At 47.6% G+C, this 131,173-nt stretch overlaps 6 protein-coding genes across 18 annotated transcripts; 2 read left to right on the forward strand and 4 right to left on the reverse strand.

The window, feature by feature from the left end:
* Positions 1-18,273: 18,273 nt before the first annotated feature.
* St6galnac1 (ST6 N-acetylgalactosaminide alpha-2,6-sialyltransferase 1) lies at positions 18,274-28,145 on the reverse strand. Its single transcript, XM_090351505.1, has 9 exons — positions 28,030-28,145; positions 22,660-23,200; positions 20,676-20,844; positions 20,377-20,548; positions 19,783-19,921; positions 19,492-19,595; positions 19,221-19,310; positions 19,039-19,138; positions 18,274-18,501 (listed from the first exon to the last, which is right to left on the reverse strand). The coding sequence occupies exons 1-9, from the start codon at positions 28,143-28,145 to the stop codon at positions 18,274-18,276; spliced, it is 1,659 nt and encodes a 552-aa protein (XP_090207631.1).
* A 14,906-nt stretch (positions 28,146-43,051) lies between these two features.
* Mxra7 (matrix remodeling associated 7) lies at positions 43,052-67,633 on the reverse strand. Of its 4 annotated transcripts, none has more exons than XM_090350378.1 (5): positions 67,279-67,633; positions 53,854-53,917; positions 50,322-50,415; positions 49,326-49,405; positions 43,896-43,977 (listed from the first exon to the last, which is right to left on the reverse strand). In XM_090350378.1, exons 1-4 carry the CDS (start codon positions 67,564-67,566, stop codon positions 49,372-49,374), a joined length of 480 nt encoding a protein of 159 aa, XP_090206504.1. In that variant the 5' UTR covers positions 67,567-67,633; the 3' UTR covers positions 43,896-43,977; positions 49,326-49,371. The 4 variants fall into 4 exon arrangements, with proteins under 4 accessions (XP_090206502.1, XP_090206504.1, XP_090206503.1 ...); XM_090350377.1 differs by lacking the exon at positions 43,896-43,977 and adding an exon at positions 45,615-46,854 and having other exon boundaries at positions 67,279-67,632; XM_090350376.1 differs by lacking the exon at positions 49,326-49,405 and having other exon boundaries at positions 43,052-43,977; positions 67,279-67,630.
* Positions 67,634-74,580: 6,947 nt separating this feature from the next.
* On the reverse strand, positions 74,581-80,310 carry Jmjd6 (jumonji domain containing 6, arginine demethylase and lysine hydroxylase). 3 transcript variants are annotated; one of them, XM_090350387.1, is made up of 7 exons: positions 79,835-80,310; positions 79,012-79,400; positions 78,196-78,482; positions 77,390-77,487; positions 76,817-76,905; positions 75,729-75,867; positions 74,581-74,937 (listed from the first exon to the last, which is right to left on the reverse strand). In XM_090350387.1, the coding sequence occupies exons 1-7, from the start codon at positions 79,961-79,963 to the stop codon at positions 74,806-74,808; spliced, it is 1,263 nt and encodes a 420-aa protein (XP_090206513.1). In that variant the 5' UTR covers positions 79,964-80,310; the 3' UTR covers positions 74,581-74,805. The 3 variants fall into 3 exon arrangements, with proteins under 3 accessions (XP_090206513.1, XP_090206510.1, XP_090206512.1); XM_090350384.1 differs by lacking the exon at positions 76,817-76,905 and having other exon boundaries at positions 77,352-77,487; positions 79,835-80,301; XM_090350386.1 differs by lacking the exon at positions 74,581-74,937 and having other exon boundaries at positions 75,747-75,867; positions 76,817-76,910; positions 77,352-77,487; positions 79,835-80,309.
* Positions 80,311-80,418: 108 nt separating this feature from the next.
* Positions 80,419-87,364, forward strand: Mettl23 (methyltransferase 23, arginine). 3 transcript variants are annotated; one of them, XM_090350389.1, is made up of 5 exons: positions 80,419-80,501; positions 83,074-83,178; positions 86,297-86,534; positions 86,633-86,717; positions 86,843-87,364. In XM_090350389.1, the coding sequence occupies exons 2-5, from the start codon at positions 83,095-83,097 to the stop codon at positions 87,006-87,008; spliced, it is 573 nt and encodes a 190-aa protein (XP_090206515.1). In that variant the 5' UTR covers positions 80,419-80,501; positions 83,074-83,094; the 3' UTR covers positions 87,009-87,364. The 3 variants fall into 3 exon arrangements, with proteins under 3 accessions (XP_090206515.1, XP_090206516.1, XP_090206517.1); XM_090350390.1 differs by lacking the exon at positions 80,419-80,501 and adding an exon at positions 80,616-80,925; XM_090350391.1 differs by lacking the exon at positions 80,419-80,501 and having other exon boundaries at positions 83,074-83,161.
* A 117-nt stretch (positions 87,365-87,481) lies between these two features.
* On the reverse strand, positions 87,482-90,637 carry Srsf2 (serine and arginine rich splicing factor 2). Of its 3 annotated transcripts, none has more exons than XR_016538328.1 (4): positions 90,027-90,637; positions 89,499-89,809; positions 89,178-89,281; positions 87,482-88,525 (listed from the first exon to the last, which is right to left on the reverse strand). XR_016538328.1 is itself a non-coding variant. In XM_090350388.1 (3 exons), the coding sequence occupies exons 1-2, from the start codon at positions 90,386-90,388 to the stop codon at positions 89,506-89,508; spliced, it is 666 nt and encodes a 221-aa protein (XP_090206514.1). In that variant the 5' UTR covers positions 90,389-90,615; the 3' UTR covers positions 87,482-88,525; positions 89,499-89,505. The 3 variants fall into 3 exon arrangements, 1 of the variants encoding a protein (XP_090206514.1); XR_016538329.1 differs by lacking the exon at positions 89,178-89,281 and having other exon boundaries at positions 87,482-87,922; positions 88,422-88,525; positions 90,027-90,615; XM_090350388.1 differs by lacking the exon at positions 89,178-89,281 and having other exon boundaries at positions 90,027-90,615.
* Mfsd11 (major facilitator superfamily domain containing 11) lies at positions 90,225-115,152 on the forward strand. 4 transcript variants are annotated; one of them, XM_090350383.1, is made up of 14 exons: positions 90,225-90,314; positions 91,495-91,662; positions 92,161-92,216; positions 94,593-94,700; positions 95,718-95,797; positions 95,921-96,017; positions 97,532-97,590; positions 98,925-99,069; positions 99,935-99,975; positions 103,942-104,007; positions 106,343-106,468; positions 113,071-113,245; positions 113,924-114,059; positions 114,739-115,152. In XM_090350383.1, exons 2-14 carry the CDS (start codon positions 91,567-91,569, stop codon positions 114,901-114,903), a joined length of 1,350 nt encoding a protein of 449 aa, XP_090206509.1. In that variant the 5' UTR covers positions 90,225-90,314; positions 91,495-91,566; the 3' UTR covers positions 114,904-115,152. The 4 variants fall into 4 exon arrangements, with proteins under 4 accessions (XP_090206509.1, XP_090206507.1, XP_090206506.1 ...); XM_090350381.1 differs by having other exon boundaries at positions 90,229-90,319; XM_090350380.1 differs by lacking the exon at positions 90,225-90,314 and adding an exon at positions 90,736-90,840.
* The last annotated feature ends 16,021 nt before the right edge of the window (positions 115,153-131,173 follow it).

Consider the following 131,173-nt stretch of genomic DNA (forward strand, 5'->3'; position numbering starts at 1 on the left):
GCTGAGTTTGGGGTGGGCCTCCCCGTCTCACCCACCCAGAGTCATCGTCTAAGAAGTCCCTCACCAGACACTAGTAGAAGTCTCTGGCCACTCACGCCTATCATCCTAGCTTCTCAGGAGGCTGAGCTCTGAGGACTGTGGTTCAAAGCCAGCCCAGGCAGGGTAGTCAGTAAGCTTCTGATCTCCAACTAAAACCAAAAAGCTAAAACTAGAGCTGTTGTTCAAGTGGTAGAGTGCTAGTCTTGAGGAAAAAGAATCTCAAGGACAGGGCCCAGGCCTTGAGTTTAAGCCCCAGGACAGACATTAAAAAAAAAAAGGTCTAGCTGGGTGTGGTGACTCACACCTATAAACCTAGCTACTCACGAGGTTGAGATCAGAGGATCGTGGTTCTAAGCCAGCCTAAGCACTAAAGACTGTGAGATTCTTATCTCAAATTAACCACCAGAAAACTGGAAGACTCACTGTGTCTCAAGTGGCAGAGCAGTAGCCTTGAGCTGAAGAGCTGAGGAATAGCACCCAGGCCAGAGTTCAAGCCCCACAACCAAAAAAAAAAAAAAAAAAAAAAAAAAAAATGAATTCTTAGACTGACATGACCATGACTATTTACTCGGCTAAGAAAGGATAAAAAGCTCTGGATGAGAACTGCCATTCTCATCTTCCACTCCCACTTTCTGAAATAGGAAAGGATTTTTTTTTTGACCTGTTCTGGGCTTGGGCTCAGGGCCTGAGCACTGTCCTTGGGCTTTCTCAAGGCTAGAGCTCTACCCCTTAAGCCACAGCACCTCTTCTGGCTTTTTCTATGTATGTGGTACATAGGAGTCAAACCCTAGTCTTCGTGCCTGCTAGGTAAGCACTCTACCACTAGGTCAAACTCCTGGTCCTTTTTTTTTTCCCCCCTATTTTATGCCCTATCATATTAAAATACTTGCTGAGACTTTCACCTTGAGGTTCTTGTTTGGAAAACATCCTAAAATGTTTTTTCATGAGTGAATCTCAAGGACTTGAGTGGTGTGTGTGTGTGTGTGTGTGTGTGTGTGTGTGTGTTCAGTGCTCACACTAGGACTTGAGCTCAGGGCCTCATACTTTTTTTTTTGGTGGGTCTTGGGACATGAACTTGGCCTGGGTGCTGTCCCTGAGCTCTTCAGCTCAAGGCTACCACCCTATCCCTGAGCCAAGCCCTACTTCCCATTTTTTTTTTTTTTTTTTTTTGCCAGTCCTGGGCTTGAGCTCAGGGCCTGAGCACTGTCCTTGGACTTTCTCAAGGCTAGAGCTCTACCACTTGAGCCTCAGCACCACTTCTGGCTTTTTTCTATGTATGTGGTACCGAGGAATCGAACCTGGGTCTTCATGCATGCTAGGCAAGCACTTTAACCACTAGGCCAAACTCCCGGCCCCCTACTTCCCATTTTCTAGGGGTTAATTGGAAATAAGAGTCTCAGGTCCTTTTGTGCTTGGGCTGGCTTTGAACCTTGATCCACAAAATCTCAGTCTCCTGAGGAGCTAGGATTACAGGTGTGAGCCACCATGCCTGGCTAGGGTCTTATATTTTTTTCAAGGCTGGCACTCGGCACTTGAGCTACACCTCCATTTATGGCTTTTTCTGGTTAACTGAAGCTGAGAGTCTTTCCGATTTGTCTGCTCAAGGTAAGTTCAAACCCTGATTTCAGATCTCAGCATCCTGAGAAGCTAGAATAATATGCCTATGGGTGACAGGCTGGCTTTGGGTCATAATTCTCTGACCTCAGGCCCTTGAATAGCCCCTAGCACTCAGTGAGGATCAAATTTGTTATCATATAGGCCCTGGTCTTTGGACATGATTTCAGACCATTTAAGTGAATTTTAAGTTATAATAAAAATTGTGGGGGTTCCTATCTATAGAAATTTTCTTTTTCCAGCCAGGCGTGGTGGCTCATCCTGTAATCCTAGCTACTCAGGAGGCTGAGATCTGAGGATCAAGGTTTAAAGCCAGCCTGGGAACAAAAGGACCTGAGACTCATCACCAATTCACCTCTAGAAAACAGGAAATAGGGTTTGGCTCAAGGGTAGGGGGGTAGCCTTGAGTTGAATAGCTCAGGGACAGAGCCCATGCCCAGAGTGCAAGCCCCACAACTCACCAAAAAAAAGAAAAAGAACCTTTTTCCTACATCAGAAATAAATTCAGATTTTTTTGTTTTATTTGTCTATCATGAGGCTTCTACCATTTTGAGTCATAGCACTACTTCTGATTTTCTGGTGATTAATTGGAGATAAGAGTCTCATAGACTTTCCTGCCTTGGCTTTGAGCCACAGTCCTCAGATCTCAGCCTCTTGAGCAGCTAGGATGGCAGGTGTGAGCCACTGGTGCCCGACCCTCAGATATTTTTATAAAGATGTCATTGGTTTGGAATCCTGGCTCAAGTGATACAATGCCAGCCTAGCAAACATGAGGACCTTAATTCAAATCCTGGTACTGCCAAAATAAGTTGCCATTAACTCGAATGAAACTAAAAGTGTTAAATACATATTTTCCTGAAGAGAGCAAAACTTCAGTGTCCTGTGCTCCAGACAATCATGGATAACACCTTTGCAGAAATCCATGTTTACTAAAATGGATTTATTTCTCACTATCTGAAATGACCTGAATTCCAACCAGATTCCTAATCAAAACTTACTAGAGGTTCTAATTGTATATCAGGCTGTTTTTGTTGTTTCTATCAAAATTGCATTGAGATGATTAATGATTTTGTGTAAAAAAGAAATGATGAAAATTGTTCCACTTGTAAGTTAAGAACATATTAAAAAAAGGCAAATTTATGCACCAAATTATGCTGAGTAGAAAGGGAGCTTGCAAAAAGAAAATGGAGCTGATGGCTGTTTTGAATAGAAGTCAGGGTGATGGATCACCCCGAAAATGGGTGAGCACCCAAGCCTCTCAATTACAGCCTCATGTCTTTCAGTACTGGAAATGTTTCTTCTTTTTTTTTAATGAATCTTTTCTATAGACCTATTAATGGAAAGATTGCTTTTTCAACTTCTTAAAGATGCAATTCAATAAAGCGTTATTTTACCCTAAATGAGAAAGGAATTTGGACAATAACGATTGATTCGCCTGCTTGTATTCCACATGCAGCTGATTGAATCCTGCAGGGTTGTAATTCATCTGGTAACAATAAGGAAACAAAGATGTTAAAATGATGAAACTCAAAAACGATTTCATCATTAATTTCCATTGTACTGCCATAATATTGCATACATTGTAATTCTTTGACTTTGAAAATAAATCCTGTGATTTGTTCTTTTTGTACTTATGTTGATTATTTAAATTCTGCATAGTGGTTCTTTTAATAGTTTGGAATCCAAGTTGGACCTATTAGCCACCTTCTTCCTAAATATTTTTCACATCTGTTCCCTTCTCTCTACCAGATGCCATTCTCCTTAAAGTCACCTTCTGACTCACTTCTATACTTGTTTTTGTCAGTTGTGGGACTTGAACTGTGGGCCTGGGCACTGTCCCTGAGCTCTTCAGCTCAAGGCTCCCACCTTACCCCTGAGCCAAGTGCCACTTGTGGCTTTCTGGTGTTTAATTGGAGATGAGTCTCACAGACTTTTTAGTGCCTGGGCTGGCTTTGAACCGTGATCCTCAGATCTTAGCTTCTGGAGTAGCTAGGATTATAGGTGTGAGCCACCGTGCCTGCTCCTGGCTAAGAAGACTCTTAAAAAAATAAAGATGAATAAAAACATGAGAAGGGGTAGCAATTATTGTGAAGTAATGAACCGTCTATCTGGCGAATATAATGTAACCCTTCTATTAATTATAATAAAATATATAAATAAAAAATGATGAAGTGTTCTGAAAGTAGCAAGACTTCTTTCAGAGAGGGCCTTACAGAAGAGTCCCTTAGGAAGATTTTTTTCCTCTACATTATCTATCCTGCTGTCTTCATCTATTTTGTGCTATTACAAAAAAATGAAGAGGTTGATTTAGCTCTCAGGTCTGGGAGTCTGGGTGACATTGATGTCCACCTGGCTCAGATGAGGGCATCATGACAGAGAGCCAGTCTCACAATGGGGTTTGGGGACAAGCTCACAAGGAGCAGGTGAGGTATTAGGGTGGCTCACTAACAGCCCATTACCTGAAGAGCCACCCCCACTATAAGCCCTGCGTTAACCCTTCTAGAGAGAGGCGCCCCAAGGCCTAAATCTTTCCCACTAGGCCATGCTTCTTTGTGTGTATAAGAGAGATACTAGAATTTGAACCCAGGACTCTGTGCTTAGGAAGCAGGTCCTCTATCACTGAGCCAAGTCTTCAGCCCTTGTCTCCATTTCAAAATGAGGCCAAGTGTCCAATGGTGGTGACTCACCTCTATGATCCAAGCTACTCAGGAGGCTGAGATCTGAAGACCAGATTTCAAAACCAGCTCTGGGGCCGGAAAATCAGCAAGACTCTTATTTCTCATTAACCAGCAAAAAGCTGGAAGTGGAAATGTGGTTCAAGGGGTAGAGTATCAGTCTAATCTAGTGAGAGCACAAGGCTCTGAGCTCAAGCTCCACACACACACACACACACACACACACACACACACACACACACACACACATTATTCATGGATTTTCATTATTGTGGGGGATCAGTGCTTCTACTGGACATACTATATACAAAGGTCATCTGCCCATTGTTTAGGATTTCTGTATATTATTGCTATAGTGACCATTTTATCCTCAAAAAATGGTCTTTATTTCTAGTTATGTTCCTTGTCTTGAAGTTGGCCTTGATTGGTATTATAGTCACCACCCACTCTTGTTTTTTGACATTACTGGGGTTAAGTTTAGAGTCTTGTGCTCCCTAGACATGTGCTCTACCACATGGGTAATGCCCCCAGCCACTATTTTGTTGGTCATGGCATGGTCTCTAAGCGCTCTACCACTTCTGATTTTCTGGTGGTTAGTTGGAGGTAAGAGTCTCATGGACTTTCTTTCTTGGTCTGGCTTTGAATGGTGATTCTCAGGTCTTAGCCTGCTGAGTAGTGAAATGACAGGTGTGAGCCACGGGCCCAGCAGACCCCAAGCATTTCTGGTTTTGGTTATTTTTCAAGTAGGATCTTGATTTATAACCAGATCGGGCCTAGACTATGATCCCCTCTGTATACTTCTGGCCTAGCCTGTATGACAGACATGCCACTACCACACCCAGATGTCATATCTATTTACTGACCTCTCTGAACCTGGACTTTCCAGGAGAAATGAGAATTTCTTTCAGTTGATGAGATAGATCGATGCCCACCAGGATAGAGGTAGACCCCTGGCGGTAATGACGGTGGTGTCAGCTCACAGACAACACCAATAGGGAAATGTTACTCAAATAGGTGATCACTTACTTGGATTAACTTAATACCGTCTCAGAACACTGGCTGGGAGCTGGAGTCTCAAAAGACGTACCTAAACACACATCTGTGATACAGGGCTGGTAAGTCAGAACCATGCATGCCTCCCCCACCCTCCCGTGCACTGTGTTCTCTTGGGGAAGTGCCAGGCTCCACTTTCTCCCTGAATGCCAGGCCAGGCAAGCTCTCTCCTTGAAGCTTGTTCCACTTCAACACCAAAACAGGTCCTTACCTGCTCTGTTCCAGAAAGCCCCGAATCTCAGGTGTGCTTGTCAAGCCTGGCCCTTTGCCTTGCTGGCTGCTGTCTTTAAGCCTTAGTTGTGGAAGCAGGTGCTGGCAGTTCATGCTTGTGTTCTTAGCTACTCAGGAGGCTGAGATCTGAGGATTATGGTTTGGAGCCATCCTGGGCAGGAAAGTCCATGAGACGCTTGGCCACTGTGCCTTGTTAGCCACTGGAAAACTGGAAGTGGTGCTGTGACTCAAAGTATAGAGCACTAGTGTTGAGTGAAAGAGCTCAGGGACAGCGCCCAGTCTCTGCTCCAGTATCCACACCCACAGTTCAAGCTCCAATACCCCCAGCCAAAATAAAGAATATTAGGAAGGACACCTAAAGTTTATTAGTCCAGCAGAGGTAAGGAAGAAAGACGTAAGGTTGTGAGTGCAGCAAAGGTAAGAAAGACAGTATGTAACCCACACCTTGTGCTGGCACGTCTGTGACAAGTACAATCATTGCTCTACCATAGCAATGTTTATGGTGGATAGTAGGTTGGGATTTGGCTCACATTCAGCTTAGGTGAATGTTTCCCTTTGATCTGACACCTGTCCAGGCCTGAGTTTTTTTGGCCTGGACTGGCAAAAAAAGAAAAGAAATTTACTTCCAGGCTTTAGCAGTCTCAAACCAGGTGGAGTGGTGAACAGTTAAGAAAATGGGAAATATTTTGAAGCTTACCTCAACATTTCCAAAAATGGATTGGATTATGTCAATATCTGTTGCTATTGCCGTAATTTTTCCTTTCATATTTACTTGTATCAGTATGGATTCCTGCTTTATTCTTTGTTTACTTTCATCCTCCTTCAGATTTGCTTCTGTGATATACTTGATGTGTTCCATTTGCACTTGCACTTATTAGTATCGGGGCTTGATCTCAGGGCCTGATACCCTTGCTAGGCTCTTTCTACTCAACATTGGTACTTTACCATTTGAACCCTGCTTCTATTTCCTGTTGTGTCTCTTTCCCAGCTTTACTTTTTTTTTTCTTTGTGACAATCTTGGGGTTTGAACTCAGGGCCTGGGCACCATCCTTGAGTTTTTTCCCCCCTCTTTCAAGCTAGCACTTTACCATTTGAGCTACAGTTCCACTTCTGGCTTTTTAGTGGTTAATTAGAAATAGAAGTTTCTTGGAATTCCCTGCCTGGGCTGACTTTGAACCATGATCCTCAGATCTCAGCCTCCCAAGTAGCTAAGATTATAGGTGTGAGCCACTGGTACCCAGCTCATTCCCAAGTATTTTTTTTCTCAATTTTTTTATTTATTTTTTTGAACGTGGTACTAGGAATTGAACATAGGGCATCATGCATGTTAGACAAGCATTCTACCACTAAGCCACATTCTCAGGCCATCCCTAGGTATTCTTACATGAATGAATATCTTCCCATATGTCAATTTAGGTTCTAGAAAAAAGCATTTTGACCTTTTTATTGGAATTGCATTCCATTTATAAATGAATTTTGGGAGAATAGATAAATATATATAGTTATTCAATAGGGCTTGTCAAACTCTATCTCTTAGAGATTGCTCTCAGCTTCTCTAACTCCATTGTGTTTTGGTGACTCCATCTTAAAGGACTGCACTCTGACCTGGAGACGAGTTCCTTAGAGTTTGACATTTAAAGATAGATGTTTGACATTTAAAGATAGATGTAGCCAGTGTTCCGTTTCTGTTTCTAGGTAACAGTCATAGTAATGGGTTATAGAATCATCGTGGTAATGGGTCATGTTGCCCTCCCTCATGCTTGTTTACAGCATTGTTTTAGCTTCTGTAACTTCATGCTTGGCTTGTATCTGTAGGAAAGAACCATTAAGGACTTTCCACACCTGAGCAAATAAGGGAGTGGGGTGGGTTTTGTTTTAAAAGAGGCCTTGAGGCCAAACTTGGCACTGTACTTTTTGGGCACCTGACTTCCCAGTGTAGTCACAGCTGGTAATAAAGGCTTTCTGTTGGCTGTACTCTGTGTCTGTGTGGTCTCCTGGTGGTTTTCCCTACAATATTCTGGAGTATCCAGAGAGATCCCCAGGAGACACAACCCCGGAACCTAGGTTGTCTGGGCAGGTGGCCAGGCACCAGGGAGACAGGTCAATTCCTAGGGGAGGTATCACCAGAAATGTTCCACGGCCCCAGGAATCATACTTCTCTTCTCCCTGCTGCTCTAGAGGCCCTGAGGCTTCTACCCCCAAATTTTAATTATGTATTTATTTTTGTTGGTCATGGGACTTGAATTCTGGGCATGGGCGTTGTCCCTGAGCTCTTCAGCTCAAGGCTACCACCCTACCCCTGGAGACACAGCACCACTTTCAGTTTTCTAGTGGTTAATTGGAGATAAGAGTCTCGTGGACTTTTTAATGCCCTGGCTGGCTTTGAACCTTAATCCTCAGATCTCAGCCTCCTGAGCAGCTAGGATTACAGATGCAAGCCACTGCCCCCTGTCCCAAATTATTTTTGACATTATAGAAAGTTGCTTGTTTATGAAGACTTCTAGAGGTAAGTTTGTGTGGGGCGCCCTCTTGAGGACATCATGGAGAGGCTGGAGAAGGCTGTGGATCTAGTGTCCTAGGACTGTGTACTATGTCACCAGCCCTTTGTAATTGACTCAAGTCTTGGTTGGAATTCTCTGGCTTGAGTGTGTGTGTGTGTGTGTGTGTGTGTGTGTGTGTGTGTGTGTGTGTGGTATTGGCGGCCATTTCTGTAGGTGTTGGTCTTTCTTGTGTTAGTTGTTTTAACAATGAGGGAAAGTTCAAGCTGTCCCAGAACTCCTTTGAAGTGTATGCTTAAAAATTTCAGAGACAGGGGCCGGGAGTTTGGCCTAGTGGTAGAGTGCTTGCCTAGCATGCATGAAGACCGGGATCGATTCCTCGGTACCACATACGTAGCAAAAAGCCAGAAGTGGTGCTGTGGCTCAAGTGGTAGAGCCCTAGCCTTGAGAAAATCCAGAGACAGTGCTCAGGCCCTGAGCCCAAGCCCAGGACTGGCAAAAAAAAAAAAAAAAAAAATTCAGAGACAGACTTGATGAAAGGGAGGAAAACTGTGAACGCTCTGTGAGCTCGAATGGCCCACATTCAATGTGGGGTGGCCCAGTGAGGGGACCTGGGACCTCCAGACAGCTTGGGCTACCTCGCAAGTAGTTACTAGAATTCCTGGCCACCCTGATCAGTTTCCCTGCATTGACCATTGGTTGTTTTTGTTAGAGCTCTCCATCTTGGTTTAAAGCTTGTTTCTTTTCCTCCAACTCCCACTTTTTTTTTTTTAAGTTCATTCTGAGGTAAAAGAAAAATCAAAAGAGCTATCAGTCATCTCAGCTCCACTGGAAGAGGTTGAATTCCCCTGCCCTGCACACTCCATCAGTCTCAGATTGGGTAAGCAGCCAGAGAGCCCACAGGGAAGGATCACATTTCTTCCTCCACATAAGCTCTCTCTCCCTCCCCTACACAGAGCAGCTCAGTATATGAGGAGGGGAGACAGACCCTGGAGAAAACCAGAACCACTTCTATTCTCCCCTTGTGGGAAACCCCTCTGATGGGAGCTGTCAGACTTCTGATACCCAAAGCATCTGTCCCTTTATGGTGTAAGTCTTATTCTCCACCAGTGATCTTTATAACTGGAAAACTCAGAATCCCCTGTTTGAAGGAACAAGAACAAAACCAAACAAAACCAAAAAACCCCTCAGAGACTTGTGAGTCTCCTTGAGACTCTCTTTTACAATCAACTCATCTGAGATGACCATGAGCAGCTTCTGCTCACTTTTCATGGCTGATTAGTGAGACAGAATCAGGCTAAGAAGTAGGAATCTGGCTTTGGGGCCTGGGGCAGACAGGGACGCTTGTGTAAGGCATGTTTTCCTTTTGGAGAGACCTGCCTGGAACCTCAATAATGATCAAGGTAAGAAGACTGGACAACTTTCTCCAGATTCTGTTAGGGGGAATAAGAGAAGCTGCCAGGAGACCCATACATCTCTCTAAGGGGAGTAAGGTAATTCAAGAACCTCATGAATCACTCCCTGGGAAGCTTACAGGGTCTACACCCCAATAGACCCAGATGCTCCCAAGAACCAGTGAACCATAAATATTGCCTTTGTCACTCAGTTGGCCCTAGACATTAGAAGAAAATTGCAGAAATTAGAAAGTTTTGAAGGTGTGCTGGGCATGATGGCTCATGCCTGTAATCCTAGCTACTCAGGAGGCTGAGATCGAGATCTGAGGATCAAAGCCAGCCCAGGCACAAAAGAACCAGAGACTCTTATCTCTAATTAACCTCTAGAAAATGGGAAGTGGGGCTTGGCTCAAGGGTAAGGTGGTAGCCTTGAGCTGAAGAGCTCAGGGACAGCATCCAGGCCGAGTTCAAGCTCCATGACCCACCAAAAAAAAAAAAAAAGTTTTGAAGGCGTAAATAGATTACATTTGCTAGAGATTGCTGTGACTCAGAGGACAAGCACAACAAGAAGTTGGCTAAGGGGCCCGGGAGTTTGGCCTAGCGGTTAAAGTGCTTGACTAGCATGCACAAAGACCCGGGTTCGATTCCTCGGTATCACACATACACAACCAAGCCGGAAGTGGCAGAGACGAGACTGCGACGGCGACAGAGAGCGAAAGAAGCGAGCTGAGCTGAAGTGAACAGAGCCCAACCTAGTGGGGGCCGGAGCGAGCGGGGCCGGAGCGAGCGGGGCCGGAGCGAGCGGGGCCGAAGAGCAGGGCCAGAAAGAGAAAGGGGCCAAAAAAAAAAAAAAAAAAAAGAAGTTGGCTAAGGCAGTGTGGCAGTCCTCCAAGAGACAGATGAGGTGAGGTTCAAGGGGAGAGGAAGAAAGGAGAGCAGGGCAGGAAGCCAGAAGGAAGAATAGCTAAGGACAAAGGTGCCTAGTGTAAGAAGAAAAGCCACTGGAAAAGCCAGTGCCCTGAAACAGGGAAGAAAGAAGGACGCCCAGTCCTCCAACTAAAAGAGGCAAGACAGGGCTGGGCTCAGCTCCATTTCATAGACCCTCAGGAGTCCATGGTGTCAACAAAAGTTGGAGTCAAGTTGGTTGAGGTCCTCGTGTATGCATGTGCAACCCATTCTGCGTTAAGAAACCTCTGCCCAGCTGACAATCATTCAAGAAGCCACAGGGAAGACTGCCTCTCTCCCCTGGACAACCACCTGGACTGGTAGGTTTGGCCTGCCTCTTACTCTGGGGTCCATTTACATTTGGCATTTACAGCCAAAATATCTCAAAGTACGGCAAAGACGTTAAATATAGGACATAGAATTCAGGGCAAGTAGAGAGGATGAACAGGACCCTAAAGGAAACCTTGACTCAGATGGTCTTACAGACAGGCAAAAGTTGGGCCAACCTCCTTCCTTTTCCCCTTCTCAGGGCTAGATGTACTCCATACCAGGAGGGGTTTACGGCCTATGAAATCATGTTTGGAAGACAACCACCTATCCTCCTTACACTAAGAGATGTCTGTGGAGCAGAGATTACTAATCACTCCCTTCCCAAGTCATTACAGGCTCTCGGGTCCACTCAGAAGGCTTACTCACCAGGCGGTTAGAGGAGCAGACCCCTCAGCCTGTGCTCGAGCCAGTCCTCAAGTTCCAAGTAGGGGACTTGGTGTGGGTGAAAAGAATTCCTGCTCAGATTTTGGAACCAATTTTTTTTTTCTTGCTAGTTCTGGGGCTTGAACTCAGGGCCTGGACACTGTCCCTGGGACACTTTGCTCAAGGCTAGAGCTCTACCACTTGAGCCATAGTACCACTTCTAGCTTTTCTCTACGTATGCGGTACTGAGGAATCGAACCCAGGTCTTCGTGCATGCTAGGCAAACACTCTACCACTAGGCCACACTCCCAGCCCCTGGAACCGATTTGGAAGGGACTTGATCCTGTGATCCTGACCACACCAACGTCAGTGAAGGTGGTGTTCCCTCCTGGATCCACCACACACAGCTGAAGACAGAGGAGAACAGACAGTCACCCAAACTTCCAGCCCACAAAGATAAGACTCAAGAGCACCTTACCTGTTACAGTTGTTCCTTTTCCTCCCTAGGGCACAGGCAGTATATAATAACTTATGTCCCCAAATCTGGGAGTGGCAGCTCAGAAAGACAGGGGACGGAAACTCATTGCAAGTGTAATCACTGCTAGTCAACCTATCTTTAAAGTGGATCTTTGTTCACACATAAATCCATTTGTTTACCTCCCAGCAGGGTGAGCGGGAGTTCAAGGCTATGGATGAGGAGATGTGAATATAGAGAAAAGTTATTGGTCTATCCAATGTGTGTTGGGTGATCACTTCTACTGTGCCCACTGGGGTTGTGAGACAGAGGCTTTTGGACACATGTGGATTCTTATATTTGCACAGAACAGGAAAGAGCACCTCCAACCTGTTCTTCAGGCAGTTGTAATCCCATGATTATCAAAGTTTGGCCTGTTGGTAATCGTGGCTGGGAGTCTGGAAGGATCTGGGGAATCAGATTCTATGTGGCAGGTCAGGACTGGGGAGATAAGTTGACCATATAAGGAGACACCCACCTGGAGACTCTAAGCCCATAGGTCCTGACTCCAGTTTATTTCTGCTGATACCCCAGAGGCCTACAGATACCCAGCATCCTGAGGTAGTTCCAAATGCCATTCCTAGTCTGATCCCAGTTACAACAGCCCCAAATCCCAAGACTTATTTCTCAATGTTAAGCATGTTAGACAAGGTCCATCAGGTCCTAAATCATTCTCGCCCAAGCCTAGGTCAACTGTTGGTTGTGTTTGGATCTGCCATCTCCCTACTACATAGGGGTCGGCACTAACCAAACCCTCACTCTTGTTAACAATCAGGTAGTAATTGGAATCACCCCCAAATCACCCTGGGAGACCTACAAGGTCAGGGAACCTGTGTTGTCTTGTCCAAATATGACCTAAAGAAATCTCCCCATACAGATGCCTGTTATACTACCCTGCATACATTAAATGCAACAAACCAAAGAGATATTTAGCACCAGAGACCACCTGGTTGGCATGCACAAATGGGTTAACTAAGTGTGTAGCCTCTGATTTATTAGAAAGCCAAGCAGGGGGAGCACTCTGTATATTGGTCCAAGTTATTCCTAAGTATACATCCATAGTGGGGAAAAAGGATGAGCCCATTTTAATCTAGATGCAGGACTCATCAAAACTTGAAGGGCTTTCCAAGTCCTTGTCCCACTTTTGGAGAGAGCAGCGATTTCTGGGTCAGCTGCTGTTAGGGCTTATGTCATAGGAGACAAATACTTCAGAGAACTAAGTGTTCAAATAGATATGGATTTAGGACATTTAGAATACTCCCTTTCCCAACTGGAGAGCCAAGCAGATTCGTTAGCTGAGATGGTCCTTCAGAATCACTGAGGACTGGGCCTTATCTTCATGACAGGAGGCTGTCTCTGCATGGCTCTAGGGGAGACTTGTTGCTTTTATGCTAAGCAGTGGGGGGGGGGGTTAGAGAAGGCCTTACCCTAGTTAGAAATAACTTGGTGAGAGAGAAAGGAAGACATGAACCTGAGAATTGCTATCAGTCCCTGTTTACCTGGTCTCCATGGCTTACAGCCTTAATCACAAGGCTCCTTGGCCCTCCTGCTTCTAGCTTTTATCTGTAGGACCATGTCTGATTAACTGACTTATCAATTGTTAGGAAAAGTAAAGCTAATGGTCATAAGAAGTAATTATGACCTCTTGTCCCAGTATTGAGTTATTCCTGTAGAACCAGTGGGGAATATAATAGGGCTTCACCATCTTAGAGTTTACTCTCACCTTCTCTTTTTTAAACATTTTTTTTGCCAGTCCTGGACTTGAACTCAGGGCCTGAGCATGGTCCTTGGGCTTTCTCAAGGCTACAGCTCTACCACTTGAGCCTCAGCACCATTTCCAGCTTTTTTCTATGTATGTGGTACCAAGGAATTGAACCCGGCCCGGGTCTTAGTGCATGCTAAGCAAGCACTCTTCCACTAGGCCAAACTCCCACACCTACTCTCAGCTTCTCTAACTCCATTGTGTTTTGGTGACTCCATCTTAAAGGACTGCACCCTCACCTGCAAGACGAGTTCCTTAGAGTTTGACATTTAGAGACAGATGTAGCCAATGTTGCATTTCTGTTTCTAGGTAACAATCATAGTAATGGGTTATAGAAACATCATGGTAATGGGTCATGTCACCCTCGCTCATGCCTGTTTACAGCATTGTTTTAGCTTCTGTAACTTCACGCTTGACTTATACCTGCAGGAAAGAACCATTAAGGACTTTCCACCCCTGAAGGAATAGGCGGGGATGGGGGAGTGGGGGAGGGCGGGTTCAGCTTTAAAAGAGGCTGTGAGGCCAAACTTGGCAGTACACCTCTTGGGCATCTGAGTTCTCAGTGTAGTCCTGGCTGGTAATGAAGATTTCTGTTGGCTGTACTCTGTGTCTGTGTGGACTCTCCTGGTGGTCTTCTCCATAACAGTCATCTTTTCCAAGAACAGAGGCAGCTCTACCTGTTCAAATCTACTTTTGTTTCATTCAGGAGTATTTCAATGTTTTCCTCATATGGATTTAGAACATTTTCCTGCCAAGTTTATGACCAAGTACTTTATCTCCTTTGTTGATGTGTGTGTGTGTGTGTGTGTGTGTGTATTATGTCCTCTAGCTATTCATTGTTTGTGTAAATGAAGTCCACTGATTTCTATTTGTTAACCTAATCTCTTGTTCACTTATTGCATCTGTAATATATAACATAATCTAGCATATAGAATTATGTCATCTGGGCAGAAAGATGATTTGGGTATTCTTAAATTATTGTGCCTCTGATTAAGGAATTGATTTTGTAGACTGTATTGCTGGGAATGAACCCAGGTTATTGCATGATAGGCAAGCTCTGTTGCTTTGAGCCGGCCCCAGCCTCTCGTGTCTGATTCTGTTGGCTGATGTCTCTGACTGGGTAGACCACATTTCAGACCTAAGAGACGGAAGCCTCGACTCTGGCAAAGTCTGTGGATGGCAGTGCCCATGACTTCCTCACTGGCTCTGACAGGATATGGTGCCACCAGCAAAGCCTGGTGACCACTGGCACCAAGAGAAACCATTGCTTTCTAGACCCAAGAAGTTGGGGTCCAACTGCAGGTACATCCTGCCAGGTCACTGTAGGGCAGCTCTGAGTGCTTCTCTTTCCTATTGGCCATAGGGCACTGGAAAGGGCAGCCTGGGGCAGATCCCAGCTTTAACCCCCACAAGGCTACTTCCTGACTCCTGTCCCTACCACCATGAGTCTGGATTGGGCCTGCACCCCAGAGGCACAGGGCAGCTTTCCACTCCAGAAGGCCAGGCCACGGCCACCTCTCAGCCTCCACGAGCTGCATTCTTCAGGTTCCTGGACCAACCCCACCCCATGCCATCCCACCCTGTCCACCCCACTCCACCCAACCCACCTCATCTATCCCACCTAGTCTCACCCTATTCTTCCTCACTCTGCCCTACCCCTCCCTGCCTTACCCTACCCCACCCCATTCCATTCCAGGGATCTCTTCCTCAGTGCCACCCAAATAGGTTTTGTGAACCAGGTGTGCTATGGGGGTTCTGTGGGAGACATTACCTGCCACCCAAGGGATGGAGAGAGGGGCTGCTGCCCCCCACCCCCTGGAGTGGGCACTGTACCCCACTTGAGCAGAGTGATCCTAGCCTACTGGAACCCTTGCATTCAGGCCAGGGGAAGTTAGCTTCCTTCCTTCCTTCTTCCTACCCTTCCCTCTTTTCCTCCCACTTTTTTTTTGTCAGTCACTGGGCTTGAACTCTGGGTCTAGGTGCGATATATCCCTGAGCTCTTCAGCTCAAGGCTATTGTCCTACCCCTTTAGCCACAGCACCACTTCCTATTTTCTAGTGGTTAATTGGAGATAGGAGTCTTACTGGTCTTTAGTACCCAAGCGGGCTTTGAATTGCCTCCTGAGTATCTAGGATTACAGACATGAGCTGTTAGGGTCCAGTCCCCCAATATCAGGGTCTATGATCAAAGGAACAAATCTGACACAAAAGCGGAAATTAAACAGAGTTTTATTCTATGCCTAGCATGGAGAATCATGCTGACCAGCCAGGGCCATCTCTAAGATGTGAGAGAGTGACCCCATCTAATCTCACAGGCTACTTTTATACGCCACCAGCCATGTGGTTGGGCTTGGCCATACACATGTGGCCAATGGAATCTCAACATACTTGAGTGATGGCTGGGGCAACCACTGACACCTTCGCTGTTTGAACTGACCTATCATCTAGGTGGGCTTCTGGTGCACTGCTCTGACAACAAAGGAAAGAGAGGGAGTTTCTTGGCAGACCAAGGGGGTTGGGTGGGGGTAGAATTCTGGTAACTCCACCTGGTTAAGCTGCTCTTGTAATCTGAGCTGTTATCAGGGAATTTACAGCCCCTGCTTGAGTCAAGTACTTTGTTGTGAAGACAGAAATGCTTATAGGGGATGGATTTTAGGGGAAGTCAAGAAAGGGGTCCCTTCATGAGCCACTGTGTCTGACCCTCCCACTTTTAAAGTAATTATTATGTAGTCGTTCAAAGAGGTTATAATTCCATGTTAGGTTATGAGTAACATGCTTCTTGGTCAATATCACTCCTCCCCCTTTTTTCCTTCCTTCCTTCTTTCCTTCCTTTTGCTCTCCTTTTTCTTCTCTCCCTCTCTTTCTCCCTCCTGCTTGCCCTCTTCCTCCCCCCATCTCTGTCTTCTTTCTTCCTCTCCCCATCTATCTAGTCTACCTAGTACCCTCGTTCTGTTTAGCACCTTTCGGGCTGTGGAGAGTCCGCATCCTGGGCCAGAGCTGAAAGGATAAATGGAAATAAAGCTGGCATAGTTCAAACTGTTGAGCAGGGTTTGCATGGAAAAGCAGGGTGAGGGTGGGACAGATGAGTAGATGGAAGGAAATCCTGCTCAGCAGGCTTTTTCATGTACAAGCTCATGGCCTAGGCAATGTCAAGGCATGGTTTTCTAACAGTGAAGAGAAGCCGGTCACCAGTGTCTCACGCCTGCAATCCTGGCTACTCAGGAGGCTGAGATCTGAGGATTGGGGTTCAAAGCCAGCTTGGGTAGGAAAGTACGTGAGACTCTTATCTCCACTTAACCCTCAGAAAACCAGAAGTGGATCTGTGGTCAAAGTGGTAGAGTACTGGTTTTGATCAAAAGATCTCAGGGACAGTGCCCAGGTGGAGTTCAAGTTCCACAACCAACAAAAACAATAAAAACAAATAAATAAATAAAGGCTAAAAGCATAGCTCTCAGACAAATATAAAATGAATATATCAAAGATTTTATTTACACATTAACGAAGGGAGGAACTAGTTAGCTGTGAAAATGGACTCACAGAAGAATCAAAGGAAGGGCCAGGAGTTTGCCTAGTGGTAGAGTATTTGCCTAGCATGCACGAAGACCCGGGTTCAATTCTTTGGTACCACATACTTAGAAAAAGCTGGAAGTGGTGCTGAGGCTCAAGTGGTAAAGCTCTAGCCTTGAGAAAAATCCAAGGACAGTGCTCAGGCCCTGAGCTCAAGCCCAGGACTGGGAAAAAAAAAAGAAAGAAAAAAAAGAAGAATCAAAGGAAAAGGTACATGTTTAGGCAATCAGGAATGTGAAAATAAATGTGCTAATAGACATCAAACTGGCATGTCTTGGAGTGATAATTATATTTTCTTCACACTGAATTGCTTCACATCTCTTGGATAAGAACCAACTGTGCCATTACTAGCTCTCTACCACAAGAAGTGTCGTCACATGCCTCAGTGACTAGGAAAAGCGTAGAACCTTCTAGAATCAGATCAGCCCTTAGAAGTGCTCTGGTGAAATCACATAACATTTTTGAGATTTCACAGCTGGTAAGTAAATATGGCATTTGAGATAGATCTAGGTCTCTGTGAATTCAGGGCTTTCCCTGTATAGCTTTTGCACTGTGGATTTTCGTATTATTTTTGGTTGGACTGGGGCCTGAATTCAAGGCCACAGACCTGCGAGGCTGGCACTATACCGCGTGAACCACTTCTCCAGCCTTTTTTTGGAGAGTGAAGAGAGCTTTCCAGTTACTTCTGGTATTAATCACTTGTCACTCCATTTAGTTAAAAAAATCTAGCTCAGGGGCCGGGAGTTTGGCCTAGTGGTAGAGTGCTTGCCTAGCATGCACGAAGACCAGGGTTCAATTCCTTGGTACCACATACATAGAAAAAAGCTGGAAGTGGTGCTGAGGCTCAAGTGGTAGAGCTCTAGCCTTGAGAAAGTCCAAGGACAGTGCTCAGGCCCTGAGCTCAAGCCCAGAACTGACAAAAAAAAAATCTAGCTGAGCACTGGTGGCTTACGTTTGTAATCCTAGCTACTCAGGAAGCTGAGTTCTGAGGATCTTGGTTCAGAGACAGGCTAGATAGAAGGTCCATGAGACTCCAACTAATTAACCAGCATAAAAGCTGGAGCTTTTTTTTTTTTTTTTTTGAGCTGTAGCTCAAATGGTAGAGCACCTGTTTGAGCAAAAAGCCCAGGGATAGCACCCAGATCCTGACCAAGCTCCATGACCAACCCCCCCAAAAAAAATCCTGGTCTTAGAAATCTCACAACTCACAGCAACTTTGTGAAGAAATTTCCTCCTTGATGGGCCGGGTACCTGCTCCGGGCCTCAGGACATGGAGGGAGAGTCTAGACTCACGGTAGTGGTGCCTTTTGTCTGCTGCGCCCCGGGGCTCCAGTGAGTTCAGTGTTTTGGGGGCGCTGGTACAGCCAGATAATGCCTTCATCATGTAACTGCTTCCAGACTTTCCTCTCCAGTGCAAAGTCATGGTTGATGTAAAAGATCAGTCGTTTCCATGAGGTGTCATAGTAGTGATCGGAAAAGCGCTCGTGGCCCTCGGTGATGAAGCCATAGGCACTGACCTACACAAAGTGGGAGGTGAGCCGCCTGTAGTGGCTCCCCAGGCTGCTTTTCCTGAGCTAACTCCGTGTGTGTGTGTTGTGTGTGTACATGTGTGTACATATGTGTGTGTGTGTGTGAGAGAGAGAGAGAGTGTGTGTGTGTGGGAGGAGGTCTTTTTCTTTTGTTTGCATTGGGACTGGTGCTTGAACTCAGGGCCCCATGCTCTCCCTTGGCTTTCTTGCTCTGGTTTTTTGCTGGTTAACTGGTGATAATATCCCCATGGCCTTTCCTGTCTGAATTGGCTTAGAGCCCGGATCTTCAGATCTCAGCTTCCCGAGCAGCTAGGATTGCAGGCCTGAGCCACTGGCACCTTGCATGGGAAGGGGGGCGGTCCTTTTATCCTGATTGCATCCCTGGGGTTTTGATGTGGGTCCCTTGAATACACACCACACCCACTCCCTTTCCTGCCAGTAGCTGTGCTCAGTCCACTTAATCCAAGCCTTAACACCATGGAGGAAGGTTGCTCTGTGCCTGAAGCCCCTGCAGCAGCTGCTCACCTTGTCGCAGAGGTGAAGGGCTGTGAGAAGCAGCAGGGCGCCTGTGGTGGGGCGGTAGATCCTCCAGTGGGCAGTGTCCAGGGTCTTTGATCTCAGAAATCTGTAAAAATATCCCTGATCCCTAAGTGCATGGAGCCTGCAGAGATGAAGACACGGTCTCTGCTCTGCCTTTCCATTCTCACCTGTTCTTCATGTAGCGGAGGAAGTCTGGGTGTAGCAGGAAGTACCTGTCCAATTTCAGGGCCTCACGAAATGCTTCCTGGGGCCTGCGCCTGTGGTCAGGGGTGGGTCACTCAGCCTGCTTTCTCTCACCTGGCCAAATGAGGGTCATGGGTGTGACTGACCCTCGTGTCCAGGTGACAGATGATTAAGTCTGTCCCACCTGACCAGCCCTTGGTAGCCCCTCACTGCCCAGCTCAGCCTGGTAGCCAGGGGCAGAAGGAAATTGGGTACCTGAACCAGAAAAGGCTCTTTTTCTGCATAGTCTCATTCACAAGCAGAGCATCCAGCCACTCATAATCCCGGGTGCCTTCCAGGAAGTGGAGGTAGCGGATATCCTGGGGACAGAGGACAGCAAATGGCCCAGGAGCAGTGATTTTAGGACCACTAGGCCAGGGTGACCCAGCTCTGCTCCAGACTGCCCACTTTCTGCCTGTGAGCAGGTCTAGCAGTCCTCCCCCCTCTCCTCATCCAGACCCAGGGTGTTTCTGATCCTGTGTGGCCAGGCCCACCCCTTCCACTCACCACGCCCACAGGCACATGCTTGAAACCCCGATTGCCCAGTATGAGGAGGGACTGGGTCAGGGAGAAGGCGGTGAAGCCGTAGAAGGACGTGCGTGTGCCCACATCCTGTTCATAGCCTTTAAGGACAGCTCCGCTCAATCTGTAGCGAAAGGTAAATTGTGAATATATCGTTGGGTGCTGCGGCTCATTCCTGTAATCCTAGATACTCAGGAGGCTGAGATCTCAGGATCCAGGTTCAAAGTCAGACTGAGTAGGAAAGTCTATGCGATTCTTATCTCTAATTAACCCAAAGCTCCAAGTGGAGCTGTGGTTCAAATGGTAGAACATCAGCCTTGGCCAAGAAAAGCTCAGGGATAGTGTTTAGGACCTGAATTTGAGGCCTCAGAGTCTAGGACAGCCCCTACTCTCCAAGAAAAGAGAAGTATGATGGAGATGGGTAGAAAAAAGGAGATGTGGGCAGACAAAGGTTAAATGCTCATGTCCTCCGGAGGGTCCAGGAAGCCTCCCTCCCAGGTTAAGGCATGGGGTGCCCATCAGGGCTCTGGGGACAGCCAGATGTGTGTGAACTGGGGAGTTTGAGGAGGACTAACGTACCGAAACACGTAGTCATGGCTGTCTATCTCCTGGCCCCTGCGGGAGTTGTTCAGGATGCCTCCGTTGCCCACCACGGCACAGGAGATGCACCGGGAGCCCCCAGGAGGGAGGCTAGCCAGGAGCAGCTGCTGCTGGGGCACTGGGGGAAACTGTGTCACCACCTTCTGCACCACTGGGAAAAGGGGGCCATTCAGAGCCCTGAAAGGGACAGGAGTCCAGCCCATCACATCCCCGGGAAGAGGCAGGCCTGAGGCCAGCCTGCCCACCCCGGCCTCCCCTGGGCTGGGGGAGCCACTCACGGGAGTGATTGAGCTCCATGAAGCCGAAGGGGGGTGCGAAGTGCTCCAGCCGGCCCCACTCACTGGGGCTGAAGTGGGTGGAGTCCAGGAAGAGAAGGGGGCTGGGCAGGAAGAGCTTCCCCAGCCATGGAGACTTGGAGGCTTTGACCTTCACAGAGTCAGGGCAGCTCTGAAGGGCAGCAAGACAGACAAGGGGTCAGCCAGGGAGAGGTCCAGGGAGGACTTCGGCCTAGAGCCCCACTGTGGCCTTGAAGGTTAGAACGTTCTGACCTTTCCTTTTTTCTTCCTTCCTTCCTTTCTCTCTCTTCCTTTCCATTTCTTTCTCCTTCTTTTCTATTTTTCTTCCTTTATTTTTCTTTTCTTCCTTTCCCTTCCTCCCTTCCTACCTCTCCTTCCAGCCTGCCTGCCTTCCTTCTTCCTCTCTTCCTCCCTTCCTCCTCCTTACTTTCTCTCTTCCTTTTCCTTTCCTTCTTTTTTTCTCCTTCCTTTCTATCTTCCTTCCTTCCTCCCTCTCTCCCTTCCTTTCTTCTTTCCTCCCTTCTTTCTCCTTCCCTTCTCTTTTCCTTTTCCTTTATTTCTTTTTTCTACTCTTTTTCTCCTTCCTTCCTTCTTCCCTTCCTTCCTTTTTATCTCCTTTCGTTCCTCCTTTCCTTTCTTTTCCTTTCTCCTTTCTTTCCCCTTCCTATCTCTCACCCTTCCTTTCTACTTCTTCATCACTTTCTTCTTTCTCCTTTCATTTCTTTCCCTTTCTCCTTTTCTTTCTTTCCTCATTCCTTCCTTCTTTTCTTCTTTCCTTCCTTTCTCTCTCTCTCTTTCTTCTTCCTCCTCCTTCTTCTTCATTTTTTCCCCCTTCTTCCTTTCCTTCCTTTTCTTTCTATTGTGCCAGTCTTAGGGCTAGAACTCAAGGCCTGGGCACTGTTTCTGAGCTTTTTTGCTCACGTCTAGCTCTCTACCACTTAAACTACAGATCCATTTCTTTTTCCACCTCAAGACTAGCATTCTGCCACTTGAGCCAGTGCCATATCTGGCCTTTTCTGTGTATGTGGTACTGAGGAATCAAACCCAGGGCTTTGTGCATGCTAGGAAAGCACTCTTCCACTAGGCCAAGCTCCTGGCCCTGATCCCTTTTTTTGATAGTTAGTTGGAGATAAGAGTTTCATAGGCTTTCCTGCCCAGGCTGGCTTCCAACCTCAGTTCTCAGATCCCAGCTTCTTGCGTAGTTGGGATTTCAGTACTCAGCTCTGCTTCCCTTTCTACCCTATTCTCAGGGACCCTGGGACCTCCCCCTTCCCCTGTGACCACGGAGGTTGTAGACAATGAGATGCGTTCACCCTCTAGGGGGCAGGCACCTTTGTGAGTGGGTGCCAATGTGGGATTGCTGCTGTGAATGCAGAAGCATCTAAACGCTGCTGCTCTAGGTAAGGGGGCGGAATGGCCAGGAAGGATAATGTGGGCTTTAGAGTAGAACATGGAAGCCTTCTGCTGTCTTAGCCAGTCCTGGCCCTCCCACATCAGAGTGTGATGATTTGTGTCGTCAAGACACAGGGCAGTGCTGGACAGTGGTGGCTCAGATCTATAATCCTAGCAATTCACAGACCTGAGAATCATGGTTCAAAAAAAAAATCTGTAAGTGGATAGATGCGCTCACGCTCTCTCTTTCTCTCTCTCTCTCTCTCTCTCTCTCTCTCTCTCTCTCTCTCTCTCTCACACACACACACACACACACACACACACACACACAGGCCACATTCTCACTGCAGATCATTGCCCTGGACCCCTTGAAGGGCTCTGGGAATGAGTGTCTTCTCATCCCACCCTGGGCTACTCAGATCAGGGCTCTAAGCCTGTCTTCTCATTCTGGCCCTGCACTGCCCGGGCAGCATCCAGTGGGTATGGGACAGGCTAACTCAAAGTCTGCTAGTGCCTGGCTGCTGGAGGATGGGTGGAGCCTTTGGAAGGGCAACAGGTAGGGGCACAAACTCACAGTCTGGAGGCCCCCCACGTCCATGCTGTACTCTTCCTCAAAATCCCACCGGGGCTCAGATTTGAAGTTAGCGGCCTTCAGTCTCTGGCGACTTAGGGTGGTTACATTTGGGGGCCGGTGGGGGGTGGCTTGGGCCACCTTCTTGGCTGGAGCGGGTGTTGTGCTCACTCTTGTCTTCCTTGTCATTGCTCCTGTGGCATTCAACTTTTTGTCCCAACTTCCTAGGACCTGTGTCTTGGCTGAGGTTTCTGCTCTGTCTTGCTGGTCCCCCCTTCCTCTGCTTGTCTGACCTTTTGGCGGCTGTGTGTTTATTGTGGTTTTGAGCATGGTGTCCCATTCCTGCCGTGGTGTTGGGTTGCCTTTTGCTCTCCTGCTGGCTCCAGCAGTGTGGCCCGTGGGCCTGGGTTGGATGTCCGAGACAGTGGTCTCTTGTACTGTCTCTGCCCGGATATTTGTCCTCTGCCCCAGGGTGGATGCCTGGGACACGGCCTGGAGCCACTTCTGAAACCTTTCTTCAATGTTCTGTATATATTGATACCTTCTGGTGGAGGAGGGAGAGAGAAACACAGGTCAGAGCTGGCACTGGTGACTCACACCTATAATCCCAGCCTCTCAGGAGGCCAGGATTTGACAATCGCAGTTTGAAGTCAGCCTAGGCAGGAAAGTCTGTGAAACTCTTATCTCCAATGAATTACCACAAAGCCAGAAGGAGAGCTGTGCAGTAATTGGTATAGTGCTTACCTTGAGTGGAGAAAGCTAAGGGACGGCGTCCAGGCCTGGGTTCAAGCCCTAGTATACTCTCTTATTTCTCTCTCTCTCTCTCTCTCTCCTCCCCTTGCCCTCCCTCCCCCCGCCCAAACAGAAGTACAACCAGTTTTTCTTCCTGTGGCTCTAGGTGGAGATGGAGGGAAATGACCAGTATCGGGCTTGGCCATAACAGGAACTGAATGCTAAGATCGGGCTGAAGCCTTTCCCAGTGCTAGCCCCTGCTCATCGGGCCTGCAGATCTCGTGCTACTATTGGGCTGCAGAGGACACTTGCACTGCAGACCAGAACTTTAGGGTCATCACTCTGGTTCTGTCACCTAACATCTGTGCTTCTGTGTCACATTACCTTTGTTTCCCTCTCTCTGATTCTAGGCTATGAACTCGGGGCTTTGTTCTTGCTAGGCAGCTACCATTGAAGTCACACCTCTAGCTCCTTTTGGCCCAAGGTCTTTCTTTTTGCCCAAGCCTCCTATTTCTCCTTCTCACAGTAGCCGAGATAATAAGTGTGTGCCATCCAGAAAAGGCCTGGCTCCTTCTATGAAGATGGAGTCTTGAGAGTTTTTGGCTTGGGCTAGCCTAGAGCCATGATGCTCCCAATCTCAGCATCTCAATTAACTAGGATAACAGACCCACACCACTATGCCTGTCTTAACTTTTTAAAATGCCAGTACTGGGGCTTGAACTCAGGGCCTTGTATTCTTGCTTAGTTCTTTCACTTAATGCTGGTACTCTGCTTGTTGAGCCACATCCCCACTTCTGCTACATTTGTCTGCTCATGCTGGAAGAATAAAGCTTGTTTTTGTTGTTGCTATCCCAACCTTGAGGGTGCTGGGTGATTACGATATGAACTATGTCTGCAGCTCAAGAATGCGATCTTTCGTTCTTTCTTTGGTATATGTGTATGTGTGTGCTAGTCCTGGGGCTTGAACTCAAGAGTAGTGCTCTACCACTTGAACCATAGCTCCACTACTGGCTTTTTGGTGGTTCATTGGAGGTAAGAGTCTCCAGACTTTCCTGGCCTGGCTAGCTTCAACCTACAATCCTCTCAGCCTCCTGAGTAGCTAGGGTTATAGGTGTGAGGCACCTGTGCCCTGCCCAAGAATATAATCTTGATGGGCTCTGTGTTCATTTTCTAGGGAGGTCTGATGAGATTTTTTTTTTCTGTACCTCATAGATCTGTCAGTTTGGCAGGGGCACAAGTATGTGTGGGCCACTCTACAAAACAAACTCTAGGCTATCATGGGTGTTATTAGCAAATGCTCCGTTAAACTCCTTACCCTATCCCCAACATCAGATGAACAGTTTCCAGTGTTTTCCTGGACATTGCTGTCTGGGAGGAAGGCACCTTAATGTGGATGAGGTGAGGAGAGCTGGGGAGCAGGGGTGGTTTCTTACATTAGCACCTCTCATCTCAAACCAGGCAGCATGCACAGCTGACCACTGCCTAGGGGTCCCATAGACCCTAGGACTGAGCCCCCTCCCACCTTGGGGATCCTGTCTGGGAGCCAAAAATGGCCCAGGGACTCCCCGGAGGACTGTTCTGTTTGTGAAATCTCAAATTACTTGGTGATTTCAATATTCATATTACAGGAAGTCACAGCAGCAAACTCAGTGTGATGAAGTTTTGTTTCACTGAATTCTCCATAATTAGATACACCAATAGTTGCTGGGGATAGAGGTGTTGAGGCAGTCCTTATTCTTTTTTTTTTTTTTTTTTTTTTTTGCCAGTCCTGGGCTTGAGCTCAGGGCTTGAGCTCAGGGCCTGAGCACTGTCCTTGGACTGTCTCAAGGCTAGAGCTCTACCACTTGAGCCTCAGCACCACTTCCAGCTTTTTTCTATGTATGTGGTACTGAGGAATCGAACCCGGGTCTTCGTGCATGCTAGGCAAGCACTCTACCACTAGGCCAAACTCCCGGCCCTCATTTCCTTATTCTTATGCATGGAATGTACTGAGCGCCTAGTTTGTGTTCATGTGATAAGCGTCCAGACATCCTTCCTTCAGAGCTGAGCAGGCCTGACCTTGTCTACTGCTGCTGTGGCTAGTGCTGAGTGGGGCCAACCATTTCCTAAGAGCTTGCTGTTCACAGGGACAGGAACTGAATCATTCAGCACATCCCAGCCCAAAGCAACTTCATTTTTAAAATCCTGATCTACTTGAGAAATAAAGATAGAAAATATTGTACTTAGAAATAGATGTATGCTGGGTAACAGGGGTTCATACCTGTAATCCTACCTACTTAGGAGGCTGAGATCTGAGGATGGTGATTTGAAACCGGCCTGGGCAGGAAAGTCCATGAGACCTCTTATTCCAATTAGCCACCTAAATCCATGAGACTCTTATTTCTAATTAACCAGTAAAAAGCTAGAAGTGGAGTTGTGGCTCAAGTGAGAGAAGGCCAGCCTTGAGCAAAAAGCTAAGAGACAGTGCCTAGGTCCTGAGTTCAAGTACCAGTACTGGCACAGAATAGAAATAAATAAATAAAGGCTGGGTGAGGTGGCTCATACCTGTAATCCTAGCTACTTGGGAGGCTGAGGTCTGAGGATCACAGTTCAAAGCTAGCCTGGGCACTAAACTCCACGAGACTCTTATCTTCAATTAACCACCAGAAAACCAGAAGTGGCACTGAGGCTCAAGGGATAGGGCAGTAGCCTTGGGCCAAAGAGCTCAGGGACAGCATTCAAGCCGATTTCAAGAACCAAGATCAACAACAACAAAATGAAAGGAAGGAAGGAAGAAGGAAAAGCAAGCAAGCAAGCAAATAAGCAGGCAAGGAAGAGTTACTAGGGATTGGAGGTGAAGTCCAGTGGTAGATCGCTTGCCTGCCACTGGAAAGACTATAGATCTAACCCACAGTACCAGAAAGAAATAACCAATCAGGGGCCAGGAGTTTGGCCTAGTGGTTGAGTGCTTGCCTAGCATGCACAAAGACCCTGGTTTGATTCTTCAGTACCACATATACATAGAAAAAGCTGGAAATGGTGCTGTGGCTCAAGTGGTAGAGCTCTAGCCTTGAGAAAGCCCAAGCCCAGTGCTCAGGCCCTGAGTTCAAGCCCCAGGAAAAAAAGACTTAAGAAAATAACCAGTCAAACAATGGTTTGGAGGTATGGTTTGGAGGCATGGCTCAGTGAAAGAGCACCTGCCGGGCCGGGAGTTTGGCCTAGTGGTTAAAGTGCTTGCCTAGCATACATGAAGACCCAGGTTCGATTCCTCGGTACCTCATACATAGGAAAAAAAAAGCCGGAAGTGGTGCTGAGGCTCAAGCGGTAGAGCTCTAGCCTTGAGAAAGTCCAAGGACACTGCTCAGGCCCTGAGCTCAAGCCCAAGATTGGCAAAAAAAAAAAAAAAAGAAAGAAAGAGTACCTGCCAAGCAAGTGTGAAGCTCTGAGCTCAAAACCTAGTACTGAAAAGAAAGTGAAGTTTCTTTTTGGTGCCTTTCCTGGGGCTTGTACTCAGGGCCTGGGTGCTGTACCTGAGCTCTTCTTGCTCAAGGCTAGCGTTCTACTGCTCGACCACTTGGGCTACAGCACCACTTCCAGTGTTGTTCTGGTGGTTAGCTGGAGATAAGAGTTACACAGACTTAGCTGGGTGCGGTGGCTCACACCTGTAATCCTAGCTACTCAGGAGGCTGAGATCTGAGGATCGCGGTTCAAATCCAGCCAGGGCACTGAAGTCCATGAGACTCTTATCTCCAATTAATCATGAGAAAACCGGAGTAGGCTTTTGAGAGATCAGCTCACTAGTATCCATCAATGCTGAGCATCCTAAGTCTGCAAGGGCCATAGGACTGGCTAAGTCAACGTTCTGCAAAATGCTACAAAGCAATTTTAAAGAAGAGAGTGTGTATGCTCCAACAGGGGAAACTGTCCTTGGCATCAAAAAGTTACCCTATGAATCAATACGACCAGAATACATGATAGAAATATATGTAGCCACGTGCTGGTGGCTCACACCTGTAATCCTAGCTACCCAGGAGGCTGAGATCTGAGGATCCCCTGTTCAAACCCAGCCCAGGCGGGAAAGTCCATGAGGTTCTTAATCTCCAATGAAGCACCAGGAAGCAAAAAAAATGGAGCTGTGGCTCACGTGTTGGGGGCCCGAGCTTGGACCCACATAGCTGAGTACACAAGAAAATGAGCTATTAGCATGACTTGGGGCTATGTTAATCTGAGACTATGAATGCAGTTTCCTGGTTTTAAAAGTATTTAGGATTGGAACAAAGAAATGAACGGGGCTACAGTCTTAAGCTCACAGTCTTAGGTTATAGTCTTAAGCTTGCCTTAGGCTGCAGTCTTGGGCCTGCTGACTTGAGTTGTAGACCTCCTGACCCCATCTTTTTCTTGTCTTCTTCTTTTCCAAGTCCTCACGCCCTAAATCAGGAATCCCTATTCAATGCCAGCTGGCCCCGGCAGTAGAACACCTGCCTGGAGGGAAAAAAACTAAGGGACAGCACCCAGGCCTGAGTTCTAACCTTAGTTCTGGCATGTGCCTCCTCACCCCTCCACCACATCCTTCCCTTCAGACACAGATGGTGCCCAGCACGACACAATACCAGTTTCCTCTCATTAGAAACAAGTGAACCTTGGAAATGGCACACATCTTACCTGGAAGGCTTTGTGTTAGGTTCCTTAATAAAGGAAGGGAGGGCGAAGAGCAAGAAGACCAACACCATCAAAAGTAGGTGCCACAGGGCACGGGGACCCAGAGAACAGAATCTCATGGTGGAGGGCTGGGTCCTGAGGGCAAGTTCTCATGTCCTGAAGCTTGATGAAGGCAGCTGAGGCCTCCGCCCAGGTCCACAGCTCAAAGCCTTTATCCTAATAAGGAACCACGTGGGTATCTGGTAAACGCCACACAGGGCGAAGTCTAGCTGGTCCCTTGCCAGGGAATGGAGGAACGTTGCCGTCTGGCTGCTTTATGAAGGCTTCAAGGCTGGCGTGGCCTGAAGGAAGATGAACTCCTTTTGTTCAAACAACTTGGCCTTCCTGCCTTTGTCTCTGCCGCCGTCTCGATCTAGGCTTGAGGAGATCAGCCGTACAGCCTTGGTAAAGCCACTCTTTCAGGACACTTAGTCTTCTAGCTTTATAAGTAAATGCGGCTGTAGGGAGAATGCCAGGAGATGGTCATGCACAGAGCGCTGGGGGTCACTACTGCCCTTCAGGCTTTGCTGTGTCTCTGAAAGGGTGACCACCACATCTGGGGCTTGATGCCAGCCAGGCACTGCCAGGCTTCCACTTACAGGGCTCATGGATCTCTCCTGGGCATGAGTGTCATCCCCATTTTGGAGTTGAGGAAACAGCGATTGCTGTGAGCCAGTGAATGCTCAGATCCCACTGGCTTGCTGAGTCAAGATCCCAGAGAATACATTCTTACCCACTGCCCACAGCACTTTTAGAAGTCATCAACTCTGCTTTCATTGAAGAAAAGGAAAACCAAACCAATCCACCAGATTTCTTGAGAAAATGTACCACCCAGAGTAATAAAAACAGGACCAGTTTTCTAGATTGCAGGGTAACTTAGAAAAGCCCGGCAGTTAGTCTCCATAAAGTAGTATGGATTATTAAAATGTAAAACACTTGCTTCAGGTGTGTTGAACTGCACAGGCATTTTCAAGGAGCAGAGCTGGGATAGGTGCTGCTTGGAAGGGTGGGGCCTGAGGACTTTGAGGACCTGGTTTAGTGCTCTGGCTTTCTCCTATGCATGCTGCCTTTCCCCAAAGCTGTTGGCCTTCAACCAGGTCGTGCACTGATGGCTTGAGAAGGGTGAGAGAGGTGAGAATGTGGTTCAAGCCCAGTGCCAGTGGCTCATGAGTGTATGCTCCCTCATACTGAGGGAGGCTAAGATTTGAGGACCACAGTTCAAAGCCAGCCCAGACAGGAAAATCTATGTGACTCTTAACTCCAATTAACTAGCCAAAATACCAGAAGTGGAGGTGTGGCTCAAGTGATAGAGCACCCACCTTGAGGGACAAAGCAAAGAAATAGCATCCAGGCCCAGAGTTTAAGCCCCAGTAGGAGCACCAAAAGGGAAAAAAAAAATGTGGTCCAGAGAAGATGAGATTCACGTAGACAAATTCACTGCACAGGAATGAGCAGGAACACCCAGGAACAACCCTCCCCGCTCCCACTTCCTCCTTTCTCATGGGACTGCATTAGTTCACAACTTTTTTTTTTTAACCCTAACTAGCCCTTTACCCTGAGTGCACACCCAATTTTCTTCCTACCGTCAGCCACCTATCTGCTTGCTGTGCTAGACAAATGGCAGGCCCAAGAAGAAGGAATTTTCTTACCCAGGGCCTGGATTTGATGAAGCAAAAGGTCTCTCCTCTCACCCTGTGTTATTCTGAGCTCCCGTGGCAAATCTGTGCAGTGTCTCTCAGAACCTTAGGGATGGGTTGAACCTGGAGATCTGGAGGTCAATTGGTGTGACAGAATAACCCGTGGGTTATTTCCTGCTTCTCAGGTTCATGCCCAAGGCTGTGGTGTCTGGGCCAGAGAAATATGTTTTAGGAGAAAATTGACTTTCAGAAATCAAGACAACTCTTGTGTTTTGGCAAGACCTACTTTGTATTTTTCTGCTGTTTAGATTAAACGTTTGACTTTATAAACTAGCCTGCAGGATATGCGAGACCTCCAGAGTGGCACTGTTAAAAGGTCATTTGCAGTCAAAGGCAAAAAAGGGGAAAAATGATTGTCCTATAGATATGAGGCATTAAAAAAAACTGTGTTAAAAGAGTTTATTCTGCTTTGGAGAGAAGCAGCACATGAAATGACCTATACGAGAGAGAATTGTAAGAACACAAATTAATTTAGAGCCAGAATCAGATGAATTGCAAATTGGGGCAAAACTGGTTTTTCTGCAGGGAGGAGGGACATCAGAGTGCAGACAGAACTGTTATCTATTCCCACGGAGTCAAAAGTCCCATCTGGATGGTGAACCCCAAACCCCAACTTCCCTTAGCTAGGAAAGCGTGTTAGAGTCTATGTATAGACGTACCTATGTATTTCATATATACATGGGAGCTACCAGAGAAATGAGGAAATACCAGAGGAAGCTTAGAACTCAACCTTACTTAAGAGTTTCAAATAAGACACGAAGAGCTTGCTGAAGAAAGCCGGGTGATGGGAGGGGGCAGGGACGGCTGGGGTGGGACAGGGCAGTCAGCTCACCTTCCCTTCAGAGGAATTAGTCTAGAGAAAGCAAAGGGCACACCCTGGCCTGGGATTATGGTAACAAGTCTGGTCTGAAAGAAGGAAGTAAGACATGAATTAACAACTTTGCTTGTGAGTTAATTCACTGCATAGTTACTGAGAGACTTTGGGGCACTGGGTTCTGGGGTATGTGCTGTAAATTGTGTGGGAATGTCCAAGAAAATATGCATGGTACCTTTCTTTTTTTTTTGGATGGGGGGGGCAGTCCTGGGCCTTGAACTCAGGGCCTGAGCACTGTCCTTGGACTTTCTCAAGGCCACAGCTCTTCCACTTGAACCCAGCACCACTTCCGGCTTTTTTCTACGTATGTGGTACTGAGGAATCGAACCTGGGTCTTTGTGCATGCTAGAGGAGCACTCTACCACTAGGCCACACTCCTGGCCTGCATGGTGTCTTTCAACCCACACAGGTGGCACACCTAGACAGCTTAGGCACAGAAAGATTCTCCACTGTTCCCCAGTGTTATGAATGTAGTCACAGGAAGGGCTGGAGGAGAGCAACCTCCTCATACTTCCGTCAGCACCCAAAAGCTATGGTGGTGCTGGGGCACCCCTGTGGAGGTGTTTTCTGGGTTGGCAGGAAACAGCATTGCCATGGGCACAGCCATGAACCAAATGGGCCAGTCCTGCCCTTGCCAGTGCTAATTCTAGAACAGACGGAGAAGAATTGATTGCATGTGGGTCTGGACTAGGAAGGACGCGGAAGTGCAAGGTGAGAGCTGGGCGTGGGGCAGCCTGCCTGTGGAGCTGACCAGGTACAAGATGGATGCAGACTGTGACTGACCCAGGGGCAGAGACTGGGCGAGGCTGAGGGGGCAGGAATTGCCAGGCCTCGCATGCTAGGAAAGTCTGTAAGACTCTTACTTCCAATTAAGGACAAAAAAAAAAAAAAATGGAGCTGTGTTGTAAGTGGCAAAGGGCTAGTCTTGAAAAAGCTCAGGGACCATGCCCAGGCCCTGAGTATAACCATCAAGAATGGTATCAAACCAAACAAAAACCTTTGAAGCTTCTCTACAGAGGAGGTAGAGAAAGGAAAATAAGGTTACAGCATTTAGAGGAAGCATTAGACCAGGCCCTCAGGGGACCCACAGAAAGAAAGAGACTCTTTTTCCCACTTCCCAGCAGCCACAAGTCAGCGGAGGCAGGCTCCCAGATGGAAGATGAAGGATGCTACTGAGGACAGTGGGATGCCAAAGACAGGGAAGGCAGATGGCCAGCAAAGGCTTTTGCCATTGATAGGGCAAGGCTTCCAACGGCCTGGCTCCCAAAGGAACGAGCTGAGGGCAAGGGCAGCACCCAAAGCTACACCTCACACCTTGGCTTGTGTGGGGGGTCCTTTTCTTCAGATCATCTCATGTATTCATCATGCTGCTCCATGATGCTCCTCTGGCCTCCTCCTGACCTTCCTTCTCAATACTGGGGTTTGAACTCAGAGCCTTGCACTTGCTAGGTGGGCAGTCTACCACTTGAGCCTCTTTTCCCCCCTCTCTTTCTTTCTTTCTTTCTCTTTCTTTCTTTCTTTCTTTCCTTCTTTCTCTCTTTCTCTCTCTCTCTCTCTCTCTCTCTCTCTCTCTCTCTCTCTCTCTCTCTCTCTCACACACACACACACACACACACACACAGTACTACTGTACCTCTCAGCAGTGCAAATGTTCAGTGTGAGAGATGTGGTTTTGTGTGTGATAGTAGGCCACACTCTTCTGTGGCCCTGTTTGCTGTGGGTGAGAATTCACCATCCTGACCTGGCCTTTTCCTGGAGTTCCCTCTCCCCTTCCCCCGAACCCATCTTTTTTGGCTTTGTTAACTTCAAAACAGTCATTTTTAAAATTTCTCTCAAAAAAATATTTACTTACTCATGGAGCTTGAATACTGGATGTGGGGGCTGTCCCGTTCCATTTTTGTGCTCAAGGCTGTCACTCTACCACTTGAGCCAAAGCTTTTGGTAGTTCATTGGAGATAAGAGGATCATGGACTTCCCTGCTGTCTTGAGCAGGTGAAGTAATTCATCACTAGCTAGGTAATAGGATGCAACATAGTGTATTGATTTAACATAGCAGCGTTAACTCTATTTTCTCATTATATATTCTAGTCCTAGTTTGCCTTCTGCTATCCAGCACACCCACTGGACTCACCTCTCTGACATCTCTTAGTCCCAAACAGGGCCTGCCTGTCAGTTGTTAGACGCAGCTCCCAGTGCTGCCGCGGTGTGAGCTCCAGGGCTGCACAACACGTCTCCGTCAGTCCTTGTCCGGCCTCTTGGGCAAGGAGCAGTTTCTGCGGGCCAGATATCCCGGAACCACAGTCTTGGTTAAGGCCAGCAGAAGTTCTGTCCCTCATCCTGGGTCTTTTTGCTTATATTGGTCCTGGCTGCTCCTCTTTGGCCCAAACTCTTGCTTGATTTTGATTGGTTAAGAAAAGTCTCTTTCGGATCGATTGTGCCCAAACATGCGTTGCTGTCTTCCTCTATCTCCTATGGCCAGGTGTCTGGACTCTTGGTCATTTACGATTACTCCATCTCGTGTGCCTGGGTGCTGGCTCTTTCCATCATCTAGCAGTTTTATCTCTTATGGCCATATGTCCTTAGATACAAGTTGGTATTGACAATATACCACTTTAAGTAGTTTAGCTGTATTTCATCCCATTGTTTTTCATTCTAATCATATTCATTATATTAGTATTTTATATCATATTCATTATTTTAATAGTTTTTGTTTGTTTTTTCCAGTCCTGGACTTTCCTCAAGGCTAGTGCTCTACCACTTGAGCCACAGCACCACTTCTGGCTTTTTCCTGTGTGTGTGGTACCGAGGAATCAAACCGGGGTCTTTGTGCATGCTAGGCAAGCACTCTACCACGAGGCCAAACTCCTGGCCACCATTAATATATTTCCACATCATATTCATTATGTTGTTATTTTCACAACATATTCATCATGCTAGTATTTTAACATCATTACCCCCTGTTCTACCTTCACATCTTTATGCTCATAACACCTGCCCTGGCAGGTTCGAATTGTAATCCTTAGATCTCAGCCTCCTGAGTAGCTAGTATTACAGCCTGGCTATATATATATATATATATATATATATATATATATATATATATATATATATATATATATTTTTTTTTTTTTTTTTTTTTTTTTTTTTGCCAGTCCTGGGCTTGGGCTCAGAGCCTGAGCACTGTCCTTGGACTTTCTCAAGGCTAGCACTCTACCACTTGAGCCTCAGCACCACTTCTGGCTTTTTGCGATGTATGTGGGGTACTGAGGAATCGAACCCTGGTCTTCGTGCATGCTAGGCAAGCACTCTACCATTAGGCCAAACTCCCGGCCCCATGGCTAAATATATTTTAATGGATGCATAGTAACTACATAATCATGGGGTAAAAGGAGTTCTTTGGTACATGTATATTTGCCCGAGTGATTAATTCAGGGTCATTAGCAAATTCATCACTTCAAGCATTTATCAGTGCTTTTGTCATGGGACCATTTGAAATTCCATCTTCTAGCTATTTTGAAATATACCACGGTCACCTTACTTGGTATCTAACAACAGAATTTATTCTTCCTACTTGATTATAACTGCATCCATTAATTAATCTTCCCTCACCCTCTTCCCCCTTTTTCAGTAAATTTTTTCCCTAAACAATCATGAAAAAGATGAGGCAAGATAGTTTTTCTTTCTTTCTGTCTTTATCTCTCTTTCTGTCTCTTTCTTTGTTGTTCTTTCATCTTTCTTTCTTTCTTTCTGTTTTTGTCTCTTCCTCTCTTTCTTTTCTTTCTTTGTCAATCACGGGGCTTGTACATAAGGCCTGGGCACTGTTCCTTAGCTATTTTGATCAAGGCTAGTGCTCTACCACTTTGAGCCACACTGAGCAAAAGTGTAAGATACCGAGTTTGAATCCTGGTCTCAGGGGAAAAATAGAGAAGGAGAAAGAGAAAAGGAAAGAGAGAAAGAAAGGAGAGAAAGAGAGAAAAGAAGGAAAAAGAAAGAAAGGAAAATAAAAGGAAGAAAGGGGGCTGGGAGTTTGGCCTAGTGGTAGAGTGCTTGCCTAGCATTCACGAAGACCGGGTTCAATTCCTCGGTACCACATACATAGAAAAGCCAGAAGTGGTGCTATGGCTCAAGTGGTAGAGCACTAGCCTTGAGGAAAGCCCAAGGACAGTGCTTAGGCCCTTGTTCAAGCCCAGGACTGGCAAAAAAAAAAAGGAAGGAAGGAAGGAAGGAAGGAAGGAAGGAAGGAAGGAAGGCAGGTCCAGAGTTTGGCCTAGTGGTAGAGTGCTTAACTAGCATGCACGAAGACCGGCGTTCAATTCCTTGGTGCCACATACATAGAAAAAAGCTAGAAGTGGTGCTGAGGCTCAAGTAGTAGAGCTCTAGCCTTGAGAAAGTCCAAGGACAGTGCTCAGGCCCTGAACTCAAGCCCAGGACTGGCCAAAAAGAAAAAAGGAAGGAAAAGGTCATGGGCATTAAGCACATTCAGTGACTCTGCTCTGAATTCCTTTACAGTAGGATGGAAGTAGCCACAGGCATCAGATCCAGAGCTCGGCAGGCCCCTGAGCTGCCTGGACAAAGCCAGACTTCTGTGGTCCTGTGTGTTTACTGTTAATCATAACCAGATGTGTTCTGCCAATCACCTTCTGTTCCTAGATGTATCCAACACTTCCTGATCAATTGGCTAACGCCCCAGTTTTATGCTGGCACTATCAATAAGCATAGTAAATCAAGCAAAAACAAATAAAACCTCATAAAAATGAGCAGGAAGCTAAGCACAAGTGGCTCACACTGCCATCCTATCCACTCAGAAGGCTGAGATCTGAGGATCAAAGTTCAAAGCCAGCCCAGGAAGGAATTAACCCCCAGAAAATATGAAGTGGAGCTGTGGCTCAAAGTTGTAACACACTAGCCTTCAGCATAAGAGCTGAGTTCAAGCCCTACAACCGATAAAAACAAGAAAACCTATGCCTAAAGGCTGAAATTTAGATTCCCTTATTTTAAACTTACTTTTTTTTTGTCAGTCCTGGGGCCTGAACTCAGGGCCTGAGCACTGTCCTTGGGTTTTCTCAAGGCTAGAGCTCTACCACTTGAGCCACAACACCACTTCTGGCTTGTGGTACAGAGGAATCAAACCCGGGTCTTCGTGCATGCTAGGCAAGCACTCTACCACTAGGCCAAACTCCTGGGCCTCAAACTTACTAATTCTTTTTCTCCCCATAGTGAAGGCCTTAGGAAACTCTGCTGCCAATCCTCCCTGGTGGTAGCCTGCTGGTCCCTTTGACACCCTACCCTGCTCTGGCTCTGATTCAAGCCACGAACCAAAGAACAAGTGCCGGTAGGTAGCATGAATTGCCCCTCCTTGGGGAAGAAGTCTCCCTTATTATACTTCCTAACTAGGCTGTAGTCCCATAAATTACCATGGAGCTGTTGAACGTGTGCTTGTTTACCTGCCTGTCTTTTCATGTGCGTGCCCGGTGTCCTTGGTCCCAAGCCTGGATTTTCTTCAAAGAACTGAATTCCGCTCTGGTGTAGCTAGCCCGGGTCTCCAGCCCCTCCCCAGAGGCAAGCTGTAGGCAGAGCCTGGCCCACGCTGAGTCCAAGGACTGACCTCCCACTTCCACAAGGGACCATCCTGGAGGCCAGTCCAGCTTTGGAGTTCCCCAGGTGACAGGCTGAGTCCTATTTGCAACTCCATTGCAGTTTAACTCCCATCCCTGGCTGAACCTGCTCCTCCCAGTCCTTTGTGTAAGAGTTGATGTCCACCTGCTTCAGGTTTGCAGCTGAAGCTCCTTAATGAAATAAGACTAGGGCCGGGAGTTTGGCCTAGTGGTAGAGTGCTAGCCTTGAAAAAAAACAAGGACAGTGCTCAGGCCCTGAGTTCAAGCCCTAGGACTGGCAATAATAATAGTAGTAATAATTATACTACCAAGAGAAAAACAAGTCATTTATTAACATGAACAGTGCATACCAGGCTGAAGAAACCGTGATGAAGTCTCTCTCTGATTTACACAGTAAGCCCACCACCTCTATGAATTTATTATATATAGTTTTGACCAAGAGCAGTCCAAAATGAATACAAAAATTAAAAAAAAAAAATCAAGCCAGGAACCACTAGCTTGTGCTTGTCGTCGTGGCTACGTATGAGGCAGAGATTAGAGGATCGAAGTTTCAGGTCAGATCAGCCCAGGCAGAGACCTCCATAAGACTCCATCTCAACGGAAGAAGCTGGCGTGGTAGAGCGCCTGAGTCATCTGAAAAGGGGAAGGTACAGAGAGTTTTTGCTGCATGGGCTGCTGCTCAAATATTTTCAGCTAAACATAGTTTTGATACCCCCGTGTCATGATGTGAAAGGCATATTTTGGTCTAAGCCTATACCGTCATTCCTGAGTGCAGGTCCCAAAAGCTCTCCCTGCATGTCTCCATCTCAGGGCTTCTGGGGAGCGCAGGCTCAGGTGCTAGATTTTAATGGAGTGTGGGAAAGTTCAAAATAAATAAATAGCCGGCTAGGTAGTGGTAACTGACGCCTCTAGTCCTAGCTACTCAGGAGACTGCGATCTGAGTATCCAAGTTCAAAGTAAGCCCAGGAAAGAAAGTCTGTAAGACTTGTCTGCAGTTAACCACCAAAAAGCCAGAGCTGTGGCTCTGTGCACTCTGGTTAGAGTGCTAACCTTGAATGAAAAAGCTTAAGGAATAGTACCCAGGCCCTAAGCTCAAGCCCCAGTATTGGCGCGCGCGCACACACACACACACACACACACACACACACACACACACAGCTAGTACTGTTACATTTTTTCATTGAACATAGTCCAAATCACTTGCAGTTTTTCCTCAGAACGTGGGAGCACACACATAAGCTTCACGTCGTTTTTCTGCATTGATCATTTTGTATTGCCAGTGAACAATGGTAATCACTATCTAAATGGCCCTGGACAGAGAAAAGGCCCTCCATCTTTTCTATTTTATTTTTGGTGGTGGTATTGGGGATTGGAGCTGGGCCTTGTGAGCTTTGCCCTCAGCTTCTTTTTTCTTTCTTTTTTTTTTTTTTTTTTGCCAGTCCTGGGCTTGAGCTCAGGGCCTGAGCACTGTCCTTGGACTTTCTCAAGGCTAGAGCTCTACCACTTGAGCCTCAGCACCACTTCCGGCTTTTTTCTATGTATGTGGTACCGAGGAATCGAACCCGGGTCTTCGTGCATGCTAGGCAAGCACTTTAACCACTAGGCCAAACTCCCGGTCCGCCCTCAGCTTCTTGTATGTGGAGGTTCGTGTGTGGCTGACTGTCTAGGCTGGCCTTGTACCCTCCCACTTCCTGCCTCTACCTTCTGAGCAGCATGCATACCACACCGAGCTCTTTGCTCCTTTGTAAACTGGCTCATCTTCTGCAGTTTTTGAGTCTTGTTTTCTTCTGTGAAAGGGGGATGACACCCTCTTAAGGTTGTGAGCGTGACTGGATGAACCTGCAGGTGACAGAGCCGGCACAAACTCTGAGAAGTTAGTTGGCTTCATCTCACCTCGCCTTTACAGCACAAGCCAGATGTGATTCCTGCTGCATTCAATCATCTGCCATTGCGCGGGTACCCAGAATGTCTGAAAGTTATTAAGGGCCAATTCATACCACTCAAATATTCTCATCTGAATTCCATGTGCTTTGCCCTCTCCCATTGACTCTTTTCTTCCTGGAACAATTTTCCTAATTTTCCTCACCCTGCCAGCTGCTTCCTCTCTTGAAATCTGCCTTGTGGCAGAAAACCAGATAGCACCTCACAATTCGAAGGGAAATGTTAGAAAACATTGAAGGAGCTAAACGTCTGACAGCCTGTGAGCACAAACTGTCCCACTTTGGAGCCCGCCACAAAGCATAAAAGTGCTTTAAAGAAATGAGAAAAATGCCTTTTTTCTCCCCCCCAAAACCGCTGACTGCAAAATGAGTTATTTAATGTAGTTCGGTGACCTTGCTAAGGCATTTCACTTGTGGAGAACCTAAGCCACCACCAGGCCCAAAGATGCCAGGTTTGTGGGCCTCATGGTAAGGCCCACCCAGGAGAGCTGGCATTGCTCTGGGAGGGGCACCTGGCACACATCGCCGGCCACATACTGGCACCATCCCGGGTCTGTGTGCACACCAGGCTGTGGCTCTTCTGTTGACAGGGCAGGACAGGTCACACGAGGACTGGGTGGCTTGACACCCCACTGGGGCACACCCTGCCTGATCTCTCTCCAAGGCACCCAGCCCAAGATGGGGATCCCCCATGGACAGGGTTGCCAGTGCTGCTACTCATTGGGTAATACCCTTGTCAATTACAGAGGAAAGAAGCCCTTGGGCCTGGCCCATCCCGATGCAGGCTGGCTGGAGAGGGTGAAGGATAAATGGATGGATGAATGGATGGATGGATGGATGGATGGATGGATGGATAGATGCACTACCCAATAACAGTCGAAGCTGTTACCTTTGCAGAAGATTGGCAGATGTGTGAACCACTGAAGCACTGTGGAAGGATAATGGGCTGTGCTCGTTAAAAATCTGTGGGTAGGTAATATTTCCTAAACACAGATCCTTGTGGTATATAAAATGGGAGACTATTTGAAAGGGCAACCTTTGTCTTCATGTGAATATTTTGGTGTTTGCTAAGGTTCTTGAATTTAGTAGGCTTCTTTTAGCATTATAGAGAGTATTTCCATCAGGCTGGATGATAGTAAATGTGGGCTGTTTGGAAACTGAAAGCTAGTATTAAATAGTGGTTGGGTAGGAAATGAAACAGGAAGTGTGTGTGTGTGTGTGTGTGTGTGTGTTTGTGTGTGTGTGTGTGTGTGTTGCTACTAGGTCTTGATACTAGGGGCTAGCCACTCTCACATAACTTTTTCACTCAAACCTGGCACTCTACCACTTGAGCCACAGCTTTTGGTTGCTGAATTGTAGATAAAAGTCTCATGGACGTCGCTGTTACAGCTGGCTCTGAACTGAGACCCTCAAATCTCAGCTTCCCGATCTCAGCTCTGATTACATGCATGCATCTCTGATGTCTAGCTGAGAAGAGAGTATTTTCAATCACTCTCTCCTACCAAAAAATGAAATATTGTAAGGATGAAGCTCACGTCGATGCAATGGTTTGTCATGAAGGGTAGAGGAAGTTGTAGAGTAATGCCTGCTGGGGCATCAGAAGGAAAAATAGAAAAAGCGGAAAAGATGGAGGCAATATTAACAAACAGTGAAAAACCTGAGATTTGCCAGAGCTGGCTACAGAAAGGCGTATTTTCAAAGTGGGCCTTGGATTGTAGTTGGGAGCCAGGCAGCGGTAAGGCTTTTTGGTACCCTGTCTTTCCTAGCCTCTCCCTCAAGGTTGTGAGGGAAAGGGCAAGAAAACAGTTTTCCCAGCCAGGCACCAGTGGCTCATGCCTGTAATCCTAGCTACTCAGGAGGCTGAGATGTGAGGATCACAGTTCAAAGCCAGCCTGGGTACTAAAGTCCATGAGACTTTTATCTCCAGTTAACCACCAGAAAGCCAGAAGTGACACCTGCTCAAGTGGTAGAGCGATAGTCTTGAGCTGAAGAGCTTAGGACAGAGCCCATGCCCAGAGTTCAAGCCCCACGACTTACCAAAAAGAAAAAGAAAAGAAAGAAAAGAAAAAAAAAACAATTTTCTTCTCCTCAAAAGTAACAGACGTTCCCATGTCCCCCCTCTTCTGCAGGCTGACAGCCTATGGATGGCTGGGCCCCAGGCAGGGCAACCCAGGACCTGCCATGTCCACAGGTGTGGTCTTACCATGCACTCTTTCTTCCAGACCCAGGAAGCTGCTTAGAAGGTCAACTTTGTCTGATGATTAAGTACAGGGAGTTCCTTGGCATCAATGTGTTTTCCTTCAAAGTACTTTTATTTAAAATTTAAACATTGAGGCAGCTCCTTATCCCTCCCAAAGAGTTCGGAAATAGGGACAGTGTAGCGAATTTTTCATTTGAAAAGTATGTGAGGTTAGGCACAGTGGCTCATGCCTGTAATCCTAGGTAAATGGGAGGCTGGGGTAGGAGGATCAAGACCTGAGATTGACTCCAAAGAAAAAATGTAATATCCCCACCTGTGGAAAAAAAAAAAAAACTAAAGTAAAAACTGTTGAAGTATGGTTCAACTGTAGAGCATCTGAATAGCTAGCAAGCTTGAGGCCTGTAGTTTGAACCCCAGTATTACCAAAAATAGTTATATTGATAATGGTAAAAGACGAGAGAAGAGACATTAGGCCACTTTTGGGGAAGCAATGAAATCCTCGAGTAGTCAGAAAACCGAGCTAAGGTCGCACTGCACCACCCCTATCTCACTTAGCAGGAAGGAAGGAGTTTTATGGTTCAACAAGGAAACTTGCCTCTAGATAACACTCCTGAATGGACCCTCAAACATTCAACATCACATGACTGAGCATGTCTGTCTCATTCTACCTTTGAGGTTCAGAGTTACTATCTTTTCTTTCTATCACCAAGTTCACAGGAAACTCATTCTTTCCCTCCCTTGCTTTTCCCTGTGCTTGCTAAGCAAATGCTCTACCACTAGAGTCACATTCCCATCGTCTTATTAGGGACTTTCTTGGAATGTAGCCTTATACTAGGATGTGTCAGAATCTAAATGTGTCCAATTGTGTGTGATTGAGCTTGCAGTGAGAGTCAAACATGGGTATTCATGAACTCTGATGCCATAATAAGTTAGAAGATAAAGAAACTGAAGTCTAAATCAGGTATGGTCCAGTGGTATCTGTGTCCCATGTGTACATTGCCAGAGGATATGGGTTAAGCACTGTAGAAGCTAGAATCCAGAAGTTATAGAGATGCTGGAAGACTGGGAATTGATATTTGCAGCAGGAGGAGCCTCCTACCATGCCAGCCATTTTGCTCATTGCTGCAAACCTCAGGCCAAGGTATCACAGGAAGCAAGAAACTCCACATGTCTGTCTGTCTGTTTCTCTTGGGCTGCACTGGATATGAACTCAGGGCACTCTCCTTAAGCTGTTTCTCTCAAGCTTAGAGATCCATGTCTGGCTTTTTGGTGGTTAACTGGGGATAAGAGTCTCAGGGACTTTACTGCCAGGGCTGTCTTCAGACTGGAAGCCTCAGATTCCAGTCTCCTGAGTAGCTAGCATTACAAGTTGAGCCACTGGTGCCTGGCCAATTTAATATCTTTTTATCCTTTCTTTCTTTCCCCCTCCCCCCTCCTCCTCCTCCTCCTCCTCCTCCTCCTCCTCCTCCTCCTCCTCCTCCTCCTTCTTCTTCTTCTTCTTCTTCTTCTTCTTCTTCTTTTTCTTGTCCTGGGGCTTGAACTCAGGGCCTAGGCACTGTCCTTGAGCGTTCTCAAGGTTAGAGCTCTACCCCATTTGAGCCACAGCACCACTTCTGTTTTTTTTTTTTTTTTCTTATGTTTGTGGTACCAAGAAATCGAACCCCGGGCTTCATGCATGCTAGACAAGCACTCTACCACGACACCACGCTCCCGGCCCTAGTTGAGTATCTTTATGCTGCATATGTTCCTTCAGTTTGTTTTCCCCACGGCCATGAGGATTTTAACACCCAGCTGTTCTGGTCAGGTGTGACCAGATCACAAGGGCTCAGGGGCTGAGGAGTGGACATGAAGATCTGTGAGCTGGGCAGCACAGCCTAAGGGGAAAGTAAGAGGACAGGGCCACCACGATGCCCACTCACGTGTGTCTAGGGACACGGAGGGAAGATATGCTAGTGGTGCCTAGGACCTGGAAAAGGGAACCAGCAGTTCTCAAACCACAAAAATGTGAAAAGGCTTTCCCACCAAAAAGGTCTGTCTGACTTTCTCTCTCTCTCTCTCTCTCTCTCTCTCTCTCTCTCTCTCTCTCTCTCTCTCTCTCTCTCTCTCTCTCTCTCTCTCTTTTAAAGAAGACAGCAGGGTTGGGAACATGACTTACTGGTAGAGTGCTTGCACAAAGCCCTGAGTTCAATTCCTTAGTAGCACATAAACACACAAGGACAGGAGTGGCAGAGCACTAGCCTTGAGCAAAACAAGCTCAGATACAGTTCCCAGGCCCTGAGTTCAAGTCCCAGATGTGACTTTTACTTTAGCCATGGAAAGAATATCTAAGTGGTGTGTCCTCCTCAATCCAGCTTGCCAAGGAACTGAGATCTCCTGCCCACAGCCAGTGAGAAGCAGGGCCTGCCAGCTGGAGGAGCCTCTACCCTTTCCCCACCTCAAGGCCCAAGGACCCTCTGGTGTCCCACACACTATGAACCAGAATGCTTTCACACAGGCCTGTGCTCTCTTTCTAGAAGATGCCTTTAATCTGTTTAAAGGGAGGGACCACCCTCCCTTGCCTACAGTGCTGGGGATGCAAGGCCTTGAGCATGCTCCTGAGTGCGCCCTGGCCTGCAGCCCCAGCCTACAGTGTCTAGCATAGATCCAGGGCACATCCAGACTCAAGTCTTGATTTATTTATTTGACTGATTGATTGTGCTGATATTGAGGCTTGATCTCAGGACCTGGGCCCTGTCCTTTAGCTTTTTCACTCCAGGATGGTGCTTTACCAGGTAAGCCACACCTCCATTTCCAGCTTTTTTGTTGTTATAGATTAGCTGGAGATGAAAGTCTCAAGAACTTTTCTGTCTTTGAACTGTGACCCTCAGGTCTCAACCACCTGAATAGCTAGGATAACGGGCGTGAATCATCAGCACTTAACCTTAATTATATTTAAAGTAGCTCCTTTGGTGGTAGAAACTCCTAGGAGATGGTAATTCTGATACCACTTTCTGTCCTAGTAAAAGAATGCTTTCTTGCTGCTTGTTTCCCTGCTAGGACAGAAGCTTTCAGAAATCCTTTGAGGGCAGAATAAAAGTATAATGAAACTAGACAGCAATATCAGGAATTGCTCATGGCCTTTGCCAAAGCCCCCTCGACTCCCACCACATGCTGGGGGCCCAGCATCCAGCTCTTAAGTCAATCCTAGCAGGCCACTAACCATGGGTCTGAGTCAGCTGACCTCAGCCCACGTCACAGCCGGAGCCCAAGCCAACATGCTCACCAGGAAGAGTACAAGGTGCATTCCTCTAAAATTATACATCCATTGCGAGCACTGAGCAAATCCATCTAGAATACACATCTACACCTATGTGGATAAGATAGTTAGGCCCATGGAAGCCTGGCAAATCCCAAGGGTCTGGGTTGAAGGCTGTGGCCGAGATTGGCAGAGCGCTCAGGACGGCCCACGTCCCATCTTGCTGGGTGATGGAGCTACATGTCATAGAGCCGGAGCTGTTCCTGCACGTCACCATCGGCCATCTCGCCGAACGTCTCCTTGTGGTCCTTCATGAGCTTGAAGATGGCAGCCAGCTGTTCCTTCTGAACTCTGTCGAGAAGAAAGGAGAAGTGGAAGAAGGTGCTTCTCACCTGGTGGCGGGGGTGGGGAGGGTGCTCTCCTCTCATTTGCTACTGCCTTTGCTTTCTAGAATGAGAGGAACCCTAAAACCAAGCAAACCCTACTAACCATGCAGAAGCAGTTTGCCCAAATGCACTCAACCCCAAGATTCCAATTCTTAGGTTGACAGTGGAGGGATCACTTAAACCCCATGTGCCTCAGTTTCCCCTGGGCCATACTTTAGTGTTGACAGTGACTCTCATAGTGAGTCAAGGAGAAAGAGAGAATGCCTCATTAGTGTCTTGTCATCCTAGGGAGACCCAGGCTAGAAATGGCTTTGAGGAGCCAAAAATGGAGGAAGGAAAATATCTTATTGGCTGTGGGAAGAGGGGATCATACAGATGTGAACACATCCAGAAGTGTAGAAAACAATGCTTGGCACAGAGAGGGCAGGCTGAAATCCAGCCTGCAGGACTTCCCTGTTCAGAAAGAAGGGGTGCCTTTTTCTGGTTAGCACAAAGATGTCTTATAGGGATGATGGTGTGGTCTCACCGTCTTACCCCAAACTAAACGGAAGGTCAGCTGGGTGTGAACTAGGCTTGGTTCAAATCCAACTCTTATCTTTATGAGGATCAGTCATACCATCTGACTAGCACGGGATAACACCCCTAGCAAACAGGAAGGTGTGGGGAGGGGGGCAGGGAGCAGCTGGAGCCAGGGGAGAGTGTGGTTTTGGTTTTGTTTGTGCCACCCTATACTGGACAGCAAGGCTGGCCACTGCATCCTGGCTCCGGCCCACAGTTCCGGTTCTTTGCTTCTGAAGTTCCTGCTTTCCACATCATACCACTTGGCACCTTGAGTCAACCTAAGCCACACTGCCAGGTCTAGCCTCTCATCACTCCATGGAGCCAGGGCAAGAGCCATACTGCAGGCTCCAGCTTTGGCAAAGCTGCTGGCTGCCAATATCTCTAACCTCAGGAGTGGGGTAGGTCCTCAATGCTGGGAGTCTTGCTCATCATAACACATTTCTTTGCTGTTAGCCCTCCTGAACCCACATCTTCCATCCAGCAAGCAGTGGGCTTTCTGCCTAGCCGTAGCATCAAGAAGCTGACATATGAAGACCTGGGTTCAATTCCTCGGTACCATATACATAGGGGAAAAAAAAAAAGGAAGTGGTGCGGTGGCTCAAGTGGTATGGCTCTAGCCTTGAGTAAGGCCAAGGACATTGCTTAGGCCCTGAGTTCAAGCCCCAGGACTGGCACAAAAAAAAAAAAAGAAGCTGACATGCTGGGGGACGAGGAGCCAGGGAATAGACTTGGTACCCTATGCACAAGGAGAGGGGCCATGAACCCAGGAGAGGGTGTGCCTGGACCCCCAGATACAGCCACAGTCAGACATGTGTGTGGGCATCTCCCCCATCAAGCACAAACTCTTGTCTTTTCTGCCCGCACAGCAGTTTTGCTTTCTAAACACAACAGCTTTGCGTTTTCAACACAGTGAGCATACAACTTCGTACTCTACTGGGGAGTAAAGGCCATCAATGGAGAAGAAGAGTTTCAAATTAATTGTTTTCAAAGAGATTATTTTTAAACCCAGGACAAACTGAAAAAAACACACAGCAATCGAGGTCATCTACGAAAAGGTTTATTAGACTGAACCAAGGCTGGGTAGAGACAGCCAAGCATCAGGAGTGTGTGAGGCTTGCTGTACAGGCCAAGTTCAGAAATCTAGCTACCTACATTAGAAGAAATCACTACTTTCTAGAAGGTTCCTCCCTGGGTAGGGGGTTGCTATTGCTATTCAAGAACATGTAAGTATGTGTGTTTATCTCGTGGCTCCATGTCAAAAGTTGGTTGCTTGCTCTTCTAATCTCTGAACCCAAGACCCTTCAGCCTAAGGGTACTTCTCGCTCCAGGAGCTAACCTTTCATTGAAGGCCACTTTCTGAAAACTTACTGCTCTAGAAAAAAATATTTTCACCAACAAAGTGTAAGAACTACAAATTAGTTTTTGGTATAATATAAATACTATCAAATACAAAATCCCAACACGCTAACCTAGAACAGATCTGATGATCTGCAGAAGTTTTAACTCATCTATCCAGCTCTCTAGAAAAAATGTGTAGTGTGGAAATCTAGTTATTTTACACAAACACTGTTTTATGGCTTTTGCAAAGCAAAAGTGGAGATGTGGCTGAGCGGGTCAGAACTTCAGTTAAAAAAAAAAGAAAAGAAAACAAGGCCTCTTTGTAATAAGAGGGCTGGACCCGAGCCTCCTCCAGATGTAAAAAGGAGGCACCAGTGCCAGGGCAGCACCCATGAATCAACATGTTGCAGCACCTCCCTGCTCCAGAGATGGAGGGCAGCTGGCCATCCCTGCTGGAGCCGGTACCCACAGGTCAGCCCAGTCTCGATTATTTGCCAGTCCCTACAGTCTGTGGCTTGGTTGCAGTGAGGGCAAAAGTTGGGGTGCTGAGTTCAACTCTACAGTGACTGAAAGCGTTGGCACTGATGGAATCAGAGGTATCTCAGGTGTGGAAGAAGTGTGTGTGTGTGTATGTGTGTGTGTGTGTGTGTGTGTGTGTAGCAAATCCAAGTTCAAGGTCTGAGCTCACACTCTTTCATGTATAAATGGAGTGACTGTCTCCAGAGAGCAGTGTCAAAGGCATCTCCAGAGACTCTGCTAGCCAAGGGGAAGTCCTGATAGGGGTCGACATCCCTGCGCCACCCCCCCCCCAGCCCTGGGTTGGGGGCCAGGGCTTGCTGGGCTCCTCTCTGGGGACTTCCACTTTTATCTCTCAAGCTTTTAAGATGCCAAAAGTAAAGAGCCTTCTGGAGGGGGCTAAAGACAACTTCATTATTCTTCAGTTCTGCAGAGAGAAACAGGAAGAAAAAGAAAAGGTGTTTTACTCAATCCATCTCATAAGTCCATGGCGAGGAGAAAGGGCCTCGGGGATGAGGAAGGGGGATGTTTGGGATTGCAGAAGGCATCCTGCGGTGTTCAGTGAGATCTCACACACACACCCTGCTCCCATCACCCGCAGCCACACATCCCACACACAACCCTGAAGCCTGGACAGTAGCGAGACAGTCCAGTTGATCTTTGCTGTGTCACTACACTAGTGATGTTTCCCCTACCCTAAATAATTTTCGACTTGGCTGCTGTGGGAACTGGCACCCTGGGGCATGTGTCCCCCTGGAGGCTCTGCAGAGGCATGCCCATCTTGAGGAGGGCATTTGTGGAGCACACAGGGGGACCTGATTTTGTGTCTCTGGCGCCATCTCCTGGAGATTGCAGTCCCCGTGCATTTGCAGCCACTGTCCTTGGACTGAAGACCCCACGTTTGGCTGTGGCTTCTTGGTTGGCCCTTTCTTGCCTCACTTCCACATACCAAACCCCTGGTCCATTTCCAGACAAGTTGGCACAGTCCTGTGGGCCTGCAGAAGAAGCGGCAAGGGGTGCCACTGGCCTGGCAGTGCCAGCCTAGCCTCCAAGCTGGGTTCCACATTCCCTTTGATTCAGGGGAGCTGACAGTTGTGCTTGTATTTTTTTTTTTTCCTGCAAAGCTAGGAAGCCGGGCCAGCCTAGCCAGCTTTGCCAGCCCTGGGGTAAGGAAGGGGAGGGGAGACTGGTCCTGGGAGCTGTCACCAGCATGCAAGTCAGCATGCCAGTGTCAGCGGACAGAGCTGGAGGAGATGGATGAATGCCTCCTAGAAACTCAGATTAGACACAGAGGATGCACCCCCTGGCGGAGTCAGTATGGGCACGACCACACCCCCAGAGGGGCTCCGAGGCCAGTGCTCAAGGCACAGTGCAGGGGCGCAGCAGCAGCAGCAGCCCCACCTCTGGCCTGCAAACCTGGCCACTTCTAGCCCCTGGATTGTTCCGAAGGTGGGGATGAGCAGTTGGACTCAGGAGCACTCACTTAGGGCCTTCTGCTTCCAGTCCTGCCTCCCCACCACCTGGCCTTGAAAGCCTCCAGTGGGCCTCCTGGGGATGGCCGCCCAGGGCCCCTTCATGAGTGGGAGATGTACAGTGTCTCCATGTGAACCACTGCATGTAGGAGCGGAGGGGTGCAGGGAGAGATGTGCCTGGGGTCAGGCACTTGACAATGATCTGTGAGCAGTTTCCAGGGAACAGTTCTAGAGTGGCTCCCACAACTGTCCTGAGAACCCTATCATGACAAAGGCAAGCTGAGCAGCCTCTGCAACCCCAAGCATCACCCCATTTAGGGCAGGAGCAGCTCCCAGGCAGCGGCAGGCTGGGGCCACATGCAGGAGGGTACAAGCCAAGGATGCAGGCATGCGCATGCGGGGTGGGGTGATGGTGGGATGAACATGAACTCCAGTCCACACATGACCTCCACCAGCCCCTCCTCGACTCCGGGTGCGCAGTGGGGGCCAAGGTGTGTGATGAGGGGTTGGGGATGTCTTCCTCACCCCCATAGCACCTCCTGAGGGAGTCTCTATCCCAGAGGAACTCAGAATGAGTGGTCCTGAGAATGGCAGAGGGTGAAGGAATGGTGTGGAGATGTCGTGTGCACCCCCCCCCCCCCAGTCCGCCTATGGGCAATGTGATCTGCTGTCATCGGGCCCTGGCTCTGGATACGAGGACAGTGGCAGTCTGGCCCCAGTCTGAGGTCTGACCTGCTGTCGTCTCATGGGTCTCCTAGTCTAATGGCCCCTCCACTGTTGCCCCTGGTAGGCAGAAGGAGGCCATGGCAATGTCCCAGCCCCTATCCACAGGGATTTTGGAGAAGGGTGGGTGTGTTGAGCTCTCTCTGTCCTCTAATCTGGGAGCCATGAGCCACACAATAACTGCCACCTTTGTCAGCTCTGCCACAGACCGCAGGACAAATGGAACAGCGTCACATAGCAGCAGGTGGGGCCCGCAAAGGACCCTGGCCTTGGTCTGCAACTTGGGTTCTGATGACCAAACCTGTTTACTTTTCCACAAAGGAGCACAGACAGGTCTCCATGTCTGCAGCCCCCTGTCTGATCAGAGGCCTCACCTTCTTGGGGTGAGATGGAGGTTACATGGCGGCCTAACCAAACTGCACTGTGGACTGTGCCGGCCGTAGCTCGGGGCAGGGGGGCTGCTATGATGGCCCCCCAGCCTCACAGAGGAAAGGGGCACTGGTAACCAGCTGGCTCAGTAGGCTGCCAGGAACTTAACTGAACCTCCAGGACCTAGATCTCTCATGCAGAAAAATGAGGTGGAAATGCATTCATCGGTTATGGGGTGATGAAGGGGAGGTTTAGGCCATGTTGGTGATATTGGGGACACATTAGCAGACAGTGAGGGAAGCACCACTAGTCTAAAAAAAACCAATCTTCTTACCAAAGGGTGTGCAAGAGCATTTGTGGCTCAGGACCTAGGTAACTTGCTAGAGGGAAGTGAGGTCAGAGGTCAGCTCAATCCTGAAATATAAAGGCAGCAGAGGGGGATGGGAGGTCATACCAAGTGGCAGCGTCCTCAGCAAAGAGAAGTGGAGGTCTCCCACAGACCTGCCTCCTGGCACTGCCAGCGTTGCCCTGGGGTGAGGAACCCTCCTGCAAAGCCAGTGCTAGGAGGGCAGAGGGGATATGATGTTGAGGGGTATGGGGTGGCAGGGTGCAGCCACAAGCAGGTGGTTGAGCTGCGCATTTCACTTGGGGGTGCATTGGGGGGTCCCCACCAGTCCTTTATGTACAGCTTCCATAGAGACATGGCTTGAACCCAAGCCTCCAGACCCCACTGCACACAGGCAGCGTGTGTGCCATATGGGTGTGTGTGTGTGTGTGTGTGTGTGTGTGTCTATGCACTGGTGTGTGTCTGCATGTAAAGCAGTATCCTAGAGTGCCATGGAGCAAACCAGACAAAAATAACACCACTGCCAGCGGGGGAGGGGGGTGAGCTGTCAGATGGACGAGCACCAAGAATCTGGCTCTGTCTCCAAGTGATAAATGGGTTTTGTCATGGACTGGACATGTAAGTGAAGAGCTGGGGCTGGTCCCAGATTTATTATTTTTTGCCCTGGCATCTCATTCTTCATTGATGGTGGGGGAGAGTGGGGTGAGGCTAATGCTACAACCAGGCCCCAGTGCCCTCCACTCCCACCACTTTGCCCCTGCTCAGATGGTGTCCCCAAGAGCTTCTTCCTTGATTCGAGCCTGGCTCAACTGCCTAGGAACAAAGAAGCTCCCGGACTGGAATTTGGAATAGTTATGTCCATAAGTGATGGACTCAGTGGAGGCGGGGCTTGCAGGAGCCTCCCCCCTCCCAACTCCCATGCACCTCTGTCCAGCTACTTAGTGGGGCAGGGCTCGCTGGCACTGCCCCCAAAGCCCCGCCTACCTCTGTTCCTCCTCCAGTTCTTCTTTGGTCATCATCTTCTTGTACTGGTTTCCTCTCAGCTCTCCAGGGGTATACTTAAAGGAGAAGGCCTCCCCTGTGGAGGGAGGCAGAGTAAGCCCTGGCAATGTAGATAGAGGTCCGCCTACCCCGATAGAAAAACCTCTACCTAATTCCCTTCATCACTTTGATTTCTTTTATCTTTTTGCAGCGCTGGGGTGCAAACTCAGAGCTAACAAGTGCTCTACTACTGAGCTACATTCCTGGTCCTAGGACAAGGAGGGGTGGGCCCCATGCATCCCCCCTGTGCCTGCTGGGGACAGTCCTAGCCCCAGAGGTGCCATGAGCTCCCCTCAGTGCCTGCACCCCAGCCAGCTCATCTCATCCTTTTACACAAAATGCTGTGGCTCCTCACGCCTTATTCCCAGTGCAGGGCACAAGGTGAAAAGCCATGCCCCACTATGGGCTTTGCCCTCCAAAATGATGGTTCGCTCTCCAGCACATGGCCCAGTGTCTGCAGGGCTCTCCTTTCTTCCTCTCCTCTGCTGCTGTGCACCATGAGGGCAGCTCCAGGTGCTATTCTAGAAGTATTCTACAAGTCTTTCCTGCTGCCCCTGCATGTCAGTAAGCTGCTGCCTCCACACCCCTCCCCAAGACAAGCCTGGCCACCTTGACCTCTAGCTGGCTGCAGTCACACCCCATCAGCAGATGGATGGGGACTCGAGGAAGAGCAAAGGTCTCGGAGTAGGGCTCTCTCTGGGCTGTAAGGAAGAAGGTTCTAGCTGTACATTGGGAACAAGTTGTTTTCCTGGCATCCACACCTCACTCAGGGGAGAGCTGGTGGCTTCTTGTGACCCAGCCAGCTGCCCAAGGACCAAGTCCTTAGGAAGCAGTCATTACTCTTGTCCATGACTCCTCATTCATTCCATGGACACTCAGTGCTCGGGACAAAGAAAGAAGTTACTAGAACATCCAGGAAGCAGATCTGGCCAGGTTTAGCTCTAGAAGCTTCATTCCTTCTGACCTCTGGCAACTAGTAGTTTCTCCTGGTTTGGACAGATAAGGCCTGGAACCTGACAGCTATGCTGAGCAAAGTAAATCCTGGGAGAGCAGGGAGCCAGGAAGGGTGGGCTACCTCTGGGCATCCCCCAAACTAGCTGTTATACTTCTGGCAACAGCAGTTGTCCATTGAGTTACAATGGACCTTCACTGTGGACCCAGAATGACACCTGCCAAGGAAAACCATGATCTCCCATGTGAGGGACACTGCCACAGCTATGTGCCAGAAAAATAAGCCTAACGACTGCCAGGACTGGAAGTTTGGCCTAGTGGTAAGGGTGCTTGCCTAGCATGCATGAAGATCCAGTTTCCATTCCAGTTTCGATGCCACACATATAGAAAAATCCAGAAGTGGTGCTGTGGCTCAAGTGGTAGAGCTCTAATCTTGAGAAAGCCCAAGGACAGTGCTAAGGTCCTGAGTTCAAGCCCCAGGACTAGCAGAAAAACAAAACAATAAAAAACAAAACTACTCCCATGTGGTGCCAGCCTGGGTTGCAATTTATGGGGCAGGGCTGATGAGCTATATATGTCTTCCACGCCAGACATGGCAGACAAAAGCTTTCACTAGACCATGGGAACCAGGTGACGCATGGCCACATCCAATTCTGTAGGCCCAGGGGGGCCTGAGAGTCTCCAGGGAGCAGAGGAGGTGCCCCCCCCCTTCCTTCCAGTCTGCCATCCCCACTGCTTTGCACTGCTTTGCAGGGCTTAGGGAAGTCATTTTAGCGACACTAATCAATTAGCCCAGGAGGCTGAGCGGATCAGAGGAGGCTGGGCCCTTAGGCTGACTCCTGGCAGCTGTGGCCAGCAGCCTCCCTCCCTCGGTCCTTTCAGAGGTGGTGGTAGGCTGGGGGCAGGGGAGCAGCTCGATGTGGGGCTCTGCATCTGTGAAGAGAAGGAACCCTCAACTAGGACGGCTGACAGGGGTCACCTCATCTCCTTGCTTCAGCCTCCTTTCTGTGTCACTACCCACAGCCCTGCTGAGCCACTGTCTATGGTCCTGCTAGTAGCTAGCTTAGTGCCACCAATAACCTTGCTTTAAAAAAGCGTGTGTGTGTGTGTGTGTGTGTGTGTGTGTGTGTGTGTGTGTGTGTGTGTGTTTGCTGGTACTAGGGCTTGAACTTAGGGCTAGAACTCTGCCATACTTCAACTTCCAACTTTTTTTGGTACTTAATTAGAAATAAGAGTTTCACAAACTTTCCTGCCCAATCTGGCTGGGAACTGCAATCTTCAGATCTCAGCTTTCTGAGTAGCTAGGCTCAGGCATGAGGTACTGGTGTCCAGTTGCTAAACCTTACACTAGGGTTTGAACTCAGGACCTTATGCTTTCCAGGCAGACATTCCATCATTTAAGTCGTGCCCCCAGCCTTTTGTGCTTTCTTTACATGTGAGATAGGGCCTTGCATTTTTGCCTAGACCAGCTTGGACTGCCAGCCCCCTGGTTGTGCCTCCCTCGACAGATTCATGCCACAGAGCTCATGTTTTGGTTGAGATGGGTTCTCTCCTTTTGTCTAGGCTAGCCTGCGTACTTGATCCTCCAGATTTTTGCCTTCTCGGTAGCTGGGTCTATAGGTGTGAGTCACCATGACTTGCATGATTTTTTTTTAATTTAGAAAGATTTCAAACATATCCCATAATACAAAAGTGAAAAAAAAAAAAACACCCATGGTAGCCGGGCACGGTGGCTCACACCTGTAATCCCAGCTACTCAGGAGGCTGAGATCTGAGGATCAAGGTTCAAAGCCAGTCCGGACACAAAAGGACCTGAGACTCTTATCTACAATTACCCTCTAGAAAATGGGAAGTGGGGCTTGGCTCTAGGAAGCCTTGCGCTGAAGAGCTCAGGGACAGCACACAGGCTGAGTTCAAGCCCCATGACCCACCAAAAACAAAACAAAACAAAACAACAACACACCCATGTGCTGTGCAGACTCCACTATTTTCTGCTCCAGCTTCTTTTAGAAGGAAACAAAACCTGATAGGACAGCAGAAGCCCCATTCACTGTTTTGTTTGGTCTGTCTGTCAGTCTATCCATCTAGAGCTACTTGCAACCCATGGGTTTCTTCTATGTTCTCTCCCTCCCTCTGTCCCACCTGAGCCTCCTGGAATGGAAAGCCCAGCCTGGCAGTGTGTGTCCACTCTTCTTCTGCATAAGCCCCAGGGCTGGCTTTCCAGCGCTTTCCTTTCACTCTCAAAGTGGTGGCGAGGTATTTGGAGAGACATGAGATTTACTTGGGTGGGGAGGGGAGAGGCAAAGGCCCAGCAGGCAGGGCCAGTGAGCTTTTCCTCACAGGAAGTAGAATGCTTGGGGACAGGCATTTCATAGGCAGAGGAGGTGGGTGGCAGGTCAGGCCCTTAGCCTCATCCTCCCTCTATCTCAGCACCCCCAGTCCCCTCCAACCACCAGCTCTGTGAAGATCCAACTGGGCCCCTCAGAGTCAGGCAAGGACTACAGCCCAGGCAGGGCCCACTCACCATCTTCTTCCTCAGGCCCTGCAGCGGGTGAGTCCTTCTCACTGTCTGAGTCCTGCTCCTCTTCCTGCAAGACAATGACAGGGTCAGTGCAGGCAGAGAGCAGGCCAAAGTCAGCTCTTGCAGAAGATGGCAGAAGAGTAGAGGGGAAGCTATTCTCAGGAGATGTGAAGTGGGGAGTGGGCAGGGAGGAGGGCCTCAGTCGGCCACTGAGGCTTCGTCTAACACAGCACCTGCCTTGCAAGTGGAAGCTGGAGGATGTGGTGTTAGAGCAAATGGGGGTTGGAGGCTACTGATGGAGCTCCTTTATCTGTACTGTTAGGACTTCAACCTTGACCCTTGCCCGACAGTGCTGTCTGGCCCCTGGTGGGATGGGGTTGCTCTTAGTGCAGGCTGTGAGAGCATGGTTTCTGTTGCTTCTCTCTCACTGTCTTTGTCTGTCTCTCTAGGGGGCTGAGGGGAGGGAGGTGGAGACGGGGTTCATATATATCCTATGTATCCTGGGCTGGCCTTGATCTGGAGGCCCCCTCCCCCGCCTCATCTCCCAGCGTGCTGGAACTGTAGACAGGCTTTTGCAGGCATGTGCCACTACGCCTGGCTTATGTCATTTTCTATCGCTACCCATCTGTGTCCATTTTCCCAAAATTGGAACTGCACCTCTCTCTCAAGCCCAGTCTCTCCCACACAGGATCAACAGAGGCGGGAGGAGTGTCCTGTCCTGGGGTGGCCTGAGCAGAGGAAGGAGTGACTTCAGCTTGCAGGAATGAGGATGACAGGGACGGGACTGGGGGATGAGGGCTGAGGAGGCCATGCTGAAGGAAGAGACTTGGAAGCTAGCTGCCAAATGTGGACAGGAGGGCAGATTTAAGAAGGAACACAGGTCAGAGACAAATGCAACCCCAGATCCTGGGCAGCCTGGGGCCCCTGGGGGCTAGCCAGGCTGTGGCTGCGTGGACTCAACAGAATGGCTAGTGTTGAGCTGAGCTAGGAGGCAAAGATTTCTTACACTCCATAGTGAGTCACAAATGGCAAATGCTTGGGCCTTGAGCTCCTCAAAGGAGCTTCCTGCACTCCGCAAAATGCTTCCTGGAGGATCTGCACTTCCCGATTGTGTAAAGCAAAGTGTGGCTGAATGGGGCCAGGCAGGTACCCCATTGCTCAGTGATGGAGCAAACCACCTATAAGGATCTGCCTACAGCCTGGAAAAATGTCTATTAAGATATACGCAATGAGCTAGGAGCTCTCACACCCAGGATCCCAGCTATTCAGGAGACTGAGGTCTGAGGACAGAGATTCAAAGAAGCCAATCTAGATGGAAGAGTCCATGAGACTCCCAGTTCCAGTTAACCAGCGAGAAGCCAGAAGTAGTTCAAGTGGTAAAGCACTAGCCTTAAATAAAAAAGCCAAGCAAGAGTACAAGGTCCTGAGTTCAAGTTCTGTTGACAGCACACATACAACACATACACACACACACACACACACACACACACACACACACACACACACACACAGATTTGTAGGGTGACTCTTTGTGGGGCAGAAATCCAGAATGAAGTATCTTCTGGCTAAGTATATTTGGTTAACAGATTCACTAAGACATTCCCTAGTCCATTGTGTTACAGGGCATGGGTATCAAGCAGTGCTGAGCATGGATGGAGGCATGTGCATGTACTTATGGAAAGGGGCCCTTGGTAGGCCAATCATGCAGAGACAGGGATGTGACTTGAGTGGTAGAGCACCTGCCAAGTAAGGCCAAACCCTGAGTTCAAACCACAGTACAGCCAAAGAGAGGAAGAGAGAAATCAGAGAGGGAAAGCAGCAGAATGCAGTGTGTTGTACAGTCTTCTTTGTGCAGATGTGAAGATGGGAGGCAGCCATGTGCTTGGAAGTTCAGTCTACCATGGCCTTTGGTGGAGAGGGTGCAGAGAAAGCTGATTTGTCTTTCTGTGTCGGTATAATTTCTAATGAGACCATTCAGGAGGGTCTTACTGATGACCCCCCATTTTTGGTTGCTGGTTCTGGGGCTTAAACTGCAGGGCTTGTGTTCTCAGCATTTTCTGCTCAGGACTGGTAGATCTCAACCACTTCTGGATTTTTGTGCTGGTCAATTAAAGATAGTCTCATGGGCTTTTCTACCCAGGGTGGCTTTGAACTATGCTCCTCAAGTCTGAATAGCTAGGATTACGTGTGTTAGCCATGGTGCCTGGCACTGCTGTATTCCTAACAGGAACTTTGGAGGCACACAGGCCCTCAGGCGTGCATAAACAAAAGGTCCCTTGAAGGCTTCAGGGGGAACAGCCCTGCTGCCACCATTATGCTGGGCTTCGGACTTCATGCCGAGTGTCTGGAAAATAAATATCTGTTGTTGAAGTGGCCCAGCTATGGTATTTTGCCACAGGAAACCCTGCCAAATGGCTAGAGCCTGCTTCCAAGAGAGTGAGCCACATTCATGAAAACTGTGAATCAGCCCCTGAGACTCAGAGCTGACAGCGCCCCAAGGCAGGGTGGGGGAACACAACAGAGACCCAGCATTTCTTCACTGAGTAGAGACATTGGGTCTTGTTTTTGTTTTATATTGGTCCTGGGGTCTTGTCCCTGAACTTTTTGCTCAAGCCTAGTGCTCTACCACTTCAGCCACAGCTCTATTTCTGGTGGTTAAATGGAGATAAATGTTTCACAGACTTTCCTGCCAAGGCTGGCTTCGAACTACGGTCCTCAGATCTCAGCTTCCTGAGTAACTAGGATGACAGGCCTAAGTCATCAGTGCCTGGCAAGACCGTATTTTAACAAAAGGGCACTGCCTGCATCCCTAGCAACCACCCCCCTCATCCCCCAACCAGGAGCCTGGCCCTGAGCAGAGAGCAGCAGAGGGCAGCTTCTTCATGCCACTGAGGCTGGATTCCCATGCTGCAGACAGCACATGGCCATTTATGGCTGCCCTGGCTGACTGAAGCATAACGGGTTGGCTGGGGTGTGGCTCAAGTGGCTGCCTTAGTAGTGTGAGGCCCTGAGTTCAAATTTGGTCAGCAAGGGGGAGGGGCAGGGAAGAGGTAGATAGAGATGGCTATCTGTCTGTCCCTCTGCTTTGGGGACATTGGCTCAGTTCAGGCTGGTTCTGTTCGGGATTTGTCACTTTGATCCAGTTTCCTGCGATACCTTCTCGGAGTCTTCCTGCGCCCCTGCCCACTCTCCTCCAATTCACCCTGTTTTGGGAACACATTAAAATGCCACCTTGCTGGCTACTGGTGGCTCACACCTCCAACCCTAGCTACTCAGGAGGCTGAGATCTGAGGACAGAGGTTCAAAGCCAGCCCAGACAGTGAAGTCTCTGAGACTCTTATTACCAATCAACCATCAAAAAGGCTGGAAACAAAGCTGTGACACAAGTGGTAGAGTGCTAGTTTTAAGCAAAAACGCTCAAGAACAGTGCCCAGGCCCCAAGGTCAAGCCCCAGAACCACCTTAAAATAAAACAAATCACAACAATAATTTTTTTAAAAAGACCTTTGATGATGTTCCAGCAATCCACTGAAGTGTTCCAGTGGAACACTTCTAGCACCTGGGAGCCTCACTATCTCAGAGTGCAGCCTACCATTTGAGAGGACAGCACACAGCTCTTGAGCAGGTTCTGCAGGAAGGAGCTGATATGCTAAGCCAAGCACAGGAAAGGAAGCAGGTTCAGGGTAGAGACAAGGAATTGAAGTCTGCCATAGGCAGGAGCTTTTCTTTTCTTTCTGTGGTTTTTCCACTTATTCACTTAACAAGAACATCCTAGAGCCACTGAGTCCAGGCGCTGGGGATGTGCTGCAGGGGCAGACAATGCATGCTAAAATAAAAGATGACCTCATGCTGTATTAAGCGCACTGAAGAAAGCCAAATAGGATGAGATGGCTGGAGAGAGGAAGAGGGGAGGGGAAGCCGGCAGGGACTTTCCATCTGATAAAGAAGAGGACCCAGGCTGGGAGGGATGTCCACACAGAGCCAGCAGACACTGGGGGTCCAGCCCAGGCGCCAGCCCAGGATACTGAGCACCAGAAAGGCGCCTGTGGCTACAGTGGGCATGGCCCAGAGCCCATAGGGAACAGGCTGCAGGATGGAGTTGGGTAGGATGGGGGTGCATGGGCATCAAGGAGCCCCAGAGGAGGTCAGCCTAGACCATCATGACAGGAAAGCTGTGTTCATATGCGATGCACTGGGAGACAGAGGTGACAGAGCTGGGGGAGAAGGAAAAGAGACCTAGACAGGCCTGGGCTTTTGGCCTGAACAGTGGGAGGAGGTGTGGTAGAAAGTGGGATGAGAGGAGGAATCTGTGAAGGGCAGAGCACTCAATAGCCACCCAACAGGAGAGGCAGAGGAGGCAGTGATATACGGGCTGGGCTTGGGTGGGTGCATGGGGTCTCAGGGTGGCAGAGGGGCAGCTGGAGTGACTGAGACTGAGATGTCCTTCAGGCATTTGCTTTTCCAGCAGGGGCAGGGAGCAAAGGAAGAGAACTGGGTATGGTGGCACTGACTCACAGGGAAGAAAAGGCAATGGGAGGTGGGAGAGGTGAAAGGTACGGAAGGGGTTGATTCACTGCAACCCATCCCATCCCTACCCAGTTCAGACAGCCAGACCAAAGGTAGCCATCCTTCCAGACACATCAGCAAGCCTTTGGCTTAGGCATACTCAGAGCAACAGAGCTTCTCAAACTCAATCACACTAGATCACTACTTTTTAGCAATGTTCCTACAAAAAGGATTACAGGACACCAAAACTTCAGAAAAACAAGAGCTACAAAGAAGCATCGCAGCCTGCAGGATCCACAAGCCTTGTCAGGGAACGCACAGTTGAAGCCCAGCCTCTATCTTTTGAGATAGAGAAGACCAGGAATGCCACAAAGTCAGAACCCAGGTGGTTCTGTTGGGAAAACTGAGCAGAACTAGTTTTGATCATGATCGCCTCGGCATATAATGGAAGACAGGAGTTGAACACTGAGTTAGCTCAGGGGTAGAGCACTTGCCTAGCATGCACCAGGCCCTGGTTCCATCCATGGCACCACACACACATGTACACACATGTTGCATGTGCATACACACACACACACACACACACACACACACACACACACACAGAGAAAGTTTTCCTTTTTTTTTTTTTGCCAGTCATGGGGCTTGAACTCAGGGCCTGAGCACTGTTCTTGGACTTTTCTCAACGCTAAGCTCTACCACTTGAGCCACAGCATTACTTCCAGCTTTTTTCTATGTATGTGGTACTGAGGAATCGAACCCAGGTCTTCATGCATGCTAGGCAAGCACTCTACCACTAGGCCAAACTCCTAACCCTTCAATGTTTTTTTTTTTTGTTTTTTGTTTTTGCCAGTCATGGGGCTTGAACTCAGGGCCTGAGCACTGTCCTTGGACTTTCTCAAGGCTAGAGCTCTACCACTTGAGCATCAGCACCATTTCTGGCTTTTTTCTATGTATGTGGTACTGAGGAATCGAACCTGGGTCTTCGTGCATGCTAGGCAAGCACTCTACCACTAGGCCAACTCCCAGCCCCATCCTTCAATGTTTTTTGAGTCAGCATTGGAACTTAAATTCAGGGCCTGGGCAATGTCCCTTTGCTTTTTCACTCACAGCTGGCACTAAACCAATTGGAGATACGTGTCTTACAACTTTCCTGTCCCAACTTCCTGTCCCAACTAGCTTTGAATTGCAATTCTTATATTTCAGCCTCCTGAGCAGCTAGGCATGTGCTGCCAGGGCCTGGCATTTTTCAAAATCTTTGAGGAGAATGCAATCAGAGAGACATTGATTTCAGATTTCTGAGAAACAGGAGATGAGGATGGTTTGACCTAGAGCAGGGCCTGTGGTGGATTGTTTGGTAGACACACTGGGCAGAGATATTTCCTTAAGATTTATCTCAGACTCTGAGTCTTCAACAAATTAGGAATCTCTCCCTGGTACCAGTGGCTCATGCCTGCAATCCTATGTACTCAAGAGGCTGAGATCTGAGAATAGAGGTTCAAAACCATTAATTACATACCCAGAAAAGCCAGAAGTGCTGGAGCTATAGCTCAAATAGAAGAGTGATAGCTTTGAGCAAAAAAACTCAGAACAGCCCCTAGGTCCTGAGTCCAAGACCCAGGACAGATGTCAAGGGGGCGTGGAAAACAAAGAATCTTTTCAAGGGAAAGTCTACCCAAGTAAACACCATCCCTCACTCCTTACCCCCCACCCCTGGCTGGCCTTCATCCTTGGCATGAAAAATTAAAAGAAATTTTGTGGTTTAGGGAACCACACCCACGGCCCACACATGCTAGGCAAGCACTCTACCATCCCTAAATGGAAAGAAATGATTCATAGGTTTGAAATACATTCTATTGTAGTATGTTATTATAATTATTCTATTATTAGTTCTTGTTAATCTCCTAGTGTGCCTATTAATAAATGACACTGCAACAGAGGAGTCCTTGTATAGGAACAAGCAGGTGTGTGGAAGGCTCCCTGTACACGCTGGGGGTTTGGAATGTAACACGAAAGGCCAAAGGGTGCCTCTTATTATCTAGTCACAAATTAGACCCTAGCTGAGAACAGCTCAGGGTAGTCTCCACCATAGCCCAAGCTGGCCAGAGTGTTATCAATGTGTTCAGGGATTTTTTTTCTTTTTTTTTTTTTGGGGGGGGGTGGTCCTGGGACTTGAACTCCCGGCTTGGGCATGGTCTCTGAGCTTCTTTTTTGCTCAAGGATATCGCTCTGAGTTCAGGAAAAAATACTAAACATAAATGGGGACCAAGACATGAGAAAGGGTATCAATGTCTGTGAAGTAATGTACCTTCTCTCTGGTGAATATAATGTAAGCCTTCTATTAATTACAATAAAAATATATAGGGGAAAAATACTAAACATATGTGGGGCTCCAGTGGCTCATAACTGTAATCCTATCTACATGGGAGGCTAAGATCTGAGGATCACTGTTTGAAGCCAGTCAAGGCAGGAATGTCTATGAGAGTCTTATCTCCAATTACCTACCAAAGAGCAGGAAGTGGAGGAGTGGCTCAAGGGGTAGAATGCAAGCCTTCGGTGAAAAAGCTAAGGGCCAAGTGCTCAGGCTCTGAGTTGAAGCCCTAGTACTGACATGCATGCATGCATGCATGCATGCATATGCATGGCACACAGATTAAACAAGCATGCACAGACATAGGTCACAAGGTTGATGGCTAGAAAGTGGACCCAAATGGGCTGTAAGAGATCTCCGCGGTCATGTCAGTCATTTTGTAGGGGAGAAAATGTCAAAAGGTCAAGTGACCCCCTTAGTCTGGTGGCTTGTCAGAAATAAACAAATAATAATAAATAATAAATTTGTGGCACTAGGGTTTGAATTCAGGGCTCCTGCCACCTCTAGCTCTGTTTTTCATGGGCTATTCTGGGAATGGAATCTAGTGAACTTTTGTATCTTAGGGTGGCTTCCATTGTGATACTCTAGATCCAGTTGTGTTCCTTCTGAAGAGCTGAGATGACAGGTGTGAGCCCCTGGCACCCGATCCCTTTGTAAGTTCCTGTCTGTATTCCTATGCTACTCCCACTGTCCTTGAACTCAAGAGTAAAGCAATCTTCCTGCTTCTGCCTCCACTGCTGGGACTTCAGGAGCCCCATGCCCAGCTAGAAGCAAACACGTCAGGTAAACAGGTTCACTGGGTTTCCTTTGAGGCCTTGAACTTAATGCAGACATCTTTCAGCTATTGTCATCGACTGGCCAGAACATGAGGGATATTTCTACTGTGTGGCTGAGAGAGAAGGTCAGTTCAGAAGTGCCCTCTGACTCTTGACCAGTGGTGAGCACTAAGGAGGCCCCCAAATAGCTGGGCCTCAGGAGCTCCTTCCTGATGAGGTGTATGAACCTGACACTGACCTTTCATGCCTCTTGTCCTGAGCAGTTCTGCAAACCCAGGGAAGTTCTGTGGCTTGTCAGGAAATGCTGCCTCCCATCCTCCCACAGTGGTCAGGGCTGGGCAGTGTGTGTGTGTGTGTGTGTGTGTGTGTGTGTGTGTGTGTGTGGCAGGACTACCAGAAGGGAGAAGCTATGTTAAAGGTGAACATAGGGCAACTTTTTAGCTCTCTCACAAAGCAAGGTATTTTTCATCTAAGACTATATTCTTTAAAAAAAATTAAGATTTCCGGGCCGGGAGTTTGGCCTAGTGGTTAAAGTGCTTGCCTAGCATGCATGAAGACCCAGGTTCGATTCCTCGGTACCACATACATAGAAAAAAGCCAGAAGTGGTGCTGAGGCTCAAGTGGTAGAGCTCTAGCCTTGAGAAAGTCCAAGGACAGTGCTCAGGCCCTGAGCTCAAGCCCAGGACTGGCAATAAAAAAAAAAAAAAAAAAATTAAGATTTCCGGCTAAGGAAAAATTCTGACGGCTAAATTTCCATTTTCCAACCAAGATTCTTCCTGAGCTATTAGGAAATTCCTGGGACTTCTTAAACAACAACAAAAAAACATTAAGAAAGCCACCCTCTTGGGCTACAGAACATACAACTGTATGCCCACCCCTCTCTGGGCAGATGATGGGAATCCGCACTGTGGCCCCACATCGAATTCTATGTTCTGTTTCCCCTGCTTAATACCAATTCCTTAATTAACACAATGTCCTCATTAGCAGGCATTTTAATTATTTCCAGTTCCCCCCTTCCCCCATCACTAGACCCAAGAGGATGACCAATGTTCCTTCCTATGTCAAAGCACAGCCCCAGGTGACAGGGGTCTGGTGCAGTGAGCTAGGGTCTGGGTCATGTGGCTAGAGGAAGCATCCAAAGGAATTGGGGCTCACAAATGGCCCAAACACCGGAGCTTGCCTTTTCTCTGCCATGGGAGGGCACAGGAAATAGGCAGCTATCCAAAAGCCAACCAAAAAATCGAAATTTCCTGACCCCTTGACCTTGGGTCTTCTAGACTGCAGAAATGGGAGAGAGAGCTCTCTGTGGTTGAAGCCCCTGTCCATGGCATTTTGTCTATTATCAGCCCAAGATGACTAAGAACAAAACCCCACAGTGATAGAAACCACTGCCAATACATATCTAGCCTCTACTGTTCGGGCAGGTGAACAAAAGGGGCCCATGTTTGCATGGCAACTGTCAGGGCCAATGATGGGGAAGGGCTGACCCACCCCCTTCATTCCACTACAGCTTCCTGAGGGCATGTGTGGTGATGAGAGAGCCCAGGACAAGGGGACACAGTGGATCCTAAGCAGAGTAACTTGAGAAGTCAGGCGCTTGAGTATAAGACCAGACAGATGGACAGACAGACAGATGGACAAAGGCTACTGTCACCACCACCACCACCACCAAAGTGTCCAAAAAACGTAAACTCTTTCTGAGAAATTCCCCAAACTTATTTTTTGGGGGAAGGTGGGGATGGAAAGACCCGGACTTGAATGGCATATCTGATGCTTTTGCTCACTGGCTAGCAATTTACAACGAAGCCATGCCTCTATCCGACCTCCATTGTTTCCCAATTGTTACATTTGTATGTTTGAAAACTTCCAAACCTATTGAAAAGTACCCAAACTTGGCATCACTGAACAATGATATGTTACCCTTAAGATTTTAGTGTACATCTTCTTAGAAACAAGGACATTGTTTTCTACAATACCAGAACACTTGGCAGTGCATCGAAGAATTCAGCACAGAACTAATACAATTATCTAACACATCATTCATTTAAAATGGTTGTCTTGGGGCTGGAAAGCGGCTTACTGGTAGAGCCTGACTACATGTTCCCAAGACTGACAAAATAGTATAAGTTATGTCCCAAATGTCCTTTGTACCGCCCCACCTCTAATCCAATCCAATCTACACAAGGATCAAGGTTGCATTTATCTGTCACATTGCTTCTTTTTTGGTCTCCTGTAATCTAGAAGAGTCATCCAGCCTGTGTGTGTGTATTTCAGCCATCAGCCAGCTATCTTGCACAAAAATCCCTACTCTAGGACTAAAGCTATTTTAGTTCATTTTTCTTTGGCTTCACTTCTTAGATGGGATCTTGATATGTTGCCCACACTGGCCCTGCACTCCTGGTTTCCACCGAGCCTTCTACATAAATCCTCTCCCTATATGCCCCCCCAAATGCTGAGACCACAGGCTTGTGACACCGCATTGGGTTTCTAGTCTCCCCCCCCTGACTCCCCCGGAATGTGTGTGCACACTCCCCAATACTGGGGCTGGAACTCAGTCCTCACATTCTTCCTTGGCTTTTCCACTTGGCTTTTTTGCTCAAGACTGACTAGTATACTACCATTTGAGCCAAGCCTCCAGTTAAGGCGTTTTCTGGTTAGGTTTAGTTAGAGTCTCATGGATTTGTCTGTCCTGGATAATTTTGCAGAGTGATTCTCTGATCTCAGCCTCACAACTAGCTGGGTCTACAGGGCTGTGACACTGCATTTGGCCCCCCGCCCCGGCCCTGGTTCTGGGGCTTAAACTCTGGACCTGAGCCCTATCCCAGAACTCCTTTTCATTCAAGGCAAGCCCTCTACTACTTGAGCCACAATGCCCCTTCCTGATTTTTTTGAGTAGTTCATTGGAGATAAGAGTCTCCTGGCTTCAGATCTCAGCCTCCTGAGTAGCTAGGAATGAGCTACCAGCAGCCGGCTTCCAACTGTATTCTTTTTTTTATTTGCCAGTCCTGGGCTTGAGCTCAGGGCCTGAGCACTGTCTTTGGACTTTCTCAAGGCTAAAGCTCTACCACTTGAGCCTCAGCACCACTTCCAGCTTTTTTCTATATATGTGGTACTGAGGAATCGAACCTGAGTGTTTGTGCATGCTAGGCAAGCACTCTACCATTAGGCCAAACTCCTGGCCCCCTAACTGTATTCTTAAGTAGAGGTAGGACCTTAGTGCCAACAAATCTGAGTTCTAGCAGTGGGATGACCCTTAACCTTGGTCCACAACCCCTGTTGGGGGACCCTGGGATACAAATACAGCCTTACTGTATCAGGTAAGAGGTATGGCAGTACCAGCTCAGGTCCTGGGCATGGTTGGCTCACAGTTCTCTATAGCATGCCTTCTCCCAGCATCCCTGCCCTGGTTGCCCAGTGCTGGGAGGAGTCCGATCTGCCCACTGGGCTTTGATGATCTCATCCCCATTCCTCCAGTGGGCTCTCAGAGCCTCAGCACCTCCTCCCCCCACACCACAGCCCCTTCCCACTGCTTCGCCCTTGGCGGGCCAGCCCATGAGACTCAGCAGCAGCTGGAGGCTGCTTCTCAATAATGAGCTTTGTGAGTCAGAGGCAGCAGCTGCCCCAGACTGCCCAGGGCCCACTAGGAAAGAGGAGGATCAGATTAGAAGGGAATTGGTTAATGGAAACCAAAGAGGAGGAGGGGAGGGAAGGGAGGGAGGGAGGAAGAGGCGAGTTAAGTAAGCCTTGCTCTCTGGGGGCCCTGACTTCCTCCCAGGCTTCAGCCTTCATGTAGGGACAGTGAAAGAGGCTGGGCGAGGGCATCTCCTTCTTTCTCATGCCAATCTTACTTAATTATTTTCCCCAGAAGGTTGTCTTCCTGCCTGACCTCCCAGCTCTGAAAGTATGGTAGTAGGGGGAAAAACATTGTAAATTTTTGGAAATATTTATCAATTTCTTTTTTAAAACTTATTTAATTTTCTTATTATAAAATTTATTTTATTCCAGGGGCCGGGAGTTTGGCCTAGTGGTTAAAGTGCTTGCCTAGCATGCATGAAGACCCGGGTTCGATTCCTCGGTACCGCATACATAGAAAAAAGCCAGAAGTGGACGCTGAGGCTCAAGTGGTAGAGCTCTAGCCTTGAGAATGTCCAAGGACAGTGCTCAGGCCCTGAGCTTAAGCCTAGGACTGGCAAAAATAAAATATAAAAAAAAATTATTTTATTCCAGTACCAGAGTTTGAACTTAGGGCCTGGTGCTCTACTACTTGAACCACAGTTTGAACTTAGGGCCTGGTGCTCTACTACTTGAACCACACATCTAGCCTGGCTTTCTTTTTTTTTTTTTATCAATCAATGTCTTTGAACTTCCATCCTCTTATCTAACCCCCTAAGTAGCTAGGATTACAGTCATGAGGCACCAGTGCCTGGCTTAAACTTTAATTTCTTTTTCTATTATTACTATTTTCCCAAGTCTATTTCAAGAGCATTCTAACCAACCTCTTCCCTTAACTCTACCACTGGGAGGCCCCTAAGGTAGTCAAGACAGGGCAGGAATCCCAAACATGGAGGTAAAATTGACATATCAGCTCAGGTCCAAACCCCAAGACCCCATTTGCTATCTGTAAGGCAGGTGAGGATTGGAGCCTGCCAGGCAAAGACCCCAGGGCACTCCATCAGCCCTTCTCAGCACCCCTTCGAAGCCACTCTAATGGCACAATTAGTTACCACCTGTCAAGCAAAGTGCCTGCAAGAGGGGGTCTGGCACATTTGCTCAGCTAAGACACCCAGCCTCACTGCCCTGTCCTCCCCCAGGGCTTCCCTCTAACATAAAGCATTATGTTCAACAAAGAACAAAGTGGGTATGCCAAAACACACTGATCAGGAACCAGAGGGCATATCCTGGGTCCCCACTGTCCTGGATGGCTTGTCCTGCAAGCTGAGATGGCAGGGAATAAGAACAAAGTGTTACAATCCCACTGAGCCCTGAAGTGGCAGCCTAAGCCAGTCCCTTTCTCCAATCCAAGAAGATTTGTCTGAAAGAGAGGATGAGTGGGTGAGTGGATTCCCCCAGCAAGGCAGTGCTGTCAGGGCCTGGCTGATGGCAGAGGTGGGAACGGTGGGCCTGGCGGGGGCCGCACTGCTCAGGCGTGTCTGCACCCCAGGGAATGGGGCCAGGGGCTGGAAAGGACAATAACATGGTGACAACAATCCAAGTGACTTTTCTTTCAGTCCTGTCCTAGGAAACATCACAAAAACGACAACAAAACTCCACCACATTGACTCTCAAGTCTAGATTTCAAGCTGGCTCAAGGAAAGGCACCTTTCCTTCTTCTTTCCCCCCCAAAGTACCTTATATTAAGAAGCAAGCCAATTCCATTTCAAACCTTGAAGTGAGCCACATGAAGTGGCCTGGGGAACGGCTGGGTGGGAGGGGTTAAAAGGAGGGCGCAGAGCGAAAAGCCAAAGCCCTGTGAGAGGGCTGGGGCACCCTCGGCTCAGAGCCTGGGCCCGGGCCGGGGAGGGGGGGCGCTTGCGCATGGGAGGAGGAGGGAAAGAAACAGCCAAACTCTGCCTGCTCCCCATCTTCTAGGGGAGGATGGCAAGTCTGCACCATCGCAACTTAGCACACTCGGCAGGACTGTCATCTCTCACCGGTCATGGGCTCTGCCCTTCCTGGGGCGGCCGGGCCTGGAGACTCCGGGTCGGACTCCCAGGCTTGGCAGCGACGCGGGGCTGCTGGGCTGGGGAAGATCGCCGAGGGGGACCGCGATGCGTACCTGCCTGGCTTCTGCCGCCAGCTCCTCTGCCTCGGCGGGCACCGCTGGGGGCTCCCCGGGCCCTGCAGCCTCTCTTGGGCCCTCGGGCTGCTCCGGTTTCTCCGGCTCCCTGGCGCAGGGGTCTGGTGGCATGCATGCCCTGCTGTCCTCCGCCTGGGGTGCAGGTTTGGGGGGTGCAGGCTCCGGGCCTGCAGCCGCTCCACGTCTCACCAGCAGCCAGGCGAGCAGCAGGGCTAGCACGGTGGCCAGCGCGGGCAGCGCGGCCAGCAGCTCGGCCGGCGCCTCCATTGCGCCCTGGCCGCTGAGTGCCCGCCCGCCCGCCGGGACCCCGAGGGAGCCCGCCGCGCCCGCCGCCACGCCACGCCCTGGGGCGGAGCTTGCCACAAGGCCCCGCCTGGGACATGAGCTCCGCCCGTGGGGCGGAGCCTGTCACACCGCCCCGCCCCTTGGGCGGAGCCCACCGTGTAGCCTCACCTTGCTCCGCCCCCTCGCCTCACAGGGTGACTCAGAGGCTAGCCATTAAGACCCGGAGCCTGGGGAAAGCACCGGGAGCCCCGCGGACACAGGCCCAGGTCGGCATGCCGGTGTGAACTGCTCTTAACTCAGGGAGATGTCACGAGGCTGGCATCTTCGGCATCGTTCCAGCCCTGTACATTTAGTTCATCTCAGTGCCGCCTTCAAAGACAGGGAAACTCTGGACTGGGATTGTGGTTTAGGGGTAGCCTAGCATGCATGAAGCCCTGGGTTTGATTCCCCCGAACCACATACACAGAAAATGCTGAAAGTGGTGCTCAAGAGGAAGAGTGCTAGTCTTGAGCAAAAAAACTCAGGGACAGTGCCCAGCCCGAGTTCATCAAGCACCAGAACTGGGGGGAAAGGGGGAAAGACAGGAAAACACTTAATGAAACCAGATTACTAAATGCTGCCTTTAACCCTTAGCCTTCCCTCTATGTATTTTCCTGGAGTACCAACGCCGCTCACCTAGGCCTCCTCCCACCTGGATGGAACAAGTTAGCCTCTAACACTCACCTTGTCCCAGGGCACAGGATTTCCCCTCCTGGAATGTATGGAGGGGTAGACAGTAGCATAAGGGGAAGGCTGTTGTAGGTTCTCTCGATTCTGCCACCAAATGCTATCTTCTTACCACTCCTCACACCTCCCTTCAGTTACTGGAAATAAACACAGGGCTGGAAGCTTGTCAGTTCCCAGGAGGAGGGCTCCTGTCAGAATGATGTTGCTAGTCCAGCTACTGAGGATTGCAGTGAGACTTTGAACTCATTAAATAAATTCATTAATAAAAGACCTTAAATTTTTTTTTTCATTTTGCTTAACATGCATGTAAAACTTTCATAGGATGCTTCACATTGCTGAGGATAAGACCCATATGTCAAGCAAGTACTCTACTCTGCAGGGGTGTGGAATCTTTTTCTGCCCAGGGCCTTTTGGAGACTTGTAAGAACCACATGCATGTGTGTGAGTGTGTGCCTGCCAGTCCTGGGGCTTGAAGTCAAGGCCTGGGTGCTCTCCCTGAGTTTCTTCTGGTCAAGGTTAATTCTCTACCACTTAAGCCATAGCTTCATTTCTGGCTTTTTGGTAGTTTACTGGAGATGAGAGTCTCACAGACTTCTCTGCCTAGGCTGGCTTTGAATCACAATCCTCAGATCTGAGTCTCCTAAGCAGTTAGGATTATAGGCATGAGCCACCAGTGCCCAGCCCACACATTTCCTTCTAGTGGTGAGTGAAGACACTGATTATAAAGGGCAGGACTTGGGTGTTTCTAGGCTTCTGGTTCCTATGGAACTTTGGCTAAAGAGTTTAAGCTTTATTTTAGTCATTTCCCCATGTTTTATTAAAGCATAATTTTAAGAGACCTAGTTTTGCAGGCAAACTACATTTTCCTGTCTTTCAAATAAATAGAAAAAGAAAACAAGAACAAAACACACAATGCCAAATCCAGTTGCTTTATTCAAAATGAACAAGCTTTATTCATGTAAAAGTTAAAAATACCGGGCGGGGCCAGGAGTTTGGCCTAGTGGTAGAGTGCTTGCCTAGCATGCAAGAAGACCTGGGTTTGACTCCTCAGTGCCACATACATAGGAAAAACAAGCCAGAAATGGTGCTGAGGCTCAAGTGGTAGAGTTCTAGCCTTGAGAAAGTCCAAGGAGAGTGCTCAGGCTCTGAGCTCAAGGCCCAGGACTGGCAAAAAAAAAGAAAGTTAAAAATACCAACCCAATGGCAGACCCCACAGAGGTGGGAGGGGATAGAGCCCCAAGACTGCTCAGTGGTCTGACAAGTATTGGAGGTCTGGGTGCTGTGAGGCAACCTAGTTCTTTTGTGGAGTCTTATAAAATCACCTGGGAGATAGCAATGAGGTTGGGAAGAGCCCTAGGGTTGGGCATTCTTTGAGTGAATGAGACATACTGAAAGACAACACCAGTGGGCCTAGCCACTTTCACCTTGCCTTACTGAAAACCACTACCATTTTACCCAAACCCAGGCAGGGCAGGCAAGCAGAAGCAACTAGACTATACTTGAACCCACAAGCAGGGCAGTAGGAGCAAATACATTGAAACAACTTCTCTGTGGGAATGTTATATCAAGCAGAAGAGCCTATTGGCTGTGTCCTTGAACACCTACTTCATAGACACCTCTTGCAACCACTGTGGAATCTTACTCCATTCCATCCTCTGCCTCAAGTCCAAGCTCCAAGCACTGGCACCAGCCACTTCTTGCTACATTTCATCCATTTATTTATTTATTGCCAGTCCTGGGGCTTGAACTCAGGACCTGGGTTTTCTCAAGGCTAGAGCTCTACCACTTGAACCACAGTGCCATTTCCGGCCTTTTCTGTGTATGTGGTACCAAAGAATCAAACCCCGGTCGTCATGCATGCTAGGTGAGCACTCTACCACTAGGTCAAACTTCGGTCCCTTCTTGCCACATTTCTGTCCTACAAAACTTGACCATGTTCCTTCCTGAAGAGCCAAGGCATGCATGTGGTTGACTGTACTTGATTTTCAGGCCATGTAAGTGTACACACCAAGTCCCTCTACCTGACCTGCTGACTTTGGGACCATGGCACACTCACTGTCCACCAAGCTCCACCAAATCAGAGGCCTGGGCTGTCCCTGCCGCAACCCTAGCCATCAGTGCTGGCTCTAGTACTCTCCTGAGCTTCCATTACTAAGGAGGCAGGTTCCAAGACCAGATAAACCATGGAGAGCACCCTGCACAGTGGATCTCCCAGCTGAGCACTCCAGTATCTCAGTCCAGCAAGCTGCAGAGAAGCCTGCAGCTGTGCCACTGGTTTGGGCTTCCGGGCGGGAGACCAGGATCCTGAAGGTCCTGGGCCACTCAGGTTGCCCTCACACTTCTCCTCCTCACCATTTCCTTCCCATCAGATCACCTCCCCAGGACCCAGCTCTTTGGTTTAACCTAGGAAATGGTCTAATGCTGCACCCTACCCTCTCCAGTGGCTGCCACCACTGGTAGGAGCTCAGGCCAGGTGTGGACATGTTAACTACTAAATGGGAGCCATACCCTTAGTCCCACTTCTACCCATGTCTGAAGCACCTGGGCCACAGGCTCCACTCCTTCATCACACATGGTACCCTACCTTGTCCCCACTCTACTTCCATAATGGAGTAGTTGCCCATAAGTCCCTTATCAGGTGACAAAAGCCACTGGCAGCAGGGAATCTTTATCACAGACACCACCAGGACAGATGATTGAGGCCGATCAGGTGAGCCAGACATCCAGGAAGCACTTCTGGCATCTGAAGAGTTAGGCTGCTGATCTTTCAATTTCCAATTCCTGCTCTGCCACTCAGGTCACCGGCATCAACTTATTATCACACCCCCTGCTGGCAAAAAGCTCCTTTAAAAAAAAAAATGCTGGATGCCAGAGGCTCACCTCTGTAATCCTAGCTACCCAGGAGGCTGAGATCTGAGGATTGCAGTTCAAAGCCATCCCAGGCACGAAAGTCCTTGAGACTCATCTCTAATTAACCACTAGAAAACCATAAGTATTGCTATGGCTCAAGGGGTAGGGTGGCAGCCTTCAGCTGAAGAGCTCAGGGACAGAGCCTAGGCCCAGATTCAAGTCCCATGATCAAATCAAACCAAAAAACTATTTTAAGCTGGGGTCTCAGAACGTGGTCCTGGCTATGAACTCCTCAGCTCACATGATCCTCTTGCCTCAGTCTCCCAGCAGGGGTGGACCACTGTGCTCTGCTTGTTTCTGGTTAAGCTTAGAAATGGACAGCTGGTGAGGGGCAGTGAGCCAGCCCAGCAGCAATACTAGGGGAGAAATGCTTTCAGATGGCAAGTCATTAAAAAAGTAGGAGGAGGAATACAGTTGAGAGTTTTCCCTGACCACACTGATGTTCTATCTGGCTCACTGGGGGACAGTGGGTCCTGTTTCTGGGAAGCAAGGGGTGGGAAGCCAGGACAGTGCTGCCTCTGTGAAGGGGAAGGAGTCTCCATCCGCCAGCTGCTGATAGACAACTTGGTTGGAGTTTCACAGGGCAGAAACCAGAACTACCACCACCAAGGACCAGAGCAAGGCTGCAGGGCCAGCATCTGGACATGAAGACCCATCTGCCAGAAACTGAACACCCACCAAAGACCTGGAGTCTGATGAGTCATTCCTAGGCCCTGAGTTCCAAGCCCTAGTACTTGAAAACTCAAATATCAATCCACAGATCCTATAGATCAAAGACACTATTTTTTAAAGACACCATTTTAAAATTATTTCATGTAGTTGTCCGCCTGACTGCAGGTCAAATGCTTAGGGACAGTAGCCACCAAGTCCCTATACATGAATCTTGTGAAGGACAGAACTAAACTGGTCTCCTAGAAGCTTCTTACAACTAAGCTGAAGCAATGCATTGAACACTTTTCTCCCAACAGTACTGGGCTTTGAACTTGTGACCTATGCTTACTAGGCTATCAACATTTTCCATACCTATACTACTGGTACACAAATGAAAGACCCTAATGTCTTTTTTTTTTTAGACCCAATGTCTTATCTGCTGTTCCCTTTCCCTCAAAACAAAAACAAACCTTGAGGTTTCACAGCCACTCTGGAGAAAAATGAGGATGGTTCTGAACAGAAGGCAAGGTGCTAGGCATATGGCTGGGACATGGTCCCCAGTACAGCTTTGGGCCACCAATACCACCAAGGAGGGCTGTATGCACTTAAGAGTACTCCTTATGCGATTGGCTCTGCACAGGTAAGAGACACTCACCACTCTGGTCTTGACATGGGATATGGTCAGCTGATCCTTACCACCACAGTGGGAATAGCTCAGAGACCTTTCCAGGCTCATGGTCAACCAGTGCCAACCCTTACCCACTATCACACGACCTTCAGTGTTTCACTGAGCCAGCTGAGCTTGAAACATTCTCAGAATATAGGTCTTACAAAGCAGTAAGACCAGCTCAGCCTCCACAAGTGTCCCTAATCCAGCCAAGGAAAGCACAATTGCCTGGAATCAGCATATAGACAGCACGGAGTCCCAAAGCTGGATGGCAATGTTGAAAGCAGACCCTGACACCATGTGGAAAAGATATCAGGCTTTCTCCAAGCCAATCAGAGTACCAACAAATTAAAAAGTGAAAAGGTCAAGGTTGTGGCGAGCTAAGGCTGAAGGCACTGTCTAGCCACAAACTCACTCAAGACAGACATCTGACTTTCTCCATGGAGTTTCAGCCAGACTAAAAATCAGAAAATGTGAAAGAATCATGGGCCTTTCATTATGCACCTAAAAAGCCACTACGTTGGCTCATACCTGTAATTCCAGATACTAGAAAACCAGAAGTGGGGCTGAGGCTCAAGAGGTAGGGCAATAGCTTTGAGCCAAAGAGCTCAGGGACAGCGCCAATTGAAGCTCCCCCCCCCCCACCACAAAAGAAAAAAAAACAAAACATATCAAGGGGCTAAGATGGTAGCCTAGTGGTAAGTGCTCACCTAGAGTGCATGAAGTCCTGGGTTTGACTCCTCATTATCACATACACAGAAAAAGCTGGAAATGGTGCTGTGGCTCAAGTAGCAGAATGCTAGCCTTGAGGAGAAAAAAAAAAGTGTCCCAGAAGAAGAAGAAAAAGCCATTCCAAGAGCATCACAAAACTCTAGTACATTACTAACGCCAGTACATTACTATCTCCCCACAACTTTACCTTTTTTTGTGGGGAAGAGATAGATAGGTTAGCTGAGGTCTGATAACTGCGTTACTCTGAGATGAGATCTCACTAACTTTTTGCCCAGGCTAGCCACAAATCATGATCCTCCCTGATATTGCCTCCCAGTAGCTAGAACTATAGGTGTAAGCCATTAGGCCTACAAACTTACTTCTTAACACCTCTACCAGAACACTGAACAAGGACTTCTAGGCTAAAGACCTCAGCCAAGATTCCAGCTTTGTGCTGAGTGCTTCACTGTGGGGCTGCTCCCTGCCTATTAGGGGAGGTGCTGGTCGATACTTTGTACAATCTAGTTTGTTTCAAAAAAAGAGTATTTTAAAGATGTGACTACAGCCAGGCATGGTGGCTCCTGCCTTTAACTCTAGTTACTCAGAAGGCTGAGATCTTAGGATCGAAGTTCAAAACCAGCCAGGGCACTAAAGTATTTGAGACTCTTATCTCCAATTAACCACCAGAAAACTGGAAGTGGTGCTGTGGCTCTAGGGGTAGGGTGGTAGCCTTGAACTGAAGAGCTCAGGGACAACCCCCACACACAGATTTCAAGTCCCACAGACAACAGGCACACACACACAAAAAGACGTGACTAAGATGCTATAAAAGATCTAAGTGTGGTAGCAAATAACTAATTCTACCACTGGCAGGTTGAGACACAAGTTTAGCCCCAGTCTGGGCTACAAAGTGAGACTGTATTAAAAAAAAAGTTTCAGAAGAAACTTACAGGCTAATGCCTGTAATCCTTGCGATCTGAGAGACTGAGATCTGAGGACTGCAGTTTGGAGCTAGCCAAGACTGGAAAATCCATGAGCTCTTATCTGTGGCTCAAGTGGTAGAACTCCAACCAATCTTGAATAAAAAGCTAAGAGACAGCACCCAAGCTCTGCGTTCAAGCCCTGTACCAGTGTGCACACACAAGTACGCATACTCCCACACAAAGAAGCTTCCTGCTGCTGTCCAGCTTAGACAAGCACCCAAAGTAGCCAGGCCAGATGGGAGAAGGGGAAAAGGATTCTTGGGTGCCCAGGGCTGTTCGGATATTTCCCTTCCCACTCTAGGAGCACCGCAGAAGCTCCATACTCCCAAAGGAAAATGGACGAAGATATAAAATGGATTTACTTTTATTAAATAGGTAAAGGGTCTCCATGGCACCACTCACACCATCTTGCCTTTAGGACAGAGAACAAACCATGGCAGCAGATGCTGTGAGGGCTTCCCACTCCAAGATCCTCCTCATCCTCAGGCTCTCTGCAGCCTTCCCATGTGCTGGGCTGCCCTCCTGGGTCCTGCCCCTCTGAGTGCGTCCTCCTCCACCAGCTGCTGGATATGGTCACCTGGAGGAGCTGCGCTCTTTGCTCACGCAGTCATCCTGTGAGGTGGTGTCCCCGTTCCCCACCACACTGCACGTCCGCCTCTTCTTCCTACGGTGCATCGTCCCATCGCCTTCAGACCCAGTCTCACACTGGATAGGAGGGAAGAAACAAGAATGCAGCTGGATACAGCACACTCCTCCACCCCACTCCTGTCCTCAGAACAGCACCATCCTTCCTCCCAGAGGCAGAACTTCTGCCTGGGATCACACTCAGCAATGTACACTCACTCCACCTTGGGCACTGGGCTCCCCAAGAACTGCAGGCTTCCCTGAGATGCCTGTGCCCCCCACTCTCTCACAGACTCTATTACCACCTCTTGAGCTACAGCACCACTTCCAGATTTTTTCTACATATGTGGTACCAAGCAATCAAACTGGGTCTATGTGCATGCGAGGCAAGCACTCTACCACTGGGCCAAACTCCTGCCCTCCACCTTATATTTGGCATTCTACAAGCACATTACAGCCTCTTTACCACCACCACAGTGCAGAGCTGATGTGTCCAAGCAGAGAGTACAGCCCTATCACAGAAGAGCAGACTGATGTAAGAGCCAACCACTGCATCTGCTAAGGCTGCAGTACCCTTTCATCAGCACTGCTGGTGGCTAAAGCAGGCCATGGGTATCGTCCAAGGCACAGGCTCTGAGGTCAGACTGCTGTGAGTCCTGGCCTGTCACTGCCCTTTGCTATCTGCTTGATCTCGGGCCATTTAGTGACTACACACATCAGCAACTCTGCAGTACTGAACAATTCACCAATGCTAAAAGCTGCAAAAAGAGCAGCGTTTGCCTGGGGCAGTAATGGTGGCACCCAGAGCCCTCGGAGGAAGGACTAGGATGGGGAGCATGCCTGAGACCTTGAGCTGGCAGGTTGAGCCTTACCTCTGAGTCTGAGTCGGAGGAGCTGGAGCTGGAGGAGCTGGAGGAGTCGCTGGAGCTATCAGAGGCAATCCCTGTGGATTCCTGGAGGTCAACTGCATCGGCTAGGACTGCCAGCTCAGGGTGCTCCTGTTTCAGGATTCTGCAGGGCAAGAGATGGGTTCTCAGTGCTAGGATGGGAGTGCCATCGTATACAGGTGAGTCAACATGGAGGCCTGTGTCCACTAAATACACCAGTACTAGCTCCTAATTCTATCTGGTGGTGGAGACTTGCCCCACGTTAGGCCCCATGCTGGGAATAATCCCTCCCAGCCCAGTTTCCTAAAGGAAAGCTACAATCCATTTCCTATCACCTGCTGCCCAAGGCAATTTTTCCTTGGTTAGTCTTCATTTTTTTCTCCTTAGGAAAGCAGTTCCTTTACCCAGTTTTGTTGCTAAACTTTTTCTGGCTGGTTTTTTTTTTTTTTTTGGGTGGGGGGGTGGTTTACAGGGAGAGGTTGTATTCGGGCTTGAACTCAGGGCCTGGGCGCTGTCCCTGATTTTTTTTGCTCAAGGCTAGCGCTCTACCATTTCAGCCATACCTCCACTTGCAGCTTTTTGGTGGTTATTGGAGATAAAAGTCTCATAGACGTTCCTACCTGGGCTGGCTTCATACCACAATTCTTATTTCTCAACCTTCTGAATAGCTAAAATTATAGGTATAAGCCAATAGTGCCCAGCAGACTAAGCTTTAAAAAACAAAACAGAACAAAACAACTTTTCTTTCTGCAATGCAGCACTAAGGCAGGAGGGACTTGGGTAGATTCTACTTATAAAAGCAGAAACACAAGGTCACAAACAAAAAGACCACACCCCTCACCTGGCAGAGGAGCTGAACCAGAGCAGCAGCCCTGCCTGGCATCCACTGCAACCAGAGGCCAAGGGCCTGCTGTGTTGAGGCTGCGAAGCGACCTCACCACAGGACATAGTGGCCTAGGGGCACAGTAAGTGGGCTTCAAGTGCCCAGAATCCAGGGGAACAGAAGCCACCACCCTTGCTGGCCCTCTCAGCAGGGAGGCGGAGTACTGACAGAGCCAGGATCCCTCTCTTACCCCGAGAGCTGGTCCCTCCAGGTCAGGGTTGGGACACAGTGGCACGGGGTGGCTGGGGGTGGCTTGCACTGCCGCTGCCCGTGCTGTATCTGGTCTGTGGATAAAAGGAGGCGCTAAGTCTCCAGGGGAGTCACCTCACTCACAAGAACTGAAGTTAACAAGTTCAAATGGGATAAGAAAAAGAAATATCATACCAAGCCTAACAAAAGAGCCTTTTTTTTTTTCTTTTGCTAGTGCTAGCTCTGAAAAACAAAACAACAAAAAAAAGAAAGCAAAACAGAAACCACCCAGTTGGGAGCCTGCTGAGTGGCCTTGGGTCAAATAGGCAGAGCCTTATCCTGCCATCTGAGGCTGCCAACCCCGACAGCAGGCTCCTCCTAGGAACCTCTAGGCTATCCACAGGTTTAGGCAGGAACCCGGTTCATTTTCTCCAGGCCTCTCTAAACTCAACACTCAGTATTGCAGTGGTAGACTTATTTCATCTCTGGGATAGGAATCAGAAGACAGCAAAAGCAAGAAATAAAATGCCTCTCACCTATACCACTTCCTTGATAACTTTGGTCTCCCTCTTACCGTCTTGTGCCACACAACAGGGAAGTTGGTGCTGCTGGCAAAATTCTGGGTAATGGCAATGGTAGTGTCGAGATTGAGGACAACATGCCACCAGCCCCCTGAAATCCAACATATACACAGTTCAGTGAGTGCTGGGCTTGGATGCTATCACTGTGTGATGTCCACTCCACATGTCAGGGAGCTCAGAATCACATGACTCAGCTTAAGTTATGCCTGATCCAGGGATTGCAAAAGGGCAAAGCCAAGCCATCTTTTCCCACCCCTTCTAGGGCTACTTCCCCACTAAAAGGCACTGCTGAGCAATGGTGACAGACCATTTGGCTCACAAGACCTAAAATGTTTAACTTCTGACCCTTTACAGAAACAATCTGTTGACCCCTTGTTAATCCAATGTTGTGATGAAAACTGCAAAAAAATGAAACTTATGCAACTTCTAAGACACCTACTGTAATGCCCATATAGCCCTAAGCTTTTCCTACCAAAGTGCAAGGTCTAGCATGGTATGCCTCACTCCACTTAGTACCCCACTACGCATGATCAAAACCTTACAGAACTAGGCACACACTGCCTGGCAACTAAACTACCAAGGACAGACACATGAAGTGTAGAGAAAAGTTCCCTCTATACCTGAGATGCTGCTACCTACTATGGACCCTAGAGAAGGTGGTGGTGCAAGTGCAAGCCTCTTGCACACATGTGCAGTAAGTAATTCTACTCCAAAATGACAAGACAAAATTACTACAAAGAAAGTACTTGGGGTAAGGGTAGGGCTCAGAAGGACAGACTTCCTCCTAATTCATGTATACCTGGCACAAAGACAGTCTCTCCTGGTTTTTGTAAGATTTCCAGGGGTTTGAATTCAGGTGGCCAGGTTGGAAGCTGGGTCCGGGGATAAATAACATTAAACCAGGTAATTGCTTCATCTTGTTGGTTCCCTCCTTCCTCTCGAGTCACCTTGATGAGTTCTCGAGGAGTGCTAGTAGGAAACAGGCACCAGCGCTTATGGCCCTGAACCAAGGCATTCCAGGCACTGGTTCCCAAAGGGTCAATGTGAATTCCGGTTCCAGAACGTGGTGGCCCCATCACAAACCACCTATTGAATGGAAAACACCCAAGAAGTTAAAGAATTTAATGGCATACACATGGAAGTGTTAACCTTATATCGCAAAAATCTCCCTCACAGATCAATGGGTCAAGTTCTTTTTTCCTTCCTTGGTGCTGGTAGTGGAGCTGAACTGAGGTCCTCGTGCTTTTTCTTAGCTTCTTCTGCTTAGGATTAGCACTCTACCACTTGTGTCACACTTCCATTTTTGACTTTTTTGCTGGTTAATTGCCTGTGTTGGCTTCAAACTCTGATCCTCCCGTCTCAGCCTCCTGAGCAGTTAGCATTATAGGTGTCAGTCATCAGTGCCTGGTTAGTGGTTCAGCTGCACATCTAAATTAACTGAGGAGCTGAGGAATCCTGATGTACAGGAGGACACCATTCCAATGATCCTTATCATTTGGGTAGCCTGGGAGAACCACTGTGTTTTGAACACATGTCAGCCGATTGAACTGAGGTGTGCAAAGTGCTATTCTTGATAAAACTGGTAACCTAACCACTGAGCAGTGGAACACTTTACCTGTAAGGGGGCCTGCGCTTCTCCCCTGCATACTGGAAAAGGTCATCGGTGAAAAACTTGGGCACCTTGTAGTCTTCCAAAAGTTTCCTTCTTTTGGGGTGTTCCCCATAGCTGCTGTCAAAGATGTAAAGGGGGCTGTCATCTCGCGTGCTCTCCATGTACTCGATGTAGTATTTCATCTTCATCTTCACCGAGTAGCCATCGTTATCCTCACCGCACTTGAACTTCTGGTTCCGGTATTTCCTTTTCAGGCGCTCCAGAGTCCATTTCTCCTGCGCAGACCAGCCCTCTTGGGCATTCAGCAGCACTACGGGCTTGTAAGGTTTTTCGTAGCGCTCCACAAATTCTCCCACCGACAGCTGTAAAGCGTCGGCCCTTTCCACGTTATCCTGTGAAATTAGAAAAGAGCGCTGTCTTTTTTTTTTTTTTTAAGGAAAAGGTCCCTAGGCGAACGTTTCCTACCCCCACCCCCCTCCCCCGGCGCCTCCAAGGAATAATGAATAATGACTCGTATTGGTAAGGAATGACGGGCTTCTGCAGGGGGGCGGAGGAGGGAACCCCACGTGCGCCCGGCCGCATCGCGCCCGAGCGCGTCGCACCCACAGCTGCCGTCAGGTGAGGGGTGAAGTTCGCCGAGTCCCACTCAGGGGCTCCGACAGCCCGATCTCCCGCGCGGGCCCGTGGGGTCAGGGGCCTCTCTAGGGTGGCGGACTCCGGAGGAGGGAGGGCTGCGGGCGGCCGCTGCGCGGGAGGAGGCGGACCCCGAACGCGCCGAGCTCCCCGGGAGCTCCCCGCGTCCCCGCCCCGGGCCCGGCCCCCTCACCGCCACGGCCGCCGGGCTCAGCGAGAAGCTCTCGTAGTAGTTGTGCCGGGTCCAGTCCAGGGAGTCCTTGAGCTCGGGCCGGGCGCTGCGCTTGGCCTCGCGGATGCGCTTCTTGCTCTTGTGGTTCATCCTGAGGGGTGGCCGGCGGCTTCCTCCGCGGCCTCCGCACGGCTCGCTCCCCGCCGCCAACGCGATCACCGAGGCTCCGGCGCGGCGGCGACACCCAAACGCCCTTCGGTCCGGCCCGGCGCCTTTAAGGTCGCCTTCCAGAAAATTCACTCCCCAGCCACCTCCCGAGCTTCGGGTTGGGCGAGAGACAATGGTCCTCCCCGCCCCGCCGCCTCTCGCGATCCGCCATTGGCTTCGTCGTCTCCAGAGCCCGCCCTTATGCGCTCGGGAAGGACGCCATGATAGGAAGGTCGCGCCCGTCTAGTTAGCGACGCCTCCCGGCCGCTCCTCGCTGCGGCGTGCACACCACTTCCGGCAGCACGTCGCCTCCCTACCACCCGCTTCCGGCGAGGCGCCAGGATCGGAAGGTCGCCTCCGCCTGGGAGCGCCGCCTCCCCGCTTCTCCTGGTGGCGGCGTGAGCACCATTTCCGGCTTGGCGGCCCCGCCCTACGGCCCGCTTCCGGCTAGGCGCCACGATGTGAAGGTTGAGTCATCCAGGTAACCCGCCGCTGCCTTGCCCCTCCCCGCTGAGGCGTGCGCATCACTTCCGCTGCCTGGGGCCTCCGCAGCACCCGCTTCCGGTCGGGTGTCGGACTCGGGCTCGTAGTGTGTGTCTCTTTTGAGCCCACCGAATCAAGGGAACAGAGAGCAGCCTTTCTGGCCCCGGGAGAGCGGCAGGACGGGGCGGCGGAAGGCCGCGTGGCGCCCGGGGAGGGGACGGGCGGAAGGCCGCGTCGGGCCCGGGGCGCGGAGACCCGACGTGTCCCTCGCGCAGCCTGGCAGCCCGGCGCCTTCTGCCGCCGCCCCGTCGGGGGACGAGCGCGGGGTCGGAAGGCGTGCGGCCTGGGCCCAGCGCTTTCGGTTCACGGAGGAGCCGGGCCCAAGAGCCGAGGGTGCTGTGCTGGAGGTCCGCGTCCCGCAGGTGCGTACGGCTGCACCGGCGGAGTGGGAGGCGCCGGGACTCCCGGGCAAAGGCGACGACCCACACTCTGGTCTCTGCAGATTTGTTTGGGTGGGATGAGGTGTGTGTGTGTGTGTGGCTGGAGGAGCAAAAGGTTGGGCACCGTGCTAACAAGGGCTTCAACACATTGGCTGTTTTCTGCCCAAGCAAGTGACATTCTTGGTTCCTATTACCTTGATCTTGTTAGAAAGCTGAATCGATTTATCTCGTTCGTGCGTGCGCCCTGGGAATGGAACCCAGGGCCTCGGGATTGCTAGGCAAAAGCTGCACTATGGAGCTACATAGCAGTCCCAGGCTGCTCACTTCTTTGGAGATCAGGCCTGCAATCCTTGTGCAGGAGTAAATTTTCTTGCACCCATCGTTTCCCTCTAAACCCGGAGCTGCCTCAGCACTCTAAATAAAAATAAACTTGCTGTTTTTGCAAAGCACTTTGGCATTCTCATGTTTGATTGTAACAGCAGTTTAAAAGGGAGGCACATGTCAAAAAAGGAAGGGACAGCTTGGGAGAAGTTAGAAGTTGGAATAAGCTGGAGTTGGGTGGCTTACTCCCGCAGTCCTAGCTATTTGGGAGACTGAGATGAGGACACAGTTCAGGGGTGGTTTTGGCAGATAGGTTTGTGAGACTCCTCAAGGATGAGTTGGGTGTGGTCTTTGGGACTCTGGCCCAGTGCATACCTTGAGCCTGTAGAGACTTTAATTCAAAAGTAACCTGGTAGTGCTTGTTACTGAGGAAGCTGAGATCCGAGGCTCATGGTTGAAAGCTAGCCCAGTCAGGAAAAGCCATGAGACTCATCTCTAACTACCAAAAAGTAGCCTATTGGTAGAGTGCCTAGCATGCACCAAGACCTGGGTTCGATTCCTCTGTACCACATACACAGAAAAGCCAGAAATGGCTCTGTAGCAGAGCACTAGCCTTGAGCAAAAAGTACCCAAAGACAGTGCCCAAGTCCTCAGTCAAGCCCCAGGACTGGTAAAACAAAAAACACAAACACACACACCAAAACCTCTAAGTGGAGCTGTGGGCAAGTGGTAGAGTGCTAACCTTGAGGGAAACCTCAAGGGAAAGTACTTGCAGTCACCTCAACCCACCTCTGCTTTACTGTTTCTTGCATTTATCGTAGTCCAAAATTGCTGCCTATCGTTCTCTAGTAGAACAAATATACACACACTCCATGAGAACTCCATCCTCCATGGTCCCTGATTCTCAGGCCCTGTTTAAGAGGTTGGGGAAGCATAATGGTGAATACCTGCAATTACAGCACTCTGGAGGCTGAGATCTGAGGCTCACAGTTCAAAGCCAGCCTAGGCAGGAACTCTATGAGACTCATCTCCAATTAGCCATGAGAAAACCAGAAGTGGTGTGGCTCATGTGGTAGAGCTCTGTCCTTGAGCAAAGGAGCACAGGAACACCACCCAGTCCCTGAGTTCAAGCCTTATGACCAGGCTAAAACAAAAAACAAAAACCCCGGGAGACTGGGAGTGTGGCTTAGGGGTAGAGTGCTAGCCCAGCATGTATGAAGCTATGGGCTTAATTCCTTGGTACCACATACACAGAAAAAAGAACAAAAGCCAGAAATGGTGCTGTGGCTCAAGCCATAGAACGCTTGCCTTGCAAGCCCAAGGATAATGCTCAGGCTCTGAGCTCATGCCCCAGGACTGGCAAAAACAAAGAGAACTCTATACAATGAGTCAAATGAGTGTTGCAAAGAGTATCTATTACATGGCTTTGTAGTTTTATGTTCCCCCCACAGGTTGTGAACCAGAAAGCAGGAGCCTGACAATAATTACTGTATAAATACTATAATCCAGCTTCCAGCAGGATAGATTTTATTAGATAAAACATTCTTGGGGCTGGGAGTGTAGCTTAGTGGTAGAGTGCTTACCTAGCATGCACAAAACCCTGGTTTGATTCTTTGGTACCATCCATGTACACAGAAAAAGCCAGAAGTGGTGCTGTGGCTCAGGTGGCAGAGCACTAACCTTGAGCAAAAAGTGTCCAAGGACAGTGTCCAGGCCCTGAGTCCAAGCCCCACGACTGGCAAAAAAAACAAAAACAAAAACAAAAAAAACCCAAAACAAAAGAACAACCAACCCTCATATTCTTTTCAGGTCCTGCATCAGCAGTATGGAATGTACATCTGGCCCTGTGCTGTGGTCTTGGCCCAGTACCTATGGTTCTACAGAAGATTTCTGCCCGGCAAGGCTGTCTTAGAGGTACATGGCTCCTGAAGTTTCCAAAATCCTGGGTTATATTCAGATTTCTCTCTACTTGATTGTTTTTAGCCTTTGCTAAAGTATTTGAAAGTCAGGAACGGTATGGCTAACTTGAAAGTTATGAAAGCCATTTTGTTTTTGGAGTGTTAACTCATGTGACAGACCATTAAGTGGCCTATAAAGTCTGAAAGTATTGACTACGTGGCCCTTTACAATTTGACTGCTCTTATTTTGACTGTATGTACAGGTCTCCCTTTGTACTCTAAGCTAGCCAAGAATTTACTGTTTTTCTGCCTCAGCCTCCTGAGTGCTGGAATTACAGGTGTGTATCACTATCACCACACCTGGCTGGCAAGTTTTGTTTTTTTTAAATCATGGTCGTGGGACTTGAACTCTGGGCCTGAATGTTGTCCCTGGGATCTTCAGCTCAAGGCTACTGCCCTACGCCTTGAGCCACAGTGCCACTTCCAATTTTCTGGTGGTTAATTGGAGATTAGAGTCTCACAGACTGCCAGGCTCAGTGACTCATGCCTGTTATCCTAGCTACTCAGGAGGCTGAGATCTCAGGATTGAGGTTCAAAGCCAGCCTGGGCACTATGCTTTTCACGTTTTGGGCACCGAAAAACAACAAAAAAGAAAAGACCTAAATTTGAGTGCTTACTACAATTTCTCAAAGTTTAGGGTGCTAGGAAATCCAAAATAAAGGTAGAAAGGCACTTAAGTGGTAGCCTTGATTAAAAAGCCCTGAAGCAAAAAATAATTTTCAAAATAGTTTTGGGGCTGGGAGTTTGGCCTAGTGGTAGAGTGCTTGCCTAGCATGCACGAAGACCCGGGTTCAATTCCTCGGTACCACATACATAGAAAAAAGCCAGAAATGGTGCTGAGGCTCAAGTGGTAGAGCACTAACCTTGAGAAAGTCCAAGGACAGTGCTCAGGCCCTGAGCTCAAGCCCATGATTGGCAAAAAAAAAAAAATAGTTTTGGGTGGGTACAGATATTGACATCCAATCCATTTTTGGAAATGTTGAGATAAGTGTCAAAATATTTCCCGTTTTATTAACTGCTCACTACTCCACCTGGTTTGAGACTGCTAAAGCTGAAAAGTAAAAAAAAAATTTTGTGTTAGTCCTGGGGCTTGAACTCAGGCCTAGGTAGTCCCTGAGCTTCTCTGTGCTCAAGGCTAGTACTTGAGCCAAAGCACTGCTTGTTTTTGTTGTGTATGTGGCACTGAGGAGCCAACCAAGGCTTTATGCATGCTAAGCATTAAGCTACATTCCTAACCCTGGAGTTTTTTTTTTTTTTTGTTCGTTGTGGGGCTTGAACTCTGGGCCTGGGTGCTGTCCTTCAAGATCTTCAGCCCAAGGCAACTTCGTTACCCCTGTGCTTGGGCATTATCCCCAAGTTCTTCAGGTCAAGGCTACCACCCTACCCCTTGAGCCTCAGCCCCATTTCTGGTTTCTGGAAGTTAATCTGGAGATAAGAGTCTCAGATATTAGTGCCTGGGCTAGCTTTGAACTGTGATTCTCAGATCTCAGCTTCCTGAGTAGCTAGGATTATAGGCGTGAGCCAATGCACCCGGCTTGACTGTATTTTTTTTTTTTTTTTTTTGCCAGTCCTGGGCTTGAGCTCAGGGCCTGAGCACTGTCCCTGGACTTTCTCAAGTCTAGAGCTCTACCACTTGAGCCTCAGCACCACTTCTGGCTTTTTTTTTTTTTCTATGTATGTGGTACCGAGGAATTGAACCCGGGTCTTCATGCATGCTAGGCAAGCACTTTAACCACTAGGCCAAACTCCTGGCCCCTTGACTGTATTTTTTTTTTTTTAAAAATGGTTCACTGTAAATGAAAATTAAGATGCTATGAAAGTATGATTATGAAGCAGAAGGCACCCATTGTAGATTAACGCAAGGATCACTCCTACAAATGTCATCCATAGATTCCTGACAGCAATCATCTACCATGTGAAATTTCACTTTAAAAAAAAATTTAAGGGGGCACTTGTTACTGATGAAATTTTAGCCAGGGAATATAGAAGATAAACCATTTACAGGTGCTTCAAATCTCCATGAACACAGAGCTTTACAGTAATAAGCCTAAAAGCACGAATGTCGGGCCATGTTGAAGCGTGTTCTTGAGAGGAAATCTGCATTTTAGGATGTTTAAACACATTCTTTCTCCTGCTGGCTAGTTTCTTTTGAAGGAAGTGTTTTTCTTCAGTATTAGTTTTCTTCAGTTTTGATCTGTCAAACTTCTCCACTTCAGACTTGTCTGGCTTATCACTTATCTTGACTGGAGGCCTGGTGATTCCCCAAAGTACCTTGATGGATTGAGAATGCTCACTGTGGGCACCGGGGAGGTTGGGTACCCTGAAAATTTTTGAGACAAGTCTTGCCTACCATGGCCCAGACTGGCCTTGAACTAGTATATTTTGCCTCTGCTTACTATTTGGATGCTCGTGCCTTGCTAAAATAAATCTTAGCAAATTTACACAAGCAGTGAACTTCATATCATGCTTCATAATAGTCTGCTGGGTATCAAACTGGAAAGTGGGAAACTGTGTCAGCTCCTGCATTTATGATCCCATTCTTGGTATTCTTCAGCATATTTACAAAGGGCCTTATTTTCTAGGTCTTACTAGAAAATCTCCTTTAAGCTGGTGTGGTGGCACATACCTGTAAATACAATACCCAAGAGCTAAGGCCTGGAAAGCAAGTTCAAAAGCCAGCCTTGGCTGTGTACTTACATTGTCTCATAAGCAGAAAGCTGCTGTACATTGACCTACAGAAGAGTAATATTGGTAGCGACAACTCCAGCTAGCTGTGCCAGCAGGTCATGTGTCCTGGTGTCGTTCATAAACGTATAAGAGCAAGTGACACCAAAGTTGCTTAGGTCACATTTAATCTGGCAGTGCCAGACAAACTCTTAAGAGTTTACCAGACATATCTTACCCTTGCCTTTCTCTCACACTTCCTAAGTTTTTTTTTAGCCTACTTATATAGCAGTGTTGTTTTATGAGGCTTAGAAATACATGACAGATAAAAATGTAAGTTATCCACCACAACTTCAAAGTTAGCATTCTAGTCTTTAAATGCTCTATTTCTGCATGCTTTTGTTTACTAGATTGGAGCTGGAGTAAGCCTTCCAGGAGTCTTGGCTGCAAAATGTGGTGCTGAAGTCATACTGTCTGACAGCTCTGAACTTCCTCACTGCCTGGAAATCTGTAGGCAAAGCTGTCAATTGAATAACCTGCCACAGGTACAGGTTATAGGACTGACATGGGGCCACATTTCTCCAGACCTTCTAGCCTTACCACCACAGGACCTTATTCTTGCATCTGATGTATTCTTTGAGCCAGAAGGTAAATAGTACCTTGGCCCAAAATTCAAACCCTTATACTGACTACCCCCTCACTCCCTACCAAACAAAAGTCCACTAAAAGATATCCTCTCTCTTTAGATTTTGAAGATATTTTAACTACGGTCTACTTTCTAATGCAGAAGAACCCCAAGGCTCAACTGTGGTCAACCTATCAGGTTAGAAGGTGAGTGTTGAAACAATATTGGTCTACTCAAACCCATGGGCATATTTCACTAACTCTTAAATTCCAGGATTCTTAAATTTCTTGATCAAGGAAAACATGTTAATCTTACATTTATTTCTTTTAAGTGCTGACTGGTCACTTGAAGCTTTGCTCTACAAGTGGGATATGAAATGTGTCCACATTCCTCTGGAGTCTTTTGATGCAGACAAAGAAGAGATAGCTGAATCTGCCCTTCCAGGAAGACATACTGTTGAAATGCTGGTCATCTCCTTTGCAAAGGACAGCCTCTGAATTAAATCCATAACCTCTCCTGGGACAGTGTTCTCTAATACTGTTTATCAGGAAACCAAAATTAAAACCCATGGAACACTTGAATTGCCTCCCCCCACCCCCAGTTCTAGGGCTTGAGCTTAGGCCTGAGCATTACTCAAGGCTAGAAGCTGTCACTTGAGCCACAGCACCACTTGTGGGTTTTTGTATGCATGTGGTATTGAGGAATTGAACCCTAGTCTTAAGTCTTCTTGCATGCTAGGCAGCCACTAGGCGAAACTCACAGCCCCTTGCATTGCTTTTCTTATGATGCTGGACATTGAACTCTGGGACAGAATGCATGCTAAGCAAGTTCCATCTCCAGCTCTTGCCCTTAGCCGTGCTAAGCATCTTATTGCCATCGCTACTTAAGGCCAATGGTACTCAGCATTACATAGGTCTTATTTCAAGTTGGGGATGATAGGGTGGAAAGATCAAGACATTCTGAGAAAAGCTAACACCAAGAAAACACTTTAATTAAACTACAGAAACAATGGTTATAGTACAGAATATTCAATAAGCAAAATGATACACCATGTCTCAAGTACGTACAAAGTTACAAACCATTTGCTTCCTTAATATTTTCCATATTTTTAAACTTTATACACGAGGATGACCAGATTTACCATTTTTTTGGGGGGGAAGAGGGGAAAAATGTATTTATCATCAGCTAGATGTGCTCACTGTATGCTCCGTTATTTATATGCAAGGCCCGGGTGACTGGAAGTGCAGTTGTCAGGCATTTTAATAAACTGGACAGCCCCATTTGTTTCTGCACGACAAGGCATCTTTACACAGGAGCAATCAGGAGAAAACAGGAAACAGCCAAGCACTCTGCACTGCAACACGCCACCTTAACAGCTAACCAGCATTACTCAACTGCTACACAACTGCGCCTAGTGCACAAAAATACATAAGAGAAGAGATTAGAATTGTGTTTGGTAAACAATCCTTAAAAAAAAAAATCTTCACCTGAAAAGTTTTCTTTTATACCAATTTGGGTTCAGATTACCATTTAGGTCTGAAGGTAAATAACACATATCAACAAATTTACACCAACTTTTGTAGGTTTTTAATTTTAAGGAATGAAGGCAATGTTGAGTCAATCTGTTGCCAGCTTTAGGCTGTGTGTAATGGCTGCACAGTTTCCTTTTATAAGTCAGGAGGCCACAAATTAGGTTACCAATCTGTTTAATTTCAAACAAAAAAAGTCAGCACTATATATGAACAAAATGAAATTTTACCTCAAATATCCAATCCAATAATGAAATCTGAAGTCGTTCACCTCACTAAATTACAAGAAATTTGAATAACAGCAACAAAATGGCACATAAAATGAATTTGCCACCTGAGGCAATGATAAAACAAAAAGTTAGACAAATGTTACAAAATAACCTTTTCAATAGCCAGTTGCTTGTTCCAAGGACTCTTCCATGGACCGATGGACTGAACGTGGTCCTTTTTTCCCCCAAGTCCTGTTATGCTGCTCGCCGATCCATCTAGGTTTGAAAAGAAAGGTTTAGTTTACCCTCTACTACTACTCAAAGGTATCAAAGTGTATGTGGTTTCAGTTTCAGGCACGTACTTACTAAGGCTCTGGTGAAACAAGTAGGTACACTAAGGCTCCACCCAGCCATTACCATTTTTTTTTTTAAAGGCCCAACTAGGACAATTTCAAAGGCTACCACCAGCACTTACAAAGCTTGAATTGAGTTCTTGGCCAAATAACCAAGGTGAAAAAAGTTAGGGAGGGAGAAAAGGAAAAAAAAAAGAAAGAGGGTGGGGTGGTGGAGGGGGAAAGGGAGCTGTATCAAAACAAAAATTCGAAATTCTGTGTTATTCTAAGGTAGTTTTTTTTTTCAGATGAAACATCTGGCAGTTGAGAATGTCTTTATCCGAGCTACTTAGGGCCCTTTCTTTTATTTTTTAAAAATAGGACCAAACAATTTGAGAGTTAAAGACACACTATCCTTTCCCCACCCAGTGCAATACCTGTAAACTTTCTTTTGGGGTTCCAAAAGCTCATTGCTTCGGTAATTGCAATTGGTTTGCCACATCCATTAGAGTTAGAAGTCCCAGTCAGTACAACAATAGTTGAACTGATCGTCTTTCTCTAAGAGGATAGTGCATCTTTAACGTGTAAAGACAAACCTGCTCCAATACACGCCCACAGAAACTGGTCCCTGGAGGATCAGCCATATCAGTTAAAATCTGCAATACTGGCCAATATTCTTTTATCAAACAGGAGACCGCAGCTTTAAAGGGGAAAATGCAGACGTTGGATAAAAACAGCAAGAAATAGTCATTTTCATTAAAAGGTCTCAAACAGTTCACGACACAGCCATTATCTAAGCTTTCCACATCCAGTGCAGACCCCTCTCTTCAGTCATCGCTCCCAAAGCCGAGTCACCTCGAGCCTCAGTCTCCCCACGCGGTGCGCACGCCCACTGCCGCCCTGCCCGTGGACATTACCATGTGCTCACGACGACACGGCACCCTCTTCTTCCGGAGACTTGGGGGGGCTCTTGGACCGCGAGCGCGACTTGGACTCCCTCTTGGACACGGGGGGTGGGCTCCGGGACCGGGATCTGGACCGCGACCGCGAGCGGGATCTGGAGACCGACGACGACTTCGACTTCGATCTTCGCGCAGATCGGGACTTGGAAGTGGAGCGCGAACGCGACCGAGTGCGGGAGCGCGACTTGGAGCGGCTGTAGCGGGACCGGCTGCGGGACCGAGAGCGGCTCCGACTCCGGGATCGGCTGCGACGGCGTCTCCGTGGGCTGCAGGCGGACGCAAGGCGCGCTGGTGAGCCGGCTTCCCGCCGCCGCCCGGGCCCCGCCCGCCCCACCGCCGCCATTATCTCGCTGCCAGGCGCCATTTCCCTGGCCGCGAGGCGGGGTCTCGCGTGGCCCTGCCTCGCCTCCGCCCGGCCCCACGTGCTTCGCCTCCGCCGACCTTTGTGCGCCCGCTCTCCCCGCCGCCTCCCGTCAGGCTCACCTGCGGCTCCGTCGTCCGTAGCCGCCGCCGCCGTACCTGCGGGGCGGAGGGCCGCGGCGGCTGTGGTGCGAGTCGGGCGGACGGCCGTAGCGCGCCATCTGCACTCGCAGCTCGCGGCCATCCAGCACCGCCCCGTCCATGGCGTCCATGGCGTCCTCGGCGTCGCGCTTGTCGTGGAAGCGCACGAAGGCGAAGCCGCGGGACTCCTTGGTGTAGCGGTCCCGCGGGATGTACACGTCGCCGACGCGCCCGTACTTCTCGAAGACGCGCCGCAGCGTGTCGGGCGAGGTGCGGTAGGTCAGGTTGTCCACCTTGAGGGAGGTCATCCCCTCCACGTCGGGAGGCGGTCGGCCGTAGCTCATGGTGGCCGCGGCCCGGGGCCCCGCGAACTGGCGCCGAAGACTAACGCCCTAGCGGGCCCGCGCGCTCCCCGGGAGTCCGGGGGGGAAGGCGCCGCGCCGCCTGGGTGGCGGTTGCCGCCCGCGTGTGGCAGCGGGAAGGCCGGGCGCAGGAGCGTGCGAACGCACGTCCCGAGCAGCGCAGCGAGCCGAGCAGCAACTGAGCGGGTGGCGCGCCCCAGCGCGCCTTTATAGCCTTCCCCATAAAATGGCGCCCGCGCCACCCGGAAATGAATCCTCTGATTGGCTCGGCCCGCCCCGCCCGGTAACGTCTCCACCGCGCGCCCCGCCCCGCCCGACGCGCCTGCGCAGACCCCGTCGGGCGGGCCGAAAAGCGCGCAGTCACTGCCGACGGGAGGGGGAGCGGCGAGAGCGGGCGGTTGGAAAGCCCGCGAAACGCGCTTTCCGCCGGCGAGGTCGGGCGCGACCACACGGGCTGGAGGAAGGGGAGGCGCTCCCCCCCCCCCGGTCCCGCCTCCTTCTCATACCAATACCCGTCCTCCACGCGTCTCTGCGATTCCGGCCTCAGCCCTGCCTCTGTGGGAGGAATATCCCTGCCCTTTCCAGACCCCGCCATGTCAGTCCTGGACCTCAACTCCCAGCTCCCGACTGCTCTGCGCTGCGACCTGCTTCTTAATTGCCACCTCGCCTGGCTCCTCCATTTGTCTTCCCCCTCCCGGGCCTGGTCGTGGGGGCGGGGGGGAGCCTGATGGGGGGCGCATGCGTTTCCTGCGTGGCTCGAGACTACATTTCCCAGCGGGCGCTACGGCTGCCCTCAGCTGACGTGTCTCGTGACCTGCCGAGCCTCGGGCCGGCGGGGCGGGGCGGGGCCGGGGGACAGGTGCTGCTCGTCCTTGCTCTTAATCCCGCCGTCGCGGGCCTCTCCTCCTGGAGCGCTTTCTTCTTGGCCCTTGGTTGTGTCTGCCTCTCCCGCATTCGGATCGCCTCCCGGGAATGTCCTGAGTCCTCCCCCCTCCGCCCGGGGGTCCGGTCCCAGGACTGGATCGGAGAGCCGGGCCGCCTGGCTCCCGGATCTGCTTCTGCTCTCACCGTCTCCTTTCTCTCCCCAGGACTGCGGGGTTCACCCCGAGGAGAGCTGACTGTCCGGGGCCGCCGCGGACCTGCGGCGCCGAGGAGCCGAAATGTCCCCGGAATCTAAAAAGCTTTTCAACATCATTATCTTAGGAGTTGCCTTTATGTTTATGTTCACTGCCTTCCAAACTTGTGGGAATGTGGCGGTGAGTTGGACTCCGTACCCCCTCCTTGGGAGGACCTATCGTAATACATCCCCCAAATGACAATAAACTTTAATGACCTGGATTGGCACGCGTACATTGCATCTTCCCGTTTCCCACCTAGGCTTCTTCGTTTTTTGATTTGATTTCATGTGTCAAGACGTTTTTCCCTTACGGGGTGATCAAATATAACCATTTATTTTCTGGTTTGACTTTGGGTGATTGTGGTCCCAGTTGTTTTGATTTCTTGTCTGTATTAGCTTTTGGATGGGTAAGGTGATGAAAACCAGGGCGCAGATAGAGCTAGCGACTCTCTCCCCGGCGCCACCATTGATTTGTCTTCCCCAGTCCTGTTCTGTCTCTTGTCATAGTGGATCTGAAGTGTTAAATGGTGACCATTGTGAATTTTGCCTTTTTTCTTTTGAGTTCTCGCAGTCGGACTTTCCAAGGGGAAGGGAGATTGCAAGCGTTTTTTATTGATTGCTTTTATCTTCTACACAGCAAACTGTCATCCGGAGCTTAAATGTCACAGATTTTCATGGCAGTGGATATACCAGGTATCGTACTGTATGCTGCTTTTTCTTTCTTTATATAATAGTTACTTAAATCTTGTCAGAATCTCCAGCAGTAAGATAATGAGTATAGTGATTGCTTCCCCACCCCACCCTCGTTTTTGGCATTTGGAAGAAGATAATGCAGTTAGAGATGATGAGTTTAAGATTTCCTGTGGAATTAGACACCAGGTTTGAGATCCCGGCTTCACCACCTTACTGCTTCATTACCTTGAGCAAGTTATTTCCGAAAGCCCAGTTTGTTTGCTCAGATGAAGGACATGGAACACTTCCCAAAGTGGACACATAATAAGCACTCAAATACATGTTCCCAATCCTAAACAGGTATTCATGTGACTCTTAAAACATTTGAGTTTTTCATATTTGAAATTTTGTAACAGTAATTTCATTTGCAACTTCAAGTTTGACCAGGAGTTTTTAGATTTTTGTTAAGCTGTTTAAGGCCAGTTTTACAGAAAACAGAGGACTGAGAGTATAGTTCCAGTGGTAGAGCACTTGCCTTGCAAACATGAGGACCTGAGTTCAGACCGCCATACTACATAAATAAATAAATGAAAAAGCTTTCACAAGTTGCTTTTACATTATGATTGTAATTGGGAATGTAACATGTGCAGGTGTACACATATTTCTCTAGCTGACAAAAATTGATGAATGATATTGCGTGTTTGTTTTTTGTTGGTCGTGGGGCTTGAACTCTGGGCTTGGCTGTTGTCCCTGAGCTCTTAGGCTCCAGGTTCCTGCCCTATCCCTTGAGCCACAGCCCTACTTCCCATTTTCTAGTGGTTAATTGGAGGTAAGAGTCTCACGTTCTTTAGTGCCTAGGCTGGCTTTAAACCTTGATCCGCAGATCTCAGCCTCCTGAGTAGCTAGGATTACAGGCATGAGCCACAGCACCTGACTTGAATGATATGTTTATATGTACACCATTTGCTTTGAAATATGTAGTTAGATTGAGCTATATGAGACATTTATTTTCTATAGTTCTAGATACTAGATTGTGACACCACTTGCCCCAAACTCTTCTCATTTTGATTCTTTATTGCTTATGTAGGTGACATTTGACAATAAAGGGATTTTAGTGTCCAGGTCCCTGATTAATAATACTATAAAAAAAATTTTGTAGTCCTATGTCCTCAGGTATATTCTAAAGAATGAACAAGAGAAAACATTCAATAGTGAGAGGTTCATGAAAGTCAAAGAATAATATACTATACTATGACTTTACAGATTCAGACACTGGCTAGTAAGTGAAATGTGCACTCTCAAAATGATTTTAGTCTCACTTTAAGCACACACCCATAAATTATATACATATTAGGTCTGGGTCAATAGTAACTGAGAAAAAGTTTAAGTGAAACCATTATTTTGAATTAAATAGATTCTAGCTTAAGCAATGTATCCCTCTGTGCTTCATTATTTATATCAAATAAATGTGTGTCGTCAGGAGTGATTGGCCAAGTTTGGCAACTGGTTATCTAGTTGCCAAGATAGCTTCCTGACCCACCGTTCATCAGCTACCCAGCTAATCTATAACAACTTGCTTTATTCTATAGCAACTTGCTTTACTCCAGCTTTCTATAATGCGAACAATAGCAAGACTTCCTTCCTGAAGCTAGAAAATATAAAGTCCTAGCCCTGTTATATGTTCTCATTTATCAATTACATTGAAAACTGATTCAAAGAAACATCTGAGCTGTGCACCCGCAACTCCCCACCTGTACATCCTAGCTACTTAGGAGGGCAGCTCCCCACCTGTACATCCTAGCTACTTAGGAGTCTGAGAGCCAAAAATGTTTGTTAAGAAATCAGCCTCTTTTGCCAGTCCTGGGGATTGAATTCATGGCCTGGGCACTGTTCCTGAGCTTCTTTTGCTCAAGGCTATCACTCCACTACTTGAGCCACAGCACCACTTCTGTCTTTTTTTTTTTTTCTTTTTTCTTCTGTGTATGTGGTACTGAGGAATCAAACCCAGGGCTTGATGCATGCTAGGCAAGAACTCTACCACTAAGCCACATTCCAGCCCTCTTCTTTCTCCATTAACGGGCAAAAAGCCAGACAGAGAGCCAAAACTCAAATGACAGAATTCTAGCCTTGAGCTAAAAAGCTAGGAAACAGCTTCCAGGCCCAGAGTTCAAGCCCCAGTTTCTGGCACCAAGGGGGGGGAGGGGAACATCTGGTAGTATTTTTAATATTTTGTCCAAATGAAAACTTCAGTATGATAATTCATCTTAAAGAGGTAATTATAAATTCTGACTTAAGAATATGAATGTTTATTGACAAATGCTCAGATTGAGTAGAATATTGAAGACAGTCCTTAAACATGCTGTTCTTTTTTCTCCTTTTCCTGTGTTACATATGCAGCATGGCTATCATTTATAGTGTGTTCTCTGCTTCAAATTTGATTACGCCATCGGTGGTTGCTATTGTTGGCCCTCAGCTCTCCATGTTTGCCAGCGGCTTGTTCTACAGGTGAGTCAGGCAAGCAATCTCCCTTCTAGCATTACCAGCATCTTTCAAGCACATACCATAAACATTCCTTTCCCCACCCCCACTCTGTACTGTGCTGGGGATTGAATCCTCAGCCTTGTGCATGTTAGACAAGTATTCTACTTTTTTTCTGGCACTTCAAATCCCAGTATTGGCACCATAAATGAAATCTCCTTGAGGACTGAAAAAAAAAACAAACAAAATTGCAGGGTGCGGTGGCTAACACCTGTAATCCTAGCTACTCAGGAGGCTGAGATCTGAGGATCAAAGTTCAAAGTCAGCCCAGCACAAAAGGACCTGAGGCTCTTATCTCCTGTTAACCTCTAGAAAATGGGAAGTGGGGCTTGGCTCTAGGGTAGGGTGGTAGCCTTGAGCTGAAGAGATCAGGGACAGGGCCCAGGCCAAGTTCAAGCCCCATGACCCACAAAAACAAACAAAAAAAAAAGCACGTTTTTTGAACTAATCTTAATTTCTTTTTTTTATTTGTAAAGTTTTATTTATTTTAGAAATTCTATGTTAAAATGTTCATATTTTTGAAGAAGGCAGTATCTAAGACAGCCTTGCTATGTATGTAGCACTTAGCTAGTCTTGAACTCAAAATATTTTTGCCTCAGTCTCCCAAGTGCTGGGATTACAGGCATGCTTCTACCAGCTGTAGGCTCTGAGGCAGAATTTTACCTGCATACTGCTGAAACGTTAAGTTTAAAACTAATCTTATTTTTCATCAAGTAGACAAACAGGGGGGTCAAGTGAAATACAGAAATGCTGCAGGTCCTAGAGCTGGAGTCAGTCAGAGAGTAAGCTATAAGCAGAGGCCACTCCAATTTGGTAAAAAGTCTGAAATACCAAATGAAGAAATAAGTATCTCAGATCATCAAACCAAGGCTATGCTTTGCAGCTTGAGTTTAAGAGGGCCTTTCCAGCTGACTCCTAGAATGCATGCTTGGCTTTGTGTTTCAGGTATTGTTGACCATAATACATTGACCTGTTATATTTTAGCATGTACATTGCCGTTTTTATCCAGCCTTTCCCATGGTCCTTCTACACAGCATCTGTTTTCATCGGAATCGCAGCTGCTGGTGAGCTTGCTTATTTTTATTGGATCTCTTTCCTGGGGCTTACACAGAGTATCCTGTTTATGTGTGTAGTATGTAAAGCCAAGTAATTTTGCCCCCTTGATAAACTTTTGATTTGAATTATAGTACTTTGGACAGCACAAGGAAACTGCCTGACAATAAATTCAGATGAACACACAATTGGGAGAAACAGTGGAATTTTCTGGGCACTCCTGCAGTTTAGGTAATAATCCTTTGGGATCTCAATCTTTCTTTTTTTGGGGGTGGAGGGGCTTATTTTGGTTTTATTTTACTTGTCATGCCATCTGTGAAGTGTTTATTTCATTGCAAATTCAGGTTTTCATGTTGTAGAACTTAAGTTCTAGCTGAATATGATACAGATTTTTTTTTTTTTTTTTTTTTTTGCGCCAGTCCTGGGCTTAAGCTCATGCCTGAGCACTGTCCTTGGACTTTCTTAAGGCTAGAACTCTACCACTTGAGCCTCAGCACCACTTCTGGCTTTTTTCTATGTATGTGATACTGAAGAATTGAACCCAAGTCTTCGTGCATGCAAGGCCAAACTCCCGGCCCGAGATGCTTTTTTTTTTTGTCAGTTGTCAGGACCTGGGAACTGTCCCTGAGCTTTTTCACTCGAGGCTAGTTCTCTACCATTTTGAGCCACAGCTTTACTTATGATTTTCTGAGGCGATCCTCAGATCTCAGCCTCTTAGATAGCTAGGATTAAAGGTGTGAGGCCCCAGTGCCTGGCTAATATATCCATTTGTATGGAATTGCTTAAAATGTGTGGAAATGACTTTATTTTAACTTACAGTTTATAAATAGAAAGCAATATTAATCTCTGCTTAGCATCTGCTGTATTTGAGGGATTTGGGGATTACTTATGTTTACATTATCTCCACACAACCCCCTGAGGTGAGAAGGTATCATCGCTGCCCTACAGATAAGAAAACAGAGGTTAAAACTCATTATCCATTTTAAACTATTGTTATACTTCTTATTAGCTCTAGAAAGATACACTACGATTTAGAAGTAAGACTTAGTTGCACCAATACTGAATTAATTATACAGCAAATAGGAACATAGGAAAAACAGGCATTGTGCTTTTATAAATCTGACCTGAGATTTACCTTAATGAATTTTGCCCTTATCGGCTTAACAAATGAGAATGACAATGTTTGTTTGAGAACATCGTCTTACTATATTGCCCAGACTAGCCTGGAATTCAGATTCCTGTGTTCCTCCTGCCTCAGCCTTCCAAGTAGTTGCAAGCAGCCAAGATTGTAGGTGTTCGCCACCTTACCCTGTGAAAGTGTTCAAGTGAATGATTGTTTGTCTTGGAAAGCATGTACCCATAAGTCGAAGGTTCTTAAAAGATTAGGATTTTGAAAGTAGCCTAAGTTTTTTTCCAAGGAATCATTTCCAGGGTTCCAATAAGTCACATGTTTTCAGAGTGAGTCAAGTCCTCTGAAAGGTGGCTCTGAGTCAGGTTACTATCACATGCATGTCACTGGAATCCTATCTGGGTCAGTTAAGTTTCTCAGAAAGTCAAGGTGGAGTTGATACTTTCAAATAACCCAGCACTGCTAGATTCCTTCAAATTCAGGTCTCTCTTCCTCTTCCTTTTCACCATCTGTCCCTTTCTCAACAAAATTATGGCAACAATTGTTTTGTTTTATTTCTGTATTCTAAGTATTACAATAATTTCCCAGCATCTTCTTTGCCCTTTTCTCCCCCCAGCTTGTTCTTTGGAAATCTCTACATATACTTTGCCTGGCAAGGGAAAACTCAAATATCAGGTTTGTTTTATTCACGTTGCTTTATTTAGCTATGTTCAAACATTATATCTCCATAGAAATAACCATTATTACTTTACCTCACTATCAGTGTACTGAACTTCAGGATCCAGGGTTCTCTCAGATGTTTGCTTTCAGTAGGCTTTTTGCATGGATTATGTTATTAAATGAGAATTACAGTTATGGCTGCTTTGTGGGTTATCTCAAAGGACAAGAGCAATTGTGCTATATGCACCTTCAGGTTTTCAGGAGTTTTTCTTTGCTTTTATATCGGTATACTTTTTTTTTCCCCAGTCCTGGGTCTTGAACTCGGGGCCTGGGCATTGTCCTTGGGCTTTCCCAAAGCTAGCACTCTACCACATGAACCACAGCACCACTTCAAGCCTTTTCTGTGTTTTGTGGTACTGGGAAACCGAAACTTGAGCTTTGTGCATGCTAGGCAAGCATTCTACCACTAGGCCACACTCCCTCTATATTTCTTTTTCTTTTTTTGTTTTTTGCCAGTCCTGGGCTTGAGCTCAGGGCCTGAGCACTGTCCTTGGACTTTCTCAAGGCTAGAGCTCTACCACTTGAGCCTCAGCACCACTTCCAGCTTTTTTCTATGTATGTGGTGCCGAGGAATCGAACCCGGGTCTTCATGCATGCTAGGCAAGCACTTTAACCACTAGGCCAAACTCCCAGCCCTGACCCTCTATATTTCTATATACTTATTTTGCTGTTTTTCTTTTATCTTGTTAGTATATCTCTTTAAACCAACCACCTCCTATCTCTTTAAACCAACCACCCCCAGTCCTGAAGCTTGAATTCAAGTCCTGGGCACTGACTCTGAGCTTCTTTTGCTCAAGGCTAGCACTCTACCACTAGAGCCACAGTGCAACTTCCAGTTTTTCTGTTTATGTGGTACCCAAGAATTGAAACCAGGGCTTCATATGTGCTAGGCAAGCACTCTACCACTAAGTCACATTCCTAGTTCATTGTTAGTGTGTCTGTAACTGAAACACAAAGGTAGAAATGCCAGTTTCATCAGTCCAAGATAGGGGGTTTTGTTTTGTTTTAGTTTGGTCAGTTGTGGGGCTTAAACTCAGTACCTGGGCACTATCCTTTTTTTTGCTCAAGGCTAGTGCTCTACCACACAGTGCCACAGAGCCACTGGAGTGACTAACTGGAGATAAGAGTTTTATGTCTTTCCTGCCTGGGCTGGCTTTGAAGTAATCACCAGGATCCTAGCTGCCCGAGTAGCTAGTATTACAGGCATAACGTAGAACATTAACAAGGAAGTATTTACAGGACACTTAATTCTAGTATTGTATGATCATTGCTCTCTTCTTTTTCCCTAGAGGGTGACCGGAGAACAGTGTTTATTGCTTTAACTGTGATCAGTCTTGTGGGGACAGTTTTGTTCTTTCTCATTCGGAAACCAGATTCTGAAAATGTCCTTGGAGAAGATGAATCTTCTGGGGACCAGGACCTGGAAGTTAATGAGTAAGAATAGGAAACATTTTCTTTTTTTTTTCTTTTTTTGTGGGTCATGGGACTTGAACTTAGCCTGGGCGCTGTCCCTCAGTTCTTCATCTCAAGGCTACTGTCCTACCCTTGAGTCAAGCCCCACTTCCAGTTTTCTGGAGGTTAATTGAAGATAAGAGTCTCAGGTCCTTTTGTGTCGGGGTTGGCTCTGAACCTTGATCCTCAAATCTCAGCTTCCTGAGTAGCTAGGCCTGGCTCCACCATAGTCTTTTTATAAGTCATATTTAAAATTGCATTATTTTATTGTAAAAGATAGAATTGTTATTATTTTTTTTGCCAGTCCTGAGACTTGAATTCAGTATCTTAGCACTGTCCTTGGGGTTTCTCAAGGCTAGTGCTCTACCATTTGAGCCTCAGCACCACTTCTGGCTTTTCTGAGTATGTGGTATCAAGGAATGGAACCCAGGGCTTCATACATGCTAGGCAGGCACTCTACCATTAGGCCATACTCCTGGCCCTGGAAGGCTTATTTTTATATAATACAGACTATGGGAAATTGAGTGCCCAGGAAGTATTGTAGCAAGCTAGCATGCACTTCTGTCCTACTTATAGTATCACCACTGAAAAGGGAATCCTCAAATATTTATATAAACTTATTATGAGCATTGTCTCTCACTGTTCATGGTAGAGTGGTGCTGGGCAGCAGGTATGATAATGCAGTCTGGAGTGAAGCCCTGTGGAGCAAGGAGCACTGTGAGTCATGGGACGAGCTTTTATGGACTTAAATGAAATAGGAGGTAACAGTATAGTTGTGGGTAGGGTAATGCTATTGATTCTCTTATCTAAATGCCAAGGGAAAAATTATTTAATTTTATTTTCTCAGGTCTGCCCAGAACAATATGTCAAAGGCAATAGAAGCGTTTAGTAAGTATTCTGTGTCTGAAATGCAAGGTCTGTTTGGGAATACCTTCAGTTGTTTCCCTTTGTCCTTTGCCCTGGACTCTCAGGACTAGTACCCCCCCAAAGTTTTTATTTTTCCAGGTATGCAGCTCAGAAATACCTGAGTCTCTTTGTAATTGTCACAGGGTGCAGGGTTTATGATAACATGACTGCTTACCTAAGTGGATGGGGAGGGGTCACTCTGTTCTCAGGGGAGGACAGGGTGAGTTCATACAGGACCCACAGGGAGTGAGAGCAGATCGTTTGCTGATCCTGAGATTAGGCTGGGGCCACAAGGAGCAGTGGTTCATAAAAGAGGTCCTACTCGTCCTCTGATAGACCTCTCTGATCAGGAACTCGGCCAAACTCTCCACTTGCTTTCCTGATTCTCACAACAGTTCTGTTATTATTATTTCTTTATTAGAGAAGAGAAAACTCTTCAAGAAATTGTCATTGGGGACTTAAAGGGTCGCTCAAGTGCTAGAGTGCTTTACCTCAGCACTCAGGAGAACATGAAGCACTGTGTTTAAGCCCCAGTACCAGGGGGGGAAAAGAAAAGAAATTGTCACCTTATCTGCTAGTTCTGGACACCACATGTTCTAGACACAGGGCATTTTAACCAGTGGCCAATGGATGGAGGAGGGAAGTTGTCTAGGTGGTAGTATGATAAGTTGAGGGTGGGCAACTGGGAACATCCAGGCTTTAACTTTGATCAGCAGGCAGCATCTTGCTGACAAGATAACAGGCTGTGGCTAACCTGAGGTTTCAAACTGTTAAAAAATTAATTTACACAAGGTCAGTAGTAGATGGCTAGCCTGTGGCTTGAGTACAGACTTTGAGCCAGTGGGTTACATTTGATTTAACTGGTTCCTCAGCTACAGGCAATGGCATCTGACTTGAGGCTCTCTTGGCCTGAGGTATTTATCTTCCATTGGGAGTATTCTTTCTGAGCCCCAGACTGAGTGAGTCCAGAGTAAACTGGCTGATCTTTTTTTGTTGTTAGTGATATCAGGGGCTTGTACCCTGGACCCAGGCACTGTCCCTGAGCTCTTCAGCTTAAGACCATAGCTCCACTTCCCATTTTCTAGTAATTATCTGGGGAAATAAGAGTCGTTTGTCTTCTTTAGTGCCTTGGCTGACTTTGAACAACTATCCTCAGATCTCAACCTCCTGAGCAGGTAGGATTATAGGCATGTGCCACAGTGCTTGGCAAGCTGGCTGGTTTTAGGAGGTATCAGCTCCTGTGAAATTCTCGATCTGATTAGCTTGGCCTGGTAACACAGAAATTTTGGCAAGAAATTTCCTATAGCCTGTTTTTGTTGTTGTTGTTGTTTCTTTTTTTTTGCTAGTCCTGGGCCTTGAGCTCAGGGCCTGAGCACTGACTATCCTTGAGCTTTCTCAGGGTTGGAACTCTATCACTTGAGCCACAGTACCACTTCTGGCTTTTTTCTATGTATGTGGTATCAAGGAATCAAACCCGGGTCTTCCATGCATGCTAGGCAAGCACTTTACTACTAGGCCAAACTCCCAGCCCCCCTATAGCCTGTTTTATTTTATTTTTTTATTTTTTATTTTTGGTGCTAGTCCTGGGGCTTGAACTCAGGGCATTGTCTGAGCTTCTTTTGCTTAAGAGCCACTTGAGCCACAGATCCACTTTTTTTTTTTGTAATAGTAGCAGTAGTTTGTTGGAGATAATGAGTCTCATGAAGCCAGGCACTTATTGCTCATGCCTGTAATCCTAGCTGCTCAGGGAAATGGTGATTTGAAGCCAGCCCAGTCAGAAAAGTCCATGAAACTCTTCTCTCCAATTAATCACCAGAAAACTAGAGGTGGCGCTGTGGCTAGAGCACTAGTTTTGAGTGGAAAAAGCTCAGGGACAGCACCTAGGCCTGCTTCAAACTGTGACTTTCTGATCTCAGTCTCCTGAGTAGCTAGGATTACAAGCCAGAGCCACCAACACCTAACCCTATATATCCTGTGGCCATTGGGGCCTGAACCTTATGTAGAGAGTATTTCACTGGAGCTGTTTTACCAGACATTTAGCTTGTCTTCTTGTTATGTTTCAGGAAAGCATTCACAATTAGACATGCACAATTAGATAGGTTATAGTCTGATCACTCTGCAAAGGCTGGAGATCACTACCATAAGACCTGTCTTTCTACCTTGTAGGTCTATTGATCAGAGGAGTCAGAAGGAAAAGGACACAAGTTACATCAGCTCACAGAAATTACCTTTTAACAATTGTGAAGGTTTATAATACTTTTAAGCAAGCCCTGTTATACTTGGCTACTCTTTTCTTGTTCTCAAAGGCCTAGAAGGTCAAACTGACTTGTTGGTGAGCCTCAGGGTAGGAGAGGGAGATGGGAGATGGATAGCTTCCAGGCTTATGATGGTTTTGGAGTATTTAAGTGAAGTGTTTATTTTTATTATCTAAGTGAGATTTTTTTTTTTTTGTCCATTGTGGGGCATGGACTCGGCCTGGGGCGCTGTCCCTGAGCTCTTCAGCTCAAGGCTACTGCCCTACCCCTTGAGCCACAGGGCCACTTCCAGTTTTCTAGTGGTTAATTGGAGATAGGAGTTTCAAGAACTGGACTATTGGACTTTGGTGCCCTGTCAGCTTTGAACCACAGTCCTCAGATCTCAGCCTCCCGAGTAGTTTGGATTACAGGCGTGAGCCACCGCGCCCTGCTTTTAAGTGAGATCTTTAAACTTTATTATTTTTAAATATTTTTATTGTAATTAATAGAAGGGTTACATTATATTTGCCAGATAGAAGGTACATTACTTAACAATCATTGTTTTTGTCCCTATTTCCCTCTCCCACCCCCTCCAAAACTATTTTTTGAGAAATGACAAAGTTCTTTTGCTAGAATAATTGTCTGGAAACAGCATAGAATTTTACAAAAAAAAAAGGGAATTGAGGACTTATACTCTGATGACTGTCCTTGAGCTTTTTTGCCAGTCCTGGGCTTAAGCTCATGCCTGAGCACTGTCCTTGGACTTTCTCAAGGCTAGAACTCTTCACTTGAGCCTCTGCACCACTTCTGGCTTTTTTCTATGTATGTGGTATTGAGGAATTGAACCCGGGTCTTCGTGCATGCTAGGCAAGCACTCTACCACTAGGCCAAACTCCCGCCCCGCATGATGACTTTTAAAACATTCTATGAATTATTTTGAAAATTCTGAAACAAAAAGCAAAGTTCACGACATGGAAGAATGTGGAGACACTAAAAGCAAGTCTTAGATTAACATGGTATTGCACTTATGTATTTCCAGCTACCTGGGAGGCAAAGGTATAAGGATCTTTTCCAGGTTGGATTGGGTAGAAAGTTTAAGACCTTCCTTAATGAAAAAGTAGTCAAAGCAGGTGACCCAGGTGATAGAGTTCCTGCCCAGCCAGTGCAAGGCCCTGAGCTCAAAGTTGCTAGCAAGCATAAAAGTTCAGCGTAGCATGGCTCAGGCACACTCTGTAATCCTAGCTACTCAGGAGGTTGAGGGTCATGGTTCAAAGCCAGCCTGCAAAGACAAATCCATGAGATTCTTGGGAAGTGTCCCAGCTTCTGTGTGTTCAGATTCCCCACAGGTGACTCTGGCCCAGCCTTCATTCTGCTCTGTAATGTCTCCCCAGGAAGTATGTGCTGCCAGTGGCCTAACTTGAATCCTGTCTTCCCAAGTCTTTTCTCATCTTGTTTGGTTCTGTTTTGTTCCACTTCACATGTTCCTGTTCTGAGAGCTGAAAAATGCTATTCTAATACATGATTAAGCACTTGAAACAACAGTGTCTGTATTGGGCACATTTAATTTATACCTTATGAAGTTTAATCTGAAAAATGTAACTTAACTCACAAAATATTTGTTTGCCAGTTTTGTTGCTAGTGAAGACACCATTTTTGAACTTTTACATATAAATTAAGATGCAGGTAAGTACTTCTAACTCTTTTGCCTTTGCAGGAAAATCTCTGAGGTTGTGTGTCACCAAGGAAATGCTGCTTCTCAGTGTTACCACGGCTTACACAGGTAACACCCTCGCCCTTGCCCCCATGGTCCTCGCACAGGCCTTTCATTTCTCATCCCTCTGCCCCTGGTCTGTGCCCAGCAGCATCTATTCTGATGGTGTCACTTGAGCTCTCCTGGAGTTGCTTTCAGAGGGGGCCTGGGGCTGGAAATCCATTTTGGATCCCAGAACTTGCTGGGGTCAGATGAGAGATGGGGCCATAGTCTTGCCCTCTGCCTGTCTGTTTCTCCTTGTGCCTCCCTCTTGTCTTCCCTCCTACCATGTAGTATGTATTCTGCCCTCCTTACTGACTCCTCTAGGAGGAGATCCTGGAACATGGCAGGAGAGTCAGATATCCTAGTTGTCCAAACAAACAACAGAAAGAAGTAGTAGAGCTCCCTGACGGGCCTGGATAAAGCCCAACATCACCTTTTGTGCATTCTGCTGAGGATGGCCAGTGCAGGGGCTACAAGCCAAGAATTTGTGGCTCACAAGGACCAGTGAATTCAAGGCAGTTGGGAGTGCTGCAAATAGCCAGGAATACATCACTGACACTTCTTTGTGGTGGAAGGCTCTGAACTCACATCTTAGGGCTTGATAAGCAGGTCCTCTATCATTTGAGCATTCCTCCAGTATTTTTTTTTGTTACACCACTAAGACTGGCTAAGAACTCTGAATCCTCCCACCTTCCCTAGGTGCTGGGGGTCCCAGGGGTCATCACCAGGCCCACCTGGATCATGTACTGAATTGCAAGCAAGTGATAATATGGTGTGCTGACAGATGAAGTCCTGGGGCTTGAGAATGAAGAGGACATTATTTTCTTTCCAAACGTGCTACAGTGTACCAGTTACTGCTTTGGCTTGTCTTTTTAAGGAGAAATAGAAAATAGAACATCTCTTGGACCTCAAGTGGAAGAAAGCATAAGACCCTAAGTTCAAGCCCCAGTATACCCCAAAACAAAATAGAAAAGACCTCACACATCTTTATGATTTACAGTGAAGGTTTTTAGCACTAAGGAATTAAGGTTACTCACATAGCCTGACTTTTTCCTGTAACTTTAGGTCATTTGCTTTTCCAAGAAGATTTAATGAAATCATCATGTGAATACTGTGAATAGTGAATGTAATGTACTGTTTTTTTTCAGTATAGTCAGAATAGTTGAACTGGATGTAGATACTCACACCTGTAAATCTTAGCTATTTGAGAGGTAAATATTGGGAGGATTTGCAGTTCAAGGACAGCCCATGCAAAGAAGTTCAAGAGCCTTCCATCTCAACCAATTAAAAAGGTGGGAGTGGTAGCACATGCCTATTAGCTCAGATGCACAGGAAGCATAAATAAAGGGATCACCATCCAGGATGGTCTGGGTATATTTGAAACTCTAATGTAAAATTAACTAGAGAAGGACTGGGGGCATGACTCAAGTGGCAGAGCACCTACCTACCAAGTACAAGGTCCTGACCGCCAAATGAGGTTAAAAGAAACAGAATGGGACTATTCCTTTGGAAAACTGCTCATAAGGATAATAAACACTAAATTAGTGTTCACTGTTACAAGTTCATGTTAATTATGTCCTCTGCCCCTTGTCTCCCTCCAAGCAGAGTGACCGGTTTAAATCTTAGGATGCTTCTTTCTTGAGTTATATGAGTTGTTTTGTGTTGGTGAGCCACAACTCCACTTAGTGCTTTTTGGTGCTTAGTTGGAGGTAAGAGTCTTGTAGCCAGGCGCTGCCGATAACTCAAGACTCTTCAGGGACTCTCCTACCTAGGCCGGTTTCAAACCATGATCCCTCAGAGCTGTCTACTGAGTACCTAGGAATACAAGCGCAAGTAACCGGTATCCCATGAGTTGTATGTTTTTATCTGACCAGTATGGTAACTGCCATCCTGTGGTGTCTTAGCTTATACTGCTATACCAAATTACTGTAGCCCTGGTGGTTTAAGTAACAGGTATTTTTTTCGCACAGTTTTGGAGGCTGAGCGTCTTGAGACCAGGTCAGCATGGTCAGGGTCTGGGTGAGGAGCACTTCTGGTTTAGGGATGGCTCTCTTCTTGTGTGTTCTCCTGGGAGACAGTGAAAGCTCCCTGGTGTTTGCCAGAAGGACACTAATCACATCATGACTAGCTGTGTAGTTGATTACCGAGTTTGCAAATGTCATTATGTCTGGGATATTGGGATTTCAAGCATCCAGTGCACAGTACATGACTAGTTCCAGCCCATCCATTTTATGGATAGCCAAATATCAGGCATTTTAGCATCTTCTGTGTTTGCTTTATATATGTAGACAGGAAGAAAAACTAGGGAGAGGGAAATGTGGATATAATATTTAATTACAACTGATTTTTTTTCCTCCTGAAGGTCTGGAATTAACTTTCTTCTCTGGTGTATATGGAACCTGTATTGGTGCTACGAACAAATTTGGAACAGAAGAGAAAAGCCTGATTGGACTCTCTGGAATTTTCATCGGTATTGGAGAAATCCTAGGTTGGTACCTTAAAGGTATCAGTGCACTGGGGGCACTGGTGGTCCACACCTGTGATGCTAGTGTACTCTGGAGGCTGAGTTCCGAGGATCACAGTTAGAAGCCAGCATAAATAGGAAAGTCTGTGAGACTCTTATCTCCAGTAAAGCACCAAAAAAGCAGGAAGTAGAGCTGTGGCTCAAGTGGTAAAGTGCTAGCCTTGAGCACAGAGACTCAGAGACAGCACTCAGGCCTTGAGTTCAAGCCCTAGAATTAGCATAAAAAATAAGTAAATAAATAAATCGGTACAAAGCTGGGTGCCATTGGTTTATACCTGTAGTCCTAGCTACTCAGGAGGCTGAGATCTGAGGATCACCGTTCAAAGCCAGCTTGAACAGGAAAGTCTGTGAGATTCTTATCTCTGATTAACCACCAAAAAGCTGAAAATGGAGCTGTGGCTTAAATGGTAGAGCCCTATCCTGAAATAGCTTAGGAACAGCACTTATGCCATGAGTTCAAGCCCCAGGACCAGCACAAAAAAAAAAAGAAATCCATAAATATAGCCTGGCTTAGAATCCTTGAAGAACATGTCTGGGATTCCTGACTTCATAGCCTTCTGATTTTGGTACTATTTGTGTCCAACACTTCAAGACTGTTTCACAGTAACTCCTAAGGTCTAACTCCTAGAAAAAGTCAGCATTAGCATAGTTAGGTTACAAAGATCTCAATTGGGGGGCTGGGAGTTTGGCCTAGTGATAGAGTGCTTGCCTACCATGCACAAAGACCCGGGTTCGATTCCTCGGTACCACATTCATAGAAAACAACGGAAGTGGTGCTGAGCCTCAAGTGGTAGAGCTCTAGCCTTGAGAAAGTCCAAGGACAGTGCTCAGGCCCTGAGCCCAAGCCCAGGACTGGCAAAAAAAAAAGATCTCAGTTGGCATGTGTGCATTTGTGTATGTGTGTGTGGTGATCCTGGGGCTTGAACTCAAGACCTGGACTCTTCCCCTGAGCTTATTTTTGCTTAAGGCTAGTACTCTACCACAGAGCCACAACTTCTGGTTTTTTTCTGAATAGGTTTTTAGAGTCTTACGGACTTTCCTGCCTGAGCTGGCTGCAAACCTTTGGAGTAGCTAAGATTACAAATGTGAGCCACAGTGCCTGGCTGATTTTTTTTTTTTTTTTTTTTTTTGCCAGTCCTGGGCTTGAGCTCAGGGCCTGAGCACTATCCTTGGACTTTCTCAAGGCTAGAGCTCTACCACTTGAGCCTCAGCACCATTTCCAGCTTTTTTCTATGTATGTGGTACCGAGGAATCGAACCCGGTCTTCGTGCATGCTAGGCAAGCACTCTACCACTAGGCTAAACTCCCAGCCCCTGATTTTTTTTTTTTTTTTTTTTTTTTGGCCACTAGTGGGGCTTAAACTCTGGGCCTGGGTGCTGTCCCTCAGCTTCTTTGTGCTCAAAGCTAGCATTTTCCCACTTGAACCACAGTGCCACTTCTGATTAATATATTGGAGATAAGAGTTTCATGGACTTTGCTGCCGAATCTGGCTTTGAACTGTGATCCTCAGATCTCAGCCTCTTGAGTAACTAGGATTACAGGTGTGAGTCATCAGCACCCAGCTTTTGTCTGATTTTTTTGTTTGTTTGTTTGGGAGGGGGGAGTCATGGGGTTTGAACTCTGGGGCTGGTGCTGTCCCTGAGCTCTTCAGCTCAAGGCTACCCCGCTACCCTTGTGCCAAGCCCCACTTCCATTTTTTAGAGGTTAATTGGAGATAAGAATCTCAGGTCCTTTTGTGCTCGGGCTGGCTTTGAACCTTGATCCTCAGATCTCAGCCTCCTGAGTAGCTGGATTACAGGCATGAGCCACCACGCCTTGCTTTGATTTTTTTTTTTTTTTTTGAGGGGGGCGGTTTGGTCATGGGGCTTGAACTCTGGGTCTGGGCGTTGTCCCTGAGCTCTTCAGCTCAAGGCTACCCCCCTACCACTTGAGCCATAGCACCACTTCTCGTTTTCTGGTGGCTAACTGCAATAAGAGTTTCATGGACTTTGGTACCCAGGCTGGCTTTGAACTGCGACCCTCAGATCTCAGCCTCCTGAGCAGTTAGGATTACAAGCATGAACCACCAGCAACTGGCTTCTGTCTGATTTTTGATTGTAGCATCAGGCAACACTTCATTCCATAAAACGTTCTGGGTCGTTTCCTTGTAGCAGTGAAAGAATAACAAAAAGCAATAAATGATTGGTTGACTTGAGGTTCAAGGTTGTAAGGATTTCCCTTTGGTGACTTGAACTTGGAGTACTGGAGTACTCTATCACACTGACTCCATTGTGCTTTTTACATCAGGTCATAGAGACCCAGAGCAAAACCCAAGACTGGAGTAATTTTTATTCAACATACCACAGGTTTAAGTGTTCAGCCTCAGGTCCTCTGCTTACTACTTCCCTTCACTGCAGAGGGTATCTGGGAGCAGCCAGGGTAGGGATCAGGGTCCCTGAGGGGAGGAATCTTTGTCTCCAGGGAGTTGGGTACATCGGCCTCTCAGAAGCTCCCCAACCTGTTTAAGGGGTTTTGTAGACATTTGGTTTGGTCAGCATGACCGGTTAAGCCACTAACTTTTTGGTGTTGAGCCCCTGGCCTCCTCCTGTCCCCCCAGGGCAGGTTGGGGTTGAGGGGCCTGGAAGTCTCAGCCCTGTAATTAAGGCATGCCAACAGATAAAGTCTTGTCAAAATAATGCCCAACTTCTCCACATCTAATTACTGTTTTTGGCTGCTGTTCTGGCAATCATTAGGTGCAGTGTTGGGAGCACTAGGTGACAATACAAGTACCCTCTCCTCATATCCCCCCAGATGTAGCATCCATGAATGATTCTCACTTAATCCAACCTGCACAGAGTAGTGGCAGAATCACTGTAGGTGTGTGTGTATGTGTGCGTGCATGTGTGCACATGTATACACAGGGCCTCCATAAGTCTACCCCAGAATGCCCAGATCTCTGCTGGCAGCAGAAGCCCCTCACCCCCTCTTCCTGTTTGCTTGCTTATTTACTCTTAGCATGGACCTGTCATTTCCTGTTTTTCCTGAATGGTTTATCCCTCAAAGCTATACTGAATTGTTTTGGTGCTCCTCTGATCCCAGCCATGGCTGGAGAACCATTCCAAGCAGGTTCGTGTGTCTCAAGAGCCTCTGCTACACATGTGTCTCTGGCTTATCTGTGGCCTTCTCTGCCCCAGCTTCTGGAATCCTCCTTTTTTTTTTTTTTTTTGCCAGTCCTGGGCCTTGAATTCAGGGCCTGAGCACTGTCCTTGAGCTTTCTGAAGGCTAGAGCTCTACCACTTGAGCCACAGTACCACTTCAAGCTTTTTCTATGTATGTGGTACCAAGGAATTGAACCCGAGTCTTCATACATCTTAGTCAAACACCCTACCACTAGGCCAAACTTCTGGCTCCCTCTACTTTTTTATACAGCCCCATTGCTTCTCACCAACAGAGTCATCAAGAAGCAAGGCTTTGGCACTGGGTGTTTCTGTGATCTCTGCTTTCTGCAATCTCAATGGGTAGAGCTAGGAAATAAATTATTTTGTACATACCAGTGTATACATATTCGTATATTAACACAGCTTCCAGTTTCTTGTTCTCTCTCCTCTCTCCTTCCTCTTCTTTCTTCCCTCCTCCATTCTGTTCCTTCCCTTCCTGCCTTCTTCCCTTCATTCCTTCTATTGGTAGAGCCTGCTAAGCACATGCTTTGCCGCTCAGCTAGCAGCCCCCAATCCTGGGATTTTTCCAGTTACTGACGGCACTGCTAGCACTGCTCTGCATGACCAGAGGCACGTGGTTTTCATAGTGTTGGAGGCACGTCTTGAGGGTAAATTCCTACACCTGAGGTTGTTAGGCGGAAGGACAAAGCCAGCTCATCTGCCATGGGGCTCCCCCTCCCAGGCCTGCACGCCAGCAGTGTGTGTGTACCCTTGTTTCTGTTGGCCTGGCCAACAGGAAGGTTTGTGAAAATTGCACACTTTTTGTTTACTTGGTGGGGTGAAAATTGGCATCTGAGTATTTTAATTTGATGTCTTATTCTGAGTGAAGCATCGTGTGTATGAGTGTGAATTAGCTTTGTGTGTCTGTCTGTGTGTGTGTGATCCTTGTCATTCTCTTCCTCCTCTTTCCTCTTGGTCATCTTCCTCTTTTCTTCTTCCTCCTCCTCCTCCGTCTCTCTGTTAATATTTCCTTGGTTCACCATTTGGGTTTGGCTTTGCTTCTGGTATTCTTCTGGCCATGGAGGATGTATGTTGTTTTCTTAGAGTCAGCTTTACTGATGTTTTAGTTTAATTGTCCCTAGGTTTTGAATTATAGTCAGAAAATCATTCTCTACTTTGGGGTTAAAGAAATTTTGCTCATGTGTTTTTCCCCTTCTATTTTTATACTTTAGTTTTTATAGTCTAGATCAATGATTTCTTTGGAATTTGTTTTCTGTCTATCTGGTTAGTTCTAGCCGGGTACCTGTGACCTTCACCTGCAATTCTAGCTACTCAGGAGGATGAGATTTCACAATTATGGCTTAACGCCAGCCTTAGAAAGGAACATGAAACTCCATCACCAGACAAAAGTGGGCTCCTGACACCCACTGAACAAGCAAGGTAGAAGGTCCTGAGTTCAAAACCTAGTATTCTTGCATCAGTGATCTGATACCATAGAAAGAGTAATTTGTGTGACTGATACTGTTTTGGAACTTTGCATACTGTTGTGTTGCTCTGCCAAGGTATTAGTCCCTTGCTGTGTGGGTGCTTTTTTGGTGCTGATGCTGGGACTGGGACTTGAACTCATAGCCTGGGCTCTGTTTTTGAGGTTCTTTGCTCAAGGCTGATATTGTACTTCTTGAGCCATAGCTCCACTTCTGGCTTTTTGGTGGTGAATTGGAACTGTGATCCTTAGATCACAGCCTCTTGAGTAGACAGGATTCCAGGCATGAGCTGTTATATTAAATATATTGAGTATGTTCATGCTGGCACTTTGGGTTTTTTTTTTTTATTTATTTTTTTGCCAGTCCTGGGCTTGAGCTCAGGGCCTGAGCACTGTCCTTGGACTTTCTCAAGGCTAGAGCTCTACCACTTGAACCTCAGCACCACTTCTGGCTTTTTTCTATGTATGTGGTACCGAGGAATCGAACCCGGGGCTTCATGCATGCTAGGCAAGCACTTTAACCACTAGCCCAAACTCCTGGCCCGCACTTTGGGTTTTTAAATTCTATTTATTTTTGCTGGTACTGGGGTTTGAACTCAGGATCTATGCATTTGAACGGCTTTTTTTTTTCTCAAGAAAGTCATTTTATTCCTTGAACTATACCTCCACTTCCAGCTTTTTTGATAGTTAATTGGAAATAAGTGTCTCATAGACTCTTCTGCCCAGGCTGGCTTTGAATTGTGATCCTCAGATCTCAGCCTCCTAAGTAACTAGGATTGTGAGGCATGAGCTACCAGCATCCAGTATGTTTGTTTTTCCATGTCGGCTTTAGGGCCAGTTTGCCTAGCTCCAAGGAAAACATCACTGGTTCTAAAATTGAGATAAAATGCATTAATGTCCCCAGCTCCAAGGGAGGACTTGTGCCCCACCCAGTGCCCGGAGAATGAAGTTTGCCAAGAGTCTGGATGTTGAAGTGCCGTCTGCTCCCGAGGCAAAGCCCTCTCTGATACCACCAGTCCTTCTGGCAGTTCTTTCCCAGACCTCTGCTAATTCATGCCACAGTCTGATCAGGGCTCTACTGAAGATAGAGTGCCCTCTAGTGATAGCACTGGGGACTGCAGGGTTCTGTCACAGCCAGTCTTCAGCTCAGAACACTGCCTGCTCCACCTGAGTTCCCTCCCAGGCTCCCTCCTCTTGTGCTGCCACTTGCTTTGGAAAGGATCTGCCAAAATGTTCTCCGAGGGGCCATGCTAGTCATGGGAGCGATTCAGCTTTTCAGAATCCTGCCAGCATTTGTTATCATCACTAATTAAAATATCCGTGTGTATGCTGATATTGGGCCCAGCTTGAACACAGCCACACCATCTCACTGGACTTTTTTTCCACTCAAGGCTGGCATTCTACCACTTGAGCCACACCTCTACTTCCGTTATACTTTGGGCACATAATTGCAGATGTTTACAAGGTATAGTGTGACATTTCAGTACCTCCTCGATGAATGTGTAATGACCAGGAGAGGATAACCGGCATAGCTATCACTCATTGGCGTTGGAGACACTGGAAGTCCGTTCTAGTAGCTACCTGGAAATATACCACTGATTTCCCCCAACTATACTTAGTCCACTGTGCTACAAAATAGTAGATATTTCTTATCTTTTGTAAGTTTCTCTCATAAGCTGTCATTCAAAGGGGGTCACTTTGGGGGGGACAATAATTCATTAGAGAAGAAGTACAGGACCATCATAGAACAGAAATAGCAACTCTGCCACTTCATGTTTTGTTGTAGTAGTTGGTATCCGGTCATCGTTGGTGCCTGCAAGCGCATTTCTGGGGAAGATGTTGGACAATTTGAGGACGTTGATTCTTTGGGTCCTGGATTAGAACTCACAACTAGTTAGGTAACTTGCAAGCAACATGAGTTATGTGTCTGCTCTCTTGGTTTCTAGGTGGAAGTCTCTTTGGCCTGCTCAGCAAGGATAATCGTTTTGGCAGAAATCCAGTGGTGTTGCTAGGGATCCTGGTGCATTTTATAGCCTTCTACTTAATCTTTCTCAACATGCCTGCTGATGCCCCGATTGCCCCTGTGGAGGGAACTAACAGCAGTTCCTACATCAGACCCAGGTACACTTCCCACCGCTACCCTGGATTTGAGGGCATGAAGGTGGGAGGGGCGGAGAGCTAGGTATTTGAAAGGGAGCCCTAAGTCTCCTCACTGACACTTTTCTCTTTATAAGATCATCTGTCAAGTGTTAATGGAGCCAGAATGAGTTTAAGTAGAAATCCTTAGAGAATCCCAAGTTATTTGGCCATGGTTGCTTTTAACCTTTTTCCCGCTAAGTCTTCCTCCTGATCAAAGAAGGAGCATACAAAGCTCTGACCTGAATTTTAGATTTCTGCTTTTAGAGTGGTGACACATTCTTGAGTTAGGGCTTGGAGGAACACCCAGGGGGAGTGAGGGAGACTTAGTTGCAGATAGTTGAATCTGTATCCATAAATCTGAGTGGAGCAGAACCTAAAAACGAGTATTAGCTTCTCAAATAGTAGACCAGAGCTTGCTAAAATGTGCAGTCATGTGCATTTGAGTCCAATTTCTGATTGTAATGGCACTATCAAAACTGAGGATTAGCTCAGTGGAAGAGCCTATGCCTACCATATGCAAGGCCCTGGGCGCCAACCCCAGCACTGCCAGAAGACCTTGAAATTCTGGGATCTCTGTATTCTCGTTTCCATAGTTAAGTGCTTTTGTGGGCGAGTTACCTTTATATTTTAAGTAGCTAAATTAATCTCTGTTTTCTTTAGCAAAGAAATTGCTATTCTCTGCAGTTTCCTGTTGGGCCTGGGAGACAGTTGCTTCAACACCCAGCTGCTCAGCATTCTGGGCTTTCTCTATTCAGAAGACAGTGCTCCAGCCTTTGCTGTCTTTAAGTTTGTTCAGGTAACTTCCAGATTGGGTTTAGAGTTCTTTGCTGTCATGCTTGCCTGGTTTTATTTGGTCACTATTCTTGTGGGTTGGGTTGGTTTTGTGTGGCACACACACACATGCCAATCCTGGGGCCTTTGTACTCAAGGCTAGTGCTCTGTCACTTGAGGCACAGCTGTTCTTTCAGCTTTTTGGTGGTTAATTGGAGATGAATCTCCTGGGCTTTGCTGCCCGGTTGGCTTTGATTGGGGATTCTCATTTCTCAGTCTCCTGAATAGCTCGGGTTATAGGTGTGAGCCACCAGTGCTTGGTACTATTGTGGTTTTAAAATGGAAGTCAAGGGCATCCCTTGGAGGGATTTTGTGTAGAACCAGGAAGCAGTGTGTCTCCCCTGACTTGGAGAGTGTACAGTCTGCTCTCTGCATTCAGATGAGAGATTTCCCTTCACCCACTACATAGACAAGTGCTTTCCTCACCCTGCACATTATCAACAAAGCGCCACTGGAAATAGCGGAACTTGGTCTCTGTGCCCACGGAGCCCATGGTACCTGCCTGGGGGTGGTGACAGGTGAAGTTGTGTCTGTGGGGAAGGGGCCAGTGCCGTCCTGTGGGTCAGGAGCTCGGAGCTGGCTATGGAGCTGGTTATGGAGTCCTCAGCCCAGTGGGCACTCTGATTTGTCTCATTTCTTTGTAGTCCATCTGCGCAGCCGTAGCCTTTTTCTACAGCAACTACCTTCTCCTTCACTGGCAACTCCTGCTCATGGTGGTGTTTGGGTTCTTCGGGACAATTTCATTCTTCACTGTGGAATGGGACGCTGCTGCTACCGTGGCTCGGGGCTCTGAGTACCGAAGCATTTGATGAGGTGCTGGGGAAGGGAGGCATGCGTGTACCTTCAGAGACCACAGCAGCTCCCGGAGCTGGCTGCAGAAACCGCCCAGCATTTCCACGATGCACGGATGATGTTGAGTGTGGAAAAAATCAAAGATCAAGACCATTCCATCAGACAGAGTTGGTACCAAAGTTTACAGCTGCTAGCTCTTTAACAAGTGGAATAAGGGAATCCTGTTTTGTGGTTATAATTGTTCAAAGATGCTGTTTTCTAATTCACCTATCTTAAGTTCTTTGTAATCATGTTAGACAATGCAGTGTTTTCTTCTCTCTCCGGCGCACTCCGAGCGATTCTGCCATTGTCCCACAGAGAGCCTCCCTGGACGAGGCTGGGATGCCCAGGCCACAACTCACAGGCCTCTGGGAGCAGAACAACGCTGAGGTGCGCCTGTCCTCAAGAGATGGCTTTCTCCTGAGGAGCTGCACTCCAGTAGCTCTCTTACCTTCCTCATGGTGAGACGGCCAGTTAAGTACGATAAAATGAGTTACACATTGTCTCGTCTTAAAATGTACATGCAACATCTGTGATATAAACAAAAACATTCAAAAATTAGACAAAGGGAGGACTTTTGCTAGTTATTTTCCTGAAAGGCACCATCCAAACAACAAAACAGCAAGTTCTAGGACTAAGTTAGACTTCATTCAGTCATTGTACTCTGGGAATGGGAAAAAACTTTGGGGAAAATGTTTAAATGCAAATGGTAACTTCCATAAAATTCTAAAAATTACAGTATAATTCAGAAACCATAAAAGTCACCATTTTAAAGAGTACAATTTCATGAGCTTTTCTTTTATTGTGCCAGTCCTGAGGCTTGAACTCAGGGCGTGGTGCTGTCCCTAAATGTTTCTTATTCCTTTTTAAAATTTCTTTTCTTTTTTTCTGCCAGTCCTTGGGCTTTCTCAAGGATAGCGCTCTACCACTTGAGCCACAGCACAACTTCTGGCTTCTGTGTATGTGGTATCCAGGAATGGAGCTCAAGAGCTTCAAGCACTCTACCATTAGCTACACCTCCACTTCCAGTTTTTTGGTTATTAATTGGAGATAAGAGACTTAAGAAAGCCAGGCACTGGTGGCTCATGCTTGTAATCCTAGCTACGCAGGAGGCTGAGATCTGAGGATCGCGGTTCAAAGCCAGCCCAAAAGTCTGTAAGACTTTATCTCTAAATAACCACCAGAAAACCAGAAGTGGTGCTGTGGCTCAAGTGGTAGAGTACTATCCTTGAGCTGAAGAGCTCAGGGACAGTGCCCAGGCCCAGAGTTTAAGTCCTATGACCGACAAAAAAAAAAAAAGGAAAGAAAAAAAATTTTTTTTGGTTCATATGGTTATTTGGCTCCATGCCAGTGCTTGCGTCTCCCAGACAGTTTGGTTTCTCTACTGTTTTATTACTTTGGGGATCAGTATGACTATAGAAACTAGGGAATAATTCTTCCTTCTCCTCCTCTTCTTTCTTTCCTTCTCCCTTTATCTTCATTTTCGTACTGGGACATGAACTCAGGACTGTTCTTTAGCTGTTCCACTCAAGAATAGCACTCTTGGGGCTGGGAGTTTGGCCTAGAGGTTAAAGTGCTTGCCTAGCATGCATGAAGACCCGGGTTCGATTCCTTGGCACCACATACATAGAAAAAAGCCGGAAGTGGTGCTGAGGCTCAAGTGGTAGAGCTCTAGCCTTGAGAAAGTCCAAGGACAGTGCTCAGGCCCTGAGCTCAAGCCCAGGACTGGCAAAAAAAAAAAAAAAAAAAGAATAGCACTCTTAACATTTGAAGTACAGCTCTACTTCCAGCTTTATTTTGTGGGGCATGGGGGAGCTTAAAAACTCAGGGCCTGGATACTGTTCTTAAGCTTTTTTTTTTTTTTTTTCTCTTTTGCTCAAGCTTAATACTTTGCCATTTTGAGCCACAATTCCACTTCTGGTTTTTAGGTGGTAAATTGAAGATGAGAATTTCACAATCTTTTCAGCCCTGGCTGCTTTGAACATCTGTCCTCAGATCTCAGCTTCCTGAGTAGTAGGATTAAAGGTGTGAGCCGCCAGTGACCACCCCAACTTTTGAATAGTTAATTGGAAATAGGTGTCTCACGGACATTTCTGCCCAGGTTGACTTCAAACTGACGCTCAGTCTCAGTTAGCTAGGATTATAGCCATGAGCCACCAGTGCCCAGCCCTAATTTTCTTTTTATTATTATCTTTTCAAGTCCTGGAGCTTGAACTTAGGGTCTAGGCACTATCTATGAGCTCTTTTGCGCAGAGTTAGTGCTTTACAACTTGAGCTACAGCTCTACTTCCAGATTTTTTTTTTTTGTTAGTTTTATATGAGAATCTCATGGACTTTTCTGCCTGGGCTGGCTTCGAACCACAATACCTCTTGTGTAGGCAGGATTAGAGGCGTGAGCCACTTATACCTGACTTTTCTTTTTTCTTTTGTTTGTCAGTTGTGGAACTTGAACTCTGGGCCTGGGCGCTGTCCCTGAACTCTTCAGCTCAAGGCTACCACTAGAGCTGGGTCACAGTGCTGGTTTTTTAGTGATTAATTGGAGACAAGACTTTCACAGACTTTAGTGCCTGGGCTAGCTTTGAACCGTGATCCTCAGATCTCAGACTTCTGAGTAGTTAGGATTTCAGGTGTAAGCCACTGTGTCCAGCTTAATTTTATCTACAGATGATATTCATGCTGGCACTTTGGGGTTTCTTTTGTTGTTCTTTTGCTAGTACTGTAGCTTGAACTCAGGATATATACATTTAAATGGCTTTTTTGCTTAAGAGAGTCATTCTGTTTCTTGAACCATACCTCCATTTCCAGCTTTTTGCTGATTAATTGGATATGAGTCACAGACTTTTCTACCTATGGGTTGGCTTTGAACCATGATCCTCACATCCCAGTTTCCTGATTAGCTAGTGTTACAGGCATAAGCCACCAGCACCCAGCTACACCAGCACTTTCATCACAAGTTAGGTACTATTATTATATTCGTTTTATAATGAGCAAACTAAAGCACAGTGAGTCTAAGCTGCAAACCCTAGATGGCAAAGCTGGTAAGGGGTGGGGCTGAATTAACCCCATCTGAGTTATTAAAGGACCTCATTGGTTAATAACTGCATTCCAGCCATGGGCCAAAGGGCCAGTCACCACAGGATATCAGGACTTTCATTGCAGAGGCAATATGACACTAACTTGTTTTCAAGTTGCTGGCAGGGGCGGGGGCGGGGGCGGGGGCAGGGGCGGGGGGGGGGAAGTAATACCACATGACAATGGATAGTTGTTGCTATTCATCTGTGTTTTAGGGAGGAAACGGCACTCATAATCACCTGCTTGAAAAGGCCCCTCGTGGCATATCATTATTTGTTTTCTGGCTGCAGCACAGAAAGTAGTGCGTAGCTGTCTCGGTAGCCTCCTTACCGCTACAGAACCAATTGACTGCCGTGAAATAACCGGAGATGGGTGTCTATGTCTCAGTGCAGAAATGTGTTTAGGATACTTCTGTACTTATCCCTGCCATAGCCCACTGGGGCAGTTGCTATTAGTCAGAGAGGACTTACTTAGCAGGCAGGAGGCCTCCCGCATTCAAACCCCAATATCAACATACATACACAGAGTAAGAGCCAGGGATGGAGGTGGTTTTGGGGTTTTTTTTGTTGTTTTGTCAGTCATGGGGCTTGAACTCTGGGCCTGGGTGCTGTCCCTGAACTCTTCAGCTCAAGGCTACTGCCCTACCTCTTGAGCCACAGCACCACTTTTGGTTTTCTAGTGGTTAATTGGAGATAAGAGTCTCACATCTGGACTGGCTTTGAACTGTACTCCTCAGATCTCAGCTTCCTGAGTAGCTATGATTACAGATGTGATCCATCACATGGGAAGCAGGAATGTTTCTATCTTTTTTCCATTTTCCCCTATTTTAACCCTGTTCTACTTAAATCTTTGCTAAAACATTGATCCCAAGAAACTCCTTTTTATGAGATACCCAAGGATCAGTGATTTTTACATAGAAACTAGGAAGCTTTAGAGAACTTGTCATTTATCATCCAGTGACAGAACTATTTTCCAGTGTCTTCCATGAGGTCAGTGTGGCTCTAGTACCTAAGCCAAAGGCATCAAACTAAAAACCTACAAACTAAGCCTAGCACTAGTGGCTCATGCCTACAATCCTATCTCAGGAGGCTGAGATGTAAGGATCACAGTTAAAAGTCAATCTGAGGGCCAGGAGCATATGGTAGAGTGCTTGCCTAGCATGCACAAAGCCCTGCGTTCGATTCCCCGGTACCACATACTAAGAATAAGCCAGAAGTGGCGCTGTGGCTCAAGTGGCAGAACTCTAGCCTTGACCAAAAAGTGTCCAAGGACAGTGTCCAGGCCCTGAGTTCAAGCCCCAGGACTGGGGGAAAAAAAGCCAATCTTGAGCAGGAAAGTCTTTGGGACTTTTTTTTTTGCCACTGTCCTTGGGCTTTCTCAAAGCTAGCACTCTACCACTTGAACCACAGCACCACTTCCAGATTTTTCTGTGTAAGTAGTACTGAGGAATTGAACCCAGGGCTTCGTGCATGCTAGGAAAACACTCTACCACTAAGCTATACTCCTGGACCCTATTGAGCTTTATTTTCAGTAAACCACCAAAAGAGCTTGAAGTAGAACTGTGGCTTATGTGGTAGAGCTCTAACCTTGAGCATAAAAAGCTCAGGGACAGGCCCAGACCCTGAGTTCAAGCCCCAGGACCTACAAAAACAAAAAATACAATGAACACCATCATACAAATATCCCTCCAAGCAGAATTTGTCCCAAGAAGGCAAGGTTGGTTTAAAAAAAAAACAAAAAAAGTTGATAGAATTAAGTCATTTCCCTATACAAACTGTCTAGTATCTGCCTAAGCCTCAAAGTTAAAGGCGTAGGCCCACCAGATCTCCCCCACTTCATATTCATAAGGCTCAGGAACATGTTCCACTTCTGGTACAATTACCAGGACTCTCCCTGGACCTCATTGTCCACAAGCTTTTATCAGAATTTTATTAGGTAGACTGATTTCAATCATAGCCCATCAGTGAAAGAAGTCCCTCCCAGTCCCTCTCCCATAAGTCTAAATCCATTTAGCACACTCAAACTCTCCAGCAGTCCTTTGCTTAACTTTGTGTCGGGGTGGCTGAGGGTTGGCAGGAAGGGGGGCACTGCTCCCCCCCAGAATCATGAAAGAGGATCATTGCTCATACAAAGTTCAAAATGTAAAGCTGGGTCTGATGAATGCATGTTTTTTGTTTTTTTTTGCTAGTCCTGGGGCTTGAACTCAGGGCCCGGACACTGTCCTTGGACACATTTTGCTCAAAGCTAGCGCTCTTCCCATTCGAGCCACTGAGTATGTGGTACCAAGAAATTGAACCCAGGGTTTCATGCATACTAGGCAAGCATGCTCCCGGTCCCTTTGCATTTTTTTCTTGGTGCTGGGGCTTGAATTTGGGGCCTTGTGCTCTTGTTTGGCTTTTTTGCTCAGGATTGGCACTCTACCACTTGAGCCACTTAAGCCACAGCTCCATTCCCAGCTGTTTGGTTGTTAATCTTGCCTGGGCTGGCTTCAAACCTCAGTCCTCAGATCTCAGCACCTTGAATAGGATTATAGGCAAGAGCCATGGTCACCTGGCCTCCATATGGCTTTTGCACTATGATAAAGTTGGAAAACTGTTGAGCATTAGTAAAAAGAATTTGTGATACTGGGCACAGTGGCTCACACCTGTAATCCTAGCTATTCAGGCGGCTGAGATCTTGTTCAAAGTGAGCCTGGGCACTAAAGTCTGTGAAACTCTTATCTCCAATTAACCACCAGATAATCAGAAGTGGCACTGTGGCTGAAGGGGTAGAGTGGTAGCCTTGAGCTGAAGAGAGCTCAGGGACAGAACCAAGGTCCAGAGTTCAAGTCCCACAACTGACCAAAAAAAAAAAAGGGATGTGTGTGCCTAAGTGTGGTCACTCATAATGAATGACATTGTATTCTTATATTCATAACAGGAAGGTCAGGTCGCTCCTGTCAGGAAATTTCCAGAGCCATCTGAACTTGAACAAAAGATCACAATACCTATGTTATTTTTTATTATGCCATAGCAATATATTTTTTTTGCCAGTCCTGGGGTGTGAACTCAGGCCTGGCACTGTCTTTGGGCATTCTCAAGGCTAGAGCTCTACCACTTGAACCACAGCACCATTTGTTTTTTTTTGCCAGTCCTAGGGCTTGAACTCAGGGCCTGAGCACTGTCCTTGGGCTGTCTCAAGGTTAGTACTCTACCACTTGAGCCACAGTGCCACTTCTGCATTTTCTGTGTATGTGGTAGAAAGGAATTGAACCCAGGGCTTCATGCATGCTAGGCAAGCACTCTACCTCAAGGCCAAACTCCTGGCCCCAATATCTTCTGTTTTTAAAGGCAAAAACGCTAGATGCCAAAAAATACAAAAATTTTAACATTCATGATAGAAAACTAGCCATCGTCTCTCCATGAAGTATGAAGGGGTGACTTCTTCATTTTAACAGGCATCTATGGAAAAACCACAGGTAAGGTCATGCTCAAAGGTAAAGCTTGCATACTTTTCCCTGAAATCAGGCTCTCAGAGAATGATCCCAGCACAATCAGCTTCCCGGATACCTCTAAGTTGTGTATGGTGCAGTAAAGGAACCCTTGGGTCACGGTCCTGGCCCCTCCTCCTGGCCTGCCTGTCCCCAGAATTTGGCCTTTTGTGCAGTCTTCACCACGGGTGTTCACTGGAAATTGACCAGGCAAGGCTGATTCAGATCCAGCTGAGGCTGCAAGTCTGAACACTTGTGCCTGAAGATGGGAAAATGACAGAGTTTGATGTAGAAAAATCTTGCCCATGTCACTGGAAGTAAGGAGATGAAAAATGACCTCAGGGCTGCTGCAGAATGAGGTTTTATTTCATGCATGCAAAGAAAAATAAGACTTAAAAATATTTCAAGGCACTGAACTTTTCCCTGCTTGCATTGGACACATAAACCAGCAAACACAGGTGTTTGGGGAGAAGGTTAGGAGTAGGGCATGTGACACAGGGACCTAAATGGTCCTTTGAGATCACCTAAGAGAAGTGGGAGTTGCTGAGAGATTCCATGTGTCTTGTGATTAGGAGTTGCTGACATCTTTTTGGCAAGTGCCCCTGTGGTGTTAGTCTATAGGCACATCTTAAAAAAAAAAATATTTAGCTGAGTATTGGTAGCATATGCCTGTAATCCTAGCTACTTAGGAGGCTAAAACTGCAGTTCAAAGCCAGCCTGGGGAAGGAAAGTCTGTAAGACATTTTTTTTGTCTGTTTATGGGGATTGAAATCTGGGCCTGGGCACTGCCCCTGAGCTCTTTTGTTCAAGGCTGTTACTCCATCACTTTGAATCATAGCATCATTTTTATTTTTGAATGGTTAGTTGGAGGTAAGAGTCTTATGAAGACTTTTCTGCCTAGGCTGGCTTCAAACCACAATCCTCAAATCTCAGCCTCCCGAGTAGCTAGGATTGTAAGTGTGAACAATACTGGTACCCAACCCAAACTTCTAAGAAAATGAAGGTTTGAACCTACCTGATTCTAAATTCTTAGCCAAGAAATAACTGAACTCTAGCCCATCCCTGTCTGTTTCCATGTCCCTGGACACTGACAATTCTTAGTTGATGCCTTTGGAGGAATTCCATACACTCTGGCACAAGTTTTAGCTAAGGCTCTTCAGCTAGAGAAAATTAACAAGCAGGCAGTGGATATCTCACTACCTGCTATGAAAATAAAAGAACCATCTAGGGGGCAGATCCAGGATGCATGTCCACCCATGACCTGCAGAGGGCGACATGCTCTTGCTTTTTTTTTTTTCTTTCTTTCTAATCCTTTTTTTTTTTTTTTTTTTAAATTTGCGGCCCAATCTTGCTGCCCAGCCCAAAACCCTCCTGATTCTGCAACAGGGAGTGCTGGAATTACAGGTGCTCACTACCACACCTGGTTGTGATAGGGTTTGAAAGTAGAGGTTGTACTGTGTGCCTCTTTATTGTGAGGTAAACCCCAGGATCCAGGTGGGAAGAGGAATTTGCATAGTAAATTAAAGTGCAAATTATACTTCAACTCAGCCCCAGACACAGAGACAGAAAGTGCCATGAAGATGGGGAGAGATGGGACCAATGTATCCACACTGATTTCAGACTTCTGGCCTCTAGGACTAGAAGACAATGAAGGTCTGGTGGGTTTTCTCTTTTTGTTTGCTTTGGTACCAGTACTTGTGGGCTTTGTACTCTGGCTTGGCTTTTCCGCTCAAGGCTGGCATTCTGCCACTTGAGCCACAGCTTCTGCTTGTTTATAGTGGTTAAGTGGAGATTTAGAGTCTCATGGATTTTTTTCTGTTGGAGTCAGCTTTGAATTGTGATCCTCAGATCTCAGCCTCCTGAGTATCTAGGATTACTGGTGTCTGGCTGGGCTGTTCATGTTTACTTGCATCCCTTCTGATCCCCTTCCCCTTGAGCTATGACAGGTTTCCTGAGCTTGAATCTTCCTTCTCTCAGACATCCTGGCCTGGGCTTTGCTGCCTACCCTTGGGGGACAGGGGCTGCCTTTTCTCTCTTCCCTGGAATGAGCTGCTTATTAACAGTGGAGCACGTGAGGGAAGCTGGGTGGTGTCCAGAGAAGTCAAAGCTGCCATTCTCCTACTTTGTCCTTTGTAGTTGGCTTCCCGAGACCAGTCTTCACACTTAAGGACCTCTTTTGGCTTGCAGTAATTGTGCTCCCATGGTGTTAGCGAGCCCAGGCCCTTCTGCAGCTCCATGCCTCCTATAGAAGAGGGGAAATGTGGGGGCGCTCCCAGGAGGGGGCTGTGGGAGACTTCAGTTCCCTGCACACTGACCTGGGCCTGGGCTCTCCTCCCAGTACACAGGGTTTCTTGGCTCCCAGCACTTGCAGTGGGCAGAAAACAAGAGGACTGGGGAAGAGTGGGCAGCCTCAGCAGGTAGGCACTGTTGCTAAGGAGTGGGAGGCCTGGGACACTTTGTGGGGGAGCAGGTGGCCTTCAGCCATCTGCCTCCCTAGGTCTCCATGGAAAGCTTGGGGAGCACAGGCTGGGAGGGGCGGCGCAGGGAAGCTGGGCTTCCTCTTGGCTTTTTCCAGAGGTGGCTCCCTTCTTCAGTGCCCTCTCAATGCCTGGATTTGAATTGGCAAGGAGGGGGAAGAGGAGATGGGGGGTGGCTGACTTTATAGGCCAAGTTCTTATTAGAAACCTAAGATAAATCTCACCTTGAAAAAGGAGGGATTTTTCTTTCCTTTCTTCTTACCATCCTTTCTTTTTCTTTCTGCCTTCTTTTCTTCCTCTCTTCTCTTTTTTCTCACTTTCCTTTCTTCCTCCCTCTCTCTTTCCTTCCTCCCTCCCTCCCTCCCTCCCTCCTTTGTATCTTCCTTTGTTTCTTTCCTATCTCTTTTGTTTTCTCTGTCTTTTTCTTTCTCCTTCCTTCGCTTCTTTCTCTTTCTCTCCTTTCTCTCCCTCCCTCCCTCCCTTCCTTCCTTCCTTCCTTCCTTCCTTCCTTCCTTCCTTCCTTCCTTCCTTCCTTCCTTATATTAGAGCTTGAACTCAGGGCTCAGACACTATTTCTTAGCTTTTGTACTCAAAGCTCGCACTATTCTACCTGAGCCATACCTCTAGCTTTTTGGTGGTTCATTGGAGAAGCTTACTGTGTATTTCCTGCCCAGGCTGGCTTTGAACTGTCATCCTCAGATCTCAGCCTCCTGTGTAGCTAGGATTACAGGCGTGAGTAACTAGCACCCGGCTCAGCTGTGTCCCTTCTCCCCTGCCCCTCCCCTTCTCAAGGCTGAGCTGATGGACTCCCTTGGCCTCCTCTTACATCTGTCATCTCCACCCCATTATAAATCCCAGAGGCACACCAAGACCTCTCCCGGAACAATGTCCACACAGTTACCTTCCCTCATGCACTGTCCAGAAAAGCCAGCCCCACTCCTCTCTACCTCGGGACTCCTCCTCTGTGCGGGCCCCCATGACCCAGATTGCCTTTCTAGGACATCCTGGACCCTCCCTCAGGTGCTGCTCACTATCTCTGCAGGCTCTGCCTTTCCCATGTTTTGTGTGTGTTGTGCAGGGGCCGGCTCTCCCTCTGCGCATGTGCACCAGAGCACCTGAAAGCAGCCTCAGGTGAGGATCTCAGCTCCACCTGGGCTGTGTGTAATGAGAGCCAGGTGCTGCTGCTCTGGGTCGTGGCCTGTTTAGCGGCCCCAGGACGGGCGGTCAACCCATAGGAGCTTGTGAGTTTCGGAGCAGTCTTGGGGTGCAAGTGGCCCCTTCCACCCATGAGTGTGTGGCGCTCTTCTGTGTGCCTGATGGATGGGCTGGCCTTGAGTGGGCAGGTGAGCAGGACTTTCTCTTCACACTTGGCTCAGAGGGTGAGATGGGGTAGGGGTGGACGATGGAGCTTCTCAGCCCGCTAATGCCTCACTATTCCTGCACGGCTGGAGTTGCCTCCTGTGAGCTCTCTTAGCCCGGTTCAGGCCAGGCCAGCCCAGGCCATGCCAGGTAATTGGGCACCTGTGCTGCTGAGGCAGGGAAAAGCCCCTGTGCACATCTGCTGAAATTCTGTGAATTCTCCTGAATCATTCACCAGCTTCCAGAAGGATAAGCAATCGTTGTAGTGTCTGCTTACAGGTACAGGACTCTGCAGGGGCAGGGAGGGGAGCCTGTCTTGTCAGCGATTTTTCTAAAGGTGTTTTTATTTGCATATATTAGGGGATTTCACTGTGGAAATTCCATACATTCATACAGCATATCCCATCAAACTCACCCCCTCCATCTCGCTTCTCCTCCCTCCTTCCCCCTCCTCCTTTTTTGGTGCCCATCTTTGAATCTTAAACTCAAGGCCTTGCCCTGTCCTAAGCTTTTATGCTCAAGACAAGCACTCTACCACTTGAGCTACAGCTCCACTTCAACTTTTTTTGAGTAGTTTATTAGAGAAAGCTGGCTTTGAACCTCTCAGCCTACTGAGTAGCAAGGATTGGCCTTTCCCTCCTTAAAATCATTTTAAACAGCTTTTAGTGTCCTGTTTTTTTGTTTTGTTTTGTTTTTATTTTTTGGCAGTCCTGGGGCTTCAACTCAGGGTCTGAGCACTGTCCTTGGGCTTTTGCAAGGTTGAAGCTCTACCACTTGAGCCACAGCACCATTTCCAGCTTTTTATAGGCATGTGGTACTGAGGAATCGAATCCAAGTCTTCATGCATGCTAATAAGCACTCTACCACTAGACCAAACTCTTGACCCTAGTATCCTCTTTTCATACATACATATATATATATATATATATATATACATATATATCTACCTTCTCTTGGTCACACTTGTGCATGATCCCCTCAACAGAGCCTGTTTTAGCTTTCCTGTGATTCATTTTCCTCTGTTTTAGCATGTATTAGTTGTATCGTGGAGTTTCACCAAATTCTAGATGATGATGGTGATGATGATGGTGATGATGATGATGATGATGGTGATGATGATGGTGATGATGATGATGATTGCTCTGTGTGTGCAGGTCATGAGGCTTGAACTCAGGGTTGGACTGTCATTTAGCTTTTAGACTCAAGGCATATACTGTACCACTTGATCCATAGCTCCACTTCTAGCTTTTTGCTGGTTAATTGGAGATAAGCATCTCCTGTACTTTCCTGCCTAGGCTGGCTTTGTACTGTGATCCTTACACTCAGCCTTCTGAGTGCTAGGATTGTGTCTCCCAGTTTCTGTGGACCAAGGACACCTTGGGGGCACATCTGCCTCAAAGTGTGTTGCGAAGCTGGAAAGTCCCAGGGCCCACCTGAACATGGTAACCAGCTTCCCTCAGAGCAAGAGTGCAGGTGGCAGGCAGGACAGGCGCCACAAATGCCTATGTACTGTTGCAGTTTCTGTTTATTAGAAGCTCGTTTCTAGATCCAGCCCACCATGAGAAAGACGTTGCAGGAAGATCTGAGCACCAGGAGCCAGTCATGGGAGCACCAATCTGCAGGTCCTTCTCTGTCCATGCAGGTGTGCCTTGGGGGGAGGGCCAAGGGCAGGGGAAGATTTGGGTTTTGTGGGAGCTGTGGATTATGGGTTCAGAGATCAGGAGCTCTGTCTTTCTGACTCTCTGGAAAGGCAAGACCCATTTAATGAACCATTCATTTATTTTGCAAATAATTTGCCTTTGGGACAGCATCCTATAGAAATCCACAAATTACAGATGCATATGCCAGCAGGTACCAGCCTGTATAAGAAAATGTCAGCCATAAAATGTCAGCATGAAAAGATGTTTTGCCAACGGGTATGGGTGGGCAGATGGGGCTTTGCCTGGTAGGGAGATGAGACATTATCCTTCCGGCAGTCAGGCCAGATCTGCCTTAATGACTTCATGTCTTTTTATTGTCTGGGGCCACTAAGGTCCTTTGACCATGGGCTCTATGTCTCCTGCTGGTGCAAACAACCTGGCCAGCTTCCACTCTCCACAGAGCCGGCCGGTCTGCCCACTGCCACAGGCAGAATGCCAGGATGAGTGGGAATCACATCACTGTCCTTTCCTAGACATGATCAGGCCTTATGGCAATTCTGAGCCCACGGGCTCCCGGAGCACATTCTGGGAACCTCATCCCACTCTGTTTCACCCAAGAGAGCATGTCCGACTGGCCACTTCTGGTTTGGACCATTGGCCGATGTTCCTTGTGCTTCCTCACTCTTTCTCCCTTTGTGGGAGGAGGGCACCCCTAGTTCTTTCAGAAGTGTGATGTACTAGAAGATGAAGTCTCATGGACTTTTCTGCCTAGGCTGGCTTTGAATTGTGATCCTCAGATCTCACCTTCCTGACTGGGTAAAATTATAAGCATGAACCACTAATCCTTCCTTTCTTCCTTCTTTCCCTCTCTCCCTCCCTCCTACTTTCCTTCATTTCCTCCCTTTCCTCTCTCCCTTCCTTTTCCCTCTCTCTCTCCCTCCCTCTCTCCCTCCCTCCCTCCTTCCCTCCCTTCACTAGCATTCTTGATCTTGAGCCTCCCTGTCTCCAGGACTGTGAGGACAGGCGCACACTCATACAGACAGCCTTCCCCATGGTGGCTGCCGTCCAGCATCATTACAGGACCCGAGCCACAGGATGGGGGGACTGCATACTTCTTCAGCAGAGTTGGGCAGAGGAAAGGGTCATGGGGGGAGGGGTGCCAGCACAGATGGAGCGGGGCCCTCGGGCATCCTCTGAATAGGGCAAAGCTGTGTCTCTGGAAGAAACTGATGACAAATTCTCTTCCCACAAAGACTAACACATTGCCTCTTTGGGGGCTCAGCCGTGTATGACTGATGGAAGAGAGTCACCCTGGTCCCTGCAGGTGGAACCAAGAGAGCTGCATTGCTGACCCCAGTTGACTTCCTTCAGGGTCCTCGCTGTCCCAAGGGCCAGGCTGGTTCCGCCTCCTCCCATTAGCTCAGGCAGACCCCAGCAGGCCATGCCCTACACGTTTCTCTTATCCTATAACCTCTTTCCTTTGCTTTATTTGTTTCTTTATAATGGTACTGGGACTTGAACTCAGGGCCTGGGAGTTGTCGCTTAGCCTTTTCATTCACGGCTAGGGTTCTCCCACTTGAGTCATAGCTCTATTTTTGACTTTTTGGGTGGGTCATTGGAGATAAGAGTGTCACTGACTTTCCAGCCCAAACTGACTTTGAATCATAATCCTCGGGTCTTAGCCCCTGAGTGGCTAGAATTACAGGTGTGTGCCACTAGGTTTGTTGTTAAACTGTGTCTTGTTGGCACTGAATTGTGCTTATGTGCTTCAATGGCTAGGTGCCATCGTTGGGGGGAGGGGGGAGGAGCCCAGGAAGGGAAAGGACTGGCTCTCATTGCGTGGGCAGTGTGTGCTTTCTTTGTGCTAGGGCAGTGTCTGAGTGAGCTTGGAAGCACATCCTAACAGTCTAATTGCCTGGTCTCCATCCCAGCTTGGTGCCTCTTCCATCTGGCTCTTCATAGATTTGAATTGGGAGGGAGGATGTTCAAGGGGAGAGTCTTTGCTAACTTGTGGATATTTTTGGGCAAATCAAAGTTGGCTTTTCTGGGTCAGTTCCAGTCTTCTCTCATAGCTGTCCCCCTACCCCCACCAGCCCATCCCTGTGATCTTGACCCCTTGGTCTTATCTCTGGACTTAGTCTTGTAGCCTCAGCTACCAGAGCCACTTGGTGGGCTCCAGAAGGACCCTTGTCAGGAACCCTGAGGCCAGCCCTGTTCACAAGGGACAGGAAGGGAGATGCACATTTCTTGAGCTCCTGCCTGAAGCCAGGGGCTTCATGTAGGTCAGCAGTTCTCAAAGTGGGAGAACAAAGACTTTTTTTTTTTTGCCAGTCCTGGGGCTTGAACTCAGGGCCTGGGCATTGCCCTAGTGCTTTCTCAAGGCTAGCACTCTACCACTTGAACCACAGCACCACTTCCAGCTTTTTCTGTGTATGGGATACTGAGGAATCAAACCCAGAGCTTTGTGCAAGCACTCTATCACCAGGCCCCAGTCCTGGCCCCACACGAAGACTTTTATACACTTCTGTACAAACAATGTACAGCTACAGAATGCAGAGAGGGCTGGCTTCTATTTAGTCAGATTAGATTCATATAAGCCCAGCACCTGTGGCTCACACCTATAATCCTAGCTTCTCAAGAAGCTGAGATCTAAGGACCTCAGGATCATGGTTCAAAGTCAAACTGGAGCAGGCATTATCTCCAAAATAGCCAGCAAAAGGCCAAGTTGGAAGCATGGCCCAAGTGGAAGGACACCAGCTCAGCAAGCAAGCTGAGCAATAACAAGGCCATGAGTTCAAGCCACCATCAAACCAATGGGAGAGGCCTCAGTCCTCAGAACTGCCAGTATGTCCTTCTTGGTTATAGCAATCCCAGCAAGGTTCAGGGCCATGTTTGGTTGAGACCCTGGTTACTTGCGATCCTCTCCTGCCTTTCCTGGACTTCTCCTCAAACCTGCAGAATTATGGGCTGTCCTCTCAAAACGGTCCCCACCAGCCACTAGCCCAACCTATCCGGAGAATAGGCCATCCCTGTGACTGTAAGAGGAATTTCAACTTCTGTGTGTGAGTACCCACCTACGTGCCAGTGTTGGGGCTTGAACTCAGGGCTTGGGCACTGTCCTTGAGCTTTATTTTTTTTTTGCCAGTCCTGGAGCTTGAACTCAGGACCTGAGCACTGTCCTTGGGCTTTCCTCAAGGCCAGCACTCTACCACTTGAGCCACAGCACCACTTTTGGCTTTTTTTTTAAAATTGTATGTGGTACCAAGGAATCGAATTCAGAGCATTGTGCATGCTGGGCAAGTATTCTACTACTAGGACAAACTCCCAGCCCCATCCCTGAGCTTTGTTGCTCAAGATTAGTGCTCTACCACTTAGACCATGGCTGTACTTCTGGCTTTTTGGTAGTTAATTGGAAACCAGAGTCTCAGATTTTTCTGTTCAGGGCTGACTTCAACCTCAATCCTCAGATCTCAGCCTCCAGAGGAGTAAAGATTACAGGTATGAGCCACAGGTGCCAGGCTCTGCTGCTTTGGTACAGGGAAGCATTACTTGGTCTGTTAATTAACTAGGACAGAATAAAGGCTATACCTTAAATCAGGGCTTCCTCCAGAGCTCCTGGAGTTTGGATCTGACACCTTAACACGAGGGGTTCATAATGACCAAGGGATCCCCCTACCCACTGGGAACAAGCCTCTCCAGTCCACAGACCAGCTACCTGCAGGCCTCTATCCAGATTAGTCCTGAGCTAGAAGCTACCCCTCCCCTTACTCCAGATCCCAGCGCTGGGAGCCCCAATCCCTGAATGGAGTCTGCACCAGCCCACCCTAATTACAAGGCAGGGGAGCCCAGCTCTTTTCAGCCCTGACTATAATTTTTCTAATTACAGCTGAGGCCCAGAGCAGCCTTCTCCATAATCTTCTTAATGCCGACACTCCCCATTGCCCACCCACCACCGCTTCAGACTTTAACCCTTTTGCTGCTAGGTGGCTGGTTATGAATTGAATTATATCCACCCTTTTCCCCAAGGTAATAATACTGAAGCTCTAGATCTTGATACTTCCCAATATGAGCATATAGGGAGACAGGGCCTGTGAAAAGGTCTTAGCATGGGCCCTGACTCAGCATAACTGCTATCCTTTGAAGAGTTGAGAGCTGACATCACCAAGGTTGGAAGCCAACCCCAGGTAAAATGTCCATGGGACTCATCTCCATTAATTGCCAAAATGCCAGC

This window comes from Megascapheus bottae, chromosome 17 (assembly GCF_031878675.1).
Source record: "Megascapheus bottae isolate mThoBot1 chromosome 17, mThoBot2.hap1, whole genome shotgun sequence".
Taxonomy (NCBI): domain Eukaryota; kingdom Metazoa; phylum Chordata; class Mammalia; order Rodentia; family Geomyidae; genus Megascapheus; species Megascapheus bottae.

Coding starts and splice junctions, on each gene's coding strand:
- St6galnac1 (XM_090351505.1), bottom strand. CDS start 28,145: ATGAGATTCTGTTCTCTGGGTCCCCGTGCCCTGTGGCACCTACTTTTG. Junction 20,845..22,659: donor ACGTGGGGGGCCTCCAGACT/GTGAGTTTGTGC, acceptor GCTGCCCTTCAG/AGCTGCCCTGACTCTGTGAA. Junction 19,922..20,376: donor AGCCATGACTACGTGTTTCG/GTACGTTAGTCC, acceptor CTTTCGCTACAG/ATTGAGCGGAGCTGTCCTTA.
- Mxra7 (XM_090350376.1), bottom strand. CDS start 67,566: ATGGAGGCGCCGGCCGAGCTGCTGGCCGCGCTGCCCGCGCTGGCCACC. Junction 50,416..53,853: donor AGGGCCTGAGGAAGAAGATG/GTGAGTGGGCCC, acceptor CTCCCTCCACAG/GGGAGGCCTTCTCCTTTAAG. Junction 43,978..50,321: donor GAACTGGAGGAGGAACAGAG/GTAGGCGGGGCT, acceptor TCTTCTCGACAG/AGTTCAGAAGGAACAGCTGG.
- Jmjd6 (XM_090350387.1), bottom strand. CDS start 79,963: ATGAACCACAAGAGCAAGAAGCGCATCCGCGAGGCCAAGCGCAGCGCC. Junction 77,488..78,195: donor AGAGACTGTCTTTGTGCCAG/GTATACATGAAT, acceptor GTTGGATTTCAG/GGGGCTGGTGGCATGTTGTC. Junction 74,938..75,728: donor CCTCCGACTCAGACTCAGAG/GTAAGGCTCAAC, acceptor CCTCCTATCCAG/TGTGAGACTGGGTCTGAAGG.
- Mettl23 (XM_090350389.1), top strand. CDS start 83,095: ATGTACATCTGGCCCTGTGCTGTGGTCTTGGCCCAGTACCTATGGTTC. Junction 86,535..86,632: donor TGTATTCTTTGAGCCAGAAG/GTAAATAGTACC, acceptor CTCTCTCTTTAG/ATTTTGAAGATATTTTAACT. Junction 86,718..86,842: donor TCAACCTATCAGGTTAGAAG/GTGAGTGTTGAA, acceptor ATTTCTTTTAAG/TGCTGACTGGTCACTTGAAG.
- Srsf2 (XM_090350388.1), bottom strand. CDS start 90,388: ATGAGCTACGGCCGACCGCCTCCCGACGTGGAGGGGATGACCTCCCTC. Junction 89,810..90,026: donor TACGGACGACGGAGCCGCAG/GTGAGCCTGACG, acceptor GTCCGCCTGCAG/CCCACGGAGACGCCGTCGCA.
- Mfsd11 (XM_090350383.1), top strand. CDS start 91,567: ATGTCCCCGGAATCTAAAAAGCTTTTCAACATCATTATCTTAGGAGTT. Junction 113,246..113,923: donor AGTTCCTACATCAGACCCAG/GTACACTTCCCA, acceptor TGTTTTCTTTAG/CAAAGAAATTGCTATTCTCT. Junction 114,060..114,738: donor CTGTCTTTAAGTTTGTTCAG/GTAACTTCCAGA, acceptor ATTTCTTTGTAG/TCCATCTGCGCAGCCGTAGC.